General features: G+C 36.6%; 2 protein-coding genes across 6 annotated transcripts; one reads left to right on the plus strand and one right to left on the minus strand.

Annotated features, from left to right (window-relative positions):
- Positions 1 to 24,032: 24,032 nt before the first annotated feature.
- On the minus strand, positions 24,033 to 25,180 carry clrn3 (clarin 3; the record flags this gene model as incomplete). The annotated part of the gene is made up of 3 exons (XM_084135712.1): positions 24,033 to 24,304; positions 24,428 to 24,613; positions 24,949 to 25,180. 3 exons carry the CDS (start codon positions 25,178 to 25,180, stop codon positions 24,033 to 24,035), a joined length of 690 nt encoding a protein of 229 aa, XP_083991838.1.
- Positions 25,181 to 27,686: 2,506 nt separating this feature from the next.
- Positions 27,687 to 109,943, plus strand: ptprea (protein tyrosine phosphatase receptor type Ea). 5 transcript variants are annotated; one of them, XM_084135760.1, is made up of 22 exons: positions 27,687 to 27,914; positions 68,986 to 69,220; positions 87,155 to 87,229; positions 88,626 to 88,716; positions 89,053 to 89,126; positions 92,520 to 92,624; positions 93,768 to 93,904; positions 95,834 to 95,924; positions 96,871 to 96,947; positions 97,877 to 97,913; positions 98,031 to 98,128; positions 100,164 to 100,283; positions 100,457 to 100,620; positions 102,765 to 102,900; positions 103,058 to 103,207; positions 104,460 to 104,553; positions 104,867 to 104,943; positions 105,807 to 105,941; positions 106,045 to 106,170; positions 106,322 to 106,473; positions 107,820 to 107,955; positions 108,979 to 109,943. In XM_084135760.1, the coding sequence occupies exons 3-22, from the start codon at positions 87,160 to 87,162 to the stop codon at positions 109,051 to 109,053; spliced, it is 2,145 nt and encodes a 714-aa protein (XP_083991886.1). In that variant the 5' UTR covers positions 27,687 to 27,914; positions 68,986 to 69,220; positions 87,155 to 87,159; the 3' UTR covers positions 109,054 to 109,943. The 5 variants fall into 5 exon arrangements, with proteins under 5 accessions (XP_083991886.1, XP_083991882.1, XP_083991883.1 ...); XM_084135757.1 differs by lacking the exon at positions 92,520 to 92,624 and adding an exon at positions 56,597 to 56,709 and having other exon boundaries at positions 27,756 to 27,914; XM_084135756.1 differs by lacking the exon at positions 92,520 to 92,624.
- Positions 109,944 to 144,179: the final 34,236 nt, after the last annotated feature.

Genomic DNA, 144,179 nt, shown 5'->3' on the forward strand with positions numbered 1-144,179 from the left:
CTGTGTTGGGAATATTGGGTGTGTGATAGGACTGATATATGGCTACTGGGAAATACTGTGTGCATCAGTGACATCAAAAAATGGCTATGGAACACGGCATCAGTTTTAAGGTATTTTCACACCCTCATGCTGAGCTCTTCGGGTTTATTTTGTTTGATGGATTGCAATGAGTTTTAAGTTTGAATTGACTTTGTGACAACCATCTTAACCACATAGAGAACTTCTTAGCATCATGGTGGTGAGTTTGCTACACATTTTCTTCAGAAAATGTACAAAAGTGTGACTGTGTTTATAGTGACGTCCATCATTTTTAGATTAATAGTGATGTAAATGTTGCTGTATTGAGGACAAATCTCATGAAACCTGTCAACATTATTTCGTCATATAAAAACAAGCGAGAAATTAAGCATTACCTTCATTTTAATAATTGATAGTTTTACCTTAATTCTAAATTTGCTTAAATTCAATATATGATTTATGATTTAAATGTCAAAATGGTCAATTTAAATGTTAAAAATGATTATTTCCTAGTATTTATTTAAAATATATTTTTTAATCATCATATTTATCTAATGAGAATTGAAGGAAATAAACTGAACTTAGGGATTTAATATGTAAATGTTAATGCAAATGAAAAATAAATATCTCATTAGCCCTAAAATAGGATTTATTTTATTTATTTGATATATAGGCTAGTTGTCACATTTAACCCTATATTACCTATATATGTTTTTGTGAGATTCACTTATGATTTATATTGTTGCTGTTTTTTTGCATAAGTTATTCTCTAAAAAAGTATGCATAGGTTAAATAAATATGATTATATATTTTGTAGACTATGTTCTAGGCAGTGGATCTTTTAGGCTGATGTGTCAGTGATAATATAGTCATGACTGAAAATATGCAACATTTTTCTTTTCAAATATTAAACATGCACACACAACCATACATGTTTACTTGGATCTCTAAATGGAGACATTGCATAGACTTATTATTTTACAGCTAGGTATAATTACTGTAATCTAACCCTAACTCACACCTATTTAAAGTAACTATTTACTTTATTTTTATACTATTTTTACAAATGAGGATGTCCCCAAAAGGAGGTTTTGGGGGATTTTGTCAGGTTTAGTTCACTTTTGGGTACAGATTTGTCCCCAAAATATGGTTAGGTACACAGACACACACATACAGTAAATGCCACGTTTTCATTGTTTTAACTGCATTCCAGTGGTCTTCCATTAGGTTAAATCAGAATCCCAATGCCAATCCTTTCCCTTAACTCCATGAAACAGTGCCAGAGTGTTGTGTCCTCTGCCGGCCTGTGTAAGCCCTCAGATGATCCATTGCTGAAGGGACTAAGTGATACCCTTTCAAGAGAGGCCAGACATGCCTCGACCACACCACACCCTTTGTGTCCTGGACTAATCCAGCATGCACTTCAAGGCTGGGCTGGACTTCAGAGGAATCTGCTATCAATCTAAAGAAGAGAAGAAAGAGCCTTAAATGAGTGAGTGAACTCCTCCCCCCCACTATCTCAATGAATTACTGTGATAAGGTGCTCATCCTCATAACAGTCATTATTATATATTGGTGAAGACCCTTCTGTGGTAAGACATCAAAAGGTTCCCTGAATTTGAGGATGAACAAAAACCTGCTGATACTGATTTTGGAACCGAAAATGGACTACAAAGTGAAAAAGAGTGCAGTGCTGTTTGCATTTACAATGTGTTTGGCTGAAAAAGTGACTTCAAAAATATATACTTGAAGTCACTACCATTCAAAAGTTTGGGATGAGTAAGATTTTCAGCATCATTACTGCAGTCTTCAGTGTCACATGATCCTTCAGAAATCATTCTAATGCTGATTTACTGCTCAAGAAACATTTTTTTATTGTTATGTTGAAAACAGTCCTGCTTAATATTTTTGTTGAAACATTTTTTGCAGGATTTTTTGATGAGAAAGTTCAAAAGAACAGCGTTTATTTGAGATAGAAATCTTTTGTAACATTATAAAATGTTTTTACTTTCACTTTTGATCAAATTAATGCATCCTTATTGGATAAAAGTATTAATTAAAAAAATAAAATCTTAATGACCTTAAAAAGGTTATATATATATTTTATAGTATAATAATATATTACAATATAAATACAATAATGTTTCTATTATTATTACATTATTATTATTATTATTATATTGAAAATCTTATTATTGCACATTGTTATAATTATTTATTTATTTTTTTGTAATTTTTGATATAGGCCTACTTAAAAAAAAAGAAATATGCATTAAATCTCTTCTGCATCAATGTGTGTCAAGGCAACCGGCAATGGCCAAAAATATGACTTTAAGTACCCTGAGCATCTTATACTGTAAAGTGTATGGCATTGTTTTTGGTCCTCATGAGCAAAACAGCTTATAAACCATACTAAACAATGTTTTTTGAAAATATAAAAATGCAGAAAGTTTTATGTGAGGGTTGTGTTAAGGGGTAGGGTTAGGGTTAGGGGACATAATATACAGTTTGTACAGTATAAAGAATCATTATGTTTATAGACAGTCCCCATAAAACGTGTGTGTATGTGTGTGACACTGTTGCGTGTTGTAAAAGTTGTCAGGTACACAAAACAGCATCATTTCCTGTCATTCTGGCCAAGATGTTGTCATGTGACCACATTCCATTCCCATGACATCATATGGGCTGAGTGAGTGAGCCATGAGCGAGAGACGGATGATGTTTCGCATGCCCTCACCTCAAATGGGCCACGGTCAGCTTTGATGAGCCTGTATTTAGCAGCCCAGAAAGAATCGTTACGCACTGGGTGACACTCAGATCACAGGCTGGAGCAAAAGCAATGTGTGTGAAGGTTTACCATCCACGAGGAAGAGACAAACATAGAGAGGGACGTATAATGAGCAAGAGAGATAGAGAGCAGCATTCTCAGCTGTCGTCTTAGAAAACTAACTGGTGTTAGATTACCATAATACGACTCCTCATAAACCGTCGTCAGACGTCTCAATCAAAACTAAAGAGACATCTGGATCTGCAGCTACTCATAAAGGGACCTATAATCGTTTACTGGTGTTTTTCAAAGAAGCACTTGTTTCTAATAAATTAAGATAAGGTTACACTTTCCTTCCAAGCCTGTACATCCCTGCTAATAACAGTATGAATATCTAAATAATCATTATTTGCTTTGTTGGATTGCTGTCATATTGTACTGTGTCAGAATGTTCTACGAAGCGTTAATTTAGTATTGTTTATATTATAGTATCATTAATATTTTTCAGTTTTCGTTTAAGTTTTAGTCAATTTGTAATTTGCTTTTGTCATTTTATTACTTTTTATTTCTATTTAGCTTTAATTTCTAATTATTTCAGTTGTAGTGCAGTAATTGTAGTACTTTAGCTTAACATTACCTGAAGTTGCCATTCTTGCCAAGGCAACATTTCTAATTTTTAGTGTATTTTTTTTTTCATGTAATATTATTTTATTTAATTTTATTACTATTATAATAAATAATAGTAATTTTAGCTTTAAATTACTTGAAGTAAATGGCTAACATTTAATATTCTATGTAATATTTTTATTTTATTTTATTGTATTTAAAGAAAACAATCTTAGATTTAGTTTTAGTTTTAGTTTACAGTAACATAATATATACTTTGAAAAATATAATTAAATGGAGTACTATCTCTGGTAAAGTAGTATTTTAGGTAATTATTAAAATATCTATAAATATTATCTATATATTTTTGCTATTGAATGAAATGTATTTATGAGAAACATTTATCTTGTGTTGTCCACCATCTTGAATGGATTTGTTCACACCACTCTCTGAAGTGCTTTTTAAAATGCTGCAAAACAGGGTCTCTTACAAGGCATCATAACTATGCAGCTTTTGACAGCATGTGCACCTTACATAGACAGCTCATGGGTTCTGGAGCAGAACACATCAATAGCTAGTAACATTTCTCTGTACATTAGTGAGTGTGTTTGTGTCATTCAGGCCCCACACTGCTGTCGTCCTCTTTAAGGCTGACATGGGAGAGATCTTTTAAGGCCTTGTAGTTGTTTTAACCCCTGCTGCCTCTCAGCAGGTTAAGCCTACCCAAACATCCATCCTGTGGGTCAGCGACAGCAATGACAACACGCTTTAGCCTTTCACACAGCTCATCCCCACTGTGAGCTACCTGACAGGAACGGCCACCATCAGCCCTGCTGTCAGCTGGAAGCTTTAGGGCCAACCACAGACCAATTAGAGAACAGAGCACACATGTATGGATTGACACTGACCAAAATCAACAAAAGTCAAAAGTCAAAAAAAAAAAATAAAAAAAAATAAAAATAAAAAAAATAAAATATATATATATATATATATATATATATATATATATATATATAATGATTTTATTTTTTACTGAAACTTTGTATTGCTGCATTTCTGAATTAACTGTCTCCGATTTATCAATTGCCTTTGTTATATTTCTTATTCTTTAGTTACTTTGGAAATCTGATGAATAATTGAAATAATTGTAAAATATAAATACAAGTGAAAAATATAAATCAGAATTAATATATTGACTGACTGACAGAATGGTCAGTGGATTTGGATAGAAATGAATCCAAAATAATTTTAGTGAATGCATAACTGTAATGTTTGGTGAAACTTATGGGTGCATATAAATGTAAAATCATAATAAAATTAATAAATCATAAATAAATAAATGCCACCTCAATGGTAATGTTAGTTTAGTATCATTGTCATACTATTTTTTATAAATAGTTGTAACTTTTTTAGATTTTCAATCTTTTATTTTAATTTTTGTAAAATTTTGTCATATGGTGTGAATAGTTTTTTATATGTCTATATAATTTTTATTTCAGATTTAATTTGAATTATTTTAGAACATCAAGTTAAACTAAATTAAAATGAGAACTGTTTTAGTTAAAAAAATATTCAAATTAATTTCAAGTCACAATTTTTAATGGCTTTAGTTTTAGTTAACTATAATATTCCCTGGAATATGTCTCTGTAATGGTACAGTATGGCGTTAGTAACACTGAGGTCATGGGTTCAATTCCCAGGAAACGTATCTTTGGATAAAACATACATCGAATGCATTTCTGCCATGTAAAATCGACCTAAACAGTGCAATAACCAACATTTAAAAATGTTTTTGTAAATGCATTATTTTACAGCGTATATGGAGCCTGATTTAATGTTGCATGCTGACGGAATCTAACAGCGCTGTATTCTTAAGCGGTGTCTCTGCCCCTCCTTCACTAAATGGAGTAATTATTAGCTGTCATTACCCTGCCCTCTGCCCTGATACAACTCAAAGAGAGGCGTCACTATCTGATCACTATGTAAATGTGGTTAGCTGCCTGCAGTAATGGATCAATGGAGCGCTGTGGGGGAGGACAGAGACTGTCGGCACTGCCTGTCTGTCTGTTCCCAGCAGGTCCACTGTCCCGTGCGTCTCCGAGGGAGGTGGGACAGGGCACGTCTACCAGCCCGGAGACTCGGGAAGAAAAAGCTTGGGGGGTTCAGGCCCGGGCTTGTCTTGGAGGTCTTGGATTGCCGGGGCCTCTAGCCCCAAATTTGAATATAAAATGAATGCAAATCTACAATGATTCAGGTCGATTCGGTTGAATCCACATACTTTGAAATGAGGGTCTACAACCCTTATGATTGCATTTCATTTTGTGACATTTATTTCATTATCTCAAATGCTGCAGTCATTTCACTGAAGCTAAAAAATAAAAACAGGCTAATTGCATTTCAAACAAAGCTAGAGTTCGCCCGGTGTGGAACATTGCATGAATTTGACTCATTTCGGGACAGACTCGGTGTCTCTGTGGTTGTTGGACTGCAGAAGGTTGGTTGTGTACATGTCAACAGTAGCAGAAGTGTGTCTGTGATTAACATGCTCTTTCTGGAGTGTGCAATACACAGTTGTTTGGCCACATTAGCTTTATCTAACACCATCAAAAGGCACATTATCTTCATGTTGTCATTGTAGTTGAGTGAAGTACATGTAGATTAGAATGCTTCACTGACTCATTAAAGTGGATCTGCTTCATTTACTCTAGATGGGAAAGAGAGAACGATGCATCGATGTTGTTCAGTACTGATGAAACATTCGAGCCCCATCTAATAGAGTCGTTCAGTCATGACGTCAGTTTGTAGGTTAAACTGGTGTGTCAAAGTGTGTAGTCTTTATAACTTGCTATTGAAAAGCACACAATGGTTTCAAAATTCACATTTGAGGCATGTGTAATTCATGTTGTAGAATAAAACATATTTTCAAATAATGTTAAGCACAGACCGTATAACATTTAAATAAATTAAAAAACAGAATTTTTTTTCTAGGTTCAAAAATGCTTAGCCTTAAGTCTCTTCTGTTTTTGACAACAAACTGAACAATTCTATTAAAGTTAAATTAATTTCTTTAATGGTGCATTCACATGTTGAAATCATATATGTAGGCCTATTGTATAAATATTTATATGAAAACTATATATATATATATAAAACTATATATATGTATGTGTGTGTACCTTTTTACTTTTTACAGTTATATATAAACATTTTTGTTGTCATTGAATTATAGATGTTGCCATTGAAAGAAAGAAATTCTGAGTATAAATCTCAGAGAAGAATCAAATTACTTCACTTCTGACAGCGTAAACCTCACACAAACTCTGTTAGGCCTATTTCTGATCTCTTTTCATAGTCAGTTGAAATCAAAAATACTTTGCAGTTATTTCAAACTTTGGGACATATTGTTTAGTTTATTTGATGCCTGCTTTAAAGTAACCAATTCATCTTTGGCATTGGCTAGCTCTGCATTAACAGATTCACAAAGATTCGCTCAGCGCTGAGTGGGTTTTACACCGGGATGCTTTGCGCTGAAATCGCTGGTTGACACAGCTGGGGCAAGTGTGCATGGTATGAGGTGTTTCGGCCAGCGCAACATCAATCAGTTTCTAGATTCAATAAATATAATGGGTCTGAATCAGTGGTTGAGCACTTTTAATGGCTCATAATAGTAGGAGGTCTGACATCGTAATGGCTCAATCTCTTCAGCTCTTTTATTAGGCCAACACACACACACACACACACACACACACAGCAATCATCTACATCACATATTGCTGACCCCAGCAGTGAATGGCAGTCACCTTTAATAAACAGAGCAATCGTTGAGCAATTACACCTAATGAAACGGCAGCTGAGAGGATGGTCTCATGTATAACACTATTATCTTTCATGCTGGTCCAGTTCTGCTCACTTAAAATGGAAAAATTTAAGGGCTGGAAAGGTGAAATGTGTGTCCCTTGGTTCTATCAAATTGTTGAGGTTTTAAAAGAAAATGTGTGTGTGTTGCCTCAGATGTTTCTAGTAAAATGAGAGCTGTGGCATTTTTTGACATTCAGTATAGGGATATAACATTAAGTGGGAGATCATTACTGAGATCATTTGGAAGAACGTGTCGAGAAATATCTGAGTTCATAGAGAGATCTCTGACTTTTTATTGCAGACTTTGGTGTCTTGGAAAATTTGAGCACAGTTTGAGACATTGTTGAGATGTCTTCTGAAACTCGTGAGGAGACGTCTGTGAGATTACTTGGGAATCTGAGAAGTAGGAGACTTCAAGTCTCAATTTGCTCTCAATTTAAAGGGGACCTATTATGCCCCTTTACAAAGTCTTGATGTTATTTTTGGGCTCTATACTAAAATAGGTTTTCATGCTTGTATGTTCAAAAAACATAATTTTTCCCATATCCTCCATTGTTGCGGCTCCTCTCTTCCCAGTCTGTCAGTAACGCTCTGTTTAGTTCCTGTCTCTATGAAGCCCCTCCTTCTGAAAAGCACACTGTGCTCTGATTGGTCGGCTGGATCAGTGTGTTGTGATTGGTCAAGCGCTTTGAGCGTGTTTGGGAAATTTCCCGCCCCTCATCATAACTGCGAGTTTCAACACATTACTAACTAACTCAACCAGTCCTTTCCCCTTTAAACGGGGAATATTATAACGTGTTTGTTCCCAGAAGAAACTCAAGACTACAATGGAGGCGTTTCAGGGAGTTCAGAAACACTGATATAGAGCATAACTCCTGCTGGAGTGACTTTGCTTTGTAACTTTGCAGACCTTTCTCATGGAGATTTTTCTTTCCTATATATATATATATTGGAAAATATATGCATCTTTCTAAAGTTATGGAAACAAATCAGAATGTGGGTTTCACTTTTAGCTCAGAAATGATCATCCATGCACACAGACTATGAAAGATGTTTGTTTTTTTCCCTCAAAAGTAGGAGGAAATCCCTAAAATAAAGCGGTGATTGTGCTAAGGTTACGTCTCAGCGTGGATCTTCTTTGTTGTTTCTGATGCTATGCCAAGTTTACGCCTGCCCGTGGCACTGAAAGCTTTGTGAGAGGTAAGGTAACCTGCTCGGTAAGACAATACCTCGTTTACCCCGACGCCTTTGCACAGGCCAGATCGAATAACTAGAAATTTGAGGGACAAAGCCATCGATAAGCTGAACCAAAGAGAACGGCCACTTAGCTGCTTGAGCGAGACCAAGAGATGCCAGAGAAATCTGAAGCTGGAGCTGGTGAGACAGGCCTGCAGATCAACAGGGACCCGTGAAGCCTGACTGACAGCACACTGATGTTTCATATGTGAAGAATCGCTCACTGCTAAGACAAAGGCTCTTTATGAACTACTGTACCTCAGACTGGAGAAAAATGATCAGAGCCGGTTTACAGACGCAGAAGAACATCTCAGAATTAGTATTAATGTCAGTTTATTCCTGGTTTCACTTGTTTACAGTCAGTGGGTCCAAACGTCAGAGACCACCAGTGGAAATGCTCATGTTGCTGTTTGTTCTGATTATAAATTATAACAATAATAAATGTAAAAAAAATTGAGTGAAAATTTGGCCTATGATTAGTAAAAATAATTTTCTCCCCAAATTTCCGATTATTGACTGCAGGATCTTATATAAGCCTGCTATATGCTCATCTTACTATTTTAATATTATTAATAATAATATATACTTCTTCATTTACATCTGTAAATTAAGTTCATATATATATATATATATATATATATATATATATATATATATATATAGACACTACTGAATATTATATTGCTATGATTTGGCAAGTATTTTTACTGTTTTTTTTTTTTGTTTTTTTTTATTGTTCATGAAGCTGAGATATGTAAGACATACTGGTACTACCTGCTTAAAACAGCTCTCTAACAACCTATTTTACTTTCATAATGTGGCATATCTTTCATATTAACCCAATAAATATCAAACCAATTTGACAGTGAAAAGTGTTTATATATCAAATGTAAGGCAGCAACTCTTCTCTTCTCTACTCTTCTATAGAATAACTTGCAGTCTAATGTCACATAGACCAGTAAGAGGATTGTTTCTAGAAACGGTGAGTCCTGGAGCCGAGGAAAAAGCTTTTAGTTCTTCTGAGTTAGATGTGAATTGACAGCTAGACTGTGTTCCCCGCGGTCGGCCCTCAGCCACGCCGAAGAGCCATTCCAACCTCAAGTGCTCATGTCAATCTAACAGGATTAACCATTACAAGAAATAATGTTTGGAATCACCCACTGGACTCATTTAATCTCGAGGCTAAGAGGCCCTCTAAGACTCTCGTGAAGCACAACAAATAAACATGCAAGAGGTTTTTTCACATTTCCTGTGCATAGAGAATATTGTTACTATTAGTGTTATTATTGCAGGGCTCTAAGCAAAACGTCCCATCCAATGTTTCAGTTGATTCATAACTCATGACATTTGCTCCTCTCATATCCTGAATATGTAGTTATATTGTTATTTATTTTTAAATAATGTAGTCAGTGCTCTTTTCGTCTGTCTGGTTACTTGGTTACATTTTAGATCGTGCAGGTACAGGATTAAAATCCAATTTAAACTTTGCAAGAGCGAGGGGAAAAGTTGTGTTTTGGTTAGTTTGACGTCTTGCTGTGTTCGTCTGTTGAGATAAATCACCTTTAGGTCCTGAGAGATGATAGTTCCCATAGCTCTCCAGTTTTATAGTGTTTTGAATTTTGCTGCCCTACTGTTACAGTCATGCTTTATCACACACAGCGACGCAGAGCTCAACAGGGACCTCTGCTGGCATTCTACAGCACTGCTCCGCCTTCAACCATAGCATGTTGTTGTTGGCGTTTTTTTTTCTTCTTCAAAAGTGTCTTATTATAATTTTAGATCTCTCAAAAGACAGTTTACAAAAAGACAGAATTGTGTTCTTTTGGCGAAATCTCTTTGTAAGTCTGCAAGATGGATAGAAAAAAAATTGCATGTGTTGTTCATTACAAAGAGGTACAGTCAGTGCAAATGCTGAGCAATTAAAATGATGACATAATTCAGAGGCTCATCTACTTCAGACACTGTCCTGTGGCACAGCTGCCCGTCACTCAGGAGAGCATGAATGAACACCACAGGAGGGAATGTTTGCATCCTCAGGCACAACATTCTTTCATGTCTCCTTATTCACTATCTCCTCTTTTTATTCATTAGCATTTATTTATTTAGAAAATACATAGACAAAGCTATGCACATGTAGTATTTGTGGAGTTAGGCAGACTTTAAAATAATAATAATAATGATGATGATGATAAAAAAAAAAACATGCTTTGTCCTAAAATCTGGCAAATTGGGCAACTTTTTGACAGTCATCAGGTGGCCAATGAGACTGAATTCGTCCTATTCTGTTGATGGATGCAAATTTTACACAAGAGGGAAGAATTTGCATAACTGTTATCTTGAATTACTCAGACAAAAGAGTTGTTATATTTTCAAATATTTGAATAATTTGAATATTTTACATATCTTTTGATTTATTTCCCCCCATGGTTCAGGAATAAAATAAAATAAAATAAAATAAAATAAAATAAAATAAAATAAAATAAAATAAAATAAAATAAAATAAAATAAAGTGAAATGAAATGAAATAAAAAATTGTAAAATAAAATAATAAATAAGTGAAATAACATTTTAAAGACATATTACTTTGAAATAAAATATATACAATAAAATAATCATTTCATTTGCACAAAGAGATATCACATACAAATTCTCATGTTGTTCAAAATGAAGATTTTTATTTAAAATTCATGGGAAAAAAATATCTTCATACTAAAAAAACCCAAAGCTTTGAAATGCACTTCATGGTCTTTGGTGTGATTAATCTCAGTTGGAGTGATTGGCATGTTTGCAGTGTACACCAGTGGCCCCTATAGAGCTCTGAGGGCCCGTGAGGAGCAGGAATGTCTCTGTATCTCTCCATCCCTCCTGCAGCTCAGGTTACAGTGTTCATAGATCACGCTGACACTGCAGGATGGCTGTCGTGGCCCAGTCCTGCCCGGAGAGGAGTCCGCGGGGCCTGGCAGGGCTGTCCGCAGTTTACACCCACATCTATGGGACAGACACATGTTAAAGATGCAGCATCTGAGTGCGCAAAACACACAGATTGTTTTGTCTCAGAACTCCCCCTCATCTATTATTCAACACACAAAAAGCTCCTCATCAAATAAATGGCAGGTGTTATTTTCTACAATGTTTGCCACGTACTTCTGAGAACCTTTTTCTTTAGGACTTTTTAGACAATCGTCTATATTTACTGGTGCTTCAAAGAGCCCTGAAGTGGTTTAGTTTGACATGAATATGCTAGTACGCATCACTGAACACCTACTTTTTCAGATCTCGATTATGAGTTTTCTATTATTTATAGGCATTTGAAATAATTCTTCAGATAAGAGTTTTAAGCCTCTATGAATCGCAACATGACAAATTAGAAAATTAGAAACACAGAGAAAGAAACAACAAGACTCTGTACTTAAATTCTTTTAAATTCGTGTAAATTAACTGCTCATTTTAAGAAGAATTTAGAGTGTTTTACAATACAAATGTAAACAATATACACTATTAACTACACGTTATTGACTCAAACTATAAATTACCATATGGTATTGAAGTCTACTGTAAAATATATACAAAAAAACATGACTATTTTTAATGTTTTTTGAAAGTCTCTTATACGCATCAAGCCTGCATTTATTTGATACTCATTATTTATTTGAAAATACAGAAAAACAGTAATATAAAACAATTCAACAGAAATAAATTATATTTTAAAGAATATAAAAATAGAAGACCATTGTTGTAATTATGTTTCACAATATTACAGGGTTTTTTTTTCTGTTTTTATTTAATAAATAAATATATGTATTATTTTTTTATATTCTGTATATAATGTATAATTATTATGTATTATTTACATTGATTATATATAGTTTATATTACATATTTTTTCACAATATTTTATTTGTATTATTTATTTTATTAATTCTTTTTTATGTTGTCTCCCTCAAAAATGGTTCTTGATAAGAAGTTTATGTGCTCTATCTGTACCTTTTTACCCATTTTTTTAAATCAAAATGTTAATGAGGTCAGAAAAATACATTATTAAACGTGGCAACTGTTGACAGATTTGTCCGTTTCAGTTTCCTGAAGATGAATTGGAGGCCTTCCAGATGGGGGTGAGATGGGAAGACATGGATACTCAGGTGAGCTCTGGGACCGATCTCCTCACCCTGCTCTTACTCATGAGGGTCTTTTACCGGGCGCAGTCAAGTAGAGAGAGAGGAATGCTGAGGAAGTGATTGCGCTCCAGGCCAATATCTGAGCGTGGGGCTGAGAGACAGACAGATAGAGGGATAGAGGGATGACAAAAGACGAGAGCTGAGAGTGGCCCCGGGGCCGAGCCGACACGCCCACCTGTTGACTGCAGTCCGGGCGCTAAGTGCACTGTGAATGGACACTTACAATGGCTGGGGCAAGATGATCCGCTCTGTCTTTCTTTAGCAGCTTCTCTCTGATCGCCTCTTCCTCTCGGTGTTGACACCGATCAGCAGGTGATAGATCGACACAAACCATGAGAAACAGTCTTGGGAGATCTTGTGCTCATTCTTACCATCTGCCTTAAATTCTTCTTAAAACCTCCAAGCAGTGTATTAAACTTCAGCGGGTGTGTGTATACACGGGTTTCTGCTCCTGGCATTGTGTGGGTAAAGTCTGGAGGTTAACTGTTTCACACTCAAACAAACTGTTCAATCATCAGTCAGACTTTTGGCAGACGTTACGGTCAATATATGCAAACAATGAGAGATTTGTTCGGGAGACATAATGGAGATCTTAGTTGTTTCAGAGAAATATCAACTGATGACTGAGAAAATAAGAGACAAATTGTTGATTATAGAGGTTTAGCAAAATAGAAGAATTCGATGAGAATTGCTTCAAATTGACATCTCTGACTTTTGACTTTTGTATCTTGGCAAATCTGAGCACATTATTGGTATGTACAGTAGTCAACATTTGAAGTGGATCAAAACCTTTCATCATAGATATACATGAATTTTGAACAACACCCGTTCTTGTCATAGGACAACTTTGATGAACTTTTTTGATCCACTTCAAATTTTCACTACTGTATATTCTAAATAAATTCAGCAATGGCGCATTCAATTGATCAAAAGTGAAAGCAAAGGTGTTTATGATTTTTAAAAACAGATTTGTATTTCATATAGATGATGTTATTTTGAACTTTCTATTCGTCAAAAAAAGTGACTCGGTTTCCATAAAATTATGACGCAGCACAACTGTTTTCAACATTGCTAATAATAATAATAATAATAATAAATGTTTCTTGAGCAGCAAATCAACATATTAGAATGATTTCTGAAGGATCATGTGACTCTGAAGACTGGAGTAATAATGCTGAAAATTCAGCTTTGATCACAGGAATAAATTACATTTTAACATCCAAATAGCAGACAGTTGTGTGTGTGTGTGTGTGTGTGTGTGTGTGTATATTGCAGACTTTTTCTCATGGTCAGAAGTTTCTCATACCGTCATTGCATCACTCATCACATCATCCTTGCATACGTGTTGGTGCAATTTAGCCACAAAAGCCACCGGTGTTCAGAGCTTCCTCTGGTGACTTCATCGCATCTTTTTCAGCACGTACATAATACAAACCTGCAATTATCCACAGACAACACGACAAATTACAGCGCCATCCAAAAACCACCTCACGCTAACCCGGAGGGACACACAAGGAACCCGATACGGCTTTTCCTAAACCTCTCAGCCTATGTGGATCTCAGACGTCAATGCGTGAGGTCAGGGCAGATTTCAGCTCTTTCTTGAGTTGGGACTAACCTCTTTTTAAATTTATAAGCAATTGAACTTTTTCATGAACTGTTTTTATTGTAAAAACACCTAGGAAGGAACCACCTTGAAAACATCTAAAAATATCATTATCATCATGAAATTAAATATTAAATGTAGTGTAATATATAAACATAATAATATCATGGTATTTAGCTTGTGCTCACACTGAACAGATCTTTGCACCCAAGCTCCTCCAGGATGAAGAACACATTGTTCTTTTATTCGTCTGCTGTGAGAGAATCCTGAGAGCTGTCACAGTCCATCAAACCCGACACATCACATAGAGACGTCAAACAGTGCTGATGTGTTTTATGGATTTTATAGGCCGGAGATGTAGCATGACGAAGCAGAGCGTTCGGTACACCAACAGTATTTCACCAAACTGACACCTGTGCTGAGTGTGAAGAGATGCCTGCTGGTGGAACTGTTGAAATGAATTTGAAATGGACCCCATGATATCGCTGTGAGATGGTGTAATATGTGTGTGGATCGTCTGAGATTTGGGAGAGGGAGATCTTGCGTGTTACGGCCGTGTGGAGGAGAGAACAGCTCGCTCTCAGTTTCACCATCAGGACTGTGATCTCTGAAAGAGCGTTTCGCTCCACTGACGGCCTCGGCTTTCATCTTAAACGCCAACCCATCACCTACGGCTTCGGTTACCCCTGTAGTGACAGCTTCAGATGAGTCAAGATGTGCTTCTCCACATACAAAGATGGTTTTTGAGTGGGAAATGAGGGCAGTTTTCACAGAAAGCTGGAGGATCAATGTCAGCTTAAGTGTGAGCATAATGCCTGAAAACCACACCGATTTCACCCAGTTATTACAGCCTGGGAAAATATGAAGTTTATTTAGAGCTAATTGGAAATGCATATATATGCCAAAAATTAAATATAAGATTATTTCATTGTCTAAAAGTACACTGGGGTTTCGTGTCATACACAACTGAATTTAGTATGCTTTTTAAATGTACATTTTTTACAGTTTTTCTCAGTCGCTTTGGTGCATTTCTCACATCACTATTTACATTTGCACAACAGTTAGTTCAACCTCCACAACATTTAGTCATTTGTGCACATCATAGTAGCAGTTTCTCATTTCTTTCCAACAAATTGCAAATGCTTTTGGACATGCATCAATTGCTTTCATACAACTATCTGCTATTTTATAACATTATCATTTGCTTATGTCATGTCAGTCAAAATTAACTATACTTGTGAATGCTGAATAGTCATTCCATATAAAACTAATAGTCCTCATTTCATTGCTTGAGTCATTACATACACAAATGTTGAACTAGTTGTCAAAATCTGTCAAGCTAATTTTACACATTTTTTTAAATCCTTTTTTTCCTGAAAATGTCTCCTAAATTGAACAGTTTCTCTCAGGTGAATCTCAGCTTTCACTGATGAGGAACGTCTGGATGTTCATGAATGATTACAGTACTATGTATGTTGTATGTTCAGTTCCAATATGTGCTGCAATATTGTGTACAGTTGTGCACAGCTCTACCCAAAGGGAGTTTATGTTTGTTGTAAATAAGGGTGTATTTTTTTCTTTTGCACAATGCTGTGAACAAATTAGAATTGCAAAGAGCATATGCAGTAAAAATGTGAAACATACATATTCAGTGTCTTGTACTCAGTTACCTCACTAAATACAGTAATGTGTAACTTTACTGTATTTTTCAAATGGCTGTGCAAATAGTATATAGTGCTGTCTTGAGCATTTTCAGGTAGTGTCACCAAGATCGGACTTTTTTGCATTGGAAAACATTTACAGAGTAAACTGTCATAATGAAAATATGACAAAGCCATTTGACTATCTTGTTCATAAACAATGGTGTCAGGACTTTTCATCTTGATGACACTGACACTTTCACTGACATGAATACTTGCTTTTGAGGAATGAGCTATCCATTTTGAGCAAGTGACACGCTTTTGCAGGTTATCAACTAGGTTTTGCAGTTTGTACTAATTGTTTTGAGAACTGCAATAACTGTTGTGCAAATGTAAATAGTGATGTGAGAAATGCACCAAAGCAACTGAGAAAAACTGTAAATTGAATTTGAATCGAGGCAGCAAACAGGACGCTGAATTGCAACTGAAATTTTAATGCAAGGAAGTAGAATTAAAATGAATTGAAATTTAAAGAAATTACTGTAAATGTAAAGAAAAGACTGTAATGTGTACTAGAAAAGTAAATCCTTATTAGAAAGTTTTGAAAAATGTTTAGATAGATAGATGGATGGATGGATGGATGGATGGATGGATGGATGGATGGATGGATGGATGGATGGACGGACAGACAGACAGATAGATGGATAGACGGATGGACAGATAGATGGATGGATGGATGGATGGATGGATGGATGAACGGACGGACGGACGGACAGACAGATAGATAGATAGACGGATGGACAGATAGATGGATGGATGGATGAACGGACGGACTGACGGACGGACGGACGGACAGACAGACAGACAGACAGACAGACAGACAGACAGATAGATAGATAGATAGATAGATAGATAGATAGATAGATAGATAGATAGATAGATAGATAGATAGATAGATAGATTGTTACTCATGCATGATAGTCACAATGATTGTTTTGTGGTTGCTAAGGTGTTAGTGTGTTGCTAGGCAGTTGAAGGGTTTGGATGAGAAATATTAAATATAATTTTTTTACCCAACCAGCAAGTTGAATGGTTAAAGAAAATCAATGTGATTTTACAAAAGGTCTTGTTTGCAACAAACAGAAGTAAAGTCATCTTACATAACTGCCTGTGTTTATCTTCTTGACAGTTTTATGACTGTCTTGTTAGTGTTCATTAGTAGACCTGCTGGCTCTCATTAGCAGTCCCTCGGGCTGTGTGTAAATGCAATTATAAACGGAACACCCTCTATGAAGTGCACCACTGGAGGGCAGTGTGATGTCCTGTGTCTGAGGAATATCATGTCATGGGACTTTTTTGTCTTGTGCAATAAGAGTCTTATCCATCAAATGGTCAGACAGAGAGCTCAGCTCAGAGAAAGTGTCTCAGACTCACTTAATCAATCACGGAGACTGTCAATGTGGCGTCCTCTCCACTCGCTGGCCTGCCGAAGGGGACAACAGTGTCTTAACTGCGACAGGTTAACCTGTGGGTCTGACATACCGTGCCTCAAGACGCTGATCTGGGGTCAGATGTGCACTTAATCATACTGAATTGTAAGATAATCACTGGGGAAGATAAGCTCAGATGTGGAGATTGGTGAATAGCTGGAGTCTGACAGGTTAACTTCCAGCTCCTCGAGTCGTGAGCTCTTTTTCAGATTGTCAGTGTGAGAAACAGGCTTTGTTCCAAACCCTAGTGAGCTGCCTATCTAGGCAGCATTTGAAGACATCATAAGTGCGCTCATGTGAATGCCGCATTTTGCTTCGCATCTATTTTTCACTGAAAAGACAATGGTGGATTGCAGCAAGCACATTAAAAAAGTGAAGAGAAATGTGCATGTTGACATGATATATGATAAGCAAATAAAAAAAATGTTTTTTTCACCATTTGTAATCACTCGTCCGCCTTCTATTTCTTTTTAAATAGTCCTGCATTGTGAGACATATGTTTTCATGCAATTAATAGTTGTCATAAAAATGCAAGCACAGTCATGAAGTAGAAAAACTTGAAACAGATAAGCACATGAAATAATTGAATATAACTACACAAATAATTGAATACAAAAAGGTATCTATTAAAATAGTTAAATCTAATTAAAAATGTTTTACACTAAATGTTATGTACTGTTTATTTTTGTACTCATTCCCATAGCAGTGACATACTGTACTTAAGTTTCCTCATATACCTTTGGCCATTTTTATATATTTGTGTACATGTATATATTTGTATATTTAAATTTTTTATTTTTTTTATTTACCCCAAATATATTTAAGATTATAAATGTAATTTCTTTCTCCTTAAAGTATACATATGAAACATATTTTGCCATTTGAAATATATTTCCATAAAAAGATCATATATAACATATATTCCCTTAACCTACACTGTTTATAACATATTCAAATATTTAGAATTTTTGAAAAATAATAAATAAATATAAAAGATTTTTCTTTCCCATTTTGGTGGGCTTGTTAGCTTAGCAACATGGCAACTCTATTGAAATCATTTGTGATCTAGTCCCTTAAGTTGGGATGCTGCCTTCATAGACAGCTCACTAGTTTTTGGAACACTTGTCGGCCTGTTTAGATGTGTCTGTGTGTGAGAGAAAGAGGAGGCTAAAGTGGAGAAATAGCTGGAGGTGTGATCTTATCTGATGTTAACTGAAGAATGACACCATAATGGAACAGCAAGGGTGTAATTATTCTCTTCTCTTCTTCTCTCCTCGCTCCCTCCTTCTCTCCACCCCTTCATGCTCTGCCCTCTCTGACAAATTAAGATTAATGGCCGAGATAAGCGCTGGTTCCTGCCTGTCTCCGCTGCATCCAGTCACAGCTCCAGTGTGTGAATGCTCAGATCAGTTCACACTCTCATGGTGTAAATCTTGCAAAGTTTAGGATGTTGGATTATGAGTGTGTGTATAGCATTAAAAACACATCAGCGTCGGTTCTCGTCACATTTTATGTTCGGAGGTATACAGACTGGTTTGAAATTAAGTCAAGCAACCCTATTGGGGTCTAAAAAGTACATTCATTTATTAGAAATTATTTTATTTAAATGTCTGTATGATGAGGTAGCCATATAACAGCAGTACAATTGCATCAAACTAATCATATAAACCTTTATTATGTATGACTTATTTGTTTATGACATTATAGATTTACATGTCATATCATATAAAACTTTAAAAAATAGTCTTTAGGATAATTAACATTGGCTAACAGGGATGCCACAACGACATCTTAGGTTGCTTAAGACAAACCTCAACCTTTTTATTTTTCTTTAATCTTTTGAATTTGAAAACAATAGATCTAGATTAGATATAAATACAAAAAAATGTTTTGTGACTGTGTGGTTGTGAAGTGTTATAGGCTAGTTAATGTGATGAACTACACTCGTGTGCTGTGCCAGAAATCACATACTGTATAGTATGTACTATGCATTTGGTTTGAAACTTACTTTTCGACCTTTGAAAAGTATGTTCTATAGTATGAGTGTGTGTAGTATGAATGAAATTCTTTGAAAAGTATGTTATATATAGTATGAGTGTGTGTAGTATGAAAGAAATTCTGAAGTACTACATCTGCCATGTTGTCACTGTCATGTGACTGTCGCTTCACTGCCATTCATAAATTCTCTCCCCGTGGCACTGAGAATAAATGATGAAGTTAGTGAAGAGAAAGGTTCCTGAGTGCAGATTCAGTCAAAATCTTTTTTAATCTAATGCAATAATATGCAAACATCAAATATGTTTTAATCTAATGAAATAATATAGGCGTTCAATCACTTTATCTGTACTTGTTTAACAACAACAACTGCATTGTGGGGAGCAGCCAGCCGTCTCCACGAGGGAAACGGGTTAGTAAACATTCTAAATGATGTTTATTTGAAAATGCAAAAATGTATCTATGATGTGTAGGTTTATGGTTAGGGGATAGAAAATACATTTCGTACAGTATAAAGATCATTATGGAGAGTCCCCACAAAGATACTGAAACCTAACATGTGAATGTGTGTAATTGTGTATGTTTGTATCCCCTGCAGGCACAGGTGTGTGTGTGTGTGTGTGTGTGTGTGTGTGTATGTGTGTGTTTGTGTGTGTGTGTGTGTGTGTGTGTATGTGTGTGTGTGTGTGTGTGTGTGTGTGTGTGTGTGTGTGTGTGTGTGTGTGTGTGTGTGTGTGTCACCTCTGTGATACAGGTTTTTGGAGAAACCCTAACCAGGTTTTTTAAGGTCTTTCCTTAATCCCTTCACACCCTCTGAGTGACCCGGGCTCAGGAGTCTGTCCGCTGACAGAGACACACAACACAGAGAGAGAGAGAGACAGAGAAAGGTATAGAATAAAGGAGAAGAGATTATCCTCCATTCCTGATGTAATTCACTGTGTGTTTGCATACCAAACGCCTCTGAGAGATTCCCATTGAAGTCAAGCATTTGAGAAACGTCACGCGTGAACGTCCACATAATCCCCACAAAGAGGGTAAAATGACACCCGGTTTGTGATCAATATCATTTTAATTCTATTTAATTCCATTTACTTTGATATATATCAAAAAGCAACATTTCAAGACTAAATGCCAGAAACAATAAACAAGAGGACATGTTGAAACGTTACCAAGCTTCTAATTTACTGAGATACAATACAATAATAATAAGCATAAAATAATAATAGTAATTTTGATAGTTTCGTCATTTTGAAACCTATTATTTTCCCTTCAGTTCTTTAATATGTGCCTCTGACTTAATGAAAACCCTGTAGACAGACATTATTGAATCTTTAACCTTTTTCTTTTAATACAAAGTAGGCATGGACATATCAGAACTGCGTATATAATATAATAATGCAATATATATATATATATATATATAATATAATGTATAGGCACATATAATGTTTCTATTTGAGGTTTGACCACAGGGAAAGCATTTTGTATAAAAATACAATAAAACAAATTGGCAATATAACATCTCTACAGTATTTACACCAAGTGGAGAATTTTAGCATATGAATTTATTGCAATCCAACACATTTTATATCTAAGCAAGTCCAGTACTCAATTAGTAAAAATGAGTAGGACAATCTTCATGACATGGCTTTTTGAGCAATTAAAACACCATAAAAACAAAAACAAAACATAAATAGCATTGTTAATGACAGCTGATATCTTCAAGCTTTAGTTCAGACCGTTTATTCGTGGACCAGGGTAATACATGTTGAATCAGGTTGAGTTCAGAGCGAGGTTGAGTTTGACTGTCACGTCAGCTCAGATTTCTAATGATTTGGAGGAAGAGATTTAGTCAAAAGTCCCTGAAATGCACTTTACATATCTGACTGTCCATATAGCCGCACATCACATGGAAGAATGATTTTACTGTCTACGCACATACTGTATTTACATCATTCATTCAGCAGAAGCGATTCATTCACAGGATAGAGTAATACAAGTATCATACCAAACTTCAGCTGAGCATTACAACACTGAAGTGTAAGTGCAGAATATTGGACTCTTTGATGATTTTATTCAAATATAGTAAGTGCAATATGGTTGGCTAGATGGTTAAAATCCCCAGAACTGAAGTTTTCAACTGCTCTTTGAAAATTGCATTGGATTCCCCTGTTGGACGAAAGGCTGGACGTTCATTCTTATACTGAGGGACAGTGAACACTGTACATTTTTGTATCTCATTGTCTAACAGTGAATGTTCTCAGAACTTTAGCTATAATGTTCTGGCAAGGTTCTCTCAACGTTATGAACCAACGTTTCAGTAACATTAATATAATGTTAGTTTAAAGTTTTTAACAGTGTTCTCAAAACTTGAGCACAAAAACGTAATTTATAATGTTTTTTTCCCCCTGAAATAATTTAGTTGGAACTTCGTCTAACATTTTTTTTTTTTTTTTTTTTTTAATAATAGCCTACACATGTTTCAGAATGTTCTGAAAACATTAAAAAGTTACATTCCCATAATGTGGGAATCAAATGGGGAATGTTAAATGAACGTTCCCATAACTAAGAAAAAAGGTTTTCAAAACATTTCAACAACTGGACGTTTTGAACATTCAGAGATCATTCAGAAATAAAGTTTTCATAACTTAACGGGAATGTTAGCAGAAAATTTTTATTGTGTTAATATTTGTGTAATATAAAAGCCAACCTACTGGAGTACAACAGCATACTTGTTTGTCTGGCAGCAGAGAGCAGCAGGATCAACACAGTGAATGTGATTTCACCAAGTACAACATGTTCCTGGATCAACATCTTTGAGGGACAAGTTTACAGTTTATGTCAAGTTTAGGCTTACAACAAGGCTTTTACATTAGTGTTATTCACCTGTCATTTCCCTGTGATTTTAGAGATAAGTTATGGGTAGGGTTGGGACTACATTTTCGGACAGGAATGTAGATCCAGGAACATGTCTTTCTTGGTGACCGGATAAACAACACACACTCCTGCTGCCCCCTGCTGGCTGGAACCCAGCTCACACCCCCTGCATCGTATCGCATAAAGCATAGTCCAAGGGCCAAAGGTTCATGCAGTGATTATGGAAAATTACATCATACAGGGACTCACAATGACCTGACATTACTGTAAATTGATATAATCTCATATCATAATCTAAACCATTAGATTTTATGAGTCCGTTTTTCAATGCTATTGACTTTTTAAAAGACATAATGAATCTGAGTGCAATGATTTTTTTTTTTTTTGTCTGTTGCGTTACTGTGTCTCTAATTAGTAAAGTACACACTATCCCCGGTTTCACAGACAAGCCTTAAGCTATAGTGTTAAAGGTATAGCGGAGGATTTTTTTACTTCCGGGTGGAATGCCTATACTATTGGTCCTCCTAATTGTCAATCATTCTGGTGAATCAATCAAACTTTTCAAAAAGTGGAGAGGGCGGGTCTTATCTAAAATGCGGAAAGATCCTCTGCTATACCTTTAACTATAAAGTAACTTGCACTGACACATGTTAAAATATGTCAGTGTCATTGTTTTGTCTCAAGATGCACACCAGTAATGTTTTTCTCTAAGGCATGTTTATAAAAGCTACTTAAATGCCCTAATTGAAAATGTTAATCCTGGCTTAAACTAAGCCCAGTCTGTGGAACCAGGCCTATGTGTTTAAAACTGAGCACAATATCCTCATCACTCTAAAAAGATTTATTATTGTAATATGGCATTATTAAAATATGGTAATATTTACAGAATATTTGATGAAAGTATGATACAACAGAATTGTAATATTGACAGTTTAAAGCCAATAAGTCCAACAGTATATCTGATGCATAAGCTGATAAATAAGCGCTAAATATATTCACATCTATAAAATATGAAAGACATTTTTTAAATTGCTTAAAGTCTAAAGGAACTGATTTCTTAGCCAACATCATGCAAAGTATTTTAGGTTCTTAGTAGAAAAGCTAGACAAGTAAATGACATTTGTAAAAGTTTTTTGATGTTAATGTTCAAGTGCAATAAAATATATGCAGTGGCCTATAAAAATATTTGAACACTTAAGTCAAACATGCATTAGATAAAACATGAAATCAAATGTATTAAACACAAAAAGGATATTCCTATGAGATGCTGTTATCTAACGCAATGACATGTTTAGTGTGATTTAAGAGTACAAACACTTTTAGGGCTTACTGTGTATGTATAGCCTATAACTAAAACAGTTTTAGTCATGGTTTAAGGATAAGTTCAGTTCTGCAATTCACATCACAGTTAAAGTGGCAGTTCCAAAATAATGGGCTCAATTCAGCTCAGGTCTGAAAATCATCTCCCGTTAAGACCCGTTCCCACCAAAAATGATAACTATAACGACAACTATATTACGATAACATTCTGTTTATTACAGCGGGTTTGTCGTCTGCCGCTTTAAATGCTCAAGCTTGTTTTTATCGTTCATCTGCTGGAATAAAAATCGTTGCGATTCCACCCAAATAGTTTGATTGTTTATAGCAGTGGTGTGGTGGACTCTGCTATTTAGGATGATTTTTAAAACCTCATCTTTATTGTTAACGTTATAGTAATCTTTGGTGTGAACGGGCCTTTAAACAGATTTTTGCTGTGTTTCGGCTTTAGTACATCATGATCTCTTTGGGCGCATCCTCCGTGGGTTTCTCCTGCTCTTTGCGGCGTGTGTACGCGGTGTGGACGTACAGATACACCATGAGGATGGAGACCATATTGAAGCAGATGTACGGTATCAGAAGGAAAAACCCCACCTTTAAGTTAATTTGTACATCTTTCAACACCGCATTGGCCGCATCGGCTTTCACCAGCGTCTCGAACATCTGGCCAAGGTAGGCGTTCGCCACATACAGAATCAGCGCCAAACTGGCCACACACACTAGACAAGAGATAAGACACATTTTAAAAGTGCTGTAACGTCAATTGAAGAGTTGATTCTGCACTATTTCTGATCAGATGCAAGCACATTTCTTGGTTTGTGACATTGTGTATGTTTTCTCACCACTAAGTCCACTGCACGTGTATACCCCTATTGGTCCCATGTAGGTCTGATATGGGTTGCTGAAGCTGTTATAGAGTGAGACCAGAATACTGCCCGCAGACCCCGCAAGAGCCAGAGCCAACAGGATGACAACCAGAGCGTGCAGGATAACCGGAGCTCCTGCTGATTTCCCCAGACGATCAAACACTAAGAGAAAGACAAAAATACTATTCTATTGGAAAATAAGAATGCACAAAACATTGATTTTAAATCAAATGACATAACCTTTGACGAACTCCAGTAAGTATAAAATTCTATTGTGATTTATATGGAATTGCAGTTCTGAAAGTTCCAAAGGTCATCTTAGTCCATAATTTTGAATCCGCAAGCTTTTTCATTGTATTTATTGGTATCATATACATATATCAATCTATCATAATTTACATGAGCTTAATTTGTCTATTGCTTTTATCTTATATGATATAAGTTTACACTTGAAAATGTCAAAATAGCATAATCTAGCATGCTTATTTGAAGCTCACCAGGCACTACTACTCCAAGTTTGGAAATCCTGGGGCAGTTGATTTTGTCTTCTGTGCCGTTGAAAAGGCCGATTGTGAGACTGGAGGATCCATTGAATTCACTCTTGTTCGGTCCGCAGGCCATTTTGGCTGAGGCCCAATCCGCCGACATCCCATAACCCAGTAAACCCACTCCAGCTGCACATATTAAAGAACTTGACAAGAAATGCAGTAGTTTCTCCGTGGACGGCATTGTAACTGTGGTCCTTTTTTCTAGGTCCTTAGCTGAGAATTTGCTTGTCAAGCAGACCCTTTGATTCCTGACGCTTCCTGACGCTTTGTGGCTGGAAAATGGGAGAACTTGGGATGAGGTGAGGTGTTGGTGGGTAATAAATGGTGCTGTATAGGTTGCACTTTGCTTCACAGATCTGAAACCAGTAGCCAGGTGTTTCCTTGTAATGGGAAAGGTTTGGACTGAGGTGGGGAGAGCTGATCACAGATAAGCTCATAATGAAGCTCATCACAAGGAATAAAGTCATAAAGTAATCGTCTGTACAGTCACGGACTGCTGCTCGTGTTGTCATGGCATTTATATTGCAGTTTACAACATCATAAAGAGAGTGACGTGGGTTTGATCAGAAAGAAACGATCTAGAAATCATTCTCTGACAGTACAGAAGTCCTGCTTTACTGCTGTGGTGTAACTGGCATCGTTTAGGACCCTTATAATTGATCACAGGACACTGGGATGGTCTGGGGTGTAACATTTATGATAATACAGTAATAATTAATATGACAGTAGCAGCGATATTCATACATAGAGAGAACAACATTCTCATTGTTTTAAAAAAAAACACCTTTTACATGTTTCATACTTTATTTAAAGATGATTTTGTTGGCTGTTAGTTCAGTAGTGGTGGTGAAAATAAAAACAGTAAAAGAAAAGGAAGAGATGTGATAATAAACGCTACACACCCTCATCAGGAAAGAAAACATGTTTATATTATATAAATGTGTGTATTTCCTGAATTCTATATTTAGATTTACTGTGATGCCTCGTCCAAAGTCCGTTCTCCTGTGATACCATATCACCATGGACATTAAAACACACCCACATATAAAACACGCACACACATGCAAGCAGAGATAGTAGGATCAGAAAATGTGTGGAATACAGATATATTTTACCAGAACAAAACACAATCTGTAAAATAAAATTAAAGTATAGAAAATAATTACACTTTTAACCAGCAGATGGCGCATGTCTTTCAGTTAATCTGAGAAAACAGCGTTGATTAAAATGATGCATATAGATTAACCATCAGGCTTATTTATAGTTTTAATTATTTTAATTATTTTTAAAATAAATATTCTACTTATTTATTTTAAATAAATTGTTTTTTTATTTTTATTTTACTTTGTCCTTTGTTCAGTTTTTTTTTTTTTTGTGCTGATAATGATGATTTAATTACGTTTATTGCACTTAAAACATGCTCTTTATAACGGCTTTGCTAAACAGATGCTGTAAAACTAATATAAACAAAATAATACTGTAGAATGGTAGGCGGCATGAAATAAAGGGTGCACACATCGGGCGGGGCTTATCGGATGTTGATAGATTAAAATAATAATTCTACTATTTCTGCTAGTTCTGATATTCACTGTGTAGTTTCAGTTAAATAATACAGTTTTTTTTTCTCAGTGTAATAATTAAAGTATAAATTACTGTCCAAACTGCTGAAGAACCGCCTGAACTCTGTTGGTCACGTGGAACCGGTTCTTTTTCTTTGTGCGGAACAGGATGGACCAATCACAGACGATTGTGATTTTTGAATGAGTTTTCGTCTATCATACACAGATTATTTGAAATAACAGAACACAACGACCGAACAAGAAACAAACGAGCTCAACTTCACATTAACGCCAGATGATAGAGATGCTAGAGCTAGATAGCCACAGTATTAGAATCTGAACCAAAGCTAGAGGCTGAAGATCGAATCAAACCTTGATCTTGAACTAGAGACATAACTAAAGAGGAAACAGAGTTAAATGTGGAACTAAATTAAATAATATATGAATAATAATTCGTTTGCTTGCACATAAAGAGTCTTATTGAACTAGAACCCGAACTAAAGTTAGAGACAGTTAGAGACGACCTTATTCACATCAGCACCATCTTTGATTTTTGGCGGGAATGAATGCGATTCTGTGATACATCTCTTCAGTGGGTTGCACTGCTATTTAATGTTTTTTTTTTTTATTCTAATGACGAAACACAACAAATATCTTCCCAAGAAATTTCAGTAGACAAAAAACCCAGACAGTATGAGCTGTGGAAAATTATAAGTGATCTAGGAGCTTTAGTAAGACTGCATCTGAAATTGTATACTGTCTTGAGAAGGTACTTATTTTAAATAAATATTAGGCTACTTACTAATATTAGGCCTTCTGTTTTTCGCCTACTATATAGTAGTTGGATGCAGCCTAAGTCTATCCCTCACAGCTTCGCTTTCATACCTGTCATGGCGCTGCTCTGAATAAGGTCTGTTAGATTCCAGAAGCTAGATTACACTTTTTAATGTGTATATATCCCCCCCTTAAAAAAACAACCAAACAAACAAAAACAGAACATTACTGAGTTCAATGGAGGAATTCAGCATTTTGAGCCACTGCGCGCCCCCTAGAGGAAGAACTCATATGCCATAGGTAACACCAGTATTTGATTGTCAGGCTGATGAGGCTGTGCTTTTAGACTCAAGCATTTCAGAAACGGTCGCTAGGCGGCTCTGAGCACACGGAGAACTCCTGAGAAGCGGGTGAACCCCTGACAGAGGAGTAAATCTGCAGATCAACACAAATCCTCCTGTTTCTTTCCTCCAGCAGCAGCGGTCAGCTTTCACCCAGCCGCCCGGCGCGTCCTGCGCTCCCCATTCTCGGATCATAATCATCCGTGCGCTTGAAGAAACTGCCTTCGTGTTGGACTTTACGGTAAGAAGCGTATTTAATCTGAATCTAACGGCAGTGTTAAATTTGGTACATGTGTAGGAATGTTGTTTTTCAGTAGGCTACGCTGGAGCGCGTAAAGGAACTGTGCGCTCCGGTGCGTTTGATACACCCATAAATACTCGCATGAAAGCCAGCACTTGAGATTGGTTTGTTTTCTCTAACGTGCTTTGCTGTTCATCTTTATTCATGCATGGTCCATGCTGCTCATGATCAACAGAGGATCTCAGGTTATGATGGAGCGCATTGGTTGTGTTGGGAACCCGAGTGATCTGTAGGTTTCTTCATAATGTGGGTTAGTGGAACAAGCTGTAGGCAAGGAATGAGACGGGAGTTTTGGGAAAGGCTCTTTGGGACTCACTATTCACTTCCACCCCTGCAGATCTGCTAAGTGAGCAAGCGGAGGAGAGGAATGACATGCAGGAGCGTAGGTGTCTTTTACAGTAAAGGCACAACCAGAGACAGAAGTAGAACTAGGTTATCATCATCCTTATCATCAGACTTTATTGCAGAATCAAGGTCCAAATTTAAAAAAGGAACCAAAAAAAATCAATGCGTTGCAAAAATATAATAATACCAGTGTCTCCATAATTTGGGCTGATAACGTAGTACTGACCCTTATATTTCATAAGCCCACAATAATCTAATTTCTGGAAACATTTAGCCAGCAGATACATTTATGTGTAAGATTTCGTAACACAGCTTGAAAAGTGTTAACTCCTGCACTCACAAACATTTAACTTGCACTATATGCCATCTAGGTCTCCTTAACAGAATTCTCATTGCATATTTATAAGCTATTTGAAGCCTCTGTAAACTTGCTGATCTATTTGACCACAGATGAGCAGTATAAAGTGGTGTACAATATGCTAAACAATGACATCTTCACTTCATCTGAACAAGAACCAAACTTGTGTAAAAGTATGTTAGCCAACGCTGCCTTTGAATGTCCACTGTCATGTTCACAGTAATAAAATGTCCAAGATATTATCACACACTCAGTAAGATTCAGAGTTAGATACAGTTAGCACAGATTCTGAAGAAGTGCATCTCAGTCTGTTTTGTGTCACTCTTGTTGTTGTTGAGATGTGCACGTAGTTCACTTTTTAAGATAAATATTCACTGACTCGACTGGTTTAGGGACAAACATATTGCCTGCTCTTTTAATGAATCACTTCATCAGTTAGTCAGTCTGGTAACTGCAGCCATGTTAATCATAAATGAATGCATGCTTTAAATCTGGTTTTAACCAAATTTATATTGTCTTCTTGGCATATTGCGGCGCAAAGTATGGCTAATATAATATAAAACAGAATATCAGATCAGTATAATTTAGTACAAATCAAACCTACTCGCATGTATGAGCAAAATAGCATGTAATGGTTGCAGTTTGGAATATTTTTTTTCTCATGGAAGCAACAATCGCTGATGATAAACTCAAATCAAGGGACTTTCTGTCAACATGGGCCATTTTTGTGGATAGATTTATTCCTCAAGTACAAAATAGAAAGTCTTAACAGATGCTTGATTCCTCCTGAAGTAGTTTGGATCTGTTTATGTCTTCCAGTTGTTTAAAGTATTATTCTGGGTTAAATACAATTCAAACTCTATTGACAGTATCTGGAAGTCACTTACAGGTGAAGTCTAAGGGGCAAAAGTACAATAGATTGAAGGCATTTTTGTTTGCTTTACAAACTGAATCAGAATTATTTTCAGTGGTCATCTACTGCATGCTTCAGATGATGTTCGTTTACTTTCAGAAAAAAAGGTACAAAAGCTGTCACTGTGGCGGTACCTTTTCAAAAGGTACACCTTTGTACCTAAAGAGTGCATATTAGTCCCTCAAAGGTACATATTGGTACCAAAAGTGTACATATTAGTTCCAAAAGGGTACATATTAGTACCTAAATGGTACATATTAGAACCCTTTTGAAGGGTACTGTCCCAGTGACAGCTTTTGTACCTTTTTTTTTTTTTTTTTTTTTACTTTAACCTAGAATATAAAAGGATGCACTGTACCAGCGGTTTCCTTCTTTCTGTAAGAGAAATCAAATCCCAGAATCTATTTTTGCTTCATAGTTTAAAACATTTAGTCTGTGAATGGGGTTACGGAGCATCCGTGTTTACTATAGTGCCCTGCTGTGTTGTGCGTCCTCATTGGTGTTATTGCGTTTAATATTCTCTTTTAAGCAGGTTTTTTTTTTTTTTTTTTTTTTTTGCTTGTGGGTAACAGTGGGAGCTAATTGGTCCAAAGCCGTTGCCTTTTAGTAGGCGAAATGGATTATTTGTTGGGCGCTCATTAGATCTGTCAGGGGCAGAAGAAAGGCCTGCTGCTTTGTGTAAAGTGTGCAGAGCAAAACGATAAGGAAGAACAGAAATAAAGGCTCATTAGCAGGATTTAAGTTTGTTTGCTTTTGTAATTGAGAGAATTAAGCTGTCTAAATGAAGTAAATGGGAATCACGTTCTCAAGCAGGATTTATGGCAATGCACTGTTCAGCTGTGTCTGTTTTTCTCTTTAAAATCCTTAGTGTACAAAGTATTTAATTACATTATTGAGAGCATCTCCGATATAAAGTGCTTTGTTGGCCCTGCGTGCTCTGTGTTTGTGTCCTGACGCACAGGACGAGCTCACGGAAGATCCAGCACATTGTTTGGGCATGTATTCATTTACTGGAACGCTTGGCTATTCTCGTATGTTCAAACGCAGGAAAGTGAAGAAAGGCAGACAGGCAACATCCTGTGGCAAACCCAGAACCTCTTCGTACTCTCTCTTTCTTCATACTCTCTCTTTCTTCCTCGTTCTCTGTCTCTTGTCTGGTCCTGTCATTTGGCTTTATTTATGTAGAATGATACAAATGTCCATTTTGATCTCTGTAGTTCCTTGAAGCACTGACATGATTTTACAAGCATTTTGTTACTGTAAAACACTGTACTCTTAAGTTTTACTGTTAAGTCCTGAAGACTTATTAAAATACTTTATTTTATATAAGTTTGGAACAAATTACACAATTTGACCAAGATTTTGAATGAGCTTTTATTTTTATATTTTTAGTAGTGCTGTCAAACGAACACAAAAGTTTGTGTTTATATCTGTGCGCATACATGTACATATATATATATACATACATATATACAGTACACACACACACACATGTATTATATAAACAGAAACTTTTATTTTAGATGCGATTAATCGATTTGACAGCACTAATTTTAAGTTTTCTTAGTTACTACGGTGTTCAAAATGGTTTTTAGGTCATTGTTTGGGTGAGTGGTTGCTAGAGTGTTTGGCTGGTTGCTAAGGCGTTGCTAGGTGGTTACTATAGGGCGTTTTGAGTGTTTAATTAAAAAAACACCCACAACCAAGTCTATGACATTCTGGTCTCTAGATATAGCCCTCCTTCGATAAGTCTATGTAAAAGTAAATCATTTGAGGTATTATTCATGTCTGAAGCTCAAATGGTGCAGGAATCGTGTCAAAGTTTAATCCTTAGCGTCAAGGGTTTGTTTAAATCCCTAACCCTAACTAAGAAAAGAATGAACAATAGTGATACGACAGCTAGCTAGTAATTTACTTTGATTTCACAGTGAAAGTTGAAGTACGAAGACACTCACTCAACCTCTTCTGATAGACACATGTGGTGCCCATCCACTCCTGCACACTAAAGAGCTTCAGGAAGTGGTTGTAATGGGTTTATGGAGGAGTGTGAGGAGTGTGTGTTTGACAGGGTGTGGTAGCATCTGCTGAACCGCCCCTGGGTTGCGTTCAACACGTGCTTGAGTACGAGATTCCTGTTACTCAGCTGTGCAAACACGACCTCACGGGTCTACCTGCTGCTCGCTTGTGTTGCACACGTCCCTCACTCCGAGGCCTGCGCTATGAGCCTGTCCCGACTCGCAAGCGGATAAACGCACGCCTCCTAAGATCCTTGGAATCCAGAATCAAATTCTTGGAATATTTGAGGTGAGGAATCAGGAGTGATTTAAGCGGTTAGTGGGTTACTATGTAAATCTATGTGGACTGGCTTGTCTTTGAACTGTTATGACGGGAGGCTGCAACCTGTCTGTCTGAAGTCTTTGAGAGCCGGTGTTTGGCTGTGAATGCACGTGGGACGTCCCAGAGGACATGTTTATTACTCAGAGGTTGCTTTTTCATTGCTTTCTCAGCTGACTTAACAAAGGTGTGTTTATGGTTCATCCGTGGACTTTCAGTTTTGTTATTCAGTTATTCATTCAGGTTTCAGCTTTGTCTCAAATGTTTCTCCTTAAATTACTTACGAGAAGTTATTTTAATTAAAATCATATGCAAATAAGACAACTGTTGACATAAATGAAGTAGATATAAAGAGATATAAAATGAATGTGGGTAGCTCAGATCATTTGGTCTTGGAAGAATTTGATGACAAATGTTTGAGTTGATATTCATCATTGATATATTGATAATTGATATTCTGACTTTTGATTGCAGACTGATATTTGGCCTATTGGAGTTTGAGATGTCCTTGATATCTTCTGATTCTCTGTAGGAAATGGATGTGAATGAGTGCGTTTACATGCACACTCATAATGCGATTATAATGGGATTTTAGCAATATTGCGATTTAAATTTTACCTCATGTATAAACAATACTTCGATCAAACTAATGCGCTTAAGCTCATAATCGTAGTAACCATAATTGCATTAAACTGTGAGATTACTCGCAATAAACAGGCACGTAAACACCTTAATCGCATCATTACCGCTCTGACCAAAGTGCACTTGGGCTCGGATTTACACGCCACAGATGCTGTGTGTTGTTCACACAACTTCATGAGTGAACTCAGTGACATTATCCTGAAGTTTTCCCTCCAGTCCGAATCGCTGAACTCTGTCAACACAACTCACTGCACAGTCTCTGCTCTTTATCTTCATCCAGAGACGGTGCGAAGCACACAACGACAGTGCTATGCTCATCATGGCACAGAGTAACAGTGTCCATAAAAATGTGTTTTGCTTGTAACGGATATGGATTAAAACAGTGGCCAGTAACATCTACTGTGTGTGAGTTCATAATTTGTGCTATGCATTGAGGTATGTGAAGTGGGGGTAAAAATAACCACAATTCTTAGCAAATAATCAGAATAATGAAAATTGCATAAACAGAAGTCCTTGTGCCGTAGAAACATCTTATTGCAATTAAGTCCTTACTCTGATTATTGCAAAAAATCATATTATTGGTGCACATGTAAACATAGTCATTAAGTAAACATGTCTCAAGCAGAAGTCTCCACTTACTCTCCATGCACTCTCATTGAAGTCTAGGAGAAACAAGTGAGATGTTAAAGAGATCTCAGTTCTCTCTTATGGCATTGTTTCAGAGTTGAACAGGAAGAGACGTGTGATTCTCTTGGGTTGTGTCTGGTGGAGAGCTGAATGGACGGGAAGCAGATCTGGATTGAATTTGAGCTGTCAGGGGAAGAGCCAATGATGTCATATCATTACCAGCTGCCCAGAAATATGAGGGGCAATATGCATTTCCCGGCACATATCTTCACCCTTTTACTACTCAATTACTTTGCGCACCCCAACAAAAAGGCTTGAGTTGATTGTAGGGCTTTTAACAGTTAAAGGGACAGTTCACCCAAAAATGACTCGCCCTCATGTCGTTCCAAACCCGTTTATCTTCGGAACACAAATTAAGATATTTTTAATGAATTCTGAGAGCTTTCTGTCCCTCCATTGACAGTCTACGCAACTTCCACTTTGACGCTTCAATAAGTTCATAAAGAGATTGTCAAACTATTGAATTGAGCGGTTTAGTCCAAATTTTGACACGATTGCTTTATATGATGAACAGATTGAATTGAGGTTTTAATTCACATATAAACATTAATCAGCGAACATAAACAGAAGTTCAAGCGTTACATGCTTGACACATGAGAGCAAACCTCATTGGTTCTCGCACATCAAGCGAACATGCTTGACCTTCCGTTTAGCATAACTGATGTATGCATAGATGCATTATTCTATATGTGTCTAAATTCAATCTGTTCATCATATAAAGCGATCGTGTCACTTCATAAAATTTGGACTAAACTGCTCAATTCATAGGGATTAGTTTCTTTATGAACTTTTTTAAACATTAAATTGGTAGTTGCATTGCTGTCAATGGAGGGACATAAATCTATCTTAATTTGTCTTCCGAAGATGAACGAAAGTCTTACGGTTTTGGAACCAGGGTGGGTAAATGATGACAGAATTTTTATTTTTGGGTGATCTAACCTATTAAGCACAACCTGAAAATTGACCCAAAGCTCTAATTTTGTTGTAGATCATTAAACCGTTTCACTGCCTCAGAAGTCTGTCTGAAATCAGGGCAGCGAGGCAACAAGTCAGCTGCCTAAGCTTTCAGACAAAGCCAATGTCTCTTGATCAATGCATCCTAAAAGCATTCATTTGTTTCACAAAAATATCTTATCGACCCAAACAAACTTCAGTTTAAATGATATAGCAAAATCTGGCGGACACATCTCTAGCATCACGTGGGACGTACAGTAGCGTCCCCAGGTTTGATATCTTAATGAATCCCAGCAGGAAACAGTATCTCAGGCCTGAGACATGTAACGTCTGTCTGTGAGTAGACAGAGTCTCGCTGTGAGGATGATGACCTCTCTCTGAAGCCAAAGAGAGACAGAGCTGCAGGCTAGTTCACCTTTGAAATGTGATCGCAGGATGATCTCATGGCTTTGAAGAAGCTTCTTCTTCATTTGTGTGTGTGTGTGTGTCTGGCTGTACATATTTGCCCCAGTTCCTCTGAGAGTAGTATTTGGATGAGGGACCGTGTGTGTGTTCATGCAGGGTGGAGTGCACTATGACATCTTCTCTCTGGTTATGTTTTTATATCCTGAGAACTGAAAGCAAATGTTACACTCCCCTCCCAGAGAGACTGTTGTTTTGGTGCTCACCCCCACAGTTCACACCAGCCCATATGCTCACACACAGCCCGTCTGTGTTCTAGTGTGTATGAAGATTCATGCATGAGATTCCAGAGCAACAACACAATCTGGTGACACTGCAATCAAGATGTGTAAACAACATTTTAAAGGAATAAACCTTATTCAGAGCAACGCCTTGACAGGTATGAAAGCAAGTCTGTTGCAGTGTTTTCAATGGCATCTGCTGTAAAAAGTTATAAAAAGCTCCTAATACCCTTATATCTTTCCACAGCTAATGTTGTCTGGAGTTTTTTGTCTACGGAAATATCTTGGAAAGATTTTTTTTGCAGTGTTTCGTCAGCAGAGCAATCCAAAACATTAAATAACAGTACAATCCACTGAAGAGATGCGTGTCTGTCCCTCACAGCCTCGCTTTCATTCCTGTTAAAAGTTAAAGATGGTGCTGTTGTGAATGAGGTCTATACTGCCGTGCAAAGGCAAAAGACCGTAACTTTTTTTTTGGTCGAAAATGAGTTATTTATATTTTTGGCACATTCAAGACCTCCTTTATCATGTGGATAAGTATCTTGAATCAATTCCGTTGAAAATAATGAGTTGTCTTAACAGTAGCTTCCAAAAGCCCATGAGAAACCTAGGCAGAACACCGTAACATCAGTTACCGCTCTTTGGCTTTGTTTTGGAGCGCTCAAATTGAGTTACGGTACTCTGCCTTTGTTTAGCCAAGCGTCAATATGAAGTTACTGTGCCGGTGTTCTATCAAATAATGCTACCTACCAGATTGTACGGTTCTGCCTTTGTTTTAATGTCCATTTAAAATTAAAATTACGGTGTAGCCTGTGTACTTTGTACAGCCGCCATCAGTCCCTCAGTCCAACTTCTGATGTCCTCAGAGCTTTGTCCTGCGGTCAGAACATTTAGTATATTGTCTGAACCCACCGTCAACAAACGTGCGATATCGATCGCGAAGGATTATGCAGAGTTGACAGAAAAACGTTACACATTGCCATATCAGATGAATACAACCAAGAATTAAAGCCCCGCCTCACTCAGTTCGGGTACCAGACCTGGTTGAAACACTCATGCATCTAGCTGGCAGAGTACCAAAACTTCGCCGGCGCCTTCAGCACCGCCCTAAACACGGTCGAGCCAACGCTGGACTAATATATCTATGGAGGTATTTTGTCATGTCAAATGTATTAATAATGTCATCAGAATGCAACCAAAGCACAGGATAGCAGTAAGTAGATGGCTATAAATAATTGTAAATCATACAAAATAAATGCCATGATCACTAGATTTTATACAGGTGTTGCTATAATGATTTTGTTAATGGTGATCAGCAACCAAATATTGATAATGTGGAAGTTACTGCCTTTTGCCTTGGCATGACTTCTCACTTTTTGCTGACAATACAAAGGCAGAGTACAGTAACTTTAAAATAGTGGTCAAAAGTCAAGTTTGAGCTCAAGATTTTTTTATGTATATAATTTCCATTACTAAAACATCTATTTGCCAGATTTAAAAATCTTCAAAGTCATTTTTCTCAGTTCCGCACTCTAGCGACTTAAGGTCTTTTGCCTTTGTAGGGCAGTATAGTTCACCAATGAACTATATGTCGTTCTAAACCTGTATGACTTTGGTACAAAATTAGAGATGTTTTGAAATGCGTCCAAATTGCTCTTTTCCCATTCAGCGGACATACAAAAAAGCACCAAAAATGAATAAAGGTAGTCTTACACTAGCACTGATCAAAAGTTTGGAATAATTAAGATTTATTACTGTTCTTGAAAGAAGGCTGCATTTATTTGATCAAAAATACAGTAAAAACAATAAAATTGTTTAATATTATTACAATTTTAAAGAACATTTTTTATTGGAATATATTCTAAAATGTAATATATTCCTGTGATTAAAGCTGAATTTTCAGGGGGAAGGGCCAGATAGCCCTTGAAACAAAGATTTTTCGGGACCACACTTCAAACGAAGGGGTATGAGAAATGTACCTGCATATACCGGCTACAGAGGCAACATGGCTGCCAATAATAATTTTCTTTGTCACATTCAATCTTGTGTTCATATTTACAGTCATGTTCTTCAAAGAAACGTTTGCAAAAAATTCGCTGAAGATCGCTAACGATAGTCCCGCAACATATTTTCATGTCTGATAACTGGTGAATGTAATTGTGGCAGGGAATTGGCTTATCTTTTACCGTACGTCTGCTATGAACGCATTGTTTTCTTGTGGTTATATGTGAACACGATATAAACGAACAGTGCTTACACAGTTTCATGCTTTTTGCAACATGATCAACCAGTCTTGTATGTTCTTTATCAAACAGGGACACCAGAGGAAACCCGGAGGCTCATTCGTTTTCGCGCTGACAACGAGCAACGTTTCCTGAAGTCCAAAAATACTTAGGCGTCGAAGATATCGTCATCTCCGTTGTTTTCTGCGAACTTCAGAAGAAAAATGCAAAAAAATAGCTGTAGCATCTTGAAAGTTTGTGATAAACATTGGCGCATCTCCTGTGACGTAGGCGCTAGCGACGACGTATAATGACGTGAAACGGTGTAGTAGCATAGACAGTAAAAGAAAGTAGTGGTGTCCCATTTCTTAGGGGAATATTTTCACCCCTACGCCTTGCCACTCTGTTTCAATGGCCAAGGGTAAGGGGTAGGCGAAGGGGTATAAAATAGAATTGGGATTGGGCCTAAATCATTCACATGTGGAATGTTTCTATGCCATACTTTGATGTGATTTCATTGCACTTTAACATCTAGCCTACACTAATGCATGCTGGATTCTAACGTTAGAGCCGGTCACGGCCCTGCTTTTCACAGCAAGAAAGCAGCAGCTTAAATTAGAGCATTCTTTGTCTTTTTGTAGATTAGTCATGTACGTCAAGGTAGAGAGTCACAGACAACAAGCTGTTCGGAGTAAAGGCGCCTCTCCTGAACGGTTTAATTCCAGCCTCCTGGGTCTGAAATAATGGAGCAAGTTTTTTGGCTCTCAGAGGCAAAAGACTCTCTCAGAGGTTGGACGCGCCAGCGCTGCTTTTAGCGTATTATCACACAAGCACTGAGCTTCTAAAGCGCTGTAGCTTTCAGAGCGATACAAAGAAGTTTTGTTCTAGCATTGAGTGATACACTTAACTAGGTCTTCTTGAAGACTTTTGCATCTGACTGCATGTGTGTTCAGTCAGATGTAGAGGGAAAGAGAGAGAGACATCCTTAATACTTGCCCTGAGGGGTTTTTAATGTGATGTATTACAATGACTGTGTTCATATCTACTCTAATAACTCACAGTTCAAAGGACAACTCTTTCAGTGTTTCACCCTGTCAAAACCACTAAGAGCCGAAATGCTTCTGCACTGACCTCAGGGCAAGTAAAAGCATCTTACATTTAACTCCTTTTTGAAGTCAAAAAGCTTTCGCTTTCTAAAAAAAAGCTGTTTGCTTTCTAAATCAGTGTGTCAGGTCTTTGTGTGCGTGGTATGGTCTGTGCATGTTATTCCAAAAGCGTTCATCCAACGGTTTACTTGTGCCACCCTTGACAACTTCCCTAGTAGCAGCGTGGCCTTGCTAATTCGCCAGAAAAGGGCCGTTTAATATATATATATATAGAGAGAGAGAGAGAGAGAGAGAGAGAGAGAGAGAGAGAGAGAGAGAGAGAGAGAGAGAGAGAGAGAGAGAGAGAGAGAGAGAGAGAGAGAGAGAGAGAGAGAGAGAGAGAGAGAGAGAGAGAGAGAGAGAGAGAGAGAGAGAGAGAGAGAGAGAGAGAGAGAGAGAGAGAGAGAGTTTTTTACTTTATTTTTTAGTTATTCTGGCAACCACAGCTGTTTTTATTATGTAGGCTACTCATACATTTTAATTGATCTTTACTTCAAATATTTGAGTAAGCTAATTCACACATTTAATTTAAAATTACCATGTAATCTCAAATTAAAGGATTAGTTCACTTCAAAATGAATTTTTCTGTCAACATTTACTCACCCTCAAGTTGTTTCAAACCTGTATGAATTTCTTTCTTCTGCTGAACACAAAAGACGATATTCTGAAGAATGTTGGTAACCAAACAGTTGCTGGTCCCCATTGACTCCCATAGTATTTTTTTTCCTACTATTGAAGTCAATGGGGACCACCAACTGTTTGGTTACCGACATTCTTCAAAATATTTTCCTTAGAAAATAGAAAAAAGTTAAATAAGTTGTGCATGCAGTTTGATGTTAACTTAATATGCAGCATGTATCATAAATCGTAATATTCTCAGCAGATTGTATTGCAATTCTTTGTTTGCTGACTGTGTTCATGAAAATAGACGAGTAATGCTCTGATCAATAATGGACTAGCATTGACCTGATCAGCTTACTTTCTCTGTCTGTCTATGAAGTCAAGCTGTTCTGGCTTACTGTTACAGCCTTTAAACATTCAGCCATTTACATAGTTGTCTGATATTAGCAACTCTGTGTCCTCCCTGAAGTGCTGTTTGTCTCCTCTATTATGCTAATCATTATCATAATGGTTTCACTTTCAGAAAAACAACTCGCCGTTAACTTGTAAAACTGCAGTTTGCTGAATTGTGCTGTTAAATGGTGATCAGACCATTATGTTAATCAGTTTGGGTTCTGCTGAATAGTTATGCAATTATTTTGGATGTAGTTAATGACTTGTATGTGTCATGAGGCTTGTGATACCCGATTGGTTGTGCAGCTTCTTGAGTGTATTCAGCTTAATCTATTTGCCAGACAGGCGATAAAATGGTCAAACTATTTTTCTAGACATTGACAGGGGGATCCAGCAATATCTAGTGACCAAGAACATCCTAGAAATTACCCAGAACTCCTTGGCCATTTCCAAAAGTCGCATGTAGTTATATGTATACTCGCAGTGGTCGGCCTTTCTGAGAAGAACCTCGAAATGAGATCAGAAAATGGGTTGGGTATGTGTGAAAACTATAGCATGCTGCTAACCACATGGTGGCTAAAAAGACAATGGGCAATGCAGTAAAGCACAAATCCTAAAGGCTTCAGGCTCAGGTCTTTTTAGTATGATATGAAAAATGTTTCTCTCAGTGATGTGCAAACTAAGTGCTAAAACAAGCCAATCCCTCATCGGCCCGTCCTGCAGTGTGTGCCTTGGGGAAAATATAATCATAATAATGATAATGTGTTCAGTCTGTCTGTAGACTTGGATGGGTCGTTTGGGGTCTATAAGATTATTTTAATGTTTTTGAAATAAGTTTCTTATGCTCACCAAGGCTGCATTTATTTGATGATATTTTGATTTGAAGTATTATTATAGTTTAAAATAGATGTTTTCTATTTTTATTATATTTTTAAAAATGTAATTTATTTCTGTGATGCAAAGCTGTATTTTCTGTATCATTACTGCAGTCTTCAGTGTCACATGATCCTTCAGAAATCATTCTAATATGCTAATTTGCTGCTCAAGTAACATTTCTTATTATTATCAATGTTGAAAACAGTTGTGCTGCTTCATATTCTTGTGGAAACCTTGATACACTTTTTAGGATTCTTTGAAGAATAGACTTTTCAAAAGAACAGCATTTATTTGAAACAGAAATCCATTGTAACTTTATAAATATCATTACTGTCACTTTCGATCAATTGAATGCATCCTTGCTGGATAAAAGTATTAATTTCTTTTGAAATCTAAACTTTTGAACACTGAAACTGTAGCTAGTAAGATTTCTAAGCGTTCTTCTGTTGCTCAGCCGATATCTCTAAACATCTAAATATAAACATTTGCACAGTAAACATGATCCCTCCCTTGGTATGATAATGACATGTGATTTTTCTGTGGGGATGTTTTTCCTCTTTCAGTTCGGGTTTATCCTGTGAGATTGTGTTTCAAGTTTCTGAACTATGGAAGCTGTGGGCTGCAGCATTTTTTACTAAAATGTTCATAGCAATGTGACCTTGTTCTGATTAATCTTCTACCGGCAACGGTCTATCAGTAGTGCTGATCTTCACTAGCCAGATTTGCATCCACATATTTTTATGCAACTTTCAGGGTATTGCATTAAAATGGATGGAAATGGCAAGATGCGGATGAAATTTCTAAAATGCACACAAACAACAATGTTTCCGTGGAAGTTGCTATTTTCTTCTCTTGAACACAGAAATTATATTTTTCGATTTATATTTATTCTTTTGGCAGATACTTTATCTGAAGTGACATTGCATTCAAGCTTTCTTTTCATGTAATTCCTGGGAATCGAACCCTTGGCGTTTCTAGCAACATTAGCCCTATTCACACTGGATTAGTATTATCTGGGGACCTCGTGTGATTTAGAAATTACCCACCCACATCTAAATTTCGTGTGGTGCATTCGCACGGGATAAGCGAAGCCTGAGATTTTACTCGAATTTACTGACTTACCTCCCGGATATGACGTCAATAGGCTATTGCTTGGAAATGTCTTGTCGTTATTATAGGTCTAGCTGTATGATATATCATAAACAGAAGAATGTTCCTCACCGCATACATGTCATCCATCTCCATCTAATCATTCTTTTTGTTTTTGCTCTTCTGATGGTTTTCAGCTTTCTCTTTCTGCAAATTGTGTAGTTGTATCGTATGGTGTATAGCGATATGACCCAGTACCCAAAATACTATCGAAACACTCCAACACAGCCTCCATTCTTCGCGAAAGATGGATAAGAAAGTGCACAGGAAACAAAAACCTTGAAAAAATTATAAACGACCCCGCCAAATCACAGAGATGCCGATTAGCACGGGACTAATATTATCACAGGACCTCGGTGTTCGGCGAAATAGGGTAGGTCATTTGCGGGGGAATTTTTACTTTTACAAATTACAGACATGGCCGATTCGCACGGGATTAAGATCACAGACAACCTCCGCAATTATTACAAATGACTAGAGGTCACCAGGTAATACTTATCCTGTGCGGATAAGGCTATTGTCTACAGTTTGAGTTGCAGGAATGTAGCTGTTTGCTGGATTTTTCTAAATAAATTACATGTAAATTACGAGTTGAGACCTAAAAATCAGCTGTGTTAAAGTGATTCCAGACCATCTGTAAGTGTTGAGTTGTTCCCGGAGAGCATCTGACTCAACCGTGTTACTCATGATCATGTTGAGTTCGAGTCTAGATTTAGTGAGGGTCTAGACACAACAGTGAGCTAGTCAGCAGAATGAAATACCACCGCTGTCTGCCCTGTCCAAGGCTCTCAGGAGGGGGTTACATGCTTTCAGTTGTCACATTTTCTTGAATCAGACTCATTACAGTCACATTTAGCAGGGGATCTGCTTACAATTTAGTCACACAGCCTTATGGAACAGTTCCTACTGTTTTTCTATTTGAGTCATTGTGTGGTCATTCTGCTATCAATACAAGGGCTTTTTTGTTGCTTTTGGCAGGATTTGTTGTTAAACTTGACCCTGTTATGCCCGTCATTTCCTGAAGCAAGACTGCTAGGAAAACCGGAGGGTGTGTCTCCTCGGGACCCCTGAAGAGCCCACCGTTACTTTTAAAAACAGTATGGGGCGTAATTTTCAGCTCGCTATATGAGCCAAACTAAATGAGCCCACACAAGCAGAGCGGGTCTTGCTTATTGTTCCTCGACTCACTTGAACTGATTAAAGTCGTGGCTGCTGTTAATTTCAGCACAATCTCATTCCCCAGCGATTCTCTGCAAGATGAAACGTGGGGACCCTAGGGTGCGGCTGGCAGATCTTATTCCCATTGGGATGAAGAGGAATTTTTAGAATGACTTTCATTTGCATGGGCTTGAAACAGCATGACTCTGAAATCGAGTGTGGAAGACTCAGTAGGGTGGCCTCGGGATTCAAGGTTGAGGTTAATGATTTGGAAAATACCAAAACACAAGTGTAAACTTATTTCTGTCTTTCTTATTGTTTTGATTGCCATGGAAAAATCCCAAAGCACTGACACTACGTGTTTTGAATCTCTCCGCAGAGGAATTTAAGCTCAAACTCACCACAGAAGGAATTGAACCGTCCTATCAGACGAAAGTATGATAGATAACATCAGAAAATGTTCAGAAATGTATTAGAGGGATTTGTGAAATCATCACAGACTTATATATGGGAAGATTTCTCATTATATGAGATTATCACTTGTAATGTTTTGCACCTTTTAAAGGCTTTGGGAAAACAAAAGTCAAATAAGTGACCTAACAACTACAAAAGGACTCTTCACTGTCATGCTCTCACTATTCGATTAACTCAAGTGAGTGAAACTTGCTTTTGTTCAAACTGTAAGTGATCCTGTACCAGAGTTGTTTTATTTGCAGCCGTGCAGACAAGTTTAGTCAAGCAGTTGTTTACAGAGCATATACTGATCTGGTCTAAGATACACACTCGGAACCGACACGCAAAGTTGGTGCGGAGGGAAAGAATAATATTTTATCTGTGGTTTTAGGAAAACACCTCAGTTGTAGTGATGTTTTAAAGCCTTTCTTAGTGTGCTCCAGTGAGCCAGACAAGTTCAAGATCAGTGATCCATTTAGCCTTCCTTTGCACACACCCCAACCTCAAAGCATGGGTAAACATTTTCACAACTGTAGTTTCTTGCAGGAAGGTCAGAAGTGTAATTGCTTCAGCAAGTGCGACTCCGGCAACAGTCACACATCGTCTTGCATGGAAAGTTGACTTTAAAGTTTTTTTAAAGCAGGAGTACAATATGGTTCTATATCAGCATGGCTGTGATTACACATATATATATATATATATATATATATATATATATATATATATATATCTCTATCTCTATCTCTCTCTATCTCTCTCTCTCTCTCTCTCTCTCTCTTTGCTGTCACTTTCGAGTGTCCATCCTTATAATAAATGTACATAGAACATGCTGAACGATCAGAGAGTACACCGGTGACCAAATGATGCATTTCATCACCTCGTCTTTTGGTTCTAATGGATGTCGAGTTAAATTAGACACGAAATCAAATCAGGTTCACAGGTGACTCTTGACCTTAATTTGCATTGAATTGCATTACATTTCCAATATCTCTAATATTGGTTGTGATGGATTCTGCTTTAAAATTTTAATATATAGAAGCTACGTAAAGCTTAATAGTATGAAAACTGTCCCTTTTCTGTAACGCAAAAAATAATAGTGCAGAAAGTACATGCACTAACTTTTAAAAATGTAATGTTGCCTAAGCTTTTTCTTTCCTTTAATGTTTAATGATAGTTTTTTAACTATACTCATGAAATCTGAACGTACCATTAACCAATCAATGCTGTATGTGACTGGATGAATATCCACATTTATTGATCAATACAGACTCAAAAGTGACCCTTCAGCAACAGAACTGGTATAGTATCTGTGTTTTATTCCACTGACCCTGTAGATCTCAAATTGTGTGTAAATCGTCATGAACTCCTCACAGACTCTAGATAGGGAGAAGATTTTCCAGTTGGTGCTCTCAGTAGAATTCACTTACAGCAACATTCAACTATTAACCTTTTGAATCGCGATGGTTTTGAAATGATTTTCTGTCATCTCGGCACAGGCCAGTAGATCAGTCTGCCCTGGGGAGCGGAAGCGGTGGACATAATTTCGGCCCCATCTTAAACATATACACACACATAATAACAGCTCTGCAGTGTGTGTCACTATTTGTTTACATCCGGAATATGAAGCAGGAAAAGAGTGTGGTCCAGAAAGGGTGGTTCCATGCTTACTATCCCATTACATCAGAGTCTGTTTCTTATAACGAACGACCCAAAGGGCAGGAGCTCAGATAAGAGCACCATCCGCCTCCTGCCCGGGTCATCGGAAGATAACGCTTTTCAAAAGTGATTGAGTGCTTTGTTGTTTTGTGCAATATGATACTGTATGTCTTGTTGTTTTGTCCCGTCATGCCCTGCCTTGGTAAATGACTTACAGATATTGCAATTAACCAAAGTGACATTTCACTGTTGTGTGCTAATGGATTTCCTTTAACAGGCCTTCAATTGAATTAAAGACGCTGTTGTGAAACCACTTGAACTTCATTTTTAATTAATCATGACATGGCATTATTTGACTGCGGCACAACAATGAAATGTTTGTAGAGTACTGTGGCATTGATTGCGCAAAGCTTTGGTGGATGACTGTAAAAATATGACACAATTACTCTGTTGCGAAACCTAGTAAGCTGTCTAGTGTCTACTCTGCTTTGTAAGGCAGCATCCGTGACTGATTTGTAATGTATTGAATGTATTGTTTAGACCTCAGATATGCGATTTATATAATAAATATAGCGTCTGTTTTAAAATTTGTGAGAACAAAAAGGACTCGGGCAGTCCTTTGCTGCTGGCTCTTATACAGTGGTTAAATACGATATATAATTTGTTTTGGGTATATCAAACGGGCAATCTTTGGTCTTGTTAGTCTATTACATGTTCCAGAGGAAATTGATTTGGGCAAAGTTAAGTTTCATTACTTTATATTTTTATTTAATTAATTTAAATCCTGTACTAACTAGAGCGCTGCTTTTGTACTTCTGACTTAATTGTTTGCTAGTACCTTGGTTTTAAAGTCACAGTTCGGTATGTTTTCGCTACTGCTTTGTTTACTATTTGAAGTGCTTTCATTTTTGGATACAAAATATTTTACACTGTAAAAAAATTCTATCCTCCCCAACTCAAAATTTTCTAGTGACCGGTCACATCTAAATTTTTCAATTGGCCCAAGTGAAATTCTCTAAATTTAATTTTATCAATTGTTGCAATAGTCTGTTAGCATTGGCTCAATGAGAAATAATACGTTGAACCAACTGAAAAAAAAAATTAAGTTTACCAAACCATGTTATTGGCCCAATTATATATTTTAAATTGTATTAGCATTCTTTTTTTGTTTTACCTAAACTTAAAATGTTTATTGGTAAATGTATATTAGTAAAGCAACTTTACTGTATTGTTTATTCCCCGTTGCACCAAAAGAAAATAAATAAAAATGTTTTACATCATTATATATTAAACACTCAAGCCATTCTGCCAGTTTATTTAATAATATAATAGTTTATTTAATATATTTTATTAAATCTACAACAGTATTGTGAAAATACCTTAAAATGGTAAATACATTGAAAGTACATTCTGCACAGTAGACCTTAAAAATCATGCATTTAAATTCAAGATTCTGATAAGATATGCAAAGATGATGAATTGCACCTTACATTAACAAAATCACAATTATTTGAAAAACATCAATTATCTGTAAAAACTTCATTTATAAATTTATAGTAAATTTATAGTATTTAGGTACTTTGAGTTCATGAAACTGCAGCTTAACAGTTTAAACATTAAACATCTACAAATATTTGCTAAAGTGCAAAAACTTCAAAAACACCATAAAATGCAAGTAACTGGAGAGGGTTACTCCAAATGTTCAGTGTAACTTCCCTTGAATTTTTGTATTCTCACAAGAGATACTTTGAACTCATGAAACTGCATCTTAACAGTTTAAACATTAAACACCTAAAACATTTACATTTAGTCATTTAGTAGACTAATTAAGCGAGTCATCGTGAAGAGGCAAAAATAACGCAAGAAGTGCTCAAAATACAAAGTGCAGCCATTGTTCAGAGTAAGCCAGATAAGGGAAGATTAAAGGAAAAGGAAAGAAATGTTTACAAAAAAATAAATGCAGAAATATGAGGTTAAGTGCTCACGGAAGAGATGGGTTTTCAGATGTTTTTTGAAGGTTGTCAGGGATTCTGCATTCCGGATGAGGGTGGGGAGAGTGTTCCACCAGCATGGAACTGTGAATGAGAATGTTCTGGAAAGTGATTTTGTGGCTTTCTGTGATGGAATCACGAGACGACGCTCTTTGACCGATCGTAGGCTTCTGGTAGAGACGTAGGCTCGTAGGAGTGAGTGAAAGTAGGAGGGAGCTGAGCCTGTGATAGGCCTGTAAGCAAGCGTCAATGCCTTGAACTTGATGCGAGCAGCGAGAGGTAGCCAGTGCAGAGAGATGAACAGAGGAGTGACGTGGGCCCTCTTGGGCTCGTTGAAGACAAGACGAGCTGCAGCGTTCTGGATCATTTGTAGAGGTTTAGTTGCACATGATGGAAGTCCAGCCAGTAGTCAAGCCTAGAAATGACCTGGGCCTGGACGAGAAGTTGTGTTGCATGCTCATTTGCATTTACAAATATTTGAAAGATTGCAAAAGTCACACACAAAAAAGGAAAAATGGGAAGTACTTCAGGCCATGGTTACTTCACTCAGTGTTTAGTGTAATTTCATCTGAATTTTAGTATTCTCAGATTAAGGCAAGGTTTGGCTTTTTTTTTTTTTTTTTTGTAATTTGAATGTCCTTTTTGTAACGTATTATATACTTGCGGGAACTGAGCTATAACGCGGAACTGAAACACCATTATTAAACTCTTTCTGAATGCCCAGATTTGCAAAAGCCACGGCAAACCCAGAGTTGCTTTTTTTCTGATTAACAAATAATGATGAAATTATGAAATCAGCACAGAGTTAATTGCATCTTGTGTTTCAGGGTGTGAGAACATAAAGGCTGATGGCTGTAACAGTGTGTTTTATATAATGATCTGTTTCCTGCTCTCTGAGATTAATGCTGGGAGGAGAGAATGCAATTAAAATTCCCTACTAATGAAACCTGTTCTTGCTGAATTCAACCGATTTTAATTGGCCTTGCTCATGCAGTGCTGATAAGAAATGTAGATTTTCCTCTCACAAAATAAGCTTGAAATGAAAGCTGCACATTGTCAAGTGAATTGATGGATGGATGGATGGATAAGCAGACAGATAGAATGATAAACAGGAATATAGCAATATATCCATGTCTATTGAAAAAAGTCCCAGTGCTTACATTAGGTTTGTTTCTGAATGGGAAATGCCATGCACAGCACCGTATGCATTTACTTTATTCTGTCTCAATGCCTTTATTCAATGCAAAACACTGTAACAATGGTTTAGTCAGCCTTAATTCAAATAAAGGTGAAGTTGTGGTTTGTAATGAAGAGAAATAGCATTAGACTGACTTTACCGGCCCCAGACCAAGGCATGTGTTTGTCACTGTTTAGTTGGGTTTTATTGCTGTATAATTTCCCTCTTAAACATTGTAGTCATTTTTTTTACTCTGAGCCATATTTTACATTCTCTTTATTCTAGCCAAGCCATTTACAGAAGAAACCATTTACTTTTTCTTGAATACCCCCCTCATATCATGGAGTACCATTATGTTTACATGCTTTGCTTTAGTAAATGGCTTGCCGTTATCACAATTAACCAAATTACATTGTCGTGTGCTTTTTGGATTCCCTTTTATATCCTTAAATTGAATTAAAGATTCAAGATTCAAAGATTCATTTCAGCATGCCTTTACAGGTGTTTACAGAACATCGGAATAAAAGAGCTCAGTTACTTCACTTCCTTTGTTTACATTTTAACGGAAGACCTCCTGATTGGCTAATTGTCGATTGTGATGTCATAATCCACAGAATTCCATGTGATTTGGTAGGATTGGTTGCATAAATGACCTCTCTGTGTTCAGCCCGCATCTCCTCTAATCTCTGTTGATTCTGTCGGGAATGAATGAGAGCTCTATTGTTTCTGGCCGGTCCTGTCAGAGCAGAGAAACAGAAATCATCATTGTTTCTGCCACTTTCCTGTAGCTGTGGTCAGAGCTGGCTCTGGATTTCCATAATCCCACTGCTGAATTAATGAACGCCTAATCCATTTCTGCCCCGCACATGAGAGAGAAGGAGACCACTGTGTTTTTTCTTAGCGTTCTTGATGTAGGAGAGCTGACAGTTCATTGGTAGTCAGTCACTGGGAATATCATGTGGTCTGACCTGACTTATTCCACTGGGAATCAGCCTTCCAGGCTTTCGTTTAAATTTGTATGATGTTTACATCTGTGAATTCTGCAGGCGTCAGAAACATGGATTCCCTGCGTTTAGTGCACAGGGTTTAGGGGATGCCCTGTGGAGTGAGAGTCTTTCTACTGCCGGTCTCTGTTTGCAGTTACATGGCTGTTGTGAGACTGAACTTCACGAGACTGAAGTGAAGTAGTGTTGAATGTTTGCACAGCATGATAAACCATCATCTTTCTCTCACACACATACAGATGCACACGGCCATGTTGGCCTGCTTTTATAGCAGCCATAAATGTTTTTTTTGTTGTTGTTGCTAAGCTGTCTGGGCATGTGGTAAGGTGGATTTCTCAAAGCCTGTCAAAAATATTGGATAACTGATAACACATTGATAATAGATCAGCATATTAGAATGATCTCTGAAGGATCATGTGATACTTAAGACTGGAGTAATGGCTGATGAAAATTCAGCTTTGCATCACAGAAATAAATTAAAATTTGAAGTACATTAAAATAGAAAACCATTATATTAAATTGTAATAATATTTCACAATATTGCTGTTTTTTCTGTATTTTTGATCAAAGAAATGCAGGCTTGATGAGCATAAGTTACTTCTTTCAAACATTAAAAATAGTAATGTTTCCAAACTTTTGACCAGTACTGCATATCTTGCATAAACTTAGTTATTATTATTTTTTGTTATGCTTATTGTGCACATGCAGCACTAAATCATTATTACATAAATTAATAAATAAACAAACAAATACATAAATTACTTATTGTAAAGCTTGTGTTAGGGCTTTCAATCAATTTAAACTTTAAATTAACTGTATTGCACGATATAGGCTTATTTTATAAATAAACTGACTGGCCTTGTATGTGTGTATATATATATATATATATATATATATATATATATATATATATATATATATTATATTATATTATATTATATTATATTATATTATATTATATCATATTATATCATATTATATATATATATATATATATATATATATATATATATATATATATATAAATTTTGGGAGAACACAATAATAAAAAAAATCCATAAATATATTTGCAAAAAAAAAGAAAATCATATTTCTACCTTTTGATATTTTGAAAGGCGACCGAAACATGTTTTTGTGAAATTCACACAAATTATATCAGTGTTTTTGCATTAATGTGTGTTTAAAGCTTGCTTAAGTAAAGCTAGTTGCATCAGTTACTTCGCTATATTCTTATAATCATGAAGTCTAAACCTGTTTAAAAGAGAGAGAGAGAATTCTGATCACACATGCAAATTGCTTTCTTAGGATTATCCAGTAAAACGTTCCCGCTCAAGATATCCCAGTACTTCAGTATGCTTGCAGTAGCTCTCAGGGTTTACTAGAGATGATGCAAATGTGAAATGCAATGAAATCAGCCGAACACCTCGAGCATATAATAAACATGCAGACGAGCTGCTGAAGAGTGCTATTACCTCATGTTGCGATTGACTGCGTGCATTAGCATGTGGGGTTGCTTCACTGAACACAGGCTAGATTTCACATCACGCTTTATCATCAAGATCAGATGAAGTTCTTGCAGGATCCGAAGGAGGAAGTGTATTTCCAGGATGAAGGAAATATGAACAAAACAAAAACAAACGGCGACTGAAGATAAACCTTTGTCCGCTTTAAGATTCAAAAATCAGGCTGATCGAGGACATAACAGAGCAAACAACAAATGTTCTGGATTAAATCGCGGCAAAATGATATCCTGATTGCAAAAACGGGCCATCAGAAGTTTGTTTTTCTTTGCTTCTCTGTGAAATGCTAAGGGAAAGCATCAATATATTTTTATTGTGTAAATGTTGTTTTTTTTTTTTTTTTTAAGTGATTGTACTTGTAATTTTTGCCTGTCAGATTATACAACAGGCAAAAAAAAAAAAAAAACATTGACTGTATCGAAGGAGTACTGAAGTGGTTAAAAATAAGATATTAGAGGGCAATAATTACGGTCTGACATTTGTGTTGCTATGCTGCAAGCGAATATGTCTGGGTCAGGAGGACCCGTGTAGAGTAGGTTGTACAGGTCTGTTCCCAGGGGAAACAGTCTCCATGCCAACCAGCTGACCACGAGATTACCTCTGAATAATCACAGACCCCAGATCAGATCAGACGAGGCAATGGAGAGGTGTGAGCAAGCAGAGAGAGAGAGAGATGATAAAGAGATGACAAACATGCACAAAGATGGGGCGTGTTTGTGGAGGCATGTGTGGACATGCATACGTTGTCCTAGCGTACACCCTTGAGGAACACCTTTTTAAGGACATACTCCAAGGGAAAATTTGAGAACTCCCACACTTAAAGGAACAGCTCATCTAAAAATGAAAGTTGCCATTATTTATTGATTCTCATGTTTTTTCAAATCATTTTCCTTTCTTTTTCTAATGTGTTTTTGAAGTGTCAGTATTATGTATACATTTAAAAAAAAAAAAAAAAAAAAATAGGCATTTTGGTTTAAATAGGCAAATGCTTAAGAGTCTATGACTGGATCATTATTGCAGTGGTTATTATGTTTCTAGGATGTTATATGTTTGGGGACAGTTCTTCTAACCCTAACTGATGGAGTGTGTACAAGATCTTGACCAAAAATTGATGCATAACATCACAACATTTATTTCCATCAAGAGGTGCCTCAATTTTTGGTCAAGATCTTGTATTGACAATGCAAGAGTCCAGCACTCTGTAAAGTCTCCTCCAGCACATCCCAAAGACTTTCAATGAATTTAAGCTCTGGACTCATAAGTGCAAATTCATGTGTGAAAATAATTCTTCAAGCTCCTCCCGACCATTCTTTCACTATTTCAGCCTGATGAATCCTGACTTTGTCATCCTGGAATATGGCCATGATGTGTCTTCCTACATGGTTGTTTAAGAAATTAAAAGCTACACACTCTATCATTTAGGGTTAGAAGAACTGTTGCCAAAAAAATAACATGCTAGAAACATAACAATAATTGCAATAATGATCCAATCATACTGCAGTGTTGTATTTGTTAATATTTGTAATCAGTTTTAATTTTAATTTTAGTTTAAATTTAGTATTTATTTAAAAGAAATATTTCTGTATAGCTTTTCAGCAAATAACAAGTAATAATGATGAGACTGAGTAAATTATTTATTTTTTATTTTAATTTGTCCAGAATGTTTTCATTTTTGGTGAACTATTCCTTTAATAGACACTGTTCTCAGTTCTGGGAGTTCATCTTTTTGCTATGGTGAGCTTCAAGGCTGCATTGTCTCGTGTCTTTGGCAGGTTGAATTCACTCCTCTGCTCTCTTGCTCTTTTCTGGCAGATAACACTTCCAGCTGCACCGGGAAAGACAGCTTTTTTTATATAAAGAAAAAAAAACATTCAAGCAGTTTGTCACAGCACCTTGGTAGTGTTTTTTTTTTTTATGGTGTATCTGATTTAGATTTGTATAAATGTATATAAATTGCACACATCTCAAATTTTAATTATTTTAATATGTTCCTTGAGGTTCACTTATAATGTAAAAAACAAAAACAAATATATATGCAGTAAAAATATTTTCAACACTCATTCTGTGGGTTTTTAAGGTGCGGCTCCTTTAAGGCTTGTCAGGGCCACTGTTATGATTGGCTAACGTCATTGCATAGGAAACGTTATCAACACCCACTCGCTATTGCACACAATTAAGTGTTTTGAAAACATTATCCGTCATTTACAGACAAAGCATTATGAAATCATTTACTTACGGTTTGTGATGCCGCTGCTGTCAGATCCAACACAGTCGCTGCTTCATCTTTCAACCAAAGATTCTTTGTGAACTCTCCATTACACTGTGCATCGTTTACTAAATAAAATGCTCCGAACAAACATATAATCCTCCGACGTGATCCGGGACGCCATTATAATAAACCCTCCACTTGTTTCCGACACTGGGATCCTTCTGAAGTCTGTACAGAGACTCAAACTAGCCATTTAAACTGGACGCGTCAAAGCGTCTTTCACTCTTCCATTTGTCCTGTTGTCGACAGACTCAAGCGCGTGGAGTATGTCAGAAACTGAACGCACATCTCTATACTGTATCCAGTGTAGACAGCATCAGTGATTATAATGGGTTCGATTTGCTTTTGACTTAAGTGACTTAATGCAAGTGGGCGGGGCCTATGATGCGATGATGAATAACAGTTCATCGATGTATTGTTCTGGAGGCAGACATATGCAAATGTATTTGCCCGTGTGACGTCACAAATCCAACAATATCAAAACGAGCTGTTTTTGGAGTTTGATTAAATAAATGCTTTGTTTATAAAAAGAAGTAGGGCGTTTTAAGCTATGCAATTTTCTGGATGTTTTAATGGTTCAAAGATCTCTTATATGTCAAAAGATCAAGGCAATTTTGATTTCTTATGTCATGACCCCTTTAAATATTGACATTTTCAGGGGGATGAACTATTGTTCTAAAACTTTGCATTAACAGTTACTCATTGTAGCAAGTTTTTGTATTTGTGTGTATCATAAATGCCTTGCAGTAAATCATCACATGGTCACAATCATCATAGGGTCCAGAAATAGCTGCGGCAACCATACAGGTTCCATGTCAAGTCTTTGACATGTGATTATGTGTAAAGCACGGCTAGTATTATCTCTGAGAGCTTTAGATGACTCGCTCTCATTTGAGGGAACTGATATTTGGAGAAGGAAAATGACCCACGTTTAGTCCTTTTTTGTTTCGCATCTTGATTCATTTGTTTTAGCTGCCTGCAAGTTAAATGCATGTGTCTGAGTGTTCAAATTAGAGAAGTTTTCTTAGTGCAGGTAATTTTATATTATCTTCTATTTGAACACAAATGCTAGCTTGCTCACAGGAAGGGATGTCATAAGTCTCTTTTCCTTCCGTTTTTGAGCTCGGAGTATTCAGAGTCAGCTTTAAACAATGACTCAGTGTGAAAGATGGTGATCTCAGAAAAGGCTTTCACTCCTCCTGTAAGGGTTGTAGTGTTGAGGACTGTTGTCTAGTCAGTGTTTGTTGGCAATTTTAACCCTCAGACCTTCTGTTACAAAACCAACTGTAGACAGCCACCTTGTGAACTGTCATAGAAACCCCAAGTGACTGATTTGAAACACTTAAAGTTCACTCACATAAAGCTTCAAACACACACATGCTGCGTCCAAAATCAAATACTTCCCTACTGAATAGTATGCCAAAAGTAAATACAAGTAATCGAAAAACAGTAGGCGAAAAGTCCCCAGATGACCTACTATTTCTGACGAGATTCTGAAGTGTACATGCAATACAATACAATACAATACAATACAATACAATACAATACAATACAATGCAATACAATACAATACAATGTTTATTTATATAGCACATTTAAAAACAACCAAGGTTGTTTTACTTTGCATTGCAAGCGTGCATTTTATGCCATAAATTTGTTTAGGTCGCTCACTAGATTTTGTAAGTTATTATTCTGGGTTTGATTCTTGCAGGCTGATGAAATGCTCTACAGGGTTGCACTGTACATACAGTTGGTCATTCAGAAATCATGATAAGGAAGTGCACTTTAGAGTGAAATCGGCTTACGGTTTGTGGTTTACAAACAGCAAGCGCTTCTGATGAGGTGTCTGAACAGCAGTTGCGGGTTCCTGCTTTTATCAGGCATCATTTCTTGTTGGTTCCTGTCCCAAAAACAGTTCTTCATTATCTAACATGCTAAGGTTCTGCTATTTCTTTTATTTTCTGCACAACTATGCTGGATGTTGTCTGAGAGTCGCAGCGGCTGTTAACACTCGCGTGCTAAATATGTAAAGCTTATTACTAAATGAAGCATACTGCTGAACTGCTAGTGGCGTGCCGGCTTCACTGTGTGTGTGTGTGTGTGTGTGCGTGTGTTTGTAATAACCACAGTCCCCAGGAGATCATGCAGCACTACTCTAAATGCAGCAGTTAAAGCATGTGTTTGCTTTTTAAGCATCTCGGTGGCGTTGGAAGGGGTTTTGAGGTGCCTTTGTGTCTCAGATCTGAGACAGTATCTGAAAATCCACGTGAAAATGTCTCTGCCACCCATTATTCCCTGCTTTCTTTTTAGTCCATCAGTCCTGTTTTTCCTTTTCAAAGACTGACTCAGTTTCCTTTATGCTGTTCATTCTATTCATCATTGTTTTCATCGCTGTCAAAACAAGATCAGACTGTGAAGTGGAAGCCTGCAGATCAGGTCTTTCTCTCAAAGAAATGCAATGATGAGAGAAATAAACTGTGTGTGTCCTGCTTATGATGGCGATATGCCAGTAATGGTAAGCATCTTTTTGTGCTAGTAAAGAAACAGAAAGTGGTTTATGGATAGAGAGAGACTGTATGTCACTGAATGCCTCTGTTACGAGTGCTCAGGATTTGCTCCAGTGTCTTAAACTTACTCTCATTATCTTCAACACATCACAATGGTTGATAAATCGACTAGTCGTTCAACAGCCAACTAGTTAATTAGCAGATAGTTATTTACTTTCCTTTAAAAATAGATATTATGTTTATTATTTACTACATTTACTATAGTTTTGTTCCTGTGATCATATAGAACCTTGAAATATTAGGGAGTAAAACCATTTTATTTTACTTCTATTCTATTTTATTTTATTTTATTTTGTTATTTTTATTTTATTTATTTATTCTTTCTATTTATTTTTTTTTATTTTTTTTTATTATATTCCGTCCGTCCGTCCATCCATTCATTTATATATATATATATATATATATATATATATATATATATATATATATATATTATATATATATATATATATATTTATTTATTTATTTATTTATTTATTTATTTATTTGTTTGTTTGTTTGTTTGTTTGTTTGTTTGTTTGTTTGTTTGTTTGTTTTATGGCAGACCATAAAATGGTGAGACTAATGTTAAATATATATTCACTTTGCCAGAGGTTTTTTATTTTATCTCGTAGTGTCTGACAGAAAGTAAATAGGAGCAGCTCATTATTACACCTGTGCTCTTCTCCATCATGTTTTTGTATCTGTTTTTGCTCAGCCTGGTTTCCATCGCTGCAATCGTCCTGACAAGTTTTAGGTTCCTAGTAAATATCATTAATAAAGATAAAAACTGTCACAGTATTTTTTTCTCACATCCACCACCCTCTCTTTATCTTTTTGCAGTGCTATCACGTGTCAAGGTCAAAAGCTTCTGTTTTTAGCTTCTGCTCACCACAAGTTCTGTGTAGTTTGTCATAATAGAAGAATATTAGAGATTTTCTTAATACAGTAAACATGTTTCTGAATGAAATCATTGTGTTTTAATAGCTTAGACAATGAGTTGCAGTGAGGAAGTGCAGTTTGCTACAGCAGTGGTTGGTTACTTACCAGCATGCACTTTTCCGTATGCATACTTTCAACAAACTTACTTTTTGCACAGTTGCATATAGTGTACTTCTGGCCAAAGTGTTAAACTTAAGCATTGCAATTTTGGTACTAGTGACCGCACAAGCATGCAAAAAAAAACAAACAAACAGTTTAACCACATAACAACACCTTTAACCATCTCTAGCGTTATGACAGCAACATTTGCATGGGCAAGAACAATAACTTTTCTTTTGAAACAAAAAATCTAGTTTTTTTAATCATTATTTTGCAACAATATTCATGTGTAGCTCCATCTGGTTGACGGAGCTTTTCATGTCAGCAGAATTCCACGGCATCAGGTTTGTTCTCTAATAACAGCATCTAAAGTGTGTTATCCCCCCTCCCCCCCCCCTTCCTCACTTGATAACAGTAGATCTTCCACTTAAATTAAGCTCTGAAGAAACCCAGTCAGCAGTGGTGTGTATGTTTTTCGAGTGCAGATAAAACCCTTCAGCTGGAGCGTGTTTGACATGACTGAACACGATTGACTGACAAAGGCAGAGAATCAAGAGGAGGATCAGAGTGTTGTGTGGAAGGAAAAGAGAAACCAGAGGTTTGTGTTGGTTTTTTGTGTTTTCCTGTTCTGTGGTTTATGACTAATAAAAAAGCATTGTATCACATGCACACGAAAGCAGCATATGCTTATTTTGGTGGCCATATTAATTCACACTGTCAGTGAGAGTGGAGCTGTTCTGCGTTATAGAAACAGACATGAAGCAATAGATGCAAATGTGGTTTCAATTCTCAAGTAAATTATATTTTGTGACAGTAAAGTTTTTCATAATTCCTTATGGTCCACTCATGATAGCTATTTTATAATTTATAGCTGTTATTAGAGGAAATGCTCAGTGTAGTAACCTAGATATTACATTATTTTGAATATAAATATTATAATAACAGCATATAAATAATTCTAAAATAAAACTAATATATATATATATATATATATATATATATTTATATATATTTTTTAGTTTTATTTTAGTATTATTTATATGCTGTTATTATAATATTTATTAAAAACATGAATGAGCTTTTATTTTGTATTTTCAGTTTTCATTTTAGTTTGTTTTAGTAATTTTGTTATGTGCTTTTTATGTGATTTTTAAAAAAAAGTTTTTTTAAAAAAAATTGTTTTTAAGTTAAATTTACTTTTATTGAAGTTTGTTTTACTTCAGCTTATTTATGTTTTAAATTTTTAAGTATAATAATATTTTTTTGTTTGTTTTTCATATAAAATTAACAAAATGAACAAAAATGATTTTTAGTAGTTTCAGTTTTAGTTAATGATAACAAAACTGCTGTATTTTGTTCATAAACATATCATCATATCCTAATCGGCTGGGAAATGTTATCCCGAGTCATTGAGCTTGTCAGTAAGTGATTGTTGTTATTTGATTTTGATTTTACATCTTACATTGCAGTTTAAACCATGTGTTAGTTTAAAAAATCTGACCAGCTGGTTTCAATTACTCACCAAGCCAATGTTATTTACATTTGCTGTTTGGCGAAGGTTCATTTTGGCCCTGTGTTTGTGAAAAGGAGTGTGAGTGCATTTTTGTTTGTGTGCTTCCCTTCGCAAATGAATCACAGGTGACAGGTGTGTGTTCTCTCACAATTTGCCAAGGATATCTATTTTTAGCTTCAGCTAAAATACAAGACTGTGCTCGGCAGGAGGCAGAGCGCAGGTGATTAATGAGACCCTGTGGTTTTACCTCACACACACACACACACACACACACACACACACACACACACACACACACACACACACACACACACATGTCTGGTTTACTATCTTTGTGGGGACTCTCCATAGACTTAATGGTTTTTATACTGTACAAACTGTATATTCTATCTCCTTACACTAACCCTACCCCTAAACCTACCCATCACACAAAACTTTCTGCATTTTTACATTTCCCAAAAAACTCATTCTGTATGATTTATAAGCTTGTTTACCCATGGGGACCTCGATTTAGGTCCCCACTGTGACACGAGTCCCCATGAGTCTGTGTGCATTCAGGTTGAAGTCCCCACCGGGATAGAAAAACAGGTACACACATACACACACACACACACACACACTGCAGCAAAGCCTTGGCAAGCGTTCTGTACTATTAAAGGGACAGTTCACTCATAAATGAAAATGATCATCCTTTAACTCACTCTCATGTCATTCCAAACCTGTATGACGATCATTCTGCCTTTCACACAACATTTTATTTGATTTTATTTGATTTGATTTTATTTTATTTTATTTTATTTTATTTTATCTTTATTTTTTATTTATTTTTTATTTTTTATCTATTTATATTTTATTTTAATTTGAGTCTTTTTCTGGAAAGAACATCTCAAGAAATGTTTTCATTATTTTATTTTATTATTGTATTTTTTGTCATTTTATTTTATGGAAGGCTGACCAAAAAAATGGTGAGACTAATGTTAAAAATATACTCACTTTGCCTGAGGTTGTTTACTATCTCATAGTGTCAGTTTCTTTCAGAAAGTAAATAGGAGCAGCTCATTATTACACCTGTGCTCTTCTCCATCAGAAAGACTAGTTTTTGTATCTGTTTTTGCTCAGCCTGGTTTCCATTGCTGGAATCGTCCTGACGAGTGTTAGGTTCCTAGTAAATATCATTAATCAAAATAAAACCTGTCACAGTATTTCACAGTATTCAACAGAAAAAAAAAGAAAGTCATACAGGTTTGGAATGACATGAGGGGTGAGTTAAGGTTGACTGAATTTAACATTTTTGGGTGAACCATTCCTTAAATCAGAAAACATCCTGGCTTTCAGAACAGATGTGGGATGCTCTCTCAGACTCCGAGATTGGGCCGTAACCAGAGTCCAAAACCCCCGCGCGGCCCGGGCTAGCCCAGGTGCAGTGGACACAATGCAGGCCTTTCTTCCACTGGGGCTGTTTATGTGCAGCACGACCAACCAGCGTCTGAGAGGAAGAAAGCAGAGGAAGAGAGCGATGGCTGGTAAACGAGGGACAGGAAGTGAGCTGAAGGAGAAGTGTTCAGGGACTCTGAGTGGATTGCAGTATTGACCAGCTATAGATGGATGTGTCTGAAGTCTACTGACACAGAGACTTTTCTTTGATTGCAGCGATGTTGTGCCAACACTTTTTGCCAGTGCCAGGTCAACTGAGAAAGTTTAACAGATATTGCACTTTGCAGTTTTGGATTATTTATTTAATTCAAATATTATTAATAAAACAGAAAAATATATATTTTTAATTATTTATTATAATATTGTTTAATATTTATTATAAGTTCTAGTTGGACTTTTATTAAGATTTTGTATTAGTGTTTATAGAAAAAAAGAAAAAAAAAGTAAAATAAATTACATACACTATATATAGTGTATGTACATACATTACAAAGTATGTACTATATATATATATATATATATATATAGATATATATATAGATTAGATAGATAGATAGATAGATAGATAGATAGATAGATGTGTGTGTGTATATATATATGTATGTGTATATATATACATATATATATACACACACACATCTATCTATCTATCTATCTATCTATCTATCTATCTATCTATCTATCTATCTATCTGTTGTTGTTAATATGTATATAGTTAAGTTTAGGTATTGTGTTTCATTAAGGGATATAGAGTAACATGCAGAATAAAGCATTAATATGTGCAAAACAGCCGATATCCTAGTATGCATGCTAATAAGCAATAATTAAATAGTGAGAATTGGACCCTAAACTAAAGTGTTACTATATATATATATATATATATATGCAATTGGACTTTGATTTCTTGATTGTTTTGTTTAGTCTTAAAGGCTTTAGATCCGTGTCTCTTTCCCAGCCATCTTCTCTCTCAGAGATTCAGTGTTGCCGAAGATCGTTTCTCTGTCACATAACATTCACTAATACCCTCATCTGCCTCCTGATGGCCGGCAGAATCCCGGCTTTGTCCGTCCTGCTGTCTTCCATCTATGACACATGATCAGAACACAGCCGTATCATCAACACGCTGTGGCCCAGAGATGTGCTTCACTGACAGGAAACAGATGCCCACTCACGGACGCAAACACACACCAGGAAAATAAAACACAGTTGAGTGGAAATAAAACAGTGATTGGTGCTACACACACACACACAGAGAGAGAGAGAGAGAGAGAGAGAGAGGATTTTCTGTTAGACATTTAGCTTATCTTGATTTGTGGTTCAGTGCTTGTTTATTCAGCTTGGTTTGTGGTAATTTGGTAATCAGATATGCATGTTATTCAAAGAGGGAAATCAGGTTATTAATGATTGAATTTTTGCCCTCATTTATGCCAGTTAAAATCAGGGCACTGAATCCAGGCCGTCACTCGTTTCGTGAGCCAGGAAATGACACGCGATTAGAAGCGATATTTCGAGCGCTCCCAGTAGGGAAGTGATAAAGCACGTGTTGGCATCTTCCTGTCTGATGTACTGGTACTGAAGACGCTTTGAGTCGCCACAGTGCCTTTCAGTGAAGCTGTTATATATACTGTCCACAGACAATCATTTTGACTCATGGCTCGGTTTCTACAAGCAAATATCTTGTGTACAGTAATGCACAAACTATATTAAAGGCTCAGTTCACCCAAAAATGAAAATTCTGTCAGTAATCACTCTCCCTCATGTTGTTCCAACCCCGTAAGACTTTCGTTCATCTTCAGGACACAAATTAAGATATTTTTGATGAAATCTGAGAGCTAGCTCACTCCTTCATAGGCCGCTTGGTAATTGATATCTGCTGGCCCAGAAAAGTTAGTAAAGACAATGTTTAAAATAGTCTAAGTGACTACAGTGGCTCAACCTTAAGTCTATCAAGCGACGAGAATACTTTTTGTGTGCAAAAAACAAACAATAACGACTTTATTCAACTATTCATTTTCCTCTGAGTGAGTTCACGTAGTGTAACAGCGCAGCGCTTCTGGGTTGTACGTCAGAACGTAGGCTCACTATTGGCCAGAATCACACACATGACCAGCGTCGGCCAATAGTGAGCCTACGTTCTGACGTACAACCCAGAAGCGCTGCGCTGTTACACTACGTCAACAGCTTAGGAGAATAACATGGAAGAGAAGAGATGGTTGAATAAAGTCGTTATTTTTTTTCTTTTTGCGCACAAAAAGTATTCTCGTCGCTTGATAGACTTAAGGTTGTCACTTAAGGTGAGCCACTGTAGTCACTTGGACTATTTTAACGATGTCTTTAATAACTTTTCTGGGCTGGCAGATATCAGTTACCTAGAAGCCTATGGAGGAGTGAGCCAGCTCTCAGATTTCATCAAAAATATCTTAATTTGTGTTCTGAAGATGAACAAAAGTCTTACAGGGTTGGAACAACATGAGGGAGAGTAATTACTGACAGATTTTACATTTTTGGGTGAACTATCCCTTTAAATAGGGCAAGTGTTCTGGAGCGGTTAAAAGCAGAAATGCTTTCCAAACCTTTATGACTTTCATACATCTGTGAAGCACCTTAAGATTTTTTTTTTATAGAATATTTACTGCTTTTTATGCATTATTTTATTAAAAAAAATTTTTTTTACGTTTTATTTATTTATTTATTTTAAAGCCACTTTAAAATAGCCACTACTCTCCAATCTGCCTTTGTTTCACAGAAAACAGCATCTCATTTTGGAAAAGAAAATCTCTTGGAAATTAAAAGCAGAAATGCAGCTTCTATTTGTGCTGAATTCCTCTGTACAAAAATGTGCAATCTGAGCTCTAAAGTGCTGATGAGGGACCAATATTCAAGGTTGAGGAACTTTTGGTTATGCTAGAAATGTTTTTGCTTTTATCTGTAATGCAACATGTAAGTTCAATTAAAGTCATCTAAATATGATATTGATAATATAACATATATGTTGTGAAATGCATCTTATCATGAGGAAATTGGCCTTTATTGTTTTTAAGTTTTAGTAAAATTTTCAAGTGAACTTTTTTTCTTTGTTAGTTGATAAAAGGCAAAAGCTAAATTATCTAGTAAATAATAGTGCATTAACCACCCAATTAGTTGATTTAATAGTTCTAATAATCATTACATTAGTTGATTATTAAGAATAGCTAGTTGACTTCTGCAAGGGTGGATAAGATTGGATATGATTTTGCACAGGCAAGGTTAGTAAGTGATTTTATCATACTAGTCTCAACATGCAGGGCCGTTTTCAGGGAACAGCCAGGAATTGTTGAATTAAAAACATTAGTAATTGGTCTTCAGCTCTTGTGAATGTGGGTGAGTCACATAAGGAGCGGCAGCAGCGGCTATTGATAAATCCATCCTGAATCACTGTTAAACCCAAATGTGCGGGTCACGCACATGCGCACATTACATGACTAAACTTTCATTCAAAGAGGCTTTGTTGAGTATTTACAGGACCGTTGCTGTAATCCTGGTAAACTGTAGCTGCTCTTTACTCAGATATATTGCATGTTAATGGAGGTTTTAAATATAAACCCTGATCTCCAGTGCTAGAAGACTGTCTACTGGCAGAACAAACGCTGCTAATTAGTGTGATTCTTGCCCAGGGACACACACACACACACACACACACACACACACACACACACACACACACACACACACACACACAGCGCTTTTAAAGCACACAGATCCAGATATATATAAGTGAAACTGCCTTCATGTATTTTTCAGCTTTTTCTGACAAACAGCGTTCGTTCAGGGATGTTTAGCGTCTCAGGAGAGGCTAAAGTTGATTGGATGAGCAGTGTGGGTCTCAGCAGTATTACACATTCATGAAAATGCAGGGCAAATGGCCTTTTGCACATTTAATAGCTGTTCAAATCTTTCTTTTCTGACTGTATAATTTATTAGTAGTGCTTGCTAAGGAAGGAATCACTATTATTATTGCTCATACTTTGCTTTGGCGAGTTGAACAAACCCCTGACCCATCACATGTGGTGCATAACTCGTGTGTCAGGTTGAATTGCGGTGTGCTATTGTTGTTCAGAGGATATTCATGGCTCTTTTTTCATGCAATTTAATGCTATTTTATTTTATTTTATTTATTTATTTATTTTTTGCACTAACATTTGTGGTATTTTTGTCATTTTTAAAGCTTGTCAGACACTATTTTTTATCCACATCTCATTTTGGAAAAACATCTCTGAAATTAAAAGCAGAAATGCAGCTTCTATTTTTGCTGATGTACTTGCATTTAATTCCACTCTGCAAAAATTTGCAATTTGAGCTTTGAACGAGGGACCATTTTTCCAGGCCGATGAACTTTGAATGCATTTAATGCATTATTGTGCCGGGTTTTTTCTATAAAACAGATGTGAATGAAGCTGGCTACTGACAGACGATCAGCTCCGTTCGTTCAGGATGCTTCTGTGGTGTGTTCAGGACGTAAGACCTATTTTGCTGTCATATCCAGAGAAGGAAAGCCTGTTATTATCATGTAACTGAAGCTGAAATCAGTCTCGCAGGACTCGCTGTGGAGAGCGTCAGATGTGACCTGCTGGAGGAGAGCAGGTTTTATTCTCTGCTCATCAAGCGAGTTCACGGGCAGGCCATCGCCGTCTGAGATCTGCTGCTTTCATCTGCTCTTTAAAGGTTACACACACATTTTTCTGCTCGCCAGGGACAACAGAAACACACAGAGAGGCACAGAGACGTGTGATTATTGATGTTACGCCTCGTACATTTCCATGGAGATTTTTTGGAAGCATTATATTAGTATTGCCTTTTTGAGTCATGATATGAAAGAAAAGATGCTGATGCTGATTAATCAGCCAATGACTGCTCCCACTTACCTGGTCAACAAGGTTAATATTTGTTTTATGTGTTTATGTGTTTTTTTTTGTTTTTTTTTTATGTGTGTGAAATTTGAGAGTGTATGTATATATATATATATACACACACACACACACACACACAAATAATTAATTACTGATTCTTTAAGCATCAAGTGTTTCAGATCAAATGTTGATTATAATGATTTTACAGTGGTAACTATTCTAATCTGGTGGAAACCATGGTTATTATGGTCATTTTTGGCAAATTGTGAAATATAAATGCATGATGCATTATCCTATCATGGTAAAGTTTTTTTTTTTATATATATATATAATAATTTATTTACCATTATCATGGTAAAGTTGGCATGGAATTTGCTACTGTTTTGTGTTCCCTACTTTGATGTATATCTGAGTAAATTGGCCTTTTGAACTAGAAAGAATGTAGGGCGGCCCTTTTGCTGGATGACGAGACGTAATGTTTTTGATGAAAGATTACGAGAATTGCCACTTTTGATTTAATGGTCAATTTATTGCACTTGCATTATAATGGGATGTGGCGACATCACCCACAATTCCATGTGTCTGAACAAAAAACTTGGTAATATGGTAACCCCACTCATGCCGGATGCTTAGACTAGATGTTCACCAGCTTGGAATGCACAAGCATGAAAATCCTGTATGCAGCTTTTCCCAGGTAGATAAAGTGTACTTTGTCACGTCTGTCTGTTCCTCCTCCTCCTCCTCCTCCTCATCATCGTGTCTCTCAATTGTCTTTCCTTTTTTCGCTCTTTATCCAAACCTTCCTCCCACTCCATTCGATCTCTCCGTCTCATTTAAATTCATGTATGGCATCCTCTGGAGGGGCAGCTGGGATTATATGACACACAGAAGATATCTCTGCGTTCAGGCTCCGATGTGTGGCGATGCCGAGAGCTGTTTCAATTTTAAAAACGCCATCTGAATCTGATGGACTGACGGCTGCTGAATTTGAATCAAGTCCTGGGTGGTGGCTTAAGTTGGTGAAATATCTGGAGCTGTTAAATGTATTCACTCCCACTGCAAACAGCAACAGTGAGCTCCATATAAACGAGGCGTGAAGTCGATTTCCTGTGTAATTTGTGTATTTGAAATGGTTGTGTTTAACAGGACTCGTTCATTAAGTTAAGAGGAAATGGCATTAATGGCACTTGGTGTTAGTGATGCTATTGCTCAAACTTCAACAAACACGTATTTCAGCGATTAACTCGTCCTGCATTATTTGTGCTACAGACATGAATGATACCTCAAAACCTAAGTATATTTGTTGAGGAGAAGCTGGTTTTGGCCTGTTGGACGATATAATGGGTGAAAAGTATAGACTTCTGTTGAGATTTTTGTAGATGAGTTTGATCTTTGTCTGATGTTATTGAGACAGAGTCTGACATATCTTGCCTGAATACAGGGCATGACTTGAATCAGATTAGCAAATGGGTTGAAATTGAATCCGTGACTCACAAAGTAATGACTAAATGTGTGATTTAGTTCACGACTGAACATTGTTTATTACCATCATGTACAGTTCAGTGTGTTTTCCCTGTGTGTCAAGGCCAGGCCACATACATGTGGAAAATCAGATCTTAAGACCCTGTGTTCGTTATCCCCGTTATTCTCATTGTGTCAAGATTATTATTACTGTACATGGCTCTCTGGAATACATGATTCTGATTGGTCAGTCATGCAATTCTGCAGGCGAATATTTGTATATAATATCTCTAAACTGTATAATTGGCTGTTGTTTTGTCCCTGGCAACCAATTTCCTATATAGCTTCTCATATCACTTTGTGGTCTCTTTCTTCAAACATAATATAATTATTTAGCCTGTTTACTGTCAGTGTCCTGGTAGCGGGACACTTGGCATGCTTTTTCGTTGCCTTTTCCCCCTATATCACATATCACACACAACTTGGTTAGACATATGGCTTTCATTTTCTTCTTTAGACTCAAATTATTTTGTAAAATATATATTTTGCATAAAATAAAAATATGAGCAGTTCAGTTTGTTTACAGTAAACAAACAAACAAAAAAATTACACTTTAATTTTCTGAAGTTGCTGTCACTTATTTATGCGCATTTATTTATTTTAAGGCGAGACACGGCAGGCAAAAACATCGGGGTTTTTTTACTGGTCAATTTTGAGATTTTTGGATATTTGTTTTCAGTAACATGTCTTCTTTCAGACTTGTGGTGAAAAAAAGTGCGAAATACACATTTAGGTCTTTATTTTGCTACACTTTGTCTGTTTGCGTCTGTAGATTTCTCATAAATTCAACAAAAGTTGTCGTTGTAAATCGTCCCGCTGCTCCGCGATCGCTGTCTGCTCCCTGTCATCACACACACCTGGAAAGCTCTCTCTCTCCTGTACAATGCTGTCGGATCCAAATATGGTCATTTCCTTTTTATCAGCAACCAATCGTGAAAGTAAAAGGGCTGAATGCGCAATCTCATTGGCTGATGATACATTTTTATTTTTCTCTCATTCTCCAAGTCCGAAATCTCCACTTCAGTAGCACCTATATACACCAAACTTTCCAGTCTTGTACCTAGTTATATTATGAAGACATTTACAGAGAGATTTGTAAATATATTATTCCTAGCCTGATTTATATAACATTTTATTCCAAAAAACATAGCGAAAATCATTTTTTTAAGGCTATTGACAGTATATTCTGATTTACAGGATAACAAAAGTAGATATCCATAAATCCCTCTGTATTTTTTTCTCATCTAATATGTGAACACAATGAAAAACATTTTTTTTAACCTGGCTTTATCCAATACCCAGATTCCGTTTTTTTTTAAATATATGCAAATTAGCGCATATTTAATAAGATATTGCCTAATTTGCATATTTAAACAAACTTGTAATACATTTTTTTCTCATCTTAATGTAGGTAACCAACTGGGAAAGTTTCATGGTGATATCTGTTAGTTAAAAATTTTACCCTATTCACCTGTAGTGTCTCACCTTACAGTTTTTTTCAATCGCTAACAAGCGCTTACCCATACTTCAGATACTTTTTCTAAACTCTTAACACAGACTCACACTTACAAAACACAATTGGCCAAATGGATAATTTTCTTCTCAAAAACACATTTTGTTAAATATATACTAACTCTTCATTTCAAAATAGAACACATCTTTCTCTGCACACACTAACTTTACCAAAACACTGGAAATCTGACTCAAAATGAAATTATTCTGTCAAAGAATAACACTTGTTTTCACTTCACAGGGTACATGCAGTCAATCACAGTACACCAGGTTTCAAAATACTGGCTATTATTGACATTACAAAAACTGCATAGACTTTTATGTTTCAGTTCTACAGGTATTTGCATGCAAAACATGCAATCCACCATTTTTACACTAAATTTCTTGGTTGGGAACTGTATGTCCTATGTTATAAACTATACCTGGACATATTGTCGTCGTAGCTCCTTGACTCTCTCACTGTTCCTCTCAAAGGGAACAGTGTAGAGCTGCTTCATCCGCACTCTGTGTTTGGAAAATGTCCGCGTAATGGTTGTGAGGCTGATGCTATCGATATTGTCAAATATCTCGTCCTCCACAATTCTAGTTTGAATTTCATGTAGTTTTATTGCATTATTTGCAACATCCATTTCTACAATGGCAAGCTCTTGATCATTATTGAGGAGCTTTCCTCTTCCCCCAGAGGGTGGAAGACGTTGCATTCTTTAGTGGGACAAAAATTCAACATATGCATTACTGTATGACCTTATTGACATGTCAAGTGAGAATAGAAACAATCCATGTAAAATGCAATACTTACCTGTTGGTTTGTTGAAAGATGCGTATAATGGAGGCAACCGTTGACCGCCTCAAATTGGGCTGCACTCTTTCACCAGCCTCTCTTAGTGAAAGACCGTGGTTGATTACATGGTCAATGATAGTGGCACGAATTTCATCACTGTCTACTGTTCTTGCAGCCCTTGGAATGCCACCACCACGCATTCTTACACCTCTACCTTGCCCTCTTCTTTGGGCCTGCTCTTCTCCCTGGCCCTGCTCCTCTCACTGCACCTCTCACTGGCCCAAAACAACATGAAATGTGTGAATGGTATGGCCACAAAAGACCGATGCTGTGCTAATTGTGTTTAGAGTTTTGAAAATGTGACAACTGGTTGGACAAACGCTTGTTAGCGACTGAAAAAAACTGTAATATGTGGCCATATAATACATTTATTTATTTTAATATTTAGCCATATAAAGTGCATTATTGCACGCCCCCTTTTTCAGTGGTGCTGGTTCCTGAAGTATTTTTTTCATTCATTTTCCACATAGGGATTTTAAAAGAGTTATAAGCCATGAACCAAGTCAAGTCAACGAAGTGAATCATAACAGCAGACACTTTGATTTGAAGCAAAAAAAGTTTTTGAAAAGTCAGACAAAAATACAAAGGTACAAAACTGTGTACTTAATGGCTTTAGTGAGGGAAAGAACTACGATCCCATGAAGCACAATTGAATGTGTGTGTGTGTATATATATATATACACACATACATACAGGTATTTTGAGAGTGAAGGGAAATAGACTCGATTACATCATTCGCAGTGCTTCATGGGAGTGGGTGGAGCTAAAAAACTATTTTGTGTGTTGCTTATTTCGTTTCTCTGATGGCTGTAATTTTCTGTACAGCATCACAGGTAATGTAGTTTTTCACCAGGAATTCCACTGTTAAACATGATTATTTTAAAAATAAGCTGAAATAATGCGGGCTGACATCTTAAGCAGAAGCAAATACTATGGACTAACAACCTCATAGCTCACAGTTTGTCTGTCTTTAAAGGTTTGTAAGTAATTGTTAAAATCAATATCCTTATGGAAAAAAATGTGAGTTTTTACTTCCGGAACCCGACTGTTGCAGTCTATAACAAGGGCCTGACCCTGTCAGGGTTTATTGTGCGATAATGACTGGCTTACATAATTACCAGAACAAACATCTAACCTGTGTCTCTGTCTCTCTCGTTCTCCATCCAGGTATCATTGAGCTCCTGGATTTCTGCTTCACCTGTTCACTTTGTGGATCTGTGGAATAGATAGATAGATAGATAGATAGATAGAGAGAGAGAGAGAGAGAGAGAGAGAGAGAGAGAGAGAGAGAGAATGAGGCAAAGCTTTAAGTCTGAAGGAGCGATGTGACGGTTGGATTCCTCCTACATCTCGCCGGCTACAATGGACCTCCAAATCATACACTGAAACCTCACTGCTCAAGGTAGGGTCAAAGCATTTCCTCAGTAAATACAGGCTGAAAGAAAAGTTTTTTTTGTTGCTGTTGCATGTTATGTAAGTCCAAGGTTTGTCAAGGTGTCTTGCACCAGCCATTTCAAAAGAACAAGAAAAATCCCATGATGGACACATTAAGGGAATATCCTGCATTTAATTCAGAATGTTGTTTACCACAAAACACGATGAGCTTACATGAACTCACCTCCATCTTTTTATGTTCACGCAAACACACTAATGTTTTTAAGATCCAGTTTCAGTCAAACAAGTCAAGCGTAGAAAGTCTGGCCTGTCGGGTTCATTTTCATTTCGTCTTTTCACACGTAATGAAAGCTGCATGTTCAGCACAGTCCACACTCTCTGATCCTCTCAGTCTGCAGGAATATTCAAAGGATTTTTCTTGTTCTTTTTGTTTTCTCATTGTTCCTGTTATTGCTGCTTCGCTGGCACAGCGTTTCTCATTATCAGAGCTGTTACCAAACGCTCCACAGAGGCCTGAAAACATGGAGATATCCCAGCGGGTTGTGTGCAAACGCATCTGTGGATAGGCCATGCGCGTGTGTGTTTGTGAGTCTGTGCATGTGTGTACTAGTGTTCAGGACTTGTTTAAGGAATGTGTGGAAGTGTATGTATCTTATCCAAAGGTTAAGAAGTGTTTCAGACTCGAGCAGGAAACCTGGCTGCACAGGAAAGGAAATAACTTATCAGGCGGCAGATGGAGGACAGCATGTGCTACACACACACACACACACACACACACACACACACACACACACACACACACACACACACACACACACACACACACACACACACACACACTAGGGATGGATGACATTTTTCAGCTTTTTGACTATATTTTCTATGTTGATGTTCATACCTACAGTTCAAAGGTTTGGGGTTGGTAAAATGTCTCGTATGCTCACCAAGGCTGCATTTTTTTTAAAAATCAAAAATTCTATAAAATCAATAATTGTATTAAATATTATTACAATTTAAAATAAATGTTTTCTATTTGAATATATTTTAAAATGTAATTTATTCCTGTGATCAAAGCTGAATTTTCAGCATCATTACTCCAGTCTTCAGTGTCACATGATCCTTCAGAAATCATTCTAATATGCTGATTTGCTGCTCAAGAAAATAAATAAATAAATAAATAAATATTATCAATGATGTAAGCAGTGCTTCATATTTTTGTAAAAACACTATTTTTTTTTTTTTTTTAGGATTCTTTGATTAATAGAAAGATCAAAAAATCAGAATTTATTTGAAATATATATTTTTTGTAACATCATAAATGTCTTTGTCACTTGTGGACAGTATTAGTTTCTTCAAAAAAATTCTTACTGATTCTAAAATCTTACTGACGCCGAACTTTTTATGTATATTTCTTCTGAAATGGTTTAAATAGATGATTGTTCCAAATTAGATTCATGAAAAAAAAAGTCCACATAAAATGGTTTTAAATAATTAAAATAATCATGTTTTTTTCAGTTTTGAATCTTTTTATTACAACTGATTCAGCTGTTCAGTATTTTTGCTGCAGAATATTAAATTACAGTTCATTGGCCAAATAAAAGCACATTATAATCATCGTGATTATTTACAGTGTTGGTTGATTTTATATTGTCAGCAGAATCACTGCGAATCACCCGCACATTCGTGAGCTCTATACTAACACGTTTACTCTCACAAATGCTCATCAGAAACACTATTTATGTGGCCCGGTCTGTCCGCTCCAAACGCCAAGCGGAAGTGTGTGAAGTGCCGTTCATTTATCAGACTGGAGGTTGTCCTCCTGATTGTTATCATTCATCACACTGTGATATTTACAAGAGCTTTGCTGCTCTCTTCTCTCACAGCATTAACAAAAAGAACATTCATGTCGTTCCAAACCTGAATGAATTTCTTTCCTCTGTAGAAAATGAAAGGAGAGTATCTTGGCTGAATGGGGACCAAAAATGACTAAAAAGCACCATAAAAGTAGTCAAAATGGCCGGTGTGCTGTCATCCAAGGCTTATGAAGTCATATGAGAGCTTAATGTGAGGAATGAGCACAAATTTCAATCTTTATTCGCTGCTCTGTTCTTTTGAGTTCACGTACACTCGTACATACCGTTCAAAAGTTTGAGGTCTGTGAGGTTTTTAATGCAGAAGTCTCTTCTGCTCACCAAGGCTGCATTTGCTTGATCAAAAATACAGTAAATACAGTAATATTGTGAAATATTATTACAATTTGAAAGAAATGTTTTCTATTTGAATATATTTTAAAATGTAATTTATCCCTGAGATGCAAAGCTGAATTATCAGCATCATTACTCCAGTCTTCAGTGTCACATGATTCTTCAGAAATCATTCTAATATGATGATTTGCTGCTCAAGAAAAAATATCAATGTTGAAAAACATATTTTTTGGAAACTGTGGATTATCTGATGAATTGAAAGTAACATTTATTTGAAATAGAAATCTTTTGCATCATCATAAATGTTATATATATATATTAGGGCTGGGGTAAACGATTATTAATTAAACGATTAGTCGGGCGATTATTTTATCGATTAGTCGACTAATCTAACGACTAATTTTAATTAATTATCCTGTCTGTTATTCGCATATCTCTGTCTGGGCAAGAGTAAGTGCAGTGCCAAGTTTGATGTTGTTTGGATGAGAAATGCAAAAGATATTGTTAAATATATCAGTAAAAGAAGCACTTAGAAGGTTGTGGTTTAAAAAATAAACATTCTGACATAAACACACTGTCAGCTACAATGTTTACTTCTGAATAATATAGTATAAACGTGATAAATCCATTTTGATTAATTTGAGTAAAAAATGTGTTTTCTTTACCAAGAAAGTGGCAAGATGAAAACCACTATTTTCTGTTTCAAACTTTCACATAGCATCTTTAGGTTATAATAATAATAATAATTCAAATCCAGATTTTGATTTTCAAAGATTTATTATAAAAACAGATTTTTCCCCAAAAATGCAATAAATTCATGACACGTTTTTAAAAAAAAAAAAATGCAATTAATCCATTGAATCAATATAAAAGTTATTTTTCATATTGAAACTGTTGAAAATACACAACAAAGTAAGTTGATCCACATATGACAGCCTCTGAACTCGGTCAATAAGTTACTAATCTTATATTTAGCACGTACTGGACTAAACATAGGCTACATTCAATCAGCCATCGCTAAGAAATACCTTCTGAAATTTTTGGACGGCGATCAGCTGTAAAATGGCTTGGTCCTGCTCGGTTTTCGTTGACTGAGTAAGTTACAAGAATTGAAAGTTTTTTAAAAGATCCCCTGGGGTTAACGTGTCAGTATTCGACATAAGTTTGACGCTGTCGTCCAAGTCGGCATTTCTCTTCCTCCCGCGTGCCTCATCTTGTTAATCTCCTCACGTAAATGATTAGATTTCGATGGCTTACGTTTCTTCCCTACGGCAGAATCCACCACAGGTTCATCAATGCCGTCAAATGTATTAATTTTTTTTGTTTGTTTGTTGATCAAAAAGTGCAAAGTAGATAAGGAAAACTAGGATGCCGGGTGTATTCAAAGCGCCACCGTTACAATCATAGACTGTAAAAAATATGGACAAAGCGTCTGTGACGTCACCCATAGACTTTCTGAAGAACGGGTTTGAAGCAGGCGGGAAGGAAGTCGACCGGAAGTTGAAGCCGGCCGCGTGCCACCATCTTGTAGCAGAACTTCACCTGCAGTTAGCATCCCATTGACTCCCATTCATTTTGGCGTCACTTTGACAGCGAATAACTTTACATCTGAGGCGTTTGAAGACTCCATTTGTCCATTATTTATTTCTAAAGAAACACGACAATGTATAAAATGCTCCATTACCTTGTAGCTTATGTTATGGCCCCGTAGAAGCAGTTTTTGTAAAAGTAGGCTAACGATTGCGTCATAACCACGCGACTCTCTGTCGCACAGTAGAGAGATTACCGTATGGACGGGAGGAGAAGCTCGCGCGCAATCGGGGGGACGTGGAGGCAAAATGACAATGTAATTAATCAGAATACCTAGCAAAAGTTGCTCCTGCTCCAAGCTCATGGACAGCTCCTACTCACACTCTCCGTCTCTGCAAGATTCGGAAGGGAATGATTCAGATTTCTCTTGGTACAGCTACTAGAAGACAGACGGGTTGCTCACGTGGTCCGTGTAACGCTTTGCTCGGTTTGAGTCTGCGCGTCAGGAAAGGAAGTGCTAAGAAATCGCTAAAAATGGGCTTCACTTGTCTCAATTGAGATCCAATGAGATGGCTCTGTCCACTTCTTATACTGTCTATGGTTTGAAGCCGTTTATGGGGGGTATGGGCGGCGCCATCTTGGAAAATCTTGGGAAATCCTAACCCCGCCCACCTTCTAACGCAGCGCGCGTCACTCAGCTCGCTCTGCTACTCCGGTTATCTCTGTGTATATTTTAGGCAACGAAATGTTATAAAACACCATACTAACTCTTTTCGTTTTAATTTAAAGAAATCTTAAACATTATAGCCACACAAATGTGGTTCAGGCAACGCATATTGATTATATTCACTGCACATAACGTTTGCCTATTTATAAAAAAAAAAAAAATATAAAACACAAACCTGCCTCTTTTCGTTTTAAATTTAATATAAAAATATTAAACATTTTAATATGGTCCAGGCAATATGTGCGTTTGTACTAAACAACAGATGTTGCAGTAAACAACATTACAGATCATATTCGTTGTATTACAATTTAAAATGACAAAACTCAACCCAGTCTCTTTTTGTTAAATTTCACTTTTATCAATATTAGCCATTATAAAAGTAAAAGGTAAAGTTACAAGAAGCTATACAAATAAAGCAAACAATTCAGTCAAACATACAAAGTCAGCGCTCTAGTCTAACCATACAAAGGTAAACTTAAATAGCTTATAAAGTTATGAAACTTCCCCTCGGCCAAAACGATTGGCCAGGGAACAAATTATAGATTTACGAAACCAAAAATCGCCTGTTAGATATACACAAGACGAATCATGTTTAACCACTACAGAGACGCCAGAGTAAACCTCATAACGACAAGCCGAGGAAAGGCTGTTCCAGGCGGGGTAACGTTACATGACCCGGTCATCGCGGGATCTCACAACTGGATACAATTTTCATAAATCTTTATAAATAAACCACAGATTTGAGCTTTAAACAACTACATTCTCGCCTGAAAAACTCTTAAAACTACATTTCATGATACAGAAACAGTATTATTATATGTCAACTGTTTTAAAAAATGGCGCTTCTTATGTTGTCATTCTCCGTGGCGCTGCCTTGTCAGCTGTCAATCAAGCTGTCAATCAAAGTTAACCACGCCCTTATTGGCATACATTTTATATCTAAATACGATCTAAACTAACGAGTTAGAAAAAAATTCACAGCCCTCATGGTTGTCAGGCACTCGGAACCTATCGAAAAATACAATAAAAGTCCATGGGACCAACCTGTAAAAACATGAATTTATGCTGTGAAAACGGACATTTTAACATGGGGGCTATGGACATTTGCTCCCTTTTGGGACCTGCCCCTAGCGGATTTTCGATGTATTGCAGTTTTTCGCACTTCCGGGTAGGCTTCATTTTTCAGATCAGAATGTTGCCGCTTGGTTACAATGCGTGGAATGGTGCGCTGTGATTGGTTGAGCGGATTTATCACGGCTGCGTTCAGCCCCGACAAAACGTTGCACAACGTTTTTTTAAACAGAAACGGTGATGCGTTGAACACACTGTTCTGATGACGCAAGAGTTGCAACTATGGCAGCTGAGAAGGCCATTCTTTGTGTTCTTTGTGAAGAATTTTCAGAGCCTGATGAAGTCGGTATAAATATGTGTTTAATACTACAAAATATGCCCGATGTTACAGTTACTGCACTTGCCGCCCAGAACAAAAGAGAACATCCCAATCGAGTGAAGGGATTGCTGAAACTGAAATGGAAGCACACATCTTACCTAATTCAGACTAAAACACATCTATTTAGTCTCACATACTGACTTTATTTGTAGTTCATATTGTTTTAATACCCTGTATTTTCTTTCTCATTTTTAGGAAAAGCACTTAATTACCTTGTTTATTTCTATACCAAATGTCATACACTTGCAATGAAGCTAAAAATATAAACAACTACATCATTATGTTGATATCCTATATTTTTACAATAAAACTTACGACAAACATGTCTTCTAATATCCTCAGTTGTTGCGTATACCGAGCTGCATCGAACACATTTGTAAATTACTTTCCTTGAACCCATTGTGTGAGTTCACTTTAATACCGCGTGCTTTATATACATGTTGCTGCTGATTGGACTGCAGTTCTGACACACCCACCAAACAAGAGAAAACGCATCTCAAACCCCGTTGCACACCGGTGCACGCCGTTTCCAGGAAACATGACGTTCAACCCGGAAACCGTAGCAAAACGTTGCGCACCGTTTTGAACTTGAACATGCCCCACATTCTGCAGAGAAAGGAGACTGGCGTTTGTCGCAGTTTGGAAAGAAAGGGAGAAAACATGACAGAATAACACGGCGGGCGGTGTGTGTGTGGCGAGCTGTACCTCCGGGAATGGTACAAAAAAATAAATAAATAATAAATAAAGAAGCGTTGACGCAAAAAATATGACGTCAACGTAATTTTGACGTCGACGCGACGCACCGCTACAGCACTAATATATATATATATATAAATAATGTTTATCTTTATATTTGGATCAATTTAATGCATCCTTGCTGAATCAAATAATTTGTTTCAAAGAAAATAAGATGCATTGATGATTGAATTGACATGATTGAATGTCATTGCTCATTCAAAGCTATCATGTGACTTTGAAAGGCTTGGAATATAGTGTACAATACTACATTTATAATACTTTTATGGTCCTTTTTATCATTTTTGCGGCTTCAATGTCTATTCTTATAATTCTAAGAGCAGCGTAAACATTCTGTGAATAAGAAGGTTTGGAATGTGGATGAAGTGTTTCTATTAACCCGATGATTCCATCCAGACGGCGTTTCAGCATCTTTAATGATGGTAAAACACTAGAGACGTATCTCCTCCTCCGTCTGCTCAATCTCTCACGACGATCGTTTGAGTCTTTTCATTTCCTGCGCTGTCTCGGCTCAGGACCAATCAAAGCTGGGATTGCCCTCCCCTGCTTTCCTGCATGGATTTCATGTCTCATTAATAAAATGCCAGCACACACACACACACAAACATGTGGACACACTCTTTCTCTCCCCCAATGAACCATCCGATTCATCAGAGCGTGTTATAATGTCACGGCTCCCCTCGATTTACAACTCTGTCCTGTGTAGTGTCCTCAACGGAGACTGACATTCTTCTAATCCAATCAGTCATGGGTGGGTGGGGCTTATGGTGAGAGCTGCACTCTGATTGGCTGTTTATTTCACTGCAATATCTGTCAGTCAAATGTGGCGTTAAAGGTGAAGTGTGCAGTTTTATGTTATAGATTAACATAACCCTGTGGTATTTGGGATCTAGTTATTCAATTCCATTTGGTGATATTAGTGGTGCAGAAATGACACACTTCACCTTTAATAAACCAAAGGCATGATGAGAAAGTTTATAAATTAAATGATTTTTTGTTTTATTGTGCAAAATTCATGAAAAAAAAATCATCAAATTCTAACTTGCTTTGCAGCGTTATTTTAGTATTATTCACATTCTATTATATTTTGTATTAATATTGGAATTGGAATTGGCTTTAATTTTAACTTAAGTGTTATTTGCTTGTGTCCTTTTATTGGTTTCTTTTGAAGTAGTTATATTTAGCTTTAATTTCATTTTCTATTAATTTTAGTTTTAGTAATTTTAGTACTTCAAGTTAAACATGTTCATTTCAATTAGTAGCCAAGACAAAACTTCTCATTTTTATTTACATTTTTTAAGTTACAATTTTTCATCTACTGTTTATACTTTATTTCAGCTTGATATCAATAAATAAAAAGTATTTTTAATAGTTTTAATTTTAGTTTGGTGTTACCAAACAGTGTTGCATTACAATCAATTTCAGATGTATACAATCAAGTCCCGGCCTACGTTTTTTTATTTTATTCTCGTTCAGTATCCTGTTTCATTCAGAAATGCGTCCGATTTTACAAGCAAAATGGGTTGCAAATGCAGATTCATGTTGACTTTAAACTCAAAGAATATTGCGATTCAGTCTCAGATTTTGTCGCAGGTTGTTGCAGCTGTGGGTGTTTTGGTAGGTATGAGTATCTTTACCATGTTTACCTCTTTATTTGCTCTGATGTGTCAGACTGGCACTGTGTTGGCAGTGGCCACGCCCCCTCTGTATGATGCCACCCCTCATGTGACTCGGCCTGCAGAGAGAGAGAGAGAGAGAGAGAGAGAGAGAGAGAGAGAGAGAGAGAGACACTCGGCCTGAAGGGGCTCAGATCAGTGGCCTCTTGTTGTGAGTGTGTTTGTGCGGGGATTGTTTATGCGTGTGTGTGTGTGTGATCTGGACAATAGCGCTCAGTGTAAATCCAGTGCGGCCCAGATTTTTATAGTTCTTTCTCACAAGCCAGTCCGAGCGAAAAACATCCTTATGCAACCTTAATCAACAACATGACACTGGCAGTCTGCTCCCACACAGCACGGCATGCTGTAGTCTGTCAGGTTGAGAGCCGGGCATCTGGAAACAGTCTCTGAGGAATTCTGCAGGGTGAGAATGATCTGACTGAACCTGCTGTGTTACGTCCAAATAAAAGCTTGAGCATGCTCTGAAAAGCTGGTTGTGATGTGACATGGAATAAACTGTTTATTTTAATAATGAAAGGGCATAAATCATCATAAAATACAATTTAAGTAGTTCATATGACTTGTGCTCTATGTTCCAAGTCTTCTGATGCAATACGACAGGCTTGTGATATCACTGTACAGAAACACTGGGCTCATGAATATTAATTAGCTTGCACTGATGCTGTGTTGTATTCTGTGGTCCCGCTAGCTTATTAATATTCATGAGCCAAAGTTCACTTTAGTAGTATTTACAAATGTATTATCTGTGTAAATGCGCATTGTTTTAAGTGTTTTAAATAGTTTAGACTTTAAGTATCAAGGCACTAGTTTTATGTTTGCTCAGATATTTTTATATTACATTTCATGAAGTATACATCCAGGATGTCAAAATTGAAATTTCAACAATTCAACAACAAGAGAAGATTAGAAATAAAACTTATGAAATCATGTAAATCAATTCCCAGCATAATGAATTTCCCAGCATAATAAATAATTATGTTTTTATATACTCTATCTATCTATCTATCTATCTATCTATCTATCTATCTATCTATCTATCTATCTATCTATCTATCTATCTATCTATCTATCTATCTATCTATCTATCTATCTATCTATTTTATTTTAATTTTTTTACAGGACATGTAAAATCTTTCTCACTTGTAGGTTCCTGAGCAATTTTTATTCCAGCCAAATATCAATCTCTTAATAACGTCAAGTTCATCAGTGTAGATTTTACACAAAATGTGCATCACTCAGCTAAAGTATAAACCCTAGAATTAATCTGCTAATGTTGATCTGTTCAGGATTAATTTGTGTTTGGGGACCTGGACTTTCGTTTCATGTGAAATCACAGGTTACCTCGGCTGTGAAGATCAGCTGTTGTATTGTAGAATGTGAAAGCTCAGCTGGCACGGCCTGTGACGTACATCTGTCATCTTCAAAGAAACGTTCGCCAGATGCACATAAAACTGTAGTTGGGTGTTTAACAGGGTGTCTGTTTGAAATTTACTTGTGGTCATGGAACAGTTAAATATTGTTCCATTTTATTAGCCTGACCAGGTGTTGGCCTCTTTCAGTAAACCGTGGGGTGTTTTACTGGAAAATAAAGTGTTCTGGAACACTTAACAATGGAGGACATAAATATATATATGTGTTTACAACAGTGTACTTTTATATTCATTTATAATACATGCTGCAATATTTATTAAAAAACAGGAATAGTCCATTTTGATTTCATGGTGACATTAGTATATTTTTATTTCAGTTTTATTTTTTTTAAATGTTAGTACTTTAGCTTAACTTACTTTATTTGTAATTTTCTTGTAAGTTTTTCTTCTAATATTCATATTTCACATTATTTCAGCTTCATTTCAATTTACAAAAATGCATTTTAATAGATTGATTTTTAGTTTTTATTAATGATAACACTTTTTCCTATGTTCTAAAATTGCTGAGCTTAAAGGAACAGGTAAATATTGACCACATAAGTTCTATAAAGTAATAGAAAAACAATATGTTTGTTAAAAACAGTGAGTTGTTCATGCCTGAAGCACATTACCTCTGGCACGAGATGACTCTTTCGGTCGACCCTTCGGCTTCAGCAGGTTGATTTATTTAGTCAAGATTTGGCAACAAGGTGTAGTTGTATGAGACGGGTCTTTGACAAATGCAATATACTTGTTTAAATCCACATTACTGCATAACCAGCATTAGCTTCTCGTTCAATCTGCGGATGGCTAGCAGAATTGATTTGCGTGTCAGTTTGCGTTTCTCCAGGGAATATTTCAGCAAACACCAGAGTGAAATGAGCGACGAGAAATGTTTCTGGACTAAAAATACACGTTTTAACCAGCAGAAATGAATTTTGTGGTCAATATGTTCGACGTAGAGTCACATTATGATCAAATATACCTGTCCTAAAAATACGAGATTTGATGTTGGATCTTTTTAGTGGTCTAAAAGGTTCTCTATATTGATGAATTTTTTCGTGATCATATATGTGCGTGTTTCTCATGCAGAGCCCAAGGCCGCAATCTTCGTTTCTCAAACCACATCGGTTGTCACGTTTCCATGGCAACCCTCAGGAAGACGATGCGACTGCTGTCTGGCATCATTCGGGTCTCTGTATATCTGATGTGACCTCTCTGTGCAGGCCTGCATTAATGCATGTGTCTTTGTGCCGAAGGCTATTGGAAGTTGGGTGGAGGGTTAACTTGACGGTCGAGACTCGCTTTGAACGTTTAATGCGGTGTTGCTGTTGTTTGGTGGTCGCTGTGGGTTTGTGTGTTGGGTGAGTCTCTTTCTCTTAAATGGGTCAGTGTGTAAAAACCCACATGGCAGATGGACCATCTCGAGAAAGAGATAAAGAGCATAAAGACCTCCTCTTATAAGACAGGATATTAATGAAAACTGAAAGAACTTAAATGCGATCTAAAAGGATTATTAAAAGATAGAATGAGAAAATGAAAAGGCCTTTGCTCTTGTTGGTTGAACTCGTTTTAATGGCGTCTCCCAGGGTTGACTTTGATTTGAGGTTTCTCTGAATTAGACCAAATGTGCCTGGCTTAGTTTCCTACAGATCCGTCCGTCTGATTCACAGAGACAGTATTGTAGCAGGCAGGAGAACAACGCTCAGTAGGTCCAGCAATGATCAATTTAGTAGATTATTTGGCTGAAAACCTGTCTAGAACACGTCTGAGTCATATTTCATACAGAAAACAAAAGGAATGAGCAACAAATTATATTTTGTCTAAAGAAAATGAAGCCTGTTTTCAGGACCAGATTTTTTGCATTATGACAATTAAAAAATAATAATAATAATAATTATGAGATAATTATTGATAATTATGAGATATATTATATATATATATATATATAACTGCACAAAAAAGTGTGACTCGTGTCTGTTCTGTCTTATTCTGCTTTTTTAAAGTGATATGCTCTTTAACACTTTAACACTTATCGTATTTTAATGCAAACGAGCTCTTCACGTGTCAGAACTGCTTAGTGAGATGGAATGAGAACGACAGAGTGTAAAAGTCACACTGTCATTCTGTGAAGATCTTGGTCAAATAACATTTACAGATAGAACAGAATGATATGAGGGGAGAAACGTGCCAAAATCATCTTTAACAGCAGCAAGCAACGTTCAGAAGAGACTTTCTGTCAGACCTGCCAGGAATTCGGAGAATGAAAATGAAAAAACTGTAACGGGGGATACGAACGTTGCAATTATTTTCAGGGAAGCGCACGGCTAAAGTAGATCCAGCCAGACTGAGGTAATTCACGCACACTAAATATCTCTGATCTGAATATCTACATCATTTTGGGGTGTAGTAACCTCAGAATAAGTGGAATAATTGACTGTGGGCTGTTTAATTAATGCACACTCGAGGTGCTAATAATTCAACGGGCCGTTGTCAATTGTTCCTAACATATACTGTATGTATGGCTGTTTTTAGAGGAGTTTTTGGTGTTTTTCATAACTGATAACATTTACTGACACTGTGTGCAGAAATTGCTCACATCAGCTTTAACTTAACGATTGTGTTTTTTCTCTTTAAGTAAAGTATTTTTCTGTCGCACGTGTGCTGGCATGTTGTGCATGGCATCGAGTGTTTGAGACGTTTTGTTGTTTTCCCCTCTGCACTTATTTTCGGTTGTATCTCTACTGTAAGACAGACACGCGTCACCTGATTATAAGCTGATGCTGACCGAGTCGAGTGATGTCGTGGGTTGGTAATGCTGTGTTTTGTGTAAGCAGCTCCTGCAATCTGTAAAATTACTGTTTAGTCAACAGTCTACATGGAGAAGGAAGGAGTTTACTATATTTTACTTTATAAATACTAATAAGCTATGAATATCACCCTTTTTTATTTAATATATATTTAAAGGGGTGGTTGAATATGATTTCACTTTTCTAACTTTAGTTAGTGTGTAATGTCGCTGTTTGAGCATAAACAACATCTGCAAAGTTACAATGCTCAAAGTTCAAAGCAAAGTTGAGATATTTGGTTTTAAATAAATTGCTTTTTAAGGACTACAACAAACGGCTGGTAGAGACTACATGAGCTTCCTCCAGGGTTAGTGACATCACCAACCCTAGAATTTACATAAACCCCGCCCCCGGGAACGTGATTTATAGATTATCAAGACAGAATATGATAATTAATGACTAGAAGATAACTACACATAAGCTACATAAATTCATCAACTAACCATTCAGAAATGTCCTGTTGCTTCTACATGTTGTCAATTCTTCTTGAGTCTCTCCATCTTTGTCTGAATCCGGTTTGAACATAAAAGGCTAAAAGTTTTTGAACAGTGCATGTCTGTGTGAGGTAAAAGGACACAAGCTGTTGAAGCTCCGCCCCCTGTGCCGGGAGCAGCAGCTCATTTGCATTTAAAGGAACAGACACAAAACGGTGCGTTTTTGCTCACCCTCAAAAAGTGACAATTTTAACATGCTATATACAAATATCTGTGAGGTATTTTGAGCTAAAACTTCACATACACACTCTGGGGACATCAGAGACTTATTTTACATCTTGTGAAAAAGGCATTATACCATTTACTTGTGTGATGTACATTTTTTATGCTTATTACATTATTGAAATATTATTATTGGCAAATTCTGTTGGAAGCAAGTTTCTCCCTACATTTTCCATTTGGATTTTGGATGCTGCCTGTGTAGATACTATAGCAAGACAGCTCAGTAGGTTTGGGAACATATCTATACTCTACATATATGTACATTAGTTTCAGATGCATTGATAATTTGGTCAGACACATTCAACCCAAGTACGTTTACACTTCATACACAAGCATACACGTATACGTTTGTTCTTCTTGCTTTTGCTAATTGCATAAGGAAATGACATGTCTGTGCGAACACAGGAGCGTTCCTCATTTATAGACCGAGCGGTCGCTTGGAGTTTCCGTGTGGGCTGAAAACCCCCACGACAGAGCGTCATTAATTCATGGTTAGCAGCTTAGAGACAAACACACAAACAGAGATGGTCTCACTTACCATTTAAATCAGCAAGTGCATCCAGGGATGTTTCCGGCACATGTTGGGGATGGGTTAAGGCCTCACCCAAGGCTATCTGCAAATGTCTTTCGTATAAAAGGAGCCTGTCTGCTAGCTTTACCCCATGACCTATTTACAGTAATGACTCTAAGAAGTGCCCTATATGCTGAGGGCAAAGACAGCAGAACGCTCCTGACCATAGCAAACACGTCACATGTTCTCTGAAGGAGGTAAGTGTGGGACATAGGGACAGGCGAGGCGGGAGGAGAGGAGAGGTACAATTTAGCATTAGTGTTGAGTTTGTTTAAACACTCGGAATAAAATAAAAATTCTGTCATTGTTTACTTTATGCACAATATATTGGTACCAAATAGGTTATTAGGTGACATAAGTTTGTTTTTTTATTCATCAATATTAAATATTTAATTGTGCATGCTCATTTCCTCTATTTTAGGGGATTTAGATTACCTTTACCATCATCTGTGTTGTGTAATCTAAATGTAATCTTTATAAAAAAAAAAAATGTTTAAAAAAATTAGTTTTTTTTTTTTTAAAGAAGAACATAAAATGTTCTATTTTAATATATTTTAAAATGTAATTTTTCTTATGATCAAAACTGAATTTTCAGCTTCAGTGTCACATGATCCTTCAGAAATCATTCAAATATTCTGATTTGCTGCTTAAGAAACATTTCTAATTATTAACAAAATTTAAAAATAGTAGTGCAGCTTAATATTTTTGTGGAACCTGTGATACATTTTTTTTTAGGACTCTTGAATAGTACTTTTTTGTATCAATTTTAAAACATTTCTACTGTCACTTTTGATTTATTAATGCATCCTTGCTGAATAAAAATGCTAGTTTCTTTCTATTTCTAAAAATAGAGTAATGACTTACATTTCATTATATTTCTGACACAAAATGATGACTTTAGAAGCCTTAGACTATGGCACACACATCATATGGATTAATTTTATGATATATTTATGTTTTTTTTTTTGTTATTTTGTCTCCATTCACTGTCATTGTGAAAAAGAGACAATCATACAATTCTTGTATTATTCCATTGAATAAATGGTTTGAAACATCATGTGGGTGAGTAAACGATGGCAGATTTTTTATTTAAATTTTTTCGAGGTAAACTCTGTCTTTAAAGAAACGGGACTTTGGAGAAGCTCCACACAGTCTATTAACACTCTGGAGTCTGAGAGACACAGATTTGTCAGACCCATTTGCCTGCAGTAAAGTGTGGCTACACAAGATTTATGTGTGTCACTGATTTGCCCCACTTACTTTAACAGTTTCCCACTGTGTCCTAGCAAAAACACAGCAGTGTGTGTGCACTGAACAGGAAACCTTGTCCCCACTGTGCCCTTGAACAATACCTCTTGCCCCATGCATCTCCACAGAGACATACTGAAGTCCCTCTGGATAAAAAGCATATGCAATTGCAAGATTCTGTGCATTTGCATGCATTCACTCGGATGCAATCTATATGTATGCAAAGGAATATAATTGTAGTCATGCTTACCTGTGCAGTTGTTTCCCTGGGCTTGGCTATCGGCCCTGTACCGCATGAAACGGGGAGGGTCATTTCTTCTCATTATAATTCTGCCATCAGTCTTTGTGCCACTGCAGGCAGCTCTCAGCTCTTTATTAAGTGCTGTGGGACAGTGTATCGACTCAAACACTCCAGACTCCGGTGTGCTCTGGGATACTGTCGAAAAATGCAGCATTTGATCACGGTTTATCACAGCGGCTAATGCAGAAAGCACTTTATTTCACTCCCGGCTGATGAATGATGCAGTCTGTGAGGTTACCAGGGAGAAAGTCTGGTGTACGCTGATAATGCAACAAGAAGTAGTTGAGAAAAAATGTCCATGAACTTTTTCATAATCAGGATTTTAGGTAAAGTATGTGTATGCATAACGGAAAGTGCATATTTTGGGTGATGTAACTCTCCATTATTTATTTATTTTACTTAAAAAAGTTTTCTTAAATTTATAAAAACCTTATAAGCTGCTTATTTTTTTGCAGTTCACATAGTTCTGTGGTGTGACAAACAGTTTGTTATGGTGTTTTGTGTCTGGTTTTAAAGGGAACTTTTCAGGTAGTCAGACTGGGAGACCGTTTTAGCTGGTTTAAGATGTCTTTTATCATCTGGATTTAATATATTATACACTGCTGTTTAAAAGTTTGGACTCAGCAAGATTTTAATAATTAATAGAAATGAAATATACAGAAATTAATAATAAAGAATAATAAATAAAATAATGAATACATTAATGAATCATTTATTTATTAATTTTATAATAATTATTAATGCATAATAATCAACAGGAATCAATAATTAATTAATAATTAATAAAAATTATAATTTTTACAGATAGAATGGCTTAAATAGGTCAAAAGTGACTATAAAAACATATAATGTTACAAAAGATTTATATTTCAAATAATTGCTGTTCTTTTGAACTTTCTATTCATCAAAGAATCCTGAAAAGAAATGCATCATGCTTTCCACGAAAATATTAACCAGTACAACTATTTTCAATTCATTGATAATAATCAGAAATGTTTCTTGAGCAGCAAATCATCTGAAGGATCATGTGACACTGAAGACTGGAGTAATAATGCTGAAAAGGAATAAATTATTTTTAAAGTATACTCAAATAGAAAACAGTTCTTTTAAATTATAATAATATTTCACAATATTACTGTTATATGTACTATATATGTGCACAAATAAATGCAACCATGGTGAGAATAAGAGACTTATTTTAAAAGCATTTAAAACAGTCTAGTGTATCTTTGGCATAACCTAATGAATAATGCACGATAAGACCAGGAATGAGCGTTGAAGTCAATGTAAAATCAGCTTGTTCATTTTTTTTAAAAGTACATATACAGTACTCCTTGTACTTTGTATTCAAATGTATAATCATGGAATGCAATAATTGTCTGAAATAGTTATAGATTGACTCGGCTTGAACTTCACATGAACTACCCTACTTTGTGCTGATAGTTTGGCAGTGTTGGAGTTTGAACACCTCCAGGATTCTCTCTAATGTCGAGTGGTTTGCGTTGCAGGGCCACAGGGATTTGTCTGTAACCGGTGTCTGTTATATATGCATTGTGCTGGTTTAGTGAATTAGCAGCAGCACCCACTTCATTTTCTCAATGGGGAGCATCAGCGGCTGTGCGTGGGTGTTTTGTGGAGTATCTTATCTCTCTCGAGCAGCGCTGATAGCAGAACTGAGACTGAATCAATTCTTGTGGCTTTGCCCAGAAGTAGCCCACGACATCTGGCCTCCAGATAGAGAAGATAGAGGCCGGCCTACATCCACAAGCACACACTAACACTCTCTCTCTGGCTTACTCTGCTCATCTGTGCATTTACTAGTCTTTCAAGCAGCTCTTTTACTATGGGTTAGGGATTTAAAATATACCTCTAACCAAAAGTATGATGCATATTTTATCATGTACTGTTTGAGTAATGAGTGAGAGCAAATTATGAGGAGAGACTCAGTCTTGTCCTCTTCTGCCACTGCTAAATGTGTCAATCATATGCAGATTAAGGGGAACGGCAGACACCACTGATGGGGAACAGTAAATAATCTGCCCCCCCCCCCCCCCCCCCCCCCCAAAAAAAAAAACCCTTTCAGATTTAATAATGAACAGATTATGAGCCTTTTAAACACCTCTAAATTCAGATTCTAGAATTCTAGATTAATTCAGATAAGGATCTTGTTTTTAACCCGCTTGATAGCACATTTTGTATAGCACATGTGCACCTAAAATCCCCCCAAAACTAAATAATCATGTGTAATACGAGAAAGTGAAGTTTAAGAGTTTAAATGTCAGTGCAGAGATGCTCTCGGATTTAAAGTGTTCGTACTGGAACTGTATTTAAATGACTCTGGTGACATCTAGTGGAAAAGAAGTGAAACATTTTTGTCTGTGTCCAGTAATGCAGTGCTGGATGTCTTTCTGCTCTGTTGTTTTTGAATAGAGTCTCATATAAATCAGGAAATTATCAGAATATTTCTAAATAATTTACTGATATGCTCTCTTCTTCTCTTGCAGACACAATGGTCCTTGTTTTTGTCGTAACAGAAGCGCCACTAGACCCATACAATTCAACAGAGACCAATGGCATTGGTAAGTGCTCATCATTTATAGTTGATAATAATAATAATAATAATAATAATAATAATAAAATGAGCATTACTGTTTTTTTTTCTCTCCAAATTCTTCTAATTCTAAATGCAGAGTATCACATTTATCATACACACAGAATACTTTATTTAGCAATTTACTGAAGATAAATTCATTAATAAAGAAATAATACCTTTAGAATGTCTTATATAGGCTGTATATTGTATTATTTTGCAATCATATGATCCATCATTGTTTTATTGTCTGTCGCACTTTTGTTTTCCATTCATTTTGGCTTTTGTAAGAGTCACTGGCTTGATGTGTGAAAACAGGATCCTGTTTTACTCAAGGTGGCGCTAGATGATGTCATCTTGTTCACACACACTGTAAAAAAAAAGTTGCTGCCTTAAATTCAGTACAATCAACTTGGATGTTTAAGTCATTTCAACTTAAATTACATTAACTGACTTAAAAAATGGGTTGAAACTTGTATAACTTAAAAAAGTTGAAAATTGCTTAACTTATTTTGAGTTAAAGCAATGTAAAAGCATGTTGTCATAACTTATTGATCATATCATGTTTTTACAGAGCATAAAAACATTTAGGAAATTTGAAGGGGGGCTCTTGCAAATTAAACATTTCTTTTTGCTGCAAATTCATGTCAAATTTGTTCTTGCAGCTCAAAAAAAGGTTCCATATCGAACCTTTTTTTAATATAATAATGCCCAGAATGCATTGTTTTCTACAGTACATTACAGTTTTAATGAAAAACAATATGTTACTGTCAGAATTATTATTATTATTATTTACAGCATATCTAATTTTACTTATTGAAGCTATTTTAAATTTGAGACATTTTCAGACCTGAAAAATTGGGATATTTTTTTTTATTATTATTGCAACCTCTATAAAATGATGACAAAATGTAGACATTTCTCCCAAATAACTGGGAAACTGTTGTAAACTCAGTGCTCAGTGGTCAAAATGTGAACCAACCAATACTGTAACCATTTTTTGTTGTTGTACAACATTTAGCAGCGAGATGAAATTTGAATCCTCCCTGGTCGCTGTCAGTGTTTAAGCATTACGTAAGCATCAGTGTGTATTAGTGTTAAATCTGCGGTGGATCACGCAGACTGCCGCAGTAAAGTGCTGATCGCAGGATTTAGCGGGTGATTCTTGTCAGACCTGCTGTTAAATGAATGAGCGATGCTTATCCCCGCAGTCAAAACAGCTCCAGCCTCTCTATTAAATCACTAATAATGCCTTAGCTTGACTGGCTGCCATACCTCACTTAAACACTAAGTGTGTCTGTTCCGGCTCCAGCGGCTCTGTTCGCGGGCCAGTTTCCTGTTCTTTTGTTCACTGTGGGTTTGACTGCCTCTCCTTCTTCCTTTAGAGGACTCGTACAGCACACACATCCTGCCCATACTGCTGGTGCTGTCCGTCTTGCTGATTTTTCTAGGGTTGCTGACCTGGTTTTGCCACAGGTATGGCACACAACACAAACACCGTGAGTTAAAAACCGTGAGTCTGTCATGCTCACAAGCTCCGCCCCTTTCTGATAAAGGGCAGGGACAGGAACTGAGACATGCTGTCACACACACACACATATTTATTCATACATTGAAGTAAAGCCACAGATTTTCGCATGGTTCTAGCAGCAGAGAGTGTGTTGTGTAGCGTGTTGTCCGTGGAGAAACAGCACCTCTGATGAAAAAGAGCTCGAGTTTTCGTTGGTGAGGCAAACTTGAAGACTTAGGATTGTGATGTGTATCGTCTTCACCTGATATGTTTAACCCTCCTTTTCTTTTTTTGTCTTTCAGGTTGAAAAACCAGAGGAAAGCTGTCATCACAGCCGTCGACAAGAAAGTACCAAATGGCATCCTGGAAGAGCAAGGTACACGGTTTCTTTATCTCTGAGTCTGAATCGGTCAGCTGTTAAAGACTGGATAAAAGTAAATGGTTGATTTTGAACGCCCTGTTGTAAACTGAGACGTCTTGGCGAGTTTCACTTTATCAAACGTGCTATATACGGCTTCCTGTTGCCTCAAGATGTAATGTGCCTCTTGAAGAGAGCAGGACGTGAGCGAGTTCGTGGGCTAAACGTGTTATTCTATCCAGAACGACTCTGCCTAAAAAGTTCACTTTGGCTGTGGATTATAGATCATATTATGCTGATTTTTGAGGAATGTTGTCATCTGCATCCACAATGTTTACAATGAAACACCAAACCATTGATACAAATATTTTTTATTTCAGATAACATTATTTCACAGGCTTTTTTTTTTTTTTTTTTTTACTAAATCTGAACTATTTTAATAACAGATTTAACATTTTTAATAAAAATTTGACTTTTTAAACTCAACTTTCAGGCATGACTTTGTCAGCCAACAGTACTACTTTTTCTTTTGTAGTTTAATATTAGTGATCATATATTTACACTATGAATCTTTAAACGTTGTTAGCTTTGGCTAAACTCTGTGTATTGAATTATTGGTTACACTTTATCTTACAGTGTCATTGTTACATGTAGTTACAAAGTAATAACTATAAATTACACGCAACTAACCCTTAACCAAACCAAACCCTAATCCTAACCCTATAGTAAGTACATGTAGTTAATTAATATTACTCAGTACTTAAATGTATAATTATTCTGTACCTTAAAATGAAGTGTAACCAAATGATGTATTGTTTTGTTTCATGGATACAGCGATGTACGTGGAAACATGACGCTGTTTGTGGTTCCATTATCAATATTTCCTCAAAAATATTCAAACATGACTAAAACAATGTGAAAGAGGAAGAAGGTTATTTTTTAAACATATGTTCCTGTTTGCTTTTATTAGAGTTTGCATGTTTGACACAAAAGCTGTGGCTCATGGTTAGCCGTATGAAAGGTAAATCACAAAAGTGGTCTCTATAAAACTAGACTGTGTTTCTTAGACAGCAATCAATGAGATTAGCCTTGGATTTAGTCTCCAGAATCTCAGATTGTTCTCTCCTCACAATCAAACTCAGGTTTGCTCTTACAGGGTCTGATTGTCGCCACAGATTGTGTGTCTTGTCGAAGGTCTTGCAGATTTATGTGATAGGCTTCCTCTGCACTCTTTCTCCGATTATCCTGACGGAAATCTCTCAAGGAATTCTCTGTAAACCAAGATGCAGGAAAAGTTGAGCTGTGTTCAATCCAGCTGGCATATTAAAGGTCCCGTATTATGCCCCTTTTCACAAGATGTAAAATAAGTCTCTGATGTCCCCAGAGTGTGTATGTGAAGTTTCAGCTCAAAATACCCAACAGATCATTTTTTACAGCATGTTTAAATTGTCATTTTTGGGGGCTCAGAAAAACGCGCTGTTTTAGTGTGTGCCCTTTAAATGCAAATAAGCTGCTGCTTGACGACCCAGGGGGCGGAGCTTCATGAGCTCGCGCTCAGTCTCTCAGGACCAAGCGTGCCGCACAAGCCCTGAAAAGTGAAGCCAAAACGTCTCGATCGCCCCCCGGTCACTGGTCCTAGTATAGGTCATAAGCCCCGCCTCCCCGTGTTATTCAACGGGACGTGAGACTAAACAATTAAATTACACTTCAAATATCTTTTTTCCAAACGTGGTTTCTTTCATTTGCTGTCGTTTTTATCACGCTGATGTGAGTTCAAGTGTCTGTTTCAAAAATAAGTTGTTTTTTAGTTAGTTACGTGATGCGGTGGTGTAACGTCATGACTGACAGCTGTGATTGACAGGTTCTCTGAGCGAAGTAGTCACTGAAGCACCAACGGACATTTTTTCGGGATCTTCGGAGGACTGAGGAGATTGTATTTACTTTATTTTAACAAGCCTCTTGTCGTACTGCAATCAATTTTTAAAAAAGTGTGCAGAATCCACTCTCCCTGAGTGCATTCTGCGAGAGTGAGGGCGGAGCGTTGATTTCGCGGCTTTACTTCCTGCTCACTACTGCGCAGGTCTGGTCCCGAGATCTATGCTCAGGACAATTTCATCTCACGGAATGATGATAATATCAGAAACTCTCAGTAACGGTGTTCATTTCGAGTCGGACAATAATGCCTACAGGGTCAGAGTGCTGTATAGAGATGGAACAGGTATAGTTTAGTAGTTTAATTACGGTTATTATAACGTATTTGTGATCTGCTTGTATGTATCCATTATTTATTAATAGCCTACAAGTCTGCTGTCCGAATGATGATCAAACATATACAGTACTGGTGAGTTTAATAAAGTTTATTGTACATCACACAAAAGATGAAGCGTCAGTTTTACTTCAGAAAATCACCGTAAGAGCTGAGTAAACATAGTAAGTTATAAGAAGTGCGCAAGTACGAATTTCGGTAGAGTTGAGGGAGCATTCCTGTGGGCGGAGGTTAGTAAAAAAACGGTTCTAGTGACGTCATTAAAGAAGGAAGTAGAGGGATGTAGTCCAAACGGGCCGTTCGATGTAGGCGACTTCTGTTAATAGCTTTATAATTTTACAGATATTATTTATGCTCTAACAGCAACATTACACACTAACTAAAGTTTGAAACATGGGATCACGAAGAACGGGACCTTTAACATTTCAATCTGAGAGATTGTTTCAGTGTTCAGGGGTGAACGTCACACCTGTTTAAAGGAAGCGGTTTACCAACTTTCTCCAGCTCTCTGTGCCACACACACTCTGTGTGTTTGTCTCTTTGATGTACACCACCGTTCAATAGTTGGAAATACAAAAATGCAGTAAACACGGTAATAATGTGAAATATTTTCACAATTGAAAATAACTGTTTACTTTTTGAATATGTGTTAAAATGTAATTTATTCCTGTGATCAAAGCTGAATTTTCTTATTTGTACTTATTTGAAGTACTTATTTGAAATAGAAATCTTATGTAACATTATACATTTCATCACTGTCACTTTTGATAGATTTAATGCATCTTTACTGAATAAAAGTATTAATACCTATAAAAAATAAAATCTTTCTGACCCAAAACCTTTAAACGGTAGTGTTTAAGTCTGCAAACATGCTCTTTTTTATGCAGAAAAACACTTACTATTGCTCGCACTTACAATTATGTTACTTGAAACCTAAACCAGAGACCAGAAAATCATAGAGACCGGTGAACTCTTTTGATTTGAGTCAGTTGGAAACCACCCAGAACTCCATTGCAACACCTTGGATGGTTTCACCATTATTTATTTATTTATTAATTTATTAATTTATTAATAAAAGTCTAAACGCTAATGTACACCTGAGTAACACCGGTCATTGTGTGTGTTTGTATGTGTGTTGTATATAGAGGAATATATAGATATGGATGATGATGATGATGAGGATGATGAGGATAAGGATGATGATGATGATGATGATGATGATGAGGATCATCTTGGCTGGCCATCAGAAGGTCAGGTATATGTTGTGTCTCATGAACAGGCATGGACGTCTAAACTAATATCTCACCCTCTCTAACCTCTAAACCAATGGTTGTGGGTTTCTTTTGGTGCTACAAGGGTCACTTGCATTTATGAAGCATATGCTGCATAATATGCTTTGAATATGCCTGTTTCTTTTACAAAGGCATGCTGAAAGCTTTCCTGAAAAATAGAATTATGGTGTTAAGGCCGGTTCACAGAACGTGTATTTGCTGTTAAAAACAATCATAGCAAAAAAGAAAAAGAAAAAAGAGAAGTGATGTGGTTTTTAATACGAAACATTCCAACGAAATATTTCTTGTAACTTGAGCTCCGAGTTTTTAGAATGACGCGTCATGTGCAAGATGCTGCAGAAAACGCGAGACGCGTACACATCGGCTAAAGACGTCCGTCTAGCGTGTGTTTGCATTGAAAAACAATGGAAAGTAGTGCAGTGGAATGGAAAAACGCGTTCTGTGTGAACGGCCCCTTAGCATGTTTACCTGGGTGACAAAACTGTTTGACATGATATTCTTTAAATACAAAAGTATTTTAACCGTGTCCTGTTATATATTTAGGTGGGACAATTTTGTTTTGTCTAAATTATAGAATTTAAAAATAGAGATCTAAACGTGAGAATTTTTACTGTCAGTCTACCCTAACATCAAACCCAATCACGATTGATGATACTGACCAAATCTATCTATACACCTCACCTGGATGTGCAAAACACACACACACACACACACACACACACACACACACACACACACACACACACACACACACACACACACAACCACAACAATGATGAAAAGGTCCGGAAATGTGCTGTCATAAAATAGCAATCAAAGTGTTAATGTTTCTATACAGCAGCTCTATAAACAAAAAGTCACTTTCAGATACAATATAGCAAGATTTTTTTGACTAATGGGTATACAAACAGTGGAACACCACCTGTCAATCAACTTGCATGTGTGTGTGTGTCAGTTGGTGAGGTGATTGTATTTTTTGCACATATCATTTAAACCGTGAATGAAATGTCTATTGAATTCACATAAAATGTTGCATCTCCTAAAGATTGATCACTTTTCAAGTGATTCTCTTTAACATTCATTTACCGTATTCCTCTACAGAGCAACAGACGGTGGTCTTACTGCCAAGATCCCCCTCCACATCCAAAACTTATTTCCCCATCCCAGTAGACAGCTTGGAAGAAGAGTATCGGATACGCTCGGCCGATGATGGGAAGCTCTTCCGGGAAGAGTATAATGTGAGTTTTTTTTGTATGCATGTAAAGATTGTATTTTAAAAGAATATTGATCATGGTTAGAGATAAAAAAAATACAATAATATTGACAAGAAAAACACTCATGACTTTAGTAGCTTTAATAAGCCCTTCAAAATCAAATCTGAACACATTTATGCCTAATATATATATATATATATATATATATATATATATATATGAAGAGTTCAGATGCAAAAGCCTCTAAGTGCCATCTGAAATTTTCTTTTAGAATGATAATTTTTGTAAAACTTGTATATTTAAGTTAAGTAATTTCACTTAAATGACAATTAATAGGTAATTTGCATTGCCATTTAAGTGAAATTATTGTTATTAAGTAAAAAGAATTATTAAGTAAAATGATCATTCTAGAAGAAAATTTCAGATGGCACTTAGAGGCTTTTGCATCTGAACTCTTCATATATATATATATATATATATATATATATATATATATATATATATATATATATATATATATATTCAGTGCAGTGAAGACAATCCTAGTTAGTCATTTGAGAAAACATTGAAGCAAAGTGGCTTTAATTATGTGTAATATTTGATTTAATATTTATTCATTTTTGTCTATTAGTACGTTTTGCAGCATATTAATTTAGCAGTGGTATCAAAATTGTACACGCATTTAGTCAGAAAACAGCCTATACAGGCCTGAATCTCAACAGCATTAATCAGTTTTAATATATTATTTAATAATGATGCAGTGAAGACTTAATTGAGAAATCATTGAAAACTGAATGTCATTTAATATTTCATTTAATATTTATTCTTTTATTATAATAGTATGTTTCTGAGCATTTTAGTTTTGAGATGTGTGAAATTTCATTTTATTGGTAACTTGGTATCAATTATTTCAACACCAATCATGGCGATCTGAAAATTGCAAAAATAAATAGAAAACTAGACCCCGTCTGCAAGTGCTGCAGCTCATTATTGTTGTTTACACTGATTACATCACTCACGTTGCTGCAAGTTCAGCATTGGTGTTTGTGTGTGTTTAGTGGCAGCACTCGGTGGAGAGATTGTTATTTCGCTTGTGGCTCGTAAAGAAGCTGATGGTGCATTATGGTGCTGTTATTAACAGAAACACTCCAGCGCAATCATGTGGATCAGCAAATATCCTTCCACATTTGCTGATGGCTCAACTGCTCTCATTTCCCACTGAGAATTACTGGAATTAAGACGTTCAGGAGTCACCAGGCATTGACTCATTCGAGAATGTCCCTCACTCCTGCTTTTAGACGCATGATTCAAGATTCACTCCTCTCACAGGCCCATGATTCAGCAACACACTGAATGAACCATGTGAATTTTCTGTCCCATGGAAACGATGTTTATGCTCAACAATCTTAATGGCCACTTAAACTATTTAAGTCGGAATGGAAGTGGCTCTGCTGGTCGAACAATGGCCTATACATACAGGAACAAAGCGTCAGTAATATCATTCATTTTCAGCAATAACAAAATGACAAGTTTGGTGGGAATTTGAACAGCATGATCAGGTTAACTCAAATGCACAATTCTGTAAGAATGAATGTGTTAGGTAACAATTCAAGTGCAATTTAGTTAAATGAAATCGTCTTTTTTTCTTTTTTTTTTAGTTTAATGATGGGTGAATATCTCAGGTGCATGATCCACAACAATGCATTTGTGTAGAGACGAGAGAGTGCAATATACACATAAAACACAAGTTTCGCAGCATGTGCAAAGTACTTGGAGTGTCCGAATTCTTTTAATTGTAATGCAGAAAGCTTACAGCATCTGTTATTCCCAGACAGGCTGCCGTCCAAGTCCAAAAAAAGCGTTATTTAACACCGCATCCAAGATCAGATGCGCTTAGGGTGGTATGGACATTGGTTTAGTGTTGTGAACATGTTATTTTTGTATTGTTGACAGTCAATACCAGGGGGATCGAAGCAAGGAACATGTGATGAGGCCAATAAAGAAGAAAACAAGGAGAAGAACCGATATCCAAACATCTTACCATGTAAGAACTCTCTCTTTTTCTCTTTGTCTTTTCATCTGTTTAAGTCACATTTATTAATATAGTGCTTTACACAACACAGATTGTTTCAAAACAGCTTTACAGTGATAACAGGATGATTTAATGACGCAAACAGAGATCATCTTGGCTGTAAAAAGCAGCTCTAAAAAGAAAATAGTGTCATTGTTCAGCTGAAGTCAGTTCAGTTTTGATTCATTTCCGTTGTAAAGATCATCAGTTATTAAATTAGTTAATTTAATCCATAAAGCAGTTCTGCAGAAAACACTGATGTCATCATCCAGCTCAGTTCAGTTCTTATCCAGTAGTGTCAGTGCAGTCAGATCAATGATATTGTTGAATATTGGGAAGAAACCCAAACTCCATCAGTGACAGAATGGAGAAAAAAACCTTGGGAGAAAGTTCAATCTCTCTCTCTCTCTCTCTCTCTCTCTCTCTCTCTCTCTCTCTCTCTCTCTCTCTGCCAAAACATTATGACCAGTCACATCATTGATCATCTCATAACAAGGCCACATATTACAGTCTTGGTAGATTAGATGGCAAGCAACCAATCAGTTCTCATAATCAACGTGTTGAATGCAGGAGAAATGGAGAGGAATAAAGATCTGAGGGAATATCACCCCCGTAGATTTCGATATTAGCGTGTTTGGACATCAGCTCATCTCATTTCTTGTGAGATTCACACTGAGGTTTTGCCACCCTCGCACGTCAAATATCAACTTCTGTAAATACAGCATTTATCACTTTCATTTCCTTATGCTCGCATCCATGTCATTCACATTATACTTTTATTTTTAAAATCTTTCGTCTTGTAAATTTGCCGTTTAGAAGTTAAATCACAAACTTACGGAGGCCCTGAGAAGGAGCAATCAAATGTGTGTCTATGTTTAGAAATAAAACATTTTTTTTTTTTGTCTTTCCTGTTATCCAGATGATCATTCCAGAGTGATTTTAACACCGATCGATGGGGTCCCATGTTCAGATTATGTCAATGCATCATATATTGACGTAAGTGATTTGTCACGCCGTAAAATGCATCAATGCACTGCGATCAAGTTGACAAAGAAATCGAGAGCTGCAGTCGTGACGTCTGAACCGGAAGACATATTTCCTATGGGTTTTTAATGGGGGTTTTCAGTGTATGAGTAAAATAATGACTGTGGTAAGCATAATTTGAATATCTGTAATAAGTAACATATACTGCACACACTCACACCCCAAAAGTTAGCAACCTGTAGAACAAAACATCCAAAAAAAGTATCGTCAAGTTATGTTTATACCACAGACCTTATTTTACTTTTAAAATGAAAAACGCCATTATAAAACACGATCACGCCTCCAGCACTCTATTGTCAGAAGTGTTTAATTTAATTTAATTGTTTAAACATGCATTTCTTGTTCAAAATACAATTCTTGAGCATGAGAAACAACAATAAACATTTTTGAAAATATATATTTTTTTATTAAATTTAATTATGTTGCAAATGATGATGCATTGCATCGTTTAGTAAAGAACCATTATCAAATTGTTATCATTTCGGTAACGCTTTACTTAAAGCCTTTATATATAGTGCATTATAAATGCATTAATAATGCCTTGTAATGCACATTATAATGCATTGTATGTTCTTATGTATAATGATAACCCCAGTTATAATACATTATAATACTTATATATTCATTGTTACGCCTTTACAAAGTATAATGCATGTCAAACAACTGATTTCAGAATCTGCAAATATTATAATGCATTTTAGCTTTGGTTACAATTATTTATGACAAACATTATGAATATAATGCATTATACTGTACATAAAGGCTTCAAGTAAAGTTGTTCACCCTGATTTGCCATAAAACAGCATGATTTCATCAGTCAAAAAAGTTTAAAGTGTTGAAGTTTATTTTTTAAATCTTGGTTTCATATCCCGCTTCCCCAGGGCTATAAAGAGAAGAATAAGTTTATTGCAGCACAAGGTGAGTGCATCTGAATATTAAAGTTAGATGTGGTGAGCAGTCGCACATTCTGTTTGTGCGGTTTCATAGCTACAGTCAGACATAATTAAACTTGATAAGATGACCTCTGTGTTTCAGGTCCGAAACAAGACACGGTTGCAGATTTCTGGAGAATGATATGGGAACAGAAATCAGCCACTATTGTAATGCTAACGAATCTGAAAGAGAGAAAAGAGGTGTGTATCCTTTTTTTTGGGATTTCCTTGTTTTTTCAGACCTGTTAAATACAATGATCTGTAAATTAATCTGATGTCAGAAAGATGCATAGCATTACATTTGCTGAATCGCAAGGCAATATACTGTAGCAATATATATTAGCATTACATTACATATATATGCATTTGGTTGATTATTTTACCGAAAGTCAATGTGTACAACATTGCACAGCCTCTCATACTTATGCCACATTACATAAAAGGCATCAGAATGTGAATACGATCACGTTTTGAATAAATCTATTTGATTTCAAATCCGTTCCTTTCTATAAACCTAATTTGCTGATCATCGAGTGTCTTCATTTCGATGGCCTCTGATGTCCAGGTGTCACAAGCCTCTCCATCACGGCCGTGAACGTCTCTGGAAAGACGAATCAATGAGACGCAGAACGGAGAGGAGATTCAAATCAGCTTTGAGTAGGGCTTGGAATCGATGATTTTAATAATGGCTGATAAAGCTCTCTCTGGCTTTAACCTAATTAGTCTGCAAACTCTCATTAAGAGAGATTTATCCTCCGCTCTCGGGCTGGATAATGCTGATTGACAGACGGGCTGCTTTAAGAGCTCAGATTAGCATCGGGGTGTCTTAAAAGTCACCTTTACTACTCTAATGCACTTACAGCTGTTCTGTGGCAGTGTTAGACAGATTTACTCTACAGGATTGGCATGTAATGCGTTTATGTTTATCTACAGAACTACATGTTTTGACCTTGTGACGTGCTCTCGCTTTTAGATCGATTAGAAGAAAACTTTCATGGTACTGTTTTCTTGCCTTTTGTTTCTATTTTGAGTGACTTTTTAACTTTAATATTAATAATAGACTATGTTACATTACTATATTAGTTCATGTACATTCAAATAGTATGAATAGAAGAAATAAACTAACCTAAATAATGGAAGCTGTGTTAGCAGCTATATTTGTACAGGTTAACTTTACTTATGTATTTATTATTAAATGTAATTATTTAGAATTACATTTATTTATTTTACAAGAAAAAAGTATATTCATTTTAATGACACTAAAATTAAAAAAGAAAGAACGAAACTAAAATAATGGTAACTATATTTGCAGCTTTATTTTGTATTAAGAAAATGCAGTTGAGCAGCATTTTTTTTAACTTTGTTTTATTTATTATTTATATACTTATTTAGTAAAAGGAAGAAGAATATTGAATAAAAGAAATAAAGAAATAAACTAAAATAATGGTAACTATATTAGCAGCTATATTTGTACAGGGTAAGGAGCATTTTTGTTAACTTTTTTATTTATTTGTAAATTAATTCATTTATTATTAAATTAATTAATTTCTAATTACATTTATTTAATACAAGTAAGAAACATATTTATTTTCATTGTATTTTTTTTTTACAATGAAAGCAATGCAGGTTAGCAGCATTTTAATTAATTTAGTTTTTATTTATTTATATTTATGATGTGTGTGTGTGTATATATATATATATATATATATATATATATATATATATATGTATATATATATATATATGTATATATATGTATATATATATATATATATATATATATATATATATATATATATATATGTATATGTATGTGTATATATATATATATATATATATATATATATATATATATGTGTGTATATATATATATATATGTGTGTATATATATATATATATGTGTGTATATATATATATATATGTGTGTATATATATATGTATATGTATATGTATATATATATGTATATGTATATGTGTATATATATATATATATATATATATATATATTTTTTTTTTTTTTTTACTACAAAAACAACATTAATTTATTTATAATTGTCACAATTATGTCCATTTTAGTTTGCATTTCATCAGTTCCTGCTTTCCTTTGTTCATTTTCCCACTCCTCCTTTGTTACCATGGTCACCGTCATTATGACTTTGTTAGGTTAAATAAATGAGCTAAAAATAATGGTAACTATGATTATCTCATTGCAAATACACTGTGTTTTTCTCTGTAGGACAAGTGTTATCAGTATTGGCCCGATCAGGGATGCTGGACGTACGGTAACGTGCGTGTCGCTGTGGAAGATTTTACAGTACTGGTGGACTACACGATACGCAAATTCTGTGTGCAATTTGTAAGTTTGAATACACTGAAGTCATCTTCATGCAAGCTGTAGATGAAATGTACTTCTCCCTCCATTTATTCTTATACTGAATGATGTGTTTGTGACTTATGAACAGTTTGGTTTGTTGAAGTACATGTATATATATGTCTTTCCTGTGTGTGTGTGTGTGTGTGTGACCACAGCAGGCCAGCGACGGCACCAAAACTCCTCGTCTGGTCACGCAGCTTCACTTCACCAGCTGGCCTGACTTCGGCGTTCCCTTCTCGCCCATCGGCATGCTCAAGTTCCTGAAGAAGGTGAAGCAGGTTAACCCCTCGTACGCCGGGCCCATCGTGGTGCACTGCAGGTGGGTCGTCTTTCAGCGTGACTCTTGTGCTCTTAACTTCATATCAGGCGAGAACTAAAGCTGACGAGTCACACTTCTTGTGTGAAGAATGATCATTGAGGTGTGAAGTTGTGGTGTGCAATCTCATCATGCAAAGATGCACAACATTTTTTTTGTTTTATAATGATCAGCTCAAAACTTTGATGTCACTATTTTTTGCCTTTACTTTGTATTTCAAACTTTTGAGCGATACTCAATACATTACTATACAAGTTAATGCACATACAAAATAGCTTCTTTTCAGAAATGTTCGTTTAAATAATGCTAATATGTTAAACAAAATTTAATGTTGTATTACTTGTTAATAAATCAATATTAGTCATTAATCTAATGAAAAAGTGATATTATAATACTATATTTGTATTCAAAGCAATGGCATGTTAGCTTCAGACAATGATTATAGAAAATAAAATGAGAAATTATATAATGATTTATAACATAAATTTAATTAATTGTTCTTAAAAAATATTATGAAAACTATTGAAACCATTACAATAAGCAGCAACATTTGCACAAGCAAAAGCACTTACATTTAGTTCAGAACATGTTATGATATAGCTAATATTTTATATTTCAAATGCCATAAAGGTCAAAACAATTAAATCTGATCAAAAAGCTTGATTTTCAAGATTTGACATTTAAGTTTTATCAAGAGCCCAATCTTCCTGATCTACATTGACAAACTTCTTACTTTTACACAGTAACAATAACTTGCGGAATGAAAGTGCTCATTTGAATTTCAGCTTTCGGAAAAAGGACAAATTTTACATAACTTCCATCCACAGTAATAATTTTTGAGAACTTGCAGACCCTTTTGCGTCAGTCATGCATGCATAATTAATTGGATCAGACAATGATAGACATTATTCAGAACAATTAGCATGTGATTTGAATTAGGTGAAGGAAGGTCCTTTCTCACTGCTGATTGGTCATATTCATAAAGTGAATTCATGGAGGGCAATGCCTGGGTTTCATGACACAATGTCCCGTCTGTCCACTCATCATCAGTGTGTGTGTGTGTGTGTGTGTGTGTGTGTCATAGTCTTGACCCTCTGTCCTCATCCTGTGTCCTGAACAAGCAAACGCAGCGTTAGCAATAATACAGAGCACTTCAGTTTTGAGGGTTTGTGCATTAGCTCGGTTGATCACTCATGCCCTCTAGTGTTCAGTATTAGAGTATTCAGTGTAGTGTATTAGAATAAGGCGAGGGGAAATATTTGTGTTTGCAGATATTTTATTTCTCACTTGCAATTATTGTGAATTTATTTGAAGTGAAGACTTTATGAAAGCTGTTTCATAGTGTCACACACAAAAAATAATTATACAAAAAAATTGTCATGCAGGTTTCACAAAAAAAGAAAAAAGAATTACAACTGATAACATGTTTTTTGCATGTTTTGTTTTCAACATGATAAATAAATAAATAAATAAATAAATAAATAAAAATTATATTTCTAAATATAATATGTTTTTATATGTCTTAATATATGCAATATATAAACATATACTAATAGAAATTTTTATTTTTATCCCTCAAGATCATTGATATTTTGATTATTATTTATATTATATGAATTTATATTGTGAAAAACTGGTCCCTGTATGATAGGTGTTTGGAAGAGTTGAAAAAGTATTACATTTTGATCAAATATTTTAGTAGCACTTTACTTGTTGCATTTATGTATATTGCATTATAAATATATTTGCATTATATTATATAATATATAATGCATTATATTCTTTCATAAATAATTGTAACCTAAGGTGAAAGGCAAATTTGGTAAATTTGCAGATTTCTTGTCACATCTGGTTGTTTGTCATGTGTTTTAATGCATTATACGTTTTAAAGGTGTAACATAAGTAACTGTGGTTACAATTATTCATGAGATCATACAATGCGTTATAAGGTGCAATATAAGGCATAATTATTGCATTAAAAATACTTTTATAATGCATCATACATAAAGGCTTTACATAAAGTGTTACCAATGTTGTTTTTTGTGGAATATTGTGCACTAATGAATCACTCACACTAAGACCAGCAAAGTGAATGTATTCTCGTTGGTTTTGTGAATAATGGCGTCTGTGCTGTGTCTCTGTGTCAGTGCTGGCGTGGGCAGGACAGGAACGTTCATCGTCATTGATGCCATGATTGACATGATGTACACAGAACAGAAGGTGGACGTCTCCGGTTTCGTGTCGCGGATACGTGAGCAGAGATCACAGCTCATTCAGACAGATGTGAGTAGCGCATGCCGTTGGTTTTTGCATAATTCTTCATCTACCTACTTCATTTTTGATTGTCATTATAGAAAAAACAGGTGACTGAAGCAGTTACCTAGAAGTCATGCATGTTTAAAGGTGTACTGAGGTGTGTATGTGTGTGTGTGTGTTGTAGTTGCAGTACGCATTCATCTATCAGGCTCTGCTGGAGTACTTCCTGTACGGGGACACAGAGCTGGACGTGTCTTCTCTGGAGGGACACCTGCAGAAACTCCACAACACCAATGCTCCGCTTGACCGCGTGGGCCTGGAGGAGGAGTTTAGGGTGAGGATATTTACTGACACTAGTGGTGTGTACACATATGTGATGTAAACCACCCCAACATGGATGAGAAGCCTGGCGGAAGACGCTGAATGAAAGTGCACTTCCGCTCTCTGACAGTAGATGGCGCTTATGAACAGCAGAAATGCACCCAGTAAACAAAACAGCTGCGCTACTTTCTGGCCACAAACACACTGTAAAGTTTCAGGAGTGTCAACCGCGCGTAACACGACTCACTCATTAATTTGCGATGACACCATTGTAACCACAGCAAAGGTGTCTCGCGTGTTTGGTATCCGCTGATAGTGACAAAAGTAATATTACAGCGATCAAAAGACTTGTTATGTTCTGCATGGTTTTCTTCACACATACAGAAGAGAGACGTTTAAATTCGTCATTAACAACTAGTTGTTCAGTTCGTTCAGAAAACACTGCATAGAACTGCATAAAAAAAGCGGTTGTCACTACCTGCATTTTTCTGGAGTTAGTTCAGTTGTAGAAGTGTGTGTGTACAGAACGGGATTAAGCACTGAAAGGTGAACTGACAACTGCAGTGTGTACGTGACTTACAGTAGGCTACAGTAAATGTTTTCAAACAACCATTCATTTTGTATTTGCTGTGGTGTTTATCACAGCACCCAATACATAAATGCTTAACACTTAAAGACGTAATAGGCCATTTTCAAACATCTGTTAAACATTTTTACGTCAATGTGGACTAAAACATTGATTGGTCTTTTATTGATTGGGAATGTTCTGATCCTTTATAGTTCTTTTGCACTTTAATCAGTTTGAAACGTGTTTAGTTTATATATTTTATTTTATTGTATTACATTTCAGAGTTATTTTTCATATAAGAACAAAAAGATATTAAACCTGTTAGGAGGACAACACTTCAATTCAATATTGTGATGATGCAATAAAACTGTAATAAAAGCTTCATAGATTATCGTGATATGAAAATTTGGGTAACACTTTATTATACAGTGTCTTTGTTACATACGTTACATGTACTTACCATAGTAATAACAGTAAATGATGCATAATTACATGCAATTAACCTTCAACCAAATCCTAATCCTATAGTAAGTACATGTAGTTACTTAATATTACTCAGTACTTAAATATATAATTACACTGTAATGACAATGACACCTTAAAATAAAGTGTAACCAAAATGTGTTACCGCCGCATGCCTAGTTGTTTAATTGTTGATTGATTGTTTTTTGGGGTGGGGGGATTTCTGTTTTTTCAGAAACTGACAAACATGCGTATTATGAAGGAGAACATGAGGACGGGCAACCTGCCTGCCAACATGAAGAAAAACAGGGTCCTGCAGATCATTCCATGTGAGTTTATGATCTTCTCCACACGTGAAGATCGAAAACCCTGAATGAATTATGCCAGCTAATCTAAAAGACAATGTTAAATAATAGTTTGAGGAACATATTTAATGTCTCTTTCCATCTGCCAAATGCATGTTGTTGTGCTGCTCAGCTTTGTCTATGAGGAAGTTAATCAGAAATCTCTCTTCCTTTTCCTGTTCTGCTTATGCCTGTAGTTGTAATCGTGAGTCATACAGTTCAAAACACAGCCTTTATGCTAGAGGTCATTCGGGCCATTTATGTTTCATTTGATGTGTTTTCTCATTCATTTTTTCAGATGATTTTAACCGAGTCATCCTATCAATGAAAAGAGGTCAGGAGTTCACCGATTATGTCAACGCATCTTTCATTGATGTAAGTGTTTAATGACTCTCTTCAAGTTTCAGAAGCGCCTCATGATGAAATGAACATTATTTTCTTTCAACACAAGGGATACTTGTTAAGAAAGTAAACAGGGACAATTTTAATGTTTTCATTTTAAAAATTCAGAAAGTTTTCTTAGGGCTTGAGTTGGCAAATTTCTTTCCAATTTACTATCAAACAAACATTTCTTACCAGCCATGAACCTGTATTTTACATTATTATATTTTTGTTCAGTAGCATTATTTAGCTATTTTCCCATTGGAAAAAGTCAAATGGTAAATTAAAAAACTATGCATCCTAGATAAACTTTCACTGAGATAAAAGCTGTTGGAAAAGAGTCACGGGATGTTTTTTAAGTAGACATTTGAATTAAATGATTAACATTGCTGTAAGTAAAGTTGTGAAATATTATTACGAATTAAAATTACTTTTCTATTTGAATATATTGTGATCAAAGCTGAATTTTCAGCATCATTACTCCAGTCTCAATGTCACATGATCCTTCAGAAATCATTCTAATATGATGATTTGCTGCTCAAGAAACATTTCTGATTATCATCAATGTTGAAAACAGTTCTTTTGCAACAGTATAAATGTCTTTACTGTCACCTTTAATCAAACGAATGCACCTTTGCTGAATAAAAGTATTATTTTATTTCGTCTCTTACATTAGTGAGGCTCAGACTGTTATTCTTATAATTTGATTCAAACCATGCATTATGTTGCATTTCCCAATAAACTGGCAAGTTACTGTTTTATTCACACTCCAAGGCCAGTTTTTTTTTTGTATTTTTGATCCTGGTCTGTATTATTCACATATATATATATATATCTCATGTGTTTATGTTTTCCAGGGGTACCGGCAGAAGGACTACTTCATCGCCACACAGGGTCCTCTGTCACACACGGTGGATGATTTCTGGAGGATGGTTTGGGAATGGAAGTGTCACTCAATCGTGATGCTGACAGAACTGCAGGAGAGAGATCAGGTACAAACACACACGTTACAAATCCAGTTGTGCAGACACTCTCACACAACTTCCTAGAATAAATCCTGTCAGCTTTGTCATTTGGAGTGTGTGTGTGTTGCAGGACAAGTGTTTTCAGTACTGGCCTACTGAGGATTCAGTGACTTACGGGGACTTCACAGTGGAGATTAAAGGAGACACGCTGTGTGAGACGTTCAGTCTCAGAGATCTGGTGCTCACATACGGCCCGGTGAGCGCGCATTATGATCTGATTTGCATTGTAAATGCTAATATTGCATGCATTGCCATTTGCACTTTTTTGTAAGTTGCTTTGGTGTACCTTTGGAGTTAATATGTGGTGGCCACTTGGATGAACTGTAGTGCATGTTGGTTCCTAACAGGAGAAACAGACACGTTTGGTTCGACACTTTCATTTCCACGGCTGGCCAGAGATCGGAATCCCAGCCGACGGGAAAGGGATGATCGACATCATTGCATCGGTGCAGAAACAACAGCAGCAGTCGGGGAACCACCCCATCGCCGTGCACTGCAGGTAAAACACAGTCTTAGGGTGTGTTCATACTTTTCACTTGGTTTATTTGGTCCGGACCAAAGAAAAAAAAAACATTTAGTCCTGGTCTGCTTAGTGTTCACATTGGCATTTTGATACCGAACCTAAGACATAGGGATATGTTCATTGGTCGTATTTTATTTCGTACATTTTGCGACAGAACTTCCCGGACACCGAAACCAATGCTGAGTTCTGGGCTAAATGTGCACGTTGTATGTTCGTAGCTTACATATGATGGCATTTTGACCAGCTGAGAACTCATGAAGAGCTTATAAAGTGTGTAAAGGAGTCAAAACAGCGGCAGGAATCCCTCCGTCACACACACAAACACAGATCTGCTGCGAGGAGACGCAGTTCTGATGCCTGTACCGAACTGTGATGGGCAACATCACGACTATGATGAGAAAAAACAGGTGTGCTTGAGCATTCTGTGCTTTTTAGGGTCGCATCTGGTGACATCATGTCCTGTTTTTGGTTCGTTAACATGACTTTGGTCCGGGTTGTGTCCATGTTTCAGTCGAACCGCACCAGAGTTTGTTTGGAAGTGGATCGAGACTCATCTTTTCAGCGTCTCGGTCCGCTTGTTTGGTGTCACCAGGGTTCAGATGGCAGCGTTCACACTTATTCATATGAACCGCACTAACAGAGCAATCGCTCCAGAGTTCCTTTTAATCCAACCAAACATGCCAAGTGTGAACACATCCTAAAAGAAATCATACCAAAGACCAGGGTTTCCCAAACTGTTTTGTCATCCAAACCCTTTTGACGTAAAATATTTTCTTGAAATCCCCCCTGAGATTATTTAGCAACATGTTCTCATGTTGACAGTTCACTAATGTCGGATTATGTCACAGAGATGCGATTTCTGTGTTTTCCAACCATAAAAGTATGACCCACGTAAATCTGAGAAAAGTTGCCAGTTGGCCGGTAACTTTTTTTATGAACTTTGTCAATGCATGTAAGTGCATTGTGAAGTTCGCGTGAGAAGTAATGTGTAACCAAACCTGTCTGCTTCTCCTGTGAGGAAAGCCATGCGGTCCACCGTGCTTCTACGCTACGCTACTACTCGCGCGAACATCACAGTGCACTTACGTCACGTCACAACATCCCTCCAGTGAACGCTCGTATGACAGGAGACCACTGATCTATATATATAGAATGTCATTATAAAGATCAGTGCAGGAGACCTATTTTACAGTGCGTGTACTCGCATGTTCTTACAGTGTACTTACCTAAGAAAATACTAGGTAATATAAGGTATATCTTTCCTAACTTGACTATGTCATGTCTTTTTTTTTTTTTTTTGTGTGTGTGTGTGTGTGCTGCAGTGCCGGAGCGGGTCGGACCGGTACGTTTATCGCTCTCAGTAATATTCTGGAGCGAGTGAAAGCCGAGGGTTTGCTGGATGTGTTTCAGACTGTGAAAAGTTTACGAATGCAACGGCCACACATGGTGCAGACAGTGGTCAGTTCAAACCTTCACACACTTCATATCCACTACCCGTTTACATGCACAACATAACAAACACATTAATAATCATTTCTGCTAGAATACTACTATAAAAGTGTGGTAACTTGCCTATTGCACTAGTTATCCCAAGGAAAAAGTGACAAAATGACAGAAGGATTCTTAAAGTGTCTGAATTTTAATTCATTAATTGTATTATGTTTAAATCAAGTAATATATACTAATGAAATAATAATAATAATATAATTAGTAATATTGAAAAAATATTTTAATGTCAATCTTATATTAATTTAATATATATATATATATATATATATATATATATATATATATATATTATGATTCCAAGTAATATAAATCAGTTAAATAATATATAAAATATTAGTATAAATTAAATTTTAATATTTATTAAATAATATTATTAATATCACAACCATGACACCATGATTAAAATAATCGTTTTAATGTCAGTTCCAAATTAATTTAATTTTAATGAATTTTATTATGATTATTCGAGTAATATAAATTAATTAAATATCAATTAGTAATATTGAAAAAAATGTTTAATGTCAATTTTATATAAATTGAATAATGAATAAAATTGTATTATGATTTAATACAAGTAAAATAAATCAGCTAAATAATATACATTATTAGTATAAATGAATTGGTAATATTGATTAAATTAACATTATTAATATCACAACCATGATTAAAATTGTCGTTTTAATGTCAATTCCAAATGAATTTAACATTAATTCAAGTAATATAAATGAATGAAAAAAATAATATAAATGATTAATTAATTAGTAATCGATTAAATTATGATTCATATTCAAATATATATAAAAAGATTTACAAAACAGTAAAAAAAAAAGACAAACACAACTGACCTAACTATCATATTTGATAACTATCATAGTTAAATATCTGTATGGGGTAATAACATTTTGTCAATATTTCTGAATAACCTGCTTATTATAAAGCGTTTTGCTCATTGTTCGTTCCTTCTGCCCGCAGGAACAGTATGACTTCTGCTACAGAGTGGTACAGGACTTTGTCGACATTTTCTCAGACTATGCCAATTTCAAATGATCTGATCTGCCTTAAATGTTTGAGTTTGATGCTTTTTTACACGTCAGTCGATCAGGATTTTACACCGCGACTGGAAGATAATTGCGCTCTATTTTGCTATGCACTTCTCCTCGATGTTACTAAATGACCATATCTATCTGTAATATACTAAGGCTACTAAAGTTTTAAAAACTGTACATTGTTTTGTCTCCTTTATAATATATTTAAATGGGTTCTTTTATTTTGGTCTTAAATCATCTCTCTGATGATGGATCCATTCCAGTTGGGCTTCTGTTGAAATTGTAAAATAGTGTTTTGTCTGTTTGTTTGTTCGACTAATTAATTTTATTTTTTATTAAGCGATTCGTGTAGAATTTGTAAAGCTGTAGGTGGTATGTATTTATGCACTGTTGCAGACAGGACATCCTGCGGGATCAAGCATGTATGTGAATGTTCCATGCCATTTTATTTATTAGATGCAGAGTTGTCGTCTTACATTTTATGAAACATATCATTGTCAAAAAGTTGTTTTATTCCTGTCTTTAACATTGTGCTCATCAGCCATTGCAAATGTGAACCTTTTTTAAAATTTTAGTTTCAAAGCAGCAAATATACCCATCACACAAAGAGAGCGAGTTTTATAGGATACGGCTAAAGTATTATTGGTGAGAAAGGCACAAACACATTTTCATGGTTTAACATCAGCAAGAATCTATATTAGATATGATCATGCACAGAAACAACAACTGTATGAGACTCATGACCTCTGACCTTAAACGTCCTGCCTCTGTTTCCCTGAGAATGATGCTGAGAAAAACTGCACAGGTTTTTAAAGCACACACATCACCGATTGTTTGCCTTGCAGAAGGCCAAGGATTTGCAAATACATGAACAAATGCATTATGAAATCACATCGTTGTCCTGTGTCTTATTTCTGTTGGGTTTATTTGCTAAATTAAGGTTTATTCAGCTTTACAAATGCCTAATCATAAGATAGTAAAAATAAATGCATATACAATAATATAAATGGCTCAATTAAGATAAAAAAAATGTAAAATATTTAATAATAAATATATAAATAAAATGGCAAAATTTTGTATTAATTTGCTTAAAATTGTTTTAAAAAATATATAATAAAATAATTATTTGAAAAATGAAACATGGCTAAATAAAGGTTTATTACAATAAATTAATAATAATGTAAAAAAATAAATCTATAAAAGTCTTAAATGTCTAAAAGCTTCAAAATGTTTAATATATATTAAAATAAATAAACCAATAAAAAAATGCTAAGGAGGTTTGGTCACCTTTAAAATGGTTAACAAATTAAATGATTAAAAGACAAACATATAAAGGTTTAATCAGCACCGATAAATTTAAAGAATTCCTCAAATTTCCATTTCACAGCAAAGAAACAGAAGTGTTTATGACTGAAACCCTTGAAATTCAACAGAACCGTTTTACTTCAAGAAATGATGCAACGATGTACACAAGTTCCAGTGAAATTACAGAGCAAATATCTAATGACCGCAATGCTTATTTCTGGGTAAGAGTGGAGTCCTAAGTTAAATAACAATTTACTATCATGGATTCATGAACTTAATTCATTCAATCACTTTCTTTCAATTAACTTAATACAGGATTGTGGGCTATCTAAGGCAGTAATGTTTTAATGAAAGACCCTCAGTAGTAGACAGGATGGTGTCATGCAGAACATTGAGTTTGCATGCCTTCCTCCTCCTGAAGAGTGAATCAAAGCCACTAAATGACTAATATAAGACCATCTCTGGCTGAATGTTCGGGTTTTAGTCCATCAAACAGCCAGAGCAAACTTCCCATCAACAAACCACAGCTACTGCCATCTAGTGGAGATGTTTGCTAGTTTGTTTTATTGTCATGAACACAGGACCTGTAGCCTACTGTATATGAGCACATAAAACACGTCCAGTGCTACTTGTGTTTCACTTTAATATATATTTATATTATTATTCATATATATATTTGATATCATTATATATTATATTTGTATGGGTCCAAACAAGTAGGGACAATGGGACATTTAACAATGTTACAATGTTTATTTAAAATTATATTATTATTATTATTATTATTATTATTACTACTAATATTATTATATCATGTTTTCTATAATTTATCTTCAATGTATTTTTCTATTCATTTTAAATATAAATAAATTATAAAGAAAGTAGATTCCTTTGGCCAAATTAGTTTTAAATGTGTTTATAAATATACAATATTTTATAGAGATACAGAATGAAAGAAGATGTGAATATAGCTATGCCAAATATATTTGACAGAACTTGAGAAACATTGATCCCTCATGAAGACTGCCTTTCTGTCGTTCAGTCGGTAGGTGTCGCTGTTGTGTTTATCAATCTGCGCGCGGTTGAGGCCTAATGACACTTCCTTGAAGAAATGGCTCCTCTCTGGTAAATAATGTTACACTCGATTCGTTTAGCAGTTTTATTTTACACAAACTTACAGATGCAACAAAGTCACGTGACATTGGATGTATGTTTTGACATTCTCTGGTAAGTTATGCTTCCTGTTTGTTTTGTTCAGGTTGTTGGGTAAAAGTGTATGGAAGAGCCTAACTTTGTCTTTCTTATTTAATGTAATGAGTATACTAATGAAATGAGTACTTTTTTCTTTATTTACCGCGAAAGAATGGCGAAATGTGACAACATGCACCTTAATATGACTGCTTAAAATGTGATCTGATCGAATCCAAACAATAGGCAAACTAAAATATTTTGTCAATAAAAAAAATACAATAACTTTTTCATATAATATAGCCTAAAATAACGTCAATTATTTTAATAATTAAAAATAAACTCAATTTTTACAATGAACACACCGCAAAACACAGCTATAGGCCTACACACAGCATACTTCAAACCTTAATAATAATTAATCATTTCTGAATATTTACCCTGAATCTATATTCACCTGTTTCTCAATAAAATTCATGAAAAGTCATCACTAACGTTATAGAATATCATTCTAAGGCGGTGCACATTGTAAGATTGGTGATTATAATAGAAAAGAAGCAGATTTGTATCATTTTAAATAAACACTAAAAACAGAACATAAATTTACTTTTGCTATGGTTAAATAAATGTTCAGCGAACACAGATTTTTTTTATTTTGGCACAATGTTTTCTTTATATAGTGTCATGCTAGCATGTATGGAAACTTTTAAACCATGATGCGTTACTATATTCACCCCTACATGTCAGTTGTGTTTATTCATCTGCTCATTTCTGTCTCGCTGTCCACTCCCTCTGCAAGCTAACATCATACGTGTAGAGTTTAGGGATTGTTATGCAGTGAAAACCTCAGACTGACTGAAGAACTAAGACCTTCCCAATGAGATACTGAGCACTTCAGTCCCTCCAGAGGCGTGGGCTCTTCACTTCCAATCCGGCTAAAGATACCAACTTTGGCTCTTACTTTTCTCAGCATGCCTTTGTCCAAAGTGCTTTAATAAATTCTAATTTCATACAAAAGAATAAGAAACTACAGGAGGTTAGAATGAAAATGTGGAATGGTTTCTGGCAAAGCCCAGTAGAGAGACTGTGCCCTAATAGAGCTGGGCATTAGGGGCCGAGCTCTGCCAACACCACTCGCGGATGGGGCCGTGTGTTTAAACGCAGTTCAAAACAAATGAAGCCGTCTCTTAAGATGAGAGCGGATTTAATTTGCTAACAGAGCCAGGTACTCGCCTGGAATGAATTATAAGGAAGGATTTATTGTTCATGTGTGTGTGATTATGCATATATATTGTGTCTAAATACATGCAGTGTTATTTCATGACAAGCTCTCAAAAATGTTACGATATTGAACTAGCTGACTCGTGCAAAAACCTTTATTCCCATTTGAGACCAAACAACCAACAAACTAATTTAAATCAATATAATGAATAGCAAGCTAAAATAGAAATTGCATGCAAGATTTTATTGTAAGAAAGGAAATGTCAGTGAACAAATTTGATGAATCATTCTGTTTTATTTATGCAATAAAAAAACACATCACAGATGTACAGTATGTTATTAAACTGTATAGTTCCTGCTTATCGTTACTCTCCTTTTATCATATCATAATTCAGTTGCAAATGGTGGTACTTTGCTGTTATTTTCCCAAATGTTGAACTCCAAAAAGTAGTTCATTTGATTTTTGCAATATATTCTACAGTATACAGTACATCCTGTACAGTACAAGCCTGTGCTTTGGCCTCTGAAAAGTTGGAAATATAATGCATGAATCAATGCAAGTTTTATGGTAATTTCTGTCCTTTTTAGAGCATGACAGTATGGAAAAAAGCTAAATATGCCATGTTCACTTCTTGTAAGATCCAATGGGAGTTATGCGCAAAAAACTTCTGTATTCTGTAAAATAGGTCGCATCGCTTCCGGTTCAGGTCTTTTTTTATGTGCTTCGTTAAACAGAGTCCTTTTACTCAAGATATCTTCAAAGGTGCGAGCAAAGATGAGCATAACCGATGTCCATCGCATGCAGATTGATATGTTTTTTTTTTCCTTCTTCTCACTAACATTTAGATATTTAAATAGAATAAGATGCCAACAGTAAAAATAAACTAGCTAGGTTAGCGGATTACCTTAAAAGTCCAAAGATATCGTTGTCAGTTTGTTCTGTCGTTATTACTTTCACTGACAATGTTCTCCTGTTTGTCCATGTGATTCGGCATAAAGCCTATTGTGTGTTTATTCTTTTTTTGAGCCAACCAAGTATCTTATGATTTTAGAATCTGGTTAACTTAACAAGTTAAATGGTTGCATGCATGCTTTAGTTCTTGGCCTCTGGACTAGTGAGTTTCTAGGTTTTCTTGTTGTCCCAACTTCTTGTAGAGGTGTGGAATCGCATTGTGATTCAGCTTGTTAACAGTTACTTTTTATTGTTAGGTGTTTTTACATTGATGGTGTAAAAACAACACACTTTATGGCTGCATAATTCCACTTTTAAACACACTCGCAAACTTCCCTAAGCACCCTCGACCCCTCGATTTTGACCGAGGGAGTGAATCTACTCAATGTGTTCACTTTAGACAGATCCATAGACCACAATACAACACGATCGCACTTAATTTAGTGATTCAGGGCTTAGGACGTTCCGTTTTAAAGTCATTGCAAGGGTTCCGCCAGTAATGGACACCCGTGCAACTTAAGCAATGACGGACATCTGAGTGAACAAGACTAGGCAAGGCAAGTTAGCAAGGGTAGGGCATAAAAAAGTGGGCTTAAACGCAGCCTATGTTTACGCACTTGATATGTGTCAGGTGGACAGTAAACATGCATGCATAATTATACAGAGATAAGTAGTCGTTCAGACTCGGCTTTAAACGTTTTGCACATCACTAGCATTCATGCATGCGTGTCTTTTCTTCCTCTCTCTGTGAAGTTCTTGCTCTAAAGTGCTCCTCAGAAGTGTGACTGGTTGTAGGTCGTCTGAAGTCGGAACGGCTCCCCTGACGCCAGACCTTGCTTCATTAAACCGCTTCTATAATTGCTCGACTCCAACACAAAACGCCTTGTATCTGTACATTTGCAAATTTCATTTAACCTTAGCCTCTCCTTCCGTACCCCCGGTGGATAATCACTTTGTTTACCACAAATTAAACTCGGCCTGATTGTTTACCAGCCGCAAAGTCCCACCACATTTCTAGAAGCCTCGTTTATTTATTTCAATAATCGCAGAGCAGGGAGTCATGTATATGCCGTGCTCATCTACATGAAAATTGTACAATTAACTTTTGATTAACCAGCTTGTTCGTTTTTTTCGCGCAGTTTCTCCCTGCGCTCTGCCGTGTAATGGCTAGTCTGAATTTTAATAAACGCCTTTAAATTGGGAGCGGCCCTTCCTTTGAGTCGCATGAATGCGAGCGAGCCGCTGCAGCGTTGAATAAACGCTTGCTAGAACAATAGCGCAGGCTGCCAGTTTGTGGTGTCATCTTTAAGTATGCAAGGATGAAAGCCTTGCGATTTGTCCATCAAAACAAATAAGAAAGGAAGCCGCTAATTCAGATGGCAGGAAGTCAAGTGCTTTTGAGTGCCCGCACCACGCGCTCCCCCCGCGCACATTGCTAATGACTGCATGCGCGTGTGTGTGTGTGTGTGCGTGTGCGCGCTACTGAGGGAGGTAGGGGTCCTCTATGAAATTCTCTGTCACGTAGTGTACTTATCTCAAGTCTTGAGAACAATTAGGGCGGACAATAACTATAGAATGAGTTTTTGTTGTGCGCCGGCTGGCTGTAGCAGCAGCGGAGTGTGATAACGCTGTCGAGAGACCGCTGGAAACTCTCTCCAGACTCCGGCCGGGGCTGCAGACCCTCGATTTCTCTCTCCTCGGCCTCCGGTGCAACGAGCTCCGAAAGGTTGCACTTTTATCCTGCTGAATGAACGGCATCTTGACACGTTTCTTCTGGGAAACCATAAATCCCTTTGAGGGGATTGAACAATAGGAGTTGATTTGGAATACTTTTGTAAACAGGGTGGTAAACAACTGATGCAAAATCTTCTTTTTTTTTTTTTTTATCAGGCTCTTAAAGAAAATCTAAAGGTCACAATTACAAATGCTACAGTTGACAATTGCGCTAATGTCATTCAGCTATGAAAGGGTTAGTTCACCCAAAAATGAAAATTCTGTCATTATTTACTCACCCTCAAGTTGTTCCAAACACAAAAGAAGATATTTTGAAGAATGTTGGTAACGAAACGGTTGATGGTTCCCATTGACTTCCATAGTAAGAAAAATGTATGGAAGTCAATGGGGTACATCAACTGTTTGGTTACCAACATTCATTAAAACATCTTCTTTTGTGTTCAGCAGAAGAAAGGAAATCATACAGGTTTGGAACAACTTGAGGGTGAGTAAATGATGACAGAATTTTCTTTTTTTTTAGTGAACTATCCCTTTAATGAACTTACAGATTTCAATCAGAATGACTGTTCTTTGATCTAAAGTCTTGTTGCAAATGTCAACAATAATTTTGATGAATGGCTGTACGTTTTTTATTTATTTACTTTTTTTGTTCCATTATTTTGCACTTTTAATCATTTAAAATGTCTTAACGTGGCATTTTTTTCCGGTTTATCTCGCATCCAGCACATTGCATTGTATCATATATAGTACTACTCCATTTAGTGCGCTCCCTTGTATACTGATCATTTTTAGCACATCTAGTGCATCATCAGAGTATTATACGCTGAAAATCTGCATACTGCGCACAGTATCGTTATTATATATTGCACAACTGTAATAGTATTATGGTAGTATGCTTTTCCTGATATATCCAATATATTTTATGCAATACTAGCAAATCGTTTACTGTGCAGTATTCACTGTTAGCCACTACTTTAAGTAATAATAATAATGATGAAGTGGAACAGTTTGCACAATCTAACAACATTTCAATCAGTAGTAATGCTACATATGACATTTATTAAAAATTTCAAATAACCATTTTTATTTTGCCTACACGCTAAAAATGGTTATTTGAAATTTTTAATCCAATTTTATGTAAAACATCCTGCTGGACATAGGTCAAGTTGACTGCATTGCATTATGGGATGCATTATTCTCTGCAGAACGTGCTGTTGTATAGATGCTGCATTATTTTTTTTTTTTTTTTTTTTTTTTCAAATTTACTAAGTTGTCCAGGTATTCAATTGTATGCAGACAGAAAATCTGCATACGTGCTGTACAAAGTAAATAGTATGCATAGTATGGTCTGTTATGTGCGAGAGAGTTTTGGACCAATTGCTGTGTTGATGTGATGACGTCCAGTGATCATGTGAATGTGCTTTAATATCTTCCCAACTGGATTTTTGTTATATTAAACATGTTGTGAACTCTGCTGATTTAAATATGTCACCATGACATATTTGAGAGTGACATTTGATTGTATCATTTGCATCAGTTGCAGTGATCAACAAATCAGTATGTGCTATATATCAGTTTCCAGTGAAATTGTGTTTCTGAACGTTTAATGGACAATGGAAATTAATGTTTTTCTGACACAAAATATGTTGCTAAAACAATTGTGACTTTTGTGGCAGGGCACATTAAAATGTTCCACACTGGCCCAATCCAGTTTATTTTTTAATATTTCCTTCGAGACTTCCGATTCAAAGCCCTGATGGTAGTATACTTTACAATATAGCATAGTAAATCCAGTTAGAATTGTGCTTTTTTTTTCTTGTGAAAATCATGTCACATTGTCCACAAGTAGTGTATATTAATTAGTGTCTTGAACATATTAAATAGAGTCTTAATATAATAATTTATGTTTAAACATTCATCATATTCTGACTATTTATTTTACATGCACCACAAGCGAGTGATGTGACACAATGCGACAAATCTAGTATGTGTAGACAGCTTGGTTGAGTATAATGGGAGCGATGTGGTTCTGTCGTGTCGTCTTTGTGTGTCTCCAACACAGCTGCTTTTGTACTGCTTCTTGCAGTGTTTTCATTCGAGAGGAAAAGAAGGCAAAAAACCTCAATAAAAACGAGAAGAATTGTGAGTTCTTAAGACATCGGCCCCGCTCCATGGGGGAAAAGCACAGAAAGAGAGCAAGTGGCGTAGAGAGTATGAGAGAGGAAAACTGAGCAGTGAACGGCAGCTGAGGCGAGATAAAACGAGCTTTGTGCCTTTTTTCCCACTTACTGATGGCTGGCAACAAGGCCAGAGTGCCAGCAGAAGCAGGAATATCTGATAGGTTATGTGTTGTATAATGAAAGAAGCAGAGACAGGGGACATGTTAGAAAGCAAGGTGATTCACGTCCTCCCGGGACGATATTTCAGGATCCAGGCAGAACCTATAGAAGGAGCCACTGGGACGTTGGGGTTGATCTATAGTTTATAACTGACCAAAATAATTAGCATTCAAATGAGATTTGAGTTGAGCTTTTGACAGAGGAGGTGACGGCGCCGAATTCCCTCGACTGTCCCACCGCATCACAGACACGCCACTCTGATGCCCCGTTTGTCTTCTCGTACCTCTCTTTTACTGCTCCGAAAGAGAAAAAAGCACTCGGTTGACAACAGAGTCGGGCGCAGCGGAGTTGAGGAGGTGCTTTGCAAGTTTTCAGTCGCATGAATAATTCGATATCTGAGCTTGTTGTCCCGCTATTGGATGTATTTTTCAGAAATCTTAACAGCGCGTCGGCTCTCTGTGTTTTAGGCTCTCTCTGTTGCAGCTCTGTTCTCGGTCCACTTTGTTCAACCAAAATACACATTCATAGACGCAAATTAGGGGCCCACCAAGTCTGCGCTTCTCTAAGCGAACGCGCCGCCGCCATGGAACCTAAAGGCCCGCGCACACACACTGTCACAAAGGGAAAAAGAGTCTGGGTGAGAGAGAGACAGTTGCAGAGTCGGGCGTCAGTCCAAGACCTGCTAAGAGGCCATTGTTCGAACACAAGAGCCGCGGGCCTGGGAGGGAGATATGGGGGATTTAGCGACATGACTTGAAGCGGGGCTGCGGGAACGAGAGGATTGGGGGATGACCAGATTAACGTGTCGGCCTGGAAGCTTCGCGTCAACTTTATCTCCTTGCGCATGGCAGTCGCAACAAAGAGAACAACCTCAGTGCTTAAGGCCATGAAGCAAAACCTGTAGAGTCCTCAGCCTGAAGCACCCACTTCTCGCTCTTTAACGCACACACACACACACACACGCGCACACGCGGTGTCGCATGTAAGGCGTAGCGGCTGTCAGCGCAGACAGCTCCGCTGGGATGCGGCAGGGCAGGGATGCCGGGGAAGAGAGGAACTTTGATGTAAGCTTGTAATCGTGGCGCTACAGCCTCAAATGCAGAGTCGACGAACAGCAAACAAAGCTTGTCAGTCAGAGCGAGAAACAAACAAAATAAAAACATCTGCGGGGCGACTTCAAAAAGAATGCTGTAAAAGTTGAGGCCGGCAAAACAAGAACAAAATAATTGTTTCTTTGTTCCGCGGATTTGGAGGAGAATTCAAACAAAGGGAAATTTAGTCGCTGGGACGCATTTGAATAAGTAGAACATGAGAGCGCAGAGACGCCACTCTGGTTATATAAGCGCTTGCAGGCTTTTAGAAATGGATGAAGGAATGAATGTGAAGGTTGATGGTTTCCATTTGGACACTTAACGTCTGAATGTCATTGCATTAAATATTGATCCAGGTGTAAGAAATGAATAGCTTATTCAGCAAGGATGCATTAAATTCATCAAACGTGACAGTGAAGACTTTTACATCATTGCAAAAGAATCCTGTTTCAAATCAGTGCTGTTCTTTTGAACTTTCTATTCATCAAAGAATCCTGAAAAAAATGCATTACGATTTCAATTTTGATAATGATAAGAAATGTTTCTTGAGCAGCAAATCAGCACATTAGAATGATTTCTGAAGGATCATGTGATACTGAACACTGGAGTAATGATGCTGAAAATTCAGCTTTGATCACAGGAATAAATTACATATTAAAATATATTAAAATATAAAACAGTTTTTTTATTGTAATAATATTTCACAATTTGACTGTTTTTACTGTATTTCAGATCAAATAAGTCTTACCAAACTTTTGAATGGTAGTTTACTATATATATATAATTAATATATACAAAGTAGTTTATCACTTCTTAGCAACTTTTTTTAAACATACTTTTTGCCATGTTTTCCTTGAAAGGTGTTGATCTTAATTTGATCATATGAAATTGATTGGATTGTTAAATATGTCTCTACAAGCTGAAAATTAAGAAGAGGCAAGTCACCTGTAAGTAAATTCGCTTAAGAATTCGCTCAAAAACTCGTATTTTTTGATGCTGTGAACTGAATTGACCTTGAAGATAAGTCAATTTTGAGTTCATGTTGACTTAAAAGTGTCCGATTTCTATGCTAATTGTTTAATATCCCAGATATTTTAAATGACATTGAAACATAACACTTTATGTCCTCTGTGCATCTAAATTCATCACATTTCCAATACTGAAATGGTGCCACAGATAGTAGACAAATAAATCTCAATCTGGAACGTTCTGTCTGAATGTTTGCAAAGAGAGTTGAGATAAACCGTTCCAATAAAAGAGTCAAGATTTTATCTCAACTCTAGAAATCAGAAGTTCTAATAAACTGACCGGTGAACTGGAACCATTATCAAAATTCCGAGATGTTTGCTGTGTCTCGTAAATGGGTTTGTCAGAAAATGTATTTCAGGTGGTGGTCGGACAGAGTTTTTCTTCCTCTCTTCGGTCGCGAGGCCAGAGTGAGTTTGACTAAAGTCCTCCTGCTTCAGTCTCTGAATCACTTCCACTCAGGTGAGCTTCGGGAATGCCAGGTGAGGTCTGTGTCTGTCAGATGTTGATTGAGGGGCGAGTTGAACATTTCTTCTCCTCGTTTCATCTTTAATTAGAGTCAGAATGTGAAATGGCCCCGTCGCTCTGAACTCCACACTGATGTGTGATTATTCTCAGAGCTGACAGTCATCGGGTCCCAGACAGTGTTTCCTTTTTTACCCCCTCAGCCCTATGAATTAAAAATGAATCTGTGTAATGATTTATAACTGGCATGAAATAACTTTTAATTAACTAATAGTCCAATAAAGTGTGTTATGGATGGAACTTGAAATTAAGTTTGGGGTCAAATTCCAAAAAAAGACTGATGGAATAATAACTCAACATGAAACTCAAATGTGGCATATTTCAGAGTAAAAATAGATTTTATTGTGAAAAATTTAGATTAGCAGCATCGTCCAAAAGGGAAATTTGCTTCAAATATGTAACAAGTTCACAACGTTTCTTTTTCTTTCAAAGTCTGTGAAGTGATGAATCATTAACAATTAGACATTGAATGTGTATTTAGAAAGAGAATTAGGCACATTTTGATTTCATGTCAATTTAAAAGTGTCTGACTCTGCTACTACAAGTTGTAAAACAAAGATTACAAGAAAATACCATTTTAGCCATTCAACTTAATAATTTCATGTTAAATTCAATGTTACTTGCCGTATTTTTCTAACTATTTGTGAAATTTACTAGCAATTCCTGAGTGAAAGTTGTAGTAAATCCTACACCATGTGTTTTCAGTGTAGTGTGTCCAGACAGAATTGAAAAAAATAGTGACTGAAAATATCATAAGTAGGAAAGCAGTAAGAGGTCAGAGCTCGTGTCCGTCCAAGTCTTCACTCTCTTCTCAACCTTTTGTTGAACGATCAATAAGCTTTCACTCCCCTGACGTCAATGAACACTCTGCTAGTGAACGTATGGAGAGACAGCAGTGTGTGTGTGTGTTAAAGTGAATAACGGCATCTAGGGATGGAGGACTCTCAGAGCGAGAGAACGCAGGTGATGAAGATATATTTATATTTATATCTGTCCCCGTGTCATTTGCATCAAGCATTAGCCTAAATGTATCAGAGGCGCAGAACATTGGCGAGGAATTGCATTACCTCGGTATGAGTGATGGTAAAAGCAGCATGCTAGCTGGGTCCGTGTCAAGCCCTTAAATGGCTTGCTGTTTCGACCTTTTTAAGTAGCCAAATCTTTGAGTGTTGGACCGCTGGGACATTTTAGCCTTTGAGAAGGTTGTTCTTGTTACTATTGCTTTAGTGGATAAAACCCACAAGGACGTTCTTTTAACTTGTTTGGACTCCAACTGTTGTGTTTTATTTGATTTGAGGCCACGAGGGGGAAAGGCTAATTTAAACAGGTCTGCTGTTGCTTTCATTTTGGACTTTTTAACTTGAGAAAGGCAGGCAGGTGATCTTTAGGTGCAGCGTGTTTCGCTCAGACACTTTAGATTTGACCCAAACAAGCGTTTGCTCAAGCCAACGTGTGACTTCAGACGCTGGTCTTCTCAAACGGGTCCTCCTGAGAACCAAGCGAAGGAGAAAAACATTAAACGAATCTGGAGAGAAAACAATTGAAAGTGAGAATCGGAAAAAAGTGCGGTGCTTGAACATTAGCTACCACAAAAGCACGTGGAAACAAAATCTGATAGAAAACACATTGAAATATTTGTTGAAACTCAGATATGTTTCAGAAAATCTATCTATCTATCTATCTATCTATCTATCTATCTATCTATCTATCTATCTATCTATCTATCTATCTATCTATCTATCTATCTATCTATCATTTGAAGGAGACAATCTGTTTAGAAGGTTGTGGAAATGTATAATTTCATCAAGTTTCTATTATAAATAAATAAAATAATTTACTTGATACCATTATTATCATTATTATTATTAATAATAATAATAATTTTACTGTGCAGCTTAATAACAATAGTAATAATCCTCATCATCCTCATAATTATACGAATAGAATGTTTTTCATAAAAAATCTATTAAAATAATATAATTCTAATAATAAATATATTTAACAACAATAAAAACACCATTGTTAAACTTCTTTTTTTTTTCAGTCTCATTGAGACATTCTCGCATCTCAAGATTATTTTGCATTCAGGCTATTGGTTGATGAAACTCTGATAACACTAAATCCATCTGGTAGTCTTTTATCATTTTAAGTGTTCATTAACGGCTGAACAATAAGCAAAAACAAACAAACAAAGAAAAGAACAAACATGTCATCTGATTCATTTAAAGCGAACCACAGAGCAGCTCCGTCCACAGGGTGGCACTCTTAAGCTGTGAATTAAAAGGAAGTTTCTCTCTCTCTCTCTCTCTCTCTCTCTCTCTCTCTCTCTCAGTCTCTCTCTCATTTCAGAAAGCCAACACACAGGATTTGTTGAACAGCTTCACAATGATTATTGCCCTGGAAGTGGCCAAGAATAAATCTGGCACGTGTTAATACATAAATGCCATATGTTTGTATGAATTCCTGATAATGCTTTGACACTGTCACAGAGTGGCAGGACGGGTAGCAGGGCAAGCTCTTTCTGGTCTCATTAAGATCTGAAGCTAAGAAAAACCAACTTTGAAACTTGCGTGTGTTTCTCCCGGTGAAATGCGAGAAAGCTGCTTGATTTGCCCTGGGAGGAGCAGCGAAAGATGTCGACCTTAAACTAAACCTGATCTAAAGTATTTGAAGAGGCACTAACAGGGTTTGGAGTGCTGTTGGACGGGGAAAATGGGAGTCGATAACATGTACCAGATCTTCCAAACAGACAGAAGGTCAAGTACACTCACTTAAACACTGACAAAACCCATAAACTTCTCTCTTTCTCGTTATTTTGCTCTCTTCTCCATTTGGTTTTGTCACATGTGTTTTATCAGTATGATAGAGTCTTTAAATATGTCACGCTAACATCCTGTCACTTCTGTGTTTTTAGATATATAGCAGCTTCTGGGACTAATAATAACCAAATTCAGTATCTTGGCATGTTTGAATTGAAGTTTGCTTTCAAGAGGGTTGGTTTAGGAGATTTCTGCATGATAATGCTATATATTCTGTAACACTTTATTTTAAGGTGTCATTGTTACAATGTATTTATATATTTAAGTACTGAGTAATACATAATTAACTACGTGTACTTACTATAGGGTTAGGATTTGGTTGAGGGTTAGTTGCATGCAATTATGCATAATTTACTGTTATTACTACAGTAACTGCATGTTTTCCTTACTCTGAGTAGTTCTACATATTCATTTAATACACAGCTTACAAACAACTACCACAATTAAGTTTACAGTATGACAAGTCATTATATGGTATGATGTACAATACTGTAGTTCATTGTTACGTAGTGTTGCTGTGGCATGAAAAAAGCATGTCTTTTTTAAATCAAATTCTGTATTTAGTTACTATTTGTAGTAGGATTGTTGTGTCTTTATGGTTTTTCAGTATACACTGGCCACAAAAATTATATCTGAATGTCAACAAATTATCAAACCAAGTGGAATTAATTTAGTAAGATTTTTTTGAACTTTCTTTTCATTCAGCAAGAAATAAAGGATGCATTAAATTGATCAAAAGTGACAGTAAAGATTATTTAAAATAAATGTTGTTCTATTGAACTGCATGGATGATTTCTGAAAAAAAATATATCACAGTTTCCACAAAAATATGATGCAGCATATTGAATTATAATTCAACATCGATAATAATCAGAAATGTTTCTTGAGCAGCAAATCACGATATTAGAATGATTTCTGAAGGATCATGTGACACTGAAGACTGGAGCAATGATTGATCACAGGAATAAATTACATTTTAAAATATATTCAAATAGAAAAGTTATTTTGAATTGTATTAATATTTCACAATTTTACTGTGTTTACTGTATTTTTGATAATGTAAATTGAGTTTTGTAGGGCATAAGAGACTTATTTCAAAAACCCTTACAAACTCCAAACATTTGAACAGTATGTGAAGTCAGTTCCCTTAAAGTAAAGTTAGCTCCAGCATCATTTGTTTGCAGATGCCAGTTGGATGATATTTTGTTATCTAACATAGTGACATTAAGACCTTTTTAAGTGTATTCAAATAACATTTTGGCTGCTATATGTAACCATAAAAACAAAAAGCATATTTTTTTTTTTCAAGCTCCCATGGTGTTCCAGTCCTACATAACTTGGGCATGTTATAAAACGAGGTTATGCATGAGATGGACGGGGTGTTTAACCGAGACAAGACTTTAAATTTGGTTCAAATCTTTCCTCTGAGGGTTTGAAGCCCCTCACGGTGAGCGCACCTTAACTTGTCTTGCACGAATATGATGACTTTTGTCTTTAGTGATCAAAGCTTTGCGCAAAAGTACTTGAAAGTGCAAGTTAACGTGAAATATAGATGAAGCTGGCCGGTTTGATGATGACTGTGCTAAGTGTGTGAGTCAGAGGCGTTTTAGCAGAAAAGAAATGTGATTTGTTGAGGCTCTCTTTCGTCTTGTCTCTCTGGGAGTTTTTTTTGCAAATCTACATTGTTGTATGTTATATAACCATGTTTTAGGAGCAATTATATAAGCTCATATTCAGAAATGGGTCTTACTGAGGGTGTAAAGTAGTGCAGAGGTCTCAGACAAATTTGTTCATTGTCGTCACTCAGAAAAGGAAAATCAGAGACACAACAATGGAAAGATGAAGAAAGATGGACAGAGAAGTGTGAGAGATGAGGCCTGTAAACCGGCTGATATGCTAAAAGAGCCCAAATTGTGCGTCTCTCATGTGGTGGGCCACTGGGCTCTGGGGGGTCGGGCTGGATCGGGCGGCTTAAGAACCCGATTAAACTCATTAAAGCTGCTGAGGGGAACGCAAAGGCCGTGTACCTGGAGCTCGAGCGGCGTCTCGGTGGAGTCGTCACCCTGGATCATCCTCTTCATCCTCCCACTGTGGCCTCACCTACAGGAGACGTCTCGTCTCACACACAAACTGACACATACTGTACAAACTCAGTCAGTTGAACTTTGTGCATTTGCATTATTTTGTTTTAGTACAAAAATAGTTCTCACTCTCTGTTACTTGAAGGGCTTTCATTAAATAATTTGGGATTTACAGATTTACTAAACGGGGCAAATTAGCGTGAGAGCGCAATTGCAAAACAGCGCAGATGGGAGTGGGAAATTCTGCCCGTGATCTACTGACGACGTAAATTAAAGAATACAGACGCGGCCGGATCGTTTCCATAATGAATCACACAATCTAAGAGCAGAGCAAATTAGCGTCTGATTCAAGAAGTGCTTTTTTTCGGGCGGTAAATGATGCAAACACTAGTAAACTGACAATCCTTAGTAAATCACCTTGCATAATTAATTTAAATACTCTTTGTGTCTGCAAGGGAAACTCCTATAAATGCATATGTAATAAGGTCAGCCACAAAAATAACCCTGTTAACATTTTTCAATGCGTGTCTTTAGTAAATCCTAACAGTTGTTTTTTAATGCCAAAAGGGTTTGCGCTGGCACAAGCTGTTAGTAAATCTAGCAATTGATGGTTTAAATTGAACAGATACCTGATTATTATAAAAAAAATTAAGAATATTTTTTGTGGTAATTTACAGCATGCTGTCCAAAAGTGTGAATTCGGTCATCACTGGCCCTGTCCCAAATGGCTCACTTCAGTCTTGTGGACTTACAATGCTCTACGTGTGCGTGTGTCCGTTAAGTCCACAAGACTGTATGGTGTCCCATTCGTCATTTTAGGTTTCAGAAGGGCGCTTGCGAATGCCCCTTTGCGGCCGATATGTGCCCTCGATGCAGACTTCTACCCGACAGTCAAAGTGGCATTACGTCACGAAAGTGTGGACTCTGAGGACGGGGCCATTTACTCACGTACATTAGGGTGAGTAAATGACGCGATCATTCACTTCTGCGTGAAGTTTTCAGCATGATGCTGTAATCCAAACCATTCACTCATGACCTCACTTCCTGTCACATGTCAGGTACAACCCCAGCTCACTGTCCTTTGTAAGTCCCTCCTATCTCATCAGTGTAATCACATTGATGCTTGTTATTCCGGCCTCTCTCAGCAGGGCCGTCTCGTTCTTTGATGGAGGCCTCGGATATAGAGCTTGCACCTGCGGTTACGATCACCCCTACCGACAGCCCTGGCTGTGACCATCAGAGACCGACCGCGGTCAGGAACCGTGGGGCGTCAGCGCTCTCCCGCCCGGCCTGTTATCCCCCTCCTGCCCGTCGCGAACACCCTCTCGCCCGCTTTTGATCAGCCTCGCCTCGGACTGCTCCCGCCAAGCAGCAGGCTTGAGGCTGGGTAACAGCGCAGGCCGTTTGCCGGGACGTGTTGCAATGGAGGGGGGTGGGATGGTCTACATTTGGTCATTTGGACTTCAAGGCTGGACGTACCACTGACTGTAAGCTTTAATTAGAGGCTGGCATAATAATTGTTTGCACAAGACAGTAAAAGAGCCCGTTGAGAGGTGGGCCAATGTTGCCTGTGTGTATCCTGTTTTAAAATGCCCCGCATATAGTCTGGGAGGTCTCTAACTGCTTTATATTTATTAAAATTCAGAATAATCTAAGCAATAAGGCATAATGTACAGTCAGACGTTCATTATCTTGAAATAAACCCCGCATGGAGCAACCTGAAGGAGATTTTGCAATAATGACCGACCGGTTGACTGTACATTTCCTGGCTTATTACACGGCTGCTTAGCAAAAATAAATAAATAAATGGACATGAAATATTGATTTCGGTTGAAATTATTTTATTATGTGAGAGACTGCGAGAAATATGAAACTAGCACAGCTATTTAGCATTTCAGTTTTTACAAATTCTGACTATTTTGACTGGTTTTCAGGTGTTGAAAGTGGGTTCTGTCAGTGATAGTTTCCTGATGGATTAATGGATGGAGACATAACAGGAAGTGGTTGTATACTTAAGGAGTTGCTTGTGCTGATGGTTTTAAATGAATAAACCATGCACAAGAAAACACTATATGAAATAAAATAATTTGGACTGACTCCTTCAAAATAAAACAAAAATACAGTGAATTACAGTGAATCGTTTATATTGGAAGTTTATGGGGCAAACTAGTTCAGTAGGATACATTTTGAAATGCACACTTTTCAGCATTAAGTCAACATTCTGAACCATATGGATTTTATGTATGCATTAAATTCAAGTTGCATAAAAAAAAAAAAAAATCCAATGCAACTTGAATGGATATAGATACACACATTAAAGTTGCATAACATATACATAAATCAGAATATTCCTTTTAAATTGCATTTGTGTTCATGTGATTTTCACTTTGTTTTGTTTTTTCATGTTGTTGTTGTTTTTTTCATTCAGTAAGAATTTTTTATTTGCTTCATCACAACCAAAAGAGCTTAATAGGAAAACAATCGTAGTTCTCTCTCTCTCTCTCTCTCTCTCTCTCTCTCTCTCTCTCTCTCTCTCTCTCTCTCTCTCTCTCTCTCTCTCTCTCTCTCTCTCTCTCTCTCTCTTTCGACCCTAGAGAAAGTGTTGGATGGTTCAGAGGAGGTCAGGCTAATATCTGTGTGTTGTAATGAAATATTGATAATCAATGATGTGGCTGACAAATGGAGGGTTACCGGGACGACCACGCAATGACACCAGCCCCGTGGCCTAGACGATCAACACAGCTCGGTTTAATCTGGATACAGCCAATGAAAATGGTGTGAAATGCTCTTAAAGGTGGCCTCCTAATGTGGGATTATCCCATCACAGGAGTGACAGAGATTAGAAATAATTACAGACATAATCCTAGCAGCTCTGCTTTCCGAGAGAGAGAGGGAATCGGATAGGCATGTGTGTGCGTGTGCGTGTGTAGATCTTGAATAGGTCAAGGATGGTAACTCGCCAGAAGCCCAAACACGGGCCGTTTGACCCTGGACAGAAAGCGGAGAGATGACCCGAGCCTCATGAAAGGCTGAAGAGGAGCACACATGCTCCTTGAGCCGCTGAAGGTGATTGAAGATGAGTGTGACACAGATAAGGAGTTAAACGCTCGGTGTGTGCGAGTGTGTCCTCAGTAATAGTCCTGATAAGTGGATGTGTACTGTGTCGGCTCTCTAGGGAGTAAACTCACTCAGATATACATCCATTAAAGACACAACAGTGAGAGGCGGTCGAGACTATTGCTTCAAACTGGATTTCCATAAACAACCTCATGCGTTGTAGTGCCGTTAATGGGATTTACAGCTCTCTACCTATCTATATATGATGTAATTAATCGATTAATATTGTAGTCACACTGTCTGTTGATTTTAACATACTTCTATATGTGAAAAAGAAGTATGGCTGAATTCACAGTAGGCTACTCATAAAAGAGTAGGCAAAAAGTACCCGGATGACCTACTACTTCCAGTGAGATTCTGAAGTGTGCATACGATGGACACTTTACTATCCCATGAGGCCACGGGAAAGGATTTATGAATGGCAGTGAAGCGACGTAACTGACGCTGGTAGGTCACATCATAATGACAACATTCATACTACACACATTCATACTATATAGAATGTATATTTTTTTAGCGGCCGTGAAGTAGCCTAATTATTCAAAATACACCTCAAGAGATTATGCAATTTCGTCCACGGCCATTGTTTTTGTTCTTACAAATTTTTCTATTTCTTCTTAGCCTTGAGTCACAAATTTGGGATTCTCCTACTTAAACCCTCTGGCGCTGGACAAACTGTTCAAATTTAACCTTATATTCAGTATATACATATATATATATATATATATTATTTTACAGAAACTAGGAGTAGCAATAAATTAAAATAATTAACTAAAACTATTATTAATAATAACTCAAAATATTACAAAAAAAAAAAACTTTTATTAATTATCCATAATTCCAGTCATTTTAAGGACTGAATGTATTTCAGGGTTCACAGATTTTATGACCAGTGAATTTACATGATGTTTCCAGTCATTTGTGATGATAGGATAAGGTTATATAAGGTGATTATTTTGTTTTATTCTAATTCAGCAATTTCTGCCCAATAAAATATTTTAGAGCATTATAGAAAAATGCTCTAATGAATTTGAATTTTCCATTATTTTTCTATTTCTCGAAATCACACTTTTAATATTCCCTCATATACAGTATCCAGGATTTCCAAGATCGGAGGAACCCTGGCTCTTTAATAAAAATGACAATTGTTGAGGGATTGAATTAAAATAATATATACATTTTAAAGCTTGTTTTGTCTTATTTTATCATTTTAGGCCATTTTGAGGCCCCCTAGTGGGTCCCGGTCCCCTGGTTGAAAACAATTGATGTGATGTTAATTAATGAACTGCATAAAAGTTATCCATTGGATGTTTAAGTTTTGTTGGCATTTTTTAAAAGAAAGACAGCAACAGCAAAGCCACCTATTTGATCCCCATCTGCTAAGTCAATTGGCCACCACGACTGAAGATCAGTGATTCTATATAGGTTGAGCTTATGATCTGAAGGATGCAAAACTTTTTCTTTTTTTTTTGCCATAGTTTAGTTATAATACTTTTCTGAGATTAAGGAGGCTTCTGTTAAAACTTTGGAACACTGGGATATTTTTGTTCAATATTGTTAAAAGTTCTCCTTTACCAAACGGTCCCTGCAGTTGTGGTTAAACTTTTTTTTGAGTTTTTTTTTTCTAGAGGCGTCTTCTGCATGCAGGATCTGACTGATAAAGCTCTGTGGCGTTTATTTCTAATGGAGACCAATTCCCCAAAGTCAGATGTCAGATCCACACTTCTAATCTGCTAGTCCCATAAACCTGCGTTTATCCAAAATAAACGTTTTGCTTTCCTCAAGTTTTACTCCTCTCCAAACAACCTCGTAAAATAGATTCATTCCACACATTTATAAAAGTATTTCCTCAGTGCTGCTACTTCAAGATTGCACTTAAAATCGGGATTTATGGGTCATTTTGATGTTCCTCTTAACAAGTTTCACGCTCTGTTCTTCTCTCCTGAGGACCATCTTCAGTGTCTGTAACCCTGCAAAATACCCCAATTTGATTCTGTTGAGTACAATGTCCTCCATGTATCAGAACTTTTAAATACCATATGTCCGCCTTTTTTGCCCTGAGATGTGAATGTGGTCAGAGAGATCTGGTCAATCAGTTGCGCTCCTCTCAGGAGAGCCGGAAAATGACTAGGAAAAAAATCTTAGCTCAGCCAAGACATTGGGCGAAAAAAGATGGACCGAGGGTCAGTAAAGTGCTAAATGCTGTTTCCGAGTCTCCTGACGTTCCCAGGGCACCTGTGCCGAGGATTTCCCCCACCTCTTTCCCGTCTTTCGGCCCCCTCCTGTTCTGAAGCAACGAGGCGAACTTGAATACTTTTAAGAGTAGTTTCAGAGGGGCTCCAGCGAGCCTGTTAACCTTCGAAAAATATACACGTCTGGCAAAGTGAGAGCAAATTTCTCTGCTCTTTCTTCTGGAGAACAGAAATGTCCGATATTTGATCAAGAGGCCGGCCGGCGCGCCGTCCCACTCAAACGCTAAACGTTGTCAAATGAGACTGAGCGGAAAATCTGCATCCCAGAGGTCCTCTCTGCTCGCTGTTACATCTCAGAGCAAACCAAATCAGAGTCCAGTAAATGCTGAACATACCTACATTTAAGTGATGTATTGCAGCGTTTTGCCATTTTGAGGGTTTTACTGGAAATCACCAGGAGAATACTCACTTTTCTTTTCTCATGACTGCTCTTTTCCCCTCGTCACCTCTTATCTTTTTTTCTTCACATCTTTTGTTTGCACAAATGCAAGAGTTTAGAAGCCAGTTAAAAATTAGGGAATGGAAACTTGCCTCAGTTAACTAAGAATCACATTTTTAGTTAAAATTAACAGCGGGTTTCTCATAAAATGTATAAAGAGGATATTTCAGACTAAAGTCTGATTTAATGAGCTGCATATGCACACCTGATAAACATCTCCAGCTAACAAAAATATGTTCTAAGAACGTTTTGCTAACGTTCCCATTAAGTTATGAAAACGTTATTTCTGAATATTCTCAGAATGTTTTAAACTTTCTAGTTTGTTGGTTAATAAAACATTAATTTTATCATTCTTCAAACATTAAGGACGCTACTTTTCAATGTCCACTGGTTACATAAATGAAACAAGTTACATTTAACAAAAAAAAGTTAGACAAACGTCCAACTAAAACATGTCAGGAAAAACGCTCCATTACCATGAATGATGTATAATGTTTTTGGGCCAAAGTTTTGAGAACATTATTAAACACTAGATAACTTTGAACGAATGTTCTGTAAACGTTACTAGAAGAACGTTTGTTCATAACTTTGAGAGAACGTTACCAGACGTTACCAGCTAAAGTTCTGAAAACGCTCTCTGTTAGCTGGGTTTGCACCTCAGTTGAATTCTATTAATGTGGCAGGTTTCTACAACGTAGACATTTTAGTAATGGATCGTGTACAATCAGCCACAATAATTAATACACTATTAATACATAGCTATTTGTTAAATACTGTGTGGTTGTGGTCATTTTAGCCACCTTATTTTTAACATAAGAGTGCGCTAGGCTTCCAGTGTCATTCACTTCCAGTTATTTTAGCTGTACAAACACAGCTTGTTATGCTGCTTAATAAATAGTTTTATGGTGTACTGCACTTTGCTATTCTTCTAGTTATTTACCACAGTATAACCCAGGGCCAGAGTGGGGCCACTTTTCAGCCCGGGAGTTTCAGGCCCAAGACCGGCCCTCTTTTTCCATGGTGGTATTCCAAATTAGCACTTTTTCCAAATTGGATAAATGAAGCAACAGTTCAGCTCTTACCATTGTGTAGTTTTTATTAATAACATGGTTCAACAAATAATGTAAAGGTTAAATAAATTAAAAAAGGTTGATAAATTAACAAAAACAGAAAGAAAGAAAGAAAGGAAGCATTTGAAATGTATCCCACTCTTCCACAAAGAGGCAATATTGAACTGTTTACAGATTTATTTGTATTCAAAAATATTCAAAAATAATGCTTTTTTAATCAAAAAACGTGATACCTAATGACACTTGAGGTTATTAAAACAGTAAGTCCCGCCCATCGACTGCCAAAAATAAAAGTGTTCGAGCGAGCAAAAGCAGGAGATCAAGCGCGAGAGCGTGGGGAATGATCATGCGTGCGCGCGAGGGCTTGTTTTGCGTGCAGAGGAGATGTCATGCGCGCGCGCAGGGTTTGAATGAGCTCGCGAGTTCCCGTTTCCTCGCGTGTAGATCTGTTATCCTCTCGCGAATCATTTACTGCGCGCGCCAGCATCAGTTGTGCGCTCCGTTAATTTTGTCATTGATTTCTCGCCATAGGGCCGACCCAGCTATCGGCAGGCGCCGACTTCCTACTTTCTGACTACGTCAGACTTCCTACTTCCGCTCAATTTCATTTCGCTTCTGTAGTCAGTCTGAGATAGCAGCGTATCTTTCAGTTTTCCAGCGGCCTTCGGACGGCCGGGCCAATCAACGAACAGAGGGCGGGCTGAGAGCCGTGACGTAGATGCTGATTGTACCGTGGATACATAGATTTACTTCACATAATCTGCAAAAATCGTTCACAGCCATGTTTACTCCGGTATTTCGCTCGATGGTTTTGTTTTCGCATCATACATGTGTTTACAGTGGAAGTTAGATGCGGCTGAGCATGCGCATAACACACGCCATAACCAAACGTCATGTGATTGGCCTACGGGTAACCAATGATTTTAAACCTCCGACAAGCGACCCCCGCGAGAAAGAAAACGCTTTTCAATTGTGCCATGCCAGACTCTGTTTACGAAGCAAAGCGAAGTAGCAGAGTTTGGTATTACCAGGCTAGTGCCGCTGTAGCCTACCTGTGAAAACGTTTTGGAAATGACGGGCTATGGACCCAACCAACTCTATGGGAGGGGAGAACTCCCTCTCATGGTACAACCCATGCAGAGGCTGCACGCTGCGGTGTCAGAATGCGTAACGTGTGTAGCCTAATGTAACTAACGTGACAAATGTGAAGAAAAAAAAAAAATTCCTCTACCGGCCCAAAAGTGAAGCGGCCCACCGGGAATTCTCCCGATTCTCCTGATTACCCACCCCGGGCCTGGTATAACCAGGGCTTGACATTAAAACCCGCCAAATGCGTGTGGATTTCAGCAGTTGCGTGTAATGCAGTTTGGTGGGTTACATTTTATATATAATACATACATTTTTCAATTGTAGTCTTTTAAAAAGGCATCTGAAATAATATACTAAGTGCATTGTAGTGTTGTCAAAAATATAGATTTTTCGATACATATCGATACTGAACTATCTGAAATGCTTCCAATACTAATTTTCCGCAGAACAGATACACGATACCAGCTTCGCTTTCTCATAAACACAGTCAGTTATGTTTTAAGTGAACGTAAACAGTTGAGAAAGAAAAGGCATGTGTAACAGTATAATGGATCTGTGTGTCAGGTCTTAAAGTGACAGCAGCCTAATATAGGGACAAATTCTGGTTTATTGGGACACTTTTTCCAAGTCATCTCAATGGCAAACAGTGTCCCACTCACCCTAAATTCAACTTACCTGCTGCCAAATTATTTATACAGTATAGCAGTTTTCCACCATGGTATGGATGCCAAAACTGTGGCCAGTAAAAATGCTGAGTGGCTAGTAACTTTGGAAAACCACTAGCCATAGTAGCTGGTGAGTAAAAAAGTTAATGTCAAGCCCTGCACATAGCGGCTAATAAATCAGAAGTCTCGCACATTCAAAGTAAATAGCTTAGTTCTGTCTTGCAAAATAAGGTGGATAAACTATACCGGTAAATTTTGAGTTTGCAATAACACCAGTAAATTGATATGCTACATCAGCATTGCTCCACGCTTCATTGCAGATCTGTGTTATTGGCCGCACCGAAAATAGAATTGTCTTCAAGCACACGCTTTTGCCATGCGCTTCCGTTGATTGATTTGATTTGGAAAATGAAGTTCTCCTGATGCTAAATTGTCTCCGTGTCTGTGAGTGACAGTATGTACCTTGTTTCTAGCGCTGCGCTAATCTTACCAGCTGTAATCTGGTTTCCGATGTGAAGATTTGTGCTCACTTTGATGTGCTCAATCCTCTTTGCTATTGCCTTCAGCATTCACACACACTTCTCTGTGTGGTCTATGTGTCTTTGAACTCAATATTTCATTAAAAAAAGATCTCTTGAGACCGGAAACCACTGTGCTTAGAAATCTATAGATCTAAATAAAATAATTAAAGTCTGAATGAGGCCCACGTGGCTTGTGTTTGATTTCTGTAAATTTCACTGAGTCTTTCATCAAGTGCCAGTCAGGGATATGATTCCAAGACGCTTTTAATAAGATCTTTAAGTGGATTTCATCTATGAAGTCATGACTCAAGTATTATGAGTCTATTTTGGCTTTGTTAAAAGCTAATCGTTTATTTTACTAAATGTTATGTGCCACTCTTCAGGAATAGGGACAAAATAGCCAGAAATCATCTTTTTAGCGAATAGTTAAGGATGTGCTTAACCTTTAAGTTAATCATCAACTCTTTGAGTCCATTTAAATATTAAATGAGCTATTTTATTTTACAGGAAGTTTGCTATTCTTGCAGCACTGTTACCAGATGGGACATGTCTAATAGTTGGACTGATTTATTTGATTTTGGCTTTTTTTTTATAAATATGAAATTTCCAATTAGAAAGACTGAAACACTATTTTCTTGCAAAACACAGTCAGGCTGATTTGTATAATTTCTACTTTTTTATGATTTTTACTTTAATTTTTACATTGGAGCTGCTTCATTGTTTTAATGCTATTTACTTTTATGATGTTTTAATGTCGGCATAAATGTATTTACACATTGTGAAACAATGTATCATATTGGTTTGATGTTGATTATTGATTTTTGCATGCAATAGCTCAAATCCATAGCACATGCTGAATGATAATCTTTCAGATTGATATCTTAGAATCACTTTCCTCTCAATTTTGTTAGTCAAATAATTGGGTAAAGTTTTACAGTATGTGTTTACACTAGCTATTTTTTGAGGGTATGTTCATTGCAATATTATTTGTTTTCTGACATAATACTTTGTGTAAAAAAAAAAAAAAGAAAAAGAAAAAAGCAATGGGACACCAAACTGTGCTATTTGTGGACAATTCTTTGTCCAGTTACCTCTTGACCCCTAAGAGAACAAAAGCAATGAGACACAGAAACTTTTTTGAGTTATAGCTATCCGTGCACTGCCAAGCGGAAGTTTTCACCCCAGTAATTCCCGAATGGAGAGAAAAAAGTCTAAGTGTAATTTTTCTTCTTTATGAGTTACAAAGTCATACTCACATGCATCAAATGAAATAGCTTTTCACTGGCACTCAATAATGGACACAAAATCCTTCTTGCAGCTGCTGTGGGATTGATGTTGAACTCACACTGGGACAGATGTCTTTGTCTGGCTTTGGGTGTATATATCTATTGTTTGCCATGCTGTCACATTTCTTCTTTTTCCGCTTTCAATTCTCTTTTTTTCTATTTTCTTTTTTTCTTTTCAGTAAGTGTTTACTTATGTTTTGTAGCTGTTTTGATTTCATTTTTTTCCAGTGTCTGGGTGCTTTCTGATTGGTTTGGGACTTTGAGTCAGTTCCACCTAATCTGTGTATTTGCTCGAACCCCAAACGCTTGATTAGTGCCGTTCTGCTCTGTGCCGGCCCTGTGGTGTTTGCGTAATTTATGGAAAGTGAAATCCTGCCCTGAAATCCACCATTTAAAACGTTGTATTCAGAAGCCTCAGTGCTGATACCACGGTTTTAGCTGGCCGTGGGATGAGTGTTTGATTTAATGCGGTAACTCGGGAAGGTCACTTACGGAAGCGTGACTTTTATGTGCGTTTGTGGACGGGGAAAGTGATTGTGTTGTGACTGCTACCTGACATTAATTATCACTTTAGAGCAGGTGTTTGACTGTTATTGAAATATTTAAAGGGACAGTAAGTCTTGTAAATTGGGTGTGACTGTATAACACAAAGAATGTTTTAAGAGCATCTTGAGACATACACTTTAAAGAATAAATTAAGGATGTATGATTGAACATTTTATTTCATATACTGGGCTTTTTGAGTCTAAGATTGTGAATTGGAGGAATGGAGGAATATTATTGGTCTAATCTAACAGATTACATCATTGCTAACTTACTAAGGATTCCCATCATGCCTTGCAACATAACTTAAATAAGTATTTTTTTTATTTTTGTTGTCTTTTTAATGTTTTTTTTTTTTTCGCTTTTTGTAGCTTGTCATATTCATTCACATTTTTTTACTTAATGTTCGTCACTTATTCAGGTTTCTTTGAAATGTTGAGGTCCTATTTGACATTTTTTCTTTAGTGTTACATGATCCTTCTAATATGCTGATTTTGTGCTTAAGAAACTTTCATTATTATTATGAATGTTGAAAACTATGATATTTTTATCTTTATATTTTTCAGGATTTTTTTAATTGAAGTTCAATTGAGTTTTAAGCATTTAGTGTGTGAATGAAGACAATTATTGAGAAATTTGTTGTGATAACTTAAAACTCTCAATACATCTAGTTGCCTTAATTTTTCTTAACTACACTTCATTACAGTGGAGACATTCTGATGACGACATATAACAGCACAATGCCATATTAATCATACATCTTTTCATTGTACAATTACCAGCTACGTCTTATATGCCAAACCTTATTTTAGATAGCAAAGCGTGTTTAGTATGTATGAGCATTGTTCTGCCATGTTTAAGAGAGGACAAATCCAGCCCATATTAAGATGTGAAACATGGAAATCCCCCCTTCCTCTCACATGATAATGTTCCCTCTTTCCCAAAACTAAAAAGCCCGACATTTGACAAAAAGAGGGCAGCAGGAAAAAGCAAGGTTGTAGCATACATTATATGGGCTGTATCATTTTTTTAAAAAATTTTTTTACCCCCTCCACCCCTTTCCACAAACCCCTCTTTTCACATTGCATTCCTGAAACATAACTTGCAGAAACTTTCTGCTTGCGTGGTGGATTTTCATTTTAGATGTTGCCAACTCAAGGGCATTTGGACCAATCGATATCTGTCTGTCTTCTGGCACACACAAAGTTGGCCATTAGAAGTGAGCTTCTTATAGCAGGCTCAGCCAATACCATTAGCCCTAGCCTCAGGGCAGTTCTATCCAAGAGACAGGCAAGGCACCTGCCCCCCCTCCCCTCCCCCACCATTAAGCGTCTCCCATGGGACGTCATTTGGACATATCGGGCAAAGAGCAGTTCTTTATTCTTTCCCTCTTCAACACCCAGACTCTACCAAAAATCAATAAATCTGTTCTTTGCTTATTTTCAGAACTTTGCTTCAATATAAGCAGGACTTACCTTCCAGCAACAAACTCACACGCCAGCAGGTCATTCTTTCCACCCTCTCTCTCTCTCTCTCTCTCTCTCTCTCTCTCTCTCTCTCTCTCTCTCTCTCTCTCTCTCTCTCTCTCTCTCTCTCTCTCTCTCTCTCTCTCTCTCTCTCCCTTTTTCTTTTTTGTTTTCTGTGATTCCCTCAAAGCCCCAATTTAAAAGCAAATAAACGGAGAAGCGCTTTGCTCCTCGTTTTGTTCTGCTGAGATTAAAAGGCTCCCCCTATAAGAATGAGATGCTCTCATCATTGACGTCGGTTCCCGCTCCTGCATCCGAATTTGCGAATTTAACTAGCGGGATCTTAACGATTTGACTTCCCCTGCGTGAGCGGTCGGAATCCAGCCCTCAATAGGTCAGTGGGGTGAGAGAACGAGGGGATGATTTTAAACAAATTCAGCTCTCAAAACTCATCCCTGATTGACCCGGTCATGATACGCAATTTATGTTTTGACCTTAACAACACATGTTTGAGTTCAGTACTATGACTGACAAACCATTCATACACTTCTAAACATCCCGTTTATTTATAGTGAGTGTTGCACTACAAGCTTGTCTTTCTGTCTGTCTGTCTGTATATCTATCTATAATTCTTTTGTCTGTCTGTCTGCCTATCTATTGTTTGTTTTTCTGTATCTATCATTTTTTTAATCTGTCTGTCTGTCTGTCTGTCTGTCTGTCTGTCTGTCTATCTATCTATCTATCTATCTATCTATCTATCTATCTATCTATCTATCTGTCTGTCTGTCTGTCTGTCTGTCTGTCTGTCTGTCTGTCTGTCTGTCTGTCAATTGTTTGTCTGTCTTCGTTAGTGTGTCTGTCTATCTGTTTGCCTATCTCGTTTGTTTGTTTGTCTGTCTGTCAATTGTTTTGTTTGTCTGTCTCATTTGTTTGTCTATCTGTCTATCGTTTGCTTGTTTGTCTGTCTGTCTATCTATCTGTTTGTCAGTCTGTCTGTCTATCTTTTGTTTGTTTGTCAGTCTATCTATCTGTTTGTCTGTGTATTATTGTTTGTTTTTCTGTCTGTCTGTCTGTCTATCTGTTTGTCAGTATGTCTGTCTATCTGTTTGCCTATCTATTATTTGTCTGTCTTTCTATTGTTTATTTGTCTGTTTGTCTCTCTTGTTTGTTTGTCTGTCTGTCTGTCTGTCTATCCTTTGCTTGTCTGTCAATATGTTTGTTTATCTGTCTTTCTGTGATTTGTTCAGTCATTCTGTCTGTCTCTATGTGTTTGTTTTTGTCTGTCTATCTGTTTGTCAGTCTGAAAATCTGTCTGTCTATTGTTTGTTTGTCTGTCTGTCTCTCTTGTTTGTTTGTCTGTCTGTCTATCTATCCTTTGCTTGTCTATCTGTTTGTTTGTCTGTCTTTCTGTCATTTATTCAGTCATTGTCTGTCTCTATCTTGTTTGTCTGTATATCTGTTTGTTTGTTTGTCGATCTGTTTGTCTATCTATCTATCTATCTATCTATCTATCTATCTATCTATCTATCTATCTATCTATCTATCTATCTATCTATCTATCTATCTGTTTGTTTGTCTGTCTATCTGTTTGTCAGTCTGTATATCTGTCTATCTATCTATCGTTTGTTTGTGTCTACCTGTTGTTTCTGTTGTTTATCTATCGTTTGTTTGTCTGTCTATCTGTTTGTCAGTCTGTATATCTGTCTATTGTTTGTTTGTCTGTCTATCTCTCTGTCAGTCTGTATATCTATCGTTTTTTGTCTGTCTGTCTATCTCTCTGTCTGTCTATCATTTGTTTGTTTTTCTGTCTGTCTTTCCATCTGTCTATCCATCATATGTTCAGCCATCTATCTATCTGTTTGTTTGTCTGAGTGTGTCTAACAGTCTATAGGGAGAACACAATAACACTGGTCTCATATGAGACCACATCAGCATATTCTTCTCTGCATATGTGTGTGATGTGATGGCACAATCTATCAGCGTCTGTGATCAAATTGCTGTGCACCTTATTGAAAGTGACAAGAACTTTTATTCACTGCTCCTCCATTATTTACAGGCAAGTATACTTAATATCTATGTATTAAATCCATATCATTACGCTTTAAAGAGGAGGAAATATCACTCAGATTGATTATATTATCCAGAGTGACAAATGGACATTTTACATTCTGTCCACATCATGCATATCTTTATAATTTCATCTCTCTCTCCCTCTCTAGAGATGGTCTAATGCATGAAGAGAGAGATGGTGTGTGTGTGAGAGAGAGAGAGAGATAGAGAGAGTGAATGTATTCAAAGCCAAGGAGCTTCTATTCATCTATTTTTTTTCCAGTCTTGAATTTGTCACTGCAAAGACAAGAGCAGAACAGCACTGAAAAAGTGTCTGTCTGTCTATCCGTCTGACTCTCTTCATGTCTGTCTGTCTGTCTGTAAATCTTTTGTCTGTCTGTCTGTCTGTCTGTCTGTCTTTCTGACTGTCTTCCCTGTCTATAAATCCTCTATCTGTCTGTCTGTCTGTCTTCCCATTTGTCTGCAAATCTTCTGTCTGTCTTTCTGTCTTCCCATTTGTTTGAGAGAGAAAGACAGAAAAATAACTGTGATTGGAGAAAAGGTTTGATTTTTGGAATCAAGTTGGAACCAGAGGAGAACGTGACCAACAGTGTGAGCTGGAAAAGACACATAAAGATGGATAGTGCAAGTGCCATGTTTTTGGACTGGTAGGAAAGAAAAAGCAGAAAGAAAGAGAGAATTTCTGCTGGCTATGGTCGGGCAGGAGTCTGAGATGAGCGCAGTGGCCTGTATTGATCAGTTGTAATGAGCTCCAGAGGAGAAGAGGCTAATGGTACGGCAGCTGTTGTGGACAGATCCCAGATCAGCCTCTGGGGTTCAGCTCCACTCGCCCTGGTCCAGCCCTGAGGGCACACATGCACTTGAGACTGCATCACTGCATCAAATGAACTAGACTGACGCTTCCCTCTTTCTCTCTCCCCCTATCTTTTTTTTTCCTCTTTTGTCCTGTTTTTTATTCTTGAAGATGGAGCAAAAGGGTTTTTCATGTTACTGCTCAGGCTGTGAGCTGCCGTGAAGCATAAATTGCATTTCTTTTGTCTTGCATCTGAGGACAATGAAGAATTGTGTCTTTTAAATGTAATTCTCATTCACCGGTGCAGAGTTATACAATTTATGAAGCATTGCAATTAATTGTAAACATATTAATGTAACACCCAATTTTATGTGTAATGTGGCGTATTTCTGTTTGAAAGCAATATTCCATTGGGAAAAATATAATCATGTAATCATTATTTGGATTTTGCAAAATCACTGTTACGTACAACTTTTTTTGTTCATAAAAAGATCATAAATGTGTTCTTTTAAAAATAGTGTAAAATTTAAAAAATAGAAAAAAAAACACATGGATTAAAAAAAACAAAAAAACCCACAATATTTACTTTGTATAATATTGCACATTTCCATAAGTTAATGAAAAAAGAATTATTTAAACTTGAATTTTATTGGATTTTAATTATATGCCGACCTAAAAGTCAAAGAAATAAGCATCCAGTGCAAATGTAAAAATTGATTGCAAAAGTTTTGAATGAAGTTGTGTGGAGGCGGAGTCTGCATCGTGATGTCACATGCAAAATCAATGCAAAATACAATCACTAAATTTAGCGTTTCCTAAGAACCTTTGAAATGCTTGAGCTGCTGACCAACACAATCCCGACACCATTAAAACACACCCAGTTCAGATAAATTTACATTTTCAAAGATTACTGGTTTCTGACTTTGACATCATGATGCAGGCTCCGCCTCCCCACTGTCACAATTACAAAAAGCTTCCCTTTCACCTTGCAGTGCGAGTGCTGCTGTTTCTGGATGGCTGTATTATCTCTGCCTCTCGTTTCTGAGGAGACTATGTCCTTTAGTTGCTGTGGGGGGTGATGTGTCCGACGGGACTCTGTCCAGGACAGCTGGTTCAAAACCTCTGCTCCTCGTCAACAAGTGACTGGGGATCTGTCAGACCCTGAGAGAGGGACCGGGGTCCCTGTGATGTGCCTTATGAGAGCTGGCCCCGAGTCCACCTTAATTAATACGCAATTATGCACTAGATATGTGTGAGAGGGGAAGTGACCCGTGTCAAACAACACAGATTACTTTGGGAACTGTGGAGACAGATGCAGTGGGCTCATATATGCCTGCGGTGAACTGCACTGTATGCTGACGTATTGTATGGAGTCCATGCAGTGTCCTATGTGTTAAATCTTTCTGGAAGGACATTATTGTCCAAATTCTCTAAAGGTATCTGTCCTGTGATCTGCTTTATGTTTTGTCATCATCTTTAATATGCACTATTTAGGGTACGACAGCTCCTTAAGGCAAATTACCTTTTTTTTGAGTATTTTAGAGCTGTTGTATGAAAGTTATTTTTATTGAATATGCAAATGATCTCAAAAGAACTTTGATTTGATTTTTAAACATTTAAATAAACAGGTTTTGATTGGGTCTTGATGTACAGTAGAGATTGAGGTGGAAGTGAGCAGGGTTTTTTTTTTTTTTTGAAATTAATACTTTTAAATTGATCAAAAAGTGACTGTAAAGACATTTATAATGTTACAAAAGATTTCTATTTTTTCAACATTGATGATAAGAAATGTTTCTTGAGCATCAAATCATCATATCAGAATGATTTCTGAAGGATCATGTGACACTGAACACTGGAGTAATGATGCTGAAAATTCAGCTTTGATCACAGGAATACATTACATATTCAAATATATTCAAATAGAAAACAGTTATTTTGAATTGTAATAATATTTCAAAATTTTACTGTTTTTACTGTATTTTTGATCAAATAAATATTACCAAATTTCTGAACGGTAGTTTACTATATATATATATATATATATATATATATATACATATATATATATATATATATATATATATATATATATATATATATATATATACAGTAGTTTATCACTTCCTAGCAACATACTTAAACATACTTTTTGCCATGTTTTGCTTGAAAGGTGTTTGATCTTCATTTTATCATATGAAATTGATTGGATTGTTAAATATGTCTCTATATGACAAGTTGAAAATTAAGAAGAAAATATTTATAATATATTCAAATAGAAAAAGGTTATTTTAGATTGTAATAATATTTCACATTATTTGTATTTTGTTTGCATTAAAATTGAGTGCAGAAAAAGATGAACATTTACACTTTTAAATATGAATGTCACACCACAGAGCTATTAAGTTAAAAAAACAAAAGGGATGTAAAATACTGATAAACATGTTGACTGATCACAGCACCTACAGTGTAAAATATTTTTATTTTCTTATACTTTCAGATGAATTATAATCTAAACTCTTGATGTTTGAGAATGCAAAGACAAACTTGATGATATTATTGAGATTAATTTGCTATAACGCCATATTTGTGATTTATATTTATAGAAATATAATAAACACAACATTGCTGAGCATTGCATGGTTTGTCTTACTATAGCCACAGATTCATCAGCAAGGTAAAGAAATGCTGAAAATAGAGCATGTGTGCAGTGGAGAGAAGCTGAGCGGAAAGCTACATGAGCAGTTTTTGTTTCTCTCCGAGAAAAAGATGAAGCTCGTTTCGCTCTGCTTTTCCTCTTCACTGGCCTGTGCGGAGGACTCCGCGTTTACGGCCTTGCTTGTTACTTCTAATTGATTTCTTTTCATGTGCTTGTCTTTCTCACCAGGGCAGTGGAGTGTTAAACGGCTTCCCCCACACACGCTCACTGCCAGCCAAACCAAATTGTACTTTAACTCCAGGAAAGATGAAATGCTGCCTCTCACGAGGGTTGCTGTCTATCCCGCGTCTCGCCGACATTTATAGTAGAAGAACTCGCCATTGCGTGGCTCCCGCACGACTGACAAGCCCTGAAAAACGCAACGGTGAGTCTGTGTTGGGTTAACCTCACAAAATGCATCTGAACGGCGTTCAGAAAGAGATATTTCTCTCACTGCCATCCCAGGTTGTGTCTCTCAGCGTTGAGGTCTGTTTTAAATTTGCTGTGTAAGACGCGGTCGACCCCAGAGGTGACTTTCTCCTGTTTTTCACCTTTGACCCCGGACTACTTTTGGGGTCACGGGTCCCTCTGGAACCACTCAGTTCAACACCTCCGGACACAGTCCTCAAAAGCCCACCTCCCCTTTTCTTTCTTGATTTTTTCCTTGATTTTTTTTCTTATTAACTACAATCCGATGTTGTCCTTTTTCCCGTCTATCTCTAAATCTATCTCTAGACGAAGCGTGTCACCTGATCTGTGGCAAAAAGCGTCCATTGTTTCTGATCGGGCCGTGGGAACGTATAAGGTGTTGAAAACTGTCAGCGTCAATCTGATTTAACC

The sequence above is a fragment of the Abramis brama genome (genome assembly GCF_963993115.1).
Source record: "Abramis brama genome assembly, chromosome: 14".
NCBI lineage: Eukaryota > Metazoa > Chordata > Actinopteri > Cypriniformes > Leuciscidae > Abramis > Abramis brama.

Coding starts and splice junctions, on each gene's coding strand:
- ptprea (XM_084135760.1), top strand. CDS start 87,160: ATGGTCCTTGTTTTTGTCGTAACAGAAGCGCCACTAGACCCATACAAT. Junction 95,925..96,870: donor ATATCCAAACATCTTACCAT/GTAAGAACTCTC, acceptor CCTGTTATCCAG/ATGATCATTCCAGAGTGATT. Junction 104,944..105,806: donor TCAACGCATCTTTCATTGAT/GTAAGTGTTTAA, acceptor TATGTTTTCCAG/GGGTACCGGCAGAAGGACTA.